Raw genomic sequence first — 144,179 nt, forward strand, 5'->3', positions numbered from 1 at the left:
GAGACCCCAAAGCCTGGCCTTGATTTAAACCGCCCGGCCCAAAACAGCCCTGGTAAAGCCGGGCTCCCCCAGCCCAAAACAGCCCTGGCAAAGCCGGGCTCCCCCAGCTAGTAATATATATATTTACATAAACATATAACTATAATATGTGGGGCAGTGCGGTTAGCAGTTCAGTAGGCGCACTGCCTGTGGATAGAAACTGTTCTTAAACCTGCTGGTCCTGGTTCGGATGCTGCGATACCGACGTCCGGACCGCAGGAGGGAGAACTTCATTTTGATTGACGGCGGGTCATCAACCCGCCGTCAACCCGCCTCCACGCAACTTTACCAAGTGTCGGGTCAGGGAGTCCCGATCAGAGCTGCCACCAAGCGGTGGGAGAGGCACTTAAGGCAGTTAACAGCTTGTTAACTGCCTACATCATCCCATTTTACCAGGCTCTTCCCAGTTTACCACATTTTCAGCGTGTTCCACGCCGTTCACCAAACACGCCAGCTGATTGTGCCGGGTTCAGGAACTACGGAAATTCTTGACAGCTGCTCCAGCAGCATAAAAGTGGACCTGTAACATGGCTGATTTCCAGATGACAGAACTTTGTTTTTTGAGGTTTTGGAACACTTTTTGCAGCTCTATTGAGCTTGTAAGTGGTTAAGCTGAGATTCATTTGCACTGAGACCTCCTTGGAAAACCCTCTCCCCACATTGCCTTAGGGCTTATAACATCTATTCCTCAACTGAGATATATACCAGCGGAATGAGAACCATTTATATCCTCTCACCCTGGTCCTCAGAATCGGAGGAAGAGCAGCCGCGGCAGCAGCAGAACCAGGCACAACAGCAGCAGCAACAACAGGAGCGCCAACCTTCTCCTCAGCCACCTGATGCTGCAAAGGGCAGAGGGCTTCAGCACAGGGCTGCACCTCACCGCAGGAGATACCCCCAACACAGGGTTTACAGGCCGAGGATCAGCTTCCTCAACATGAGTGAGCAGCAGTGCCACAGGAGGCTGAGACTTTCGCGAGAGGTAGTCGCTGACATCTGCGCAATGCTGCACCAACACCTGCAGCCCAGAGGAGCGGGTGGACACTCCTTACCAGTGGCTGTCAAAGTCACCACCGCACTCAACTTTTTTGCTTCAGGGTTGTTCCAGGAATCATCAGCTGACATCAGCAGCATCTCCCAGTTGGCCGCACACAATTGCAACATGCAGGTTACCGATACCCTCTTTGCAAAGGGATATAATTACATCCACTTCTCCATGGATGAAGCAAGTTCAATTTCAATTTCAATTTCAATTTTATTGGTCACATAATTAAATACAAGAAGTGTAATCCAGTCAGTGAAATGCTTTTTTCTTGACGAGCCGAGAGCACCAAGCAGCAAGAACACTGAGCTGCCTGGTACGCACGGAGCTCGCAAGGACGGCAGCCATCTTCATCGGCGCCATCACAAAAAAACACATACCGACATATACACGCATACATACTTTAAATATAAATAAAGCAGACATAAAATAAATAAAAGACATAAAAAAGACAGCACATAAAATGAACAAGCAATAATGTAAAAAAGTAATTTCTACAGTAATTACATTGATATTTCTACCCAGGCTTCTAGAATAATCTCTGGTTACAGGGTGGCCACACTGGGAGAGCATCGTGAGGAACTCACAACTTATAATTAAATACATTTAATTAGTTAATTAATAATTAATTAATAAATTAATAAAATTAAATAAACAAAGTGCCCCCTCAGTCTTTCTCGATGTTTCCATCTTGGTCTCTCTTGATGTTTCCCCTCTCTCTCTCTCGATGTTTCCTCTGTCTTTCTCGATGTTTCCTCTCAGTTTTTCTCGATGTTTCCCCTCGGTTTCTTCCACACACCTGGCCTGCACATTACCCCTGGCTGTCCAACTTGGCGTCCTGGTAACCGGGTTCCGCTCCAGCTCTCGACCTTCAAACTGTCTCTCCAGCTCTCGATTCTCAAACTGTCTCTCCAGCTCTTGACCTTCAAAATGTCACTCCAGCTCTCGACCTTCAAACTGTCTCTCCAGCTCTCGACCTTCAAACTGTCTCTCCAGCTCTCGACCTTCAAACTGTCTCTCCAGCTCTCGACCTTCAAACTGTCTCTCCAGCTCTCGACCTTCAAACCGTCACTCCAGCTCTCATCCTTCAAACTGTCTCTCCAGCTCTCGACCTTCAAACTGTCTCTCCAGCTCTCGACCTTCAAACTGTCACTCCCGCTCTCGACATTCAAATTGTCTCTCCAGCTCTCGACCTTCAAACTGTCACTCCAGCTCTCATCCTTCAAATTGTCTCTCCAGCTCTCGTCCTTCAAACAGTCACTCCAGCTCTCATCCTTCAAACTGTCTCTCCAGCTCTCATCCTTCAAACTGTCTCTCCAGCTCTCATCCTTCAAGCTGTCTCTCCAGCTCTCGTCCTTCAAACTGTCACTCCAGCTCTCATCCTTCAAACTGTCTCTCCAGCTCTCATCCTTCAAACTGTCTCTCCAGCTCTCGACCTTCAAACTGTCACTCCAGCTCGCGACCTTCAAACTGTCTCTCCAGCTCTCGACCTTCAAACTGTCTCTCCAGCTCTCGACCTTCAAACTGTCTCTCCAGCTCTCATCCTTCAAACTGCCACTCCAGCTCTCGACCTTCAAACTGTCTCTCCAGCTCTCGGCCTTCAAACTGTCTCTCCAGCTCTCGACCTTCAAACTGTCTCTCCAGCTCTCGACCTTCAAACTGTCTCTCCAGCTCTCGACCTTCAAACTGTCACTCCAGCTCTCGACCTTCAAACTGTCACTCCAGCTCTCGACCTTCAAACTGTCTCTCCAGCTCTCGACCTTCAAACTGTCACTCCAGCTCTCGACCTTCAAAGTGTCTCTCCAGCTCTCGACCTTCAAACTGTCTCTCCGGCTCTCGACCTTTAAACTGTCTCTCCAGCTCTCGACCTTCAAACTGTCTCTCCGGCTCTCGACCTTCAAACTGTCTCTCCAGCTCTCGACCTTCAAACTGTCACTCCAGCTCTCGAACTTCAAAATGTCTCTCCAGCTCTCGACCTTCAAACTGTCACTCCAGCTCTCGACCTTCAAACTGTCACTCCAGCTCTTGACCTTCAAACTGTCTCTCCAGCTCTCGACCTTCAAACTGTCTCTCCAGCTCTCGACCTTCAAACTGTCTCTCCAGCTCTCGACCTTCAGACTGTCTCTCCAGCTCTCGACCTTCAAACTGTCTCTGCAGCTCTCGACCTTCAAACTGTCTCTCCAGCTCTCGACCTTCAAAATGTCTCTCCAGCTCTCGACCTTCAAACTGTCTCTCCAGCTCTCGACCTTCCAACTGTCTCTCCAGCTCTCGACCTTCAAACTGTCACTCCAGCTGTCGACCTTCAAACTGTCACTCCAGCTCTCGACCTTCAAACTGTCTCTCCAGCTCTCGACCTTCAAACTGTCTCTCCTGCTGTCGACCTTCAAACTGTCTCTCCAGCTCTCGACCTTCAAACTGTCACTCCAGCTCTCGACCTTCAAACTGTCTCTCCAGCTCTCGACCTTCAAACTGTCTCTCCAGCTCTCGACCTTGAAACTGTCTCTCCAGCTCTCGACCTTAAAACTGTCACTCCAGCTCTCGACCTTCAAGCTGTCTCTCCAGCTCTCATCCTTCAAACTGTCTCTCCAGCTCTCGACCTTCAAACTGTCACTCCAGCTCTCGACCTTCAAGCTGTCTCTCCTGCTCTCGACCTTCAAACTGTCTCTCCAGCTTTCGACCTTGAAACTGTCTCACCAGCTCTCGACCTTCAAACTGTCTCTCCAGCTCTCATCCTTCAAACTGTCTCTCCAGCTCTCGACCTTCAAACTGTCTCTCCAGCTCTCGACCTTCAAACTGCCTCTCCAGCTCTCATCCTTCAAACTGTCTCTCCAGCTCTCGACCTTCATACTGTCTCTCCAGCTCTCGACCTTCAAACTGTCTCTCCAGCTCTCATCCTTAAAACTGTCTCTCCAGCTCTCGACCTTCAAAATGTCACTCCAGCTCTCGACCTTCAAACTGTCTCTCCAGCTCTCGACCTTCAAACTGTCTCTCCAGCTCTCATCCTTCAAACTGTCTCTCCAGCTCTCATCCTTCAAACTGTTTCTCCAGCTCTCAACCTTCAAACTGTCACTCCAGCTCTCCTCCTTCAAACTGTCTCTCCAGCTCTCGACCTTCAAACTGTCTCTCCAGCTCTCAACCTTCAAACTGTCTCTCCAGCTCTCATCCTTCAAACTGTCTCTCCAGCTCTCATCCTTCAAACTGTCTCTCCAGCTCTCGACCTTCAAACTGTCTCTCCAGCTCTCGACCTTCAAACTGTCACTCCAGCTCTCGACCTTCAAACTGTCTCTCCAGCTCTCGACCTTCAAACTGTCTCTCCAGCTCTCGACCTTCAAACTGTCACTCCAGCTCTCGACCTTCAAACTGTCACTCCAGCTCTCGACCTTCAAACTGTCTCTCCAGCTCTCGACCTTCAAACTGTCTCTCCAGCTCTCGACCTTCAAACTGTCACTCCAGCTCTCGACCTTCAAACTGTCTCTCCAGCTCTCGACCTTCAAACTGTCTCTCCGGCTCTCGACCTTCAAACTGTCTCTCCGGCTCTCGACCTTCAAACTGTCTCTCCGGCTCTCGACCTTCAAACTGTCACTCCGGCTCTCGACCTTCAAACTGTCTCTCCAGCTCTCGACCTTCAAACTGTCTCTCCAGCTCTCGACCTTCAAACTGTCACTCCAGCTCTCGACCTTCAAACTGTCTCTCCAGCTCTCGACCTTCAAACTGTCACTCCAGCTCTCGACCTTCAAACTGTCACTCCAGCTCTCGACCTTCAAACTGTCTCTCCAGCTCTCGACCTTCAAACTGTCTCTCCAGCTCTCGACCTTCAAACTGCCTCTCCAGCTCTCGACCTTCAAACTGTCTCTCCAGCTCTCGACCTTCAAACTGTCTCTCCAGCTCTCGACCTTCAAACTGTCGCTCCAGCTCTCGACCTTCAAACTGCCTCTCCAGCTCTCGACCTTCAAACTGCCTCTCCAGCTCTCGACCTTCAAACTGTCTCTCCAGCTCTCGACCTTCAAACTGTCTCTCCAGCTCTCGACCTTCAAACTGTCTCTCCAGCTCTCATCCTTCAAAATGTCTCTCCAGCTCTCGACCTTCAAACTGTCTCTCCAGCTCTCGACCTTCAAACTGTCACTCCAGCTCTTGACCTTCAAACTGTCACTCCAGCTCTCGACCTTCAAACTGTCTCTCCAGCTCTCGACCTTCAAACTGTCTCTCCAGCTCTCGACCTTCAAACTGTCTCTCCAGCTCTCGACCTTCAAACTGTCTCTCCAGCTCTCGACCTTCAAACTGTCACTCCAGCTCTCGACCTTCAAACTGTCTCTCTGGCTCTCATCCTTCAAACTGTCTCTCCAGCTCTCGACCTTCAAACTCTCTCTCCAGCTCTCGACCTTCAAACTGTCACTCCAGCTATCGACCTTCAAACTGTCTCTCCAGCTCTCGACTTTCAAACTGTCTCTCCAGCTCTCGACCTTCAAACTGTCTCTCCAGCTCTCGACCTTCAAACTGTCTCTCCAGCTCTCGACCTTCAAACTGTCTCTCCAGCTCTCGACCTTCAAACTGTCTCTCCAGCTCTCGACCTTCCAACTGTCTCTCCAGCTCTCGACCTTCAAACTGTCACTCCAGCTGTCGACCTTCAAACTGTCACTCCAGCTCTCGACCTTCAAACTATCTCTCCTGCTCTCGACTTTCAAATTGTCTCTCCTGCTGTCGACCTTCAAACTGTCTCTCCAGCTCTCGACCTTCAAACTGTCACTCCAGCTCTCGACCTTCAAACTGTCTCTCCAGCTCTCGACCTTCAAACTGTCTCTCCAGCTCTCGACCTTGAAACTGTCTCTCCAGCTCTCGACCTTACAACTGTCTCTCCAGCTCTCATCCTTCAAACTGTCTCTCCAGCTCTCAACCTTCAAACTGTCTCTCCAGCTCTCGACCTTCAAACTGTCTCTCCAGCTCTCGACCTTCAAACTGTCACTCCAGCTCTCGACCTTCAAACTGTCTCTCCTGCTCTCGACCTTCAAACTGTCTCTCCAGCTCTCGACCTTAAAACTGTCTCTCCAGCTCTCGACCTTCAAACTGTCTCTCCAGCTCTCATCCGTCAAACTGTCTCTCCAGCTCTCGACCTTCAAACTGTCTCTCCAGCTCTCGACCTTCAAACTGCCTCTCCAGCTCTCATCCTTCAAACTGTCTCTCCAGGTCTCGACCTTCAAACTGTCTCTCCAACTCTCGACCTTCAAACTGTCTCTCCAGCTCTCATCCTTAAAACTGTCTCTCCAGCTCTCGACCTTCAAACTGTCTCTCCAGCTGTCGACCTTCAAACTGTCACTCCAGCTCTCGATCTTCAAACTGTCTCTCCAGCTCTCGACCTTCAAACTGTCTCTCCAGTTCTCGACCTTCAAACTGTCTCTCCAGCTCTCGACCTTCAAACTGTCACTCCAGCTCTCATTCTTCAAACTTATTCTCCAGCTCTCGACCTTCAAACTTTCACTCCAGCTCTCGTCCTTCAAACTGTCTCTCCAGCTCTCGATCTTCAAACTGTCTCTCCGGCTCTCGACCTTCAAACTGTCACTCCAGCTCTCGACCTTCAAACTGTCACTCCAGCTCTCGACCTTCAAACTGTCTCTCCAGCTCTCGACCTTCAAACTGCCTCTCCAGCTCTCATCCTTCAAACTGCCTCTCCTGCTCTCGACCTTCAAACTGTCTCTCCAGCTCTCGACCTTCAAACAGTCTCTCCAGCTCTCAACCTTCAAACTGTCTCTCCAGCTCTCGACCTTCAAACTGTCTCTCCAGCTCTCGACCTTCAAACTGTCTCTCCAGCTCTCGACCTTCAAACTGTCACTCCAGCTCTCGACCTTCAAACTGTCTCTCCTGCTCTCGACCTTCAAACTGTCTCTCCAGCTCTCGACCTTGAAACTTTCTCTCCAGCTCTCGACCTTCAAACTGTCTCTCCAGCTCTCATCCGTCAAACTGTCTCTCCAGCTCTCGACCTTCAAACTGTCTCTCCAGCTCTCATCTTTAAACTGCCTCTCCAGCTCTCATCCTTCAAACTGTCTCTCCAGCTCTCGACCTTCAAACTGTCTCTCCAGCTCTCGACCTTCAAACTGTCTCTCCAGCTCTCGTCCTTAAAACTGTCTCTCCAGCTCTCGACCTTCAAACTGTCTCTCCAGCTCTCGACCTTCAAACTGTCACTCCAGCTCTCGATCTTCAAACTGTCTCTCCAGCTCTCGACCTTCAAACTGTCTCTCCAGCTCTCGACCTTCAAACTGTCTCTCCAGCTCTCGACCTTCAAACTGTCACTCCAGCTCTCATCCTTCAAACTGTCTCTCCAGCTCTCGACCTTCAAACTTTCACTCCGGCTCTCGACCTTCAAACTGTCTCTCCAGCTCTCGATCTTCAAACTGTCTCTCCGGCTCTCGACCTTCAAACTGTCACTCCAGCTCTCGACCTTCAAACTGTCACTCCAGCTCTCGACCTTCAAACTGTCTCTCCAGCTCTCGACCTTCAAACTGTCTCTCCAGCTTTCATCCTTCAAACTGCCTCTCCAGCTCTCGACCTTCAAACTGTCTCTCCAGCTCTCGGCCTTCAAACTGTCTCTCCAGCTCTCGACCTTCAAACTGTCTCTCCAGCTCTCGACCTTCAAACTGTCTCTCCAGCTCTCGACCTTCAAACTGTCACTCCAGCTCTCGACCTTCAAACTGTCACTCCAGCTCTCGACTTTCAAACTGTCTCTCCAGCTCTCGACCTTCAAACTGTCTCTCCAGCTCTCGACCTTCAAACTGTCACTCCAGCTCTCGACCTTCAAAGTGTCTCTCCAGCTCTCGACCTTCAAACTGTCTCTCCGGCTCTCGACCTTTAAACTGTCTCTCCAGCTCTCGACCTTCAAACTGTCTCTCCGGCTCTCGACCTTCAAACTGTCTCTCCAGCTCTCGACCTTCAAACTGTCACTCCAGCTCTCGAACTTCAAAATGTCTCTCCAGCTCTCGACCTTCAAACTGTCACTCCAGCTCTCGACCTTCAAACTGTCACTCCAGCTCTCGACCTTCAAACTGTCTCTCCAGCTCTCGACCTTCAAACTGTCTCTCCAGCTCTCGACCTTCAAACTGTCTCTCCAGCTCTCGACCTTCAGACTGTCTCTCCAGCTCTCGACCTTCAAACTGTCTCTGCAGCTCTCGACCTTCAAACTGTCTCTCCAGCTCTCGACCTTCAAAATGTCTCTCCAGCTCTCGACCTTCAAACTGTCTCTCCAGCTCTCGACCTTCCAACTGTCTCTCCAGCTCTCGACCTTCAAACTGTCACTCCAGCTGTCGACCTTCAAACTGTCACTCCAGCTCTCGACCTTCAAACTGTCTCTCCAGCTCTCGTCCTTCAAACTGTCTCTCCTGCTGTCGACCTTCAAACTGTCTCTCCAGCTCTCGACCTTCAAACTGTCACTCCAGCTCTCGACCTTCAAACTGTCTCTCCAGCTCTCGACCTTCAAACTGTCTCTCCAGCTCTCGACCTTGAAACTGTCTCTCCAGCTCTCGACCTTAAAACTGTCACTCCAGCTCTCGACCTTCAAGCTGTCTCTCCAGCTCTCATCCTTCAAACTGTCTCTCCAGCTCTCGACCTTCAAACTGTCACTCCAGCTCTCGACCTTCAAGCTGTCTCTCCTGCTCTCGACCTTCAAACTGTCTCTCCAGCTTTCGACCTTGAAACTGTCTCTCCAGCTCTCGACCTTCAAACTGTCTCTCCAGCTCTCATCCTTCAAACTGTCTCTCCAGCTCTCGACCTTCAAACTGTCTCTCCAGCTCTCGACCTTCAAACTGCCTCTCCAGCTCTCATCCTTCAAACTGTCTCTCCAGCTCTCGACCTTCATACTGTCTCTCCAGCTCTCGACCTTCAAACTGTCTCTCCAGCTCTCATCCTTAAATCTGTCTCTCCAGCTCTCATCCTTAAAACTGTCTCTCCAGCTCTCGACCTTCAAACTGTCTCTCCAGCTCTCGACCTTCAAACTGTCACTCCAGCTCTCGACCTTCAAACTGTCTCTCCAGCTCTCGACCTTCAAACTGTCTCTCCAGCTCTCGACCTTCAAACTGTCTCTCCAGCTCTCGACCTTCAAACTGTCACTCCAGCTCTCATCCTTCAAACTGTCTCTCCAGCTCTCGACCTTCAAACTTTCACTCCAGCTCTCGACCTTCAAACTGTCTCTCCAGCTCTCGATCTTCAAACTGTCTCTCCGGCTCTCGACCTTCAAACTGTCACTCCAGCTCTCGACCTTCAAACTGTTACTCCAGCTCTTGACCTTCAAACTGTCTCTCCAGCTCTCGACCTTCAAACTGTCTCTCCAGCTCTCATCCTTCAAACTGCCTCTTCAGCTCTCGACCTTCAAACTGTCTCTCCAGCTCTCGACCTTCAAACTGTCTCTCCAGCACTCGACCTTCAAACTGTCTCTCCAGCTCTCGACCTTCAAACTGTCTCTCCAGCTCTCGACCTTCAAACTGTCACTCCAGCTCTCGACCTTCAAACTGTCACTCCAGCTCTCGACTTTCAAACTGTCTCTCCAGCTCTCGACCTTCAAACTGTCTCTCCAGCTCTCGACCTTCAAACTGGCACTCCAGCTCTCGACCTTCAAAGTGTCTCTCCAGCTCTCGACCTTCAAACTGTCTCTCCGGCTCTCGACCTTTAAACTGTCTCTCCAGCTCTCGACCTTCAAACTGTCTCTCCGGCTCTCGACCTTCAAACTGTCTCTCCAGCTCTCGACCTTCAAACTGTCACTCCAGCTCTCGAACTTCAAAATGTCTCTCCAGCTCTCGACCTTCAAACTGTCACTCCAGCTCTCGACCTTCAAACTGTCACTCCAGCTCTCGACCTTCAAACTGTCTCTCCAGCTCTCGACCTTCAAACTGTCTCTCCAGCTCTCGACCTTCAAACTGTCTCTCCAGCTCTCGACCTTCAGACTGTCTCTCCAGCTCTCGACCTTCAAACTGTCTCTGCAGCTCTCGACCTTCAAACTGTCTCTCCAGCTCTCGACCTTCAAAATGTCTCTCCAGCTCTCGACCTTCAAACTGTCTCTCCAGCTCTCGACCTTCCAACTGTCTCTCCAGCTCTCGACCTTCAAACTGTCACTCCAGCTGTCGACCTTCAAACTGTCACTCCAGCTCTCAACCTTCAAACTGTCTCTCCAGCTCTCGACCTTCAAACTGTCTCTCCTGCTGTCGACCTTCAAACTGTCTCTCCAGCTCTCGACCTTCAAACTGTCACTCCAGCTCTCGACCTTCAAACTGTCTCTCCAGCTCTCGACCTTCAAACTGTCTCTCCAGCTCTCGACCTTGAAACTGTCTCTCCAGCTCTCGACCTTAAAACTGTCACTCCAGCTCTCGACCTTCAAGCTGTCTCTCCAGCTCTCATCCTTCAAACTGTCTCTCCAGCTCTCGACCTTCAAACTGTCACTCCAGCTCTCGACCTTCAAGCTGTCTCTCCTGCTCTCGACCTTCAAACTGTCTCTCCAGCTTTCGACCTTGAAACTGTCTCTCCAGCTCTCGACCTTCAAACTGTCTCTCCAGCTCTCATCCTTCAAACTGTCTCTCCAGCTCTCGACCTTCAAACTGTCTCTCCAGCTCTCGACCTTCAAACTGCCTCTCCAGCTCTCATCCTTCAAACTGTCTCTCCAGCTCTCGACCTTCATACTGTCTCTCCAGCTCTCGACCTTTAAACTGTCTCTCCAGCTCTCATCCTTAAAACTGTCTCTCCAGCTCTCATCCTTAAAACTGTCTCTCCAGCTCTCGACCTTCAAACTGTCTCTCCAGCTCTCGACCTTCAAACTGTCACTCCAGCTCTCGACCTTCAAACTGTCTCTCCAGCTCTCGACCTTCAAACTGTCTCTCCAGCTCTCGACCTTCAAACTGTCTCTCCAGCTCTTGACCTTCAAACTGTCACTCCAGCTCTCATCCTTCAAACTGTCTCTCCAGCTCTCGACCTTCAAACTTTCACTCCAGCTCTCGACCTTCAAACTGTCTCTCCAGCTCTCGATCTTCAAACTGTCTCTCCGGCTCTCGACCTTCAAACTGTCACTCCAGCTCTCGACCTTCAAACTGTTACTCCAGCTCTTGACCTTCAAACTGTCTCTCCAGCTCTCGACCTTCAAACTGTCTCTCCAGCTCTCATCCTTCAAACTGCCTCTTCAGCTCTCGACCTTCAAACTGTCTCTCCAGCTCTCGACCTTCAAACTGTCTCTCCAGCTCTCGACCTTCAAACTGTCTCTCCAGCTCTCGACCTTCAAACTGTCTCTCCAGCTCTCGCCCTTCAAACTGTCACTCCAGCTCTCGACCTTCAAACTGTCACTCCAGCTCTCGACTTTCAAACTGTCTCTCCAGCTCTCGACCTTCAAACTGTCACTCCAGCTCTCGACCTTTAAACTGTCTCTCCAGCTCTCGACCTTCAAACTGTCTCTCCAGCTCTCGACCTTCAAACTGTCTCTCCAGCTCTCGACCTTCAAACTGTCACTCCAGCTCTCGACCTTCAAACTGTCTCTCCAGCTCTCGACCTTCAAACTGTCACTCCAGCTCTCGACCTTCAAACTGTCACTCCAGCTCACGACCTTCAAACTGTCTCTCCAGCTCTCGACCTTCAAACTGTCTCTCCAGCTCTCGACCTTCAAACTGTCTCTCCAGCTCTCGACCTTCAAACTGTCTCTCCAGCTCTCGACCTTCAAACTGTCTCTCCAGCTCTCGACCTTCAAACTGTCTCTCCAGCTCTCGACCTTCCAACTGTCTCTCCAGCTCTCGACCTTCAAACTGTCACTCCAGCTGTCGACCTTCAAACTGTCACTCCAGCTCTCGACCTTCAAACTGTCTCTCCAGCTCTCGACCTTCAAACTGTCTCTCCTGCTGTCGACCTTCAAACTGTCTCTCCAGCTCTCGACCTTCAAACTGTCACTCCAGCTCTCGACCTTCAAACTGTCTCTCCAGCTCTCGACCTTCAAACTGTCTCTCCAGCTCTCGACCTTGAAACTGTCTCTCCAGCTCTCGACCTTAAAACTGTCTCTCCAGCTCTCATCCTTCAAACTGTCTCTCCAGCTCTCGACCTTCAAACTGTCTCTCCAGCTCTCGACCTTCAAACTGTCTCTCCAGCTCTCGACCTTCAAACTGTCGCTCCAGCTCTCGACCTTCAAGCTGTCTCTCCTGCTCTCGACCTTCAAACTGTCTCTCCAGCTCTCGACCTTGAAACTGTCTCTCCAGCTCTCGACCTTCAAACTGTCTCTCCAGCTCTCATCCTTCAAACTGTCTCTCCAGCTCTCGACCTTCAAACTGTCTCTCCAGCTCTCGACCTTCAAACTGCCTCTCCAGCTGTCATCCTTCAAACTGTCTCTCCAGCTCTCGACCTTCAAACTGTCTCTCCAGCTCTCGACCTTCAAACTGTCTCTCCAGCTCTCATCCTTAAAACTGTCTCTCCAGCTCTCGACCTTCAAACTGTCTCTCCAGCTCTCGACCTTCAAACTGTCACTCCAGCTCTCGACCTTCAAACTGTCTCTCCAGCTCTCGACCTTCAAACTGTCTTTCCAGCTCTCGACCTTCAAACTGTCTCTCCAGCTCTCGACCTTCAAACTGTCACTCCAGCTCTCATCCTTCAAACTGTCTCTCCAGCTCTCGACCTTCAAACTTTCACTCCAGCTCTCGACCTTCAAACTGTCTCTCCAGCTCTCGATCTTCAAACTGTCTCTCCGGCTCTCGACCTTCAAACTGTCACTCCAGCTCTCGACCTTCAAACTGTCACTCCAGCTCTTGACCTTCAAACTGTCTCTCCAGCTCTCGACCTTCAAACTGTCTCTCCAGCTCTCATCCTTCAAACTGCCTCTTCAGCTCTCGACCTTCAAACTGTCTCTCCAGCTCTCGACCTTCAAACTGTCTCTCCAGCTCTCGACCTTCAAACTGTCTCTCCAGCTCTCGACCTTCAAACTGTCTCTCCAGCTCTCGACCTTCAAACTGTCACTCCAGCTCTCGACCTTCAAACTGTCACTCCAGCTCTCGACTTTCAAACTGTCTCTCCAGCTCTCGACCTTCAAACTGTCTCTCCAGCTCTCGACCTTCAAACTGTCTCTCCAGCTCGCGACCTTCAAACTGTCTCTCCGGCTCTCGACCTTCAAACTGTCTCTCCAGCTCTCGACCTTCAAACTGTCTCTCCGGCTCTCGACCTTTAAACTGTCTCTCCAGCTCTCGACCTTCAAACTGTCTCTCCAGCTCTCGACCTTCAAACTGTCTCTCCAGCTCGCGACCTTCAAACTGTCTCTCCGGCTCTCGACCTTCAAACTGTCTCTCCAGCTCTCGACCTTCAAACTGTCACTCCAGCTCTCGACCTTCAAACTGTCTCTCCAGCTCTCGACCTTCAAACTGTCTCTCCAGCTCTCAACCTTCAAACTGTCTCTCCAGCTCTCGACCTTCAAACTGTCTCTCCAGCTCTCGACCTTCAAACTGTCTCTCCAGCTTTCGACCTTCAAACTGTCTCTCCAGCTCTCGACCTTCAAACTGTCACTCCAGCTCTCGACCTTCAAACTGTCACTCCAGCTCTCGACCTTCCAACTGTCACTCCAGCTCTCGACCTTCAAACTGTCTCTCCAGCTCTCGACCTTCAAACTGTCTCTCCTGCTGTCGACCTTCAAACTGTCTCTCCAGAACTCGACCTTCAAACTGTCACTCCAGCTCTCGACCTTCAAACTGTCTCTCCAGCTCTCGACCTTCATACTGTCTCTCCAGCTCTCCACCTTGAAACTGTCTCTCCAGCTCTCGACCTTCAAACTGTCTCTCCAGCTCTCATGCTTCAAACTGTCTCTCCAGCTCTCGACCTTCAAACTGTCTCTCCAGCTCTCGACCTTCAAACTGCCTCTCGAGCTCTCGACCTTCAAACTGTCACTCCAGCTCTCGACCTTCAAACTGTCTCTCCAGCTCTCGACCTTCAAACTGTCTCTCCAGCTCTCGACCTTAAAACTGTCTCTCCTGCTCTCATCCTTCAAACTGTCTCTCCAGCTCTCGACCTTCAAACTGTCTCTCCAGCTCTCGACCTTCAAACTGTCTCTCCAGCTCTCGACCTTCAAACTGTCACTCCAGCTCTCGACCTTCAAACTGTCTCTCCAGCTCTCGACCTTCAAACTGTCCCTCCAGCTCTCATCTTTCAAAGTGTAACTGTGCATGCAGTTGGCTTTGCAAATATGGCAGGTTTCCCAAGGGTGCAGGGTGTCATAGATTGTACACATGTGGCTATTGGAGCACCCCATCACATCCCAGCTGTATTTGTGAACTGCAAGGGCTTCCACTCCCTTAACGTCCAGCTGGTGTGTAACCACAAGAAGAACATTATACATGTTTGCGCCCAAGTTCCCTGGCAGTTGCCATGACTCCTTCATCCTGTGGCAGTCTACTGTGCCTCAGCTCTCCAATCCGCTTACCTAACTTTTCGGATGGCTACTTGGAGACAAGGGCTATCTCCTGAAGACGTGGCTAATGACACCGTTGAGGAGCCCATCAAATGAAACTGAGGAGCGCTACAATGCCAGCCACATTTCCACCAGAGCCACCATCGAGCAAACCATCGGCTTGCTCAAAATGCGATTCAGATGCCTCGACAGATCAGGTGGAGCCCTACAGTACTCACCAGCCAGGGTCTCCAGAATCATCGTGATCTGCTGTGCACTGCACAATATCGCACTGCAGCGTGGCTTACCTGAGGAACTCGTGGCTCAGCGCACAGCCTCCGAGGAGGAGGAACTTTCAGAGGCAGATGTGCCAGTTCCACCAGCACACGAGCACATTGCTGGCCATGATGCAAGGGATGCAATATTGCATGATTTGCTTAAGTTTACGAAGCAAACACATATGGCTGCCACCTTCTTAACACACCAAGCACCATCTGTACAATAAACTGTGGGTTCCTATGACTCTCACCACCATCATTACATACGAAATGCACCCTGACACCTCACTGTGACACTTCCATTTCTGGGCGCACACAGGCCAACTCTTTGAATGTTTGCCATCGCATTTCTTTATTAAAATGGAAATGCCAATCATAATCTTAAATATGTATTACATCAAAACACCCAAGTGACTACCCTTGTGAATATTTGTGCGTTAACTTTCTCTTACGCGTGCTTCTACATGGTGCTTCTCCTGTGGCTTCAGCAGATGTGGAGGCACCTTGCTCACTTTCATGCTGCTCCTGCTTCGACGTATAAAATTCTGACAGGGCTAGACAGACTGGATGCAGGGAGGATGTTTCCCCTGGCTGGGGGGTCTAGAACGAGGGGCCACAGTCTCAGGATATGGGTTAGGACATTTAGGACTGAGACGAGGAGAAATTTCTTCACTCAGAGGGTGGTGAACCTGTGGAATTCTCTACCACAGAAGGCTGTGGAGGCCAAGTCACTGAATATATTTAAGAAGGAGATAGATAGATTTCTAGACACAAAAGGCATCAAGGGGTATGAGGAGAGAGCGGGAATATGGTATTGAGGTAGAGGATCAGCCATGATCATATTGAGTGGTGGAGCAGGCTCGAAGGGCCGAATGGCCTACTCCTGCTCCTATTTTTCTATGTTTCTATGACACCTTTGGCGGGCGTCCTCTGGGGTTATGAGCCTGGGAGGGCACCGCAACAGGCTGCTCCTCCTGGGGCAGTGCAGGGGCTGAGGCGGTCATCTCAGTTGGGTGAGGAATCTGGGGCTCTGACCGAGGGCTCTGCAGTGGCATGGGAGTGTGAGCGCTTGGAGAGGAGCACACACTTCCTTATTGTTGACCACCAACATCCCTCTCATGGGTCAGCCGCACCTCAGTGCTGGAAAGTGGCAGGACAGCACCTTGCTGGAATTCAGGGGGGTCATGAGGACTCGTTTCTGCACTGGCAGTCCTCCTCAAAAGGACGTCCATGAAGCTCTGGTCTCTCTGCTCAATAGCTGCCCATCGCTCCTCCAGAGATGTCAGTCTATTCTGAACAGTCACCATGTTTTCCTTACTCTGGCGATGTACTTCCTTCATGGCCGTAGCCATCCTTTCCACGCAGGTTGCCATCCTATCCATGGTGTGTTGATGCGCCAATGCCTCCACCATTGCATTGCTTATGTTTGAGATGGACTCCTCCATTCTCTGCACACTCGCAGCTACTGTGGATGCAAAACCTGTCAGAGACTCCTGCACTTGTTGCTGAAGTTCCAGCACCGCTCTCTTTCTGGATGGCCCCTGAGGCATAGGGTCCACATACAGCTGAGCAGAGCTAGGAGTGTCCTGCGGCCTCCGACGAGGACTTTCCACTGCTGTCCGTCTCCACCATCTGCTAATGCTCACTTGTGAGCTGTGATACACCAGGTGACAACACTACTCTATCTCGCGAATGAACCACCGAGGTGCTTGTCTCTGCGCTGATGCTGGGTGCGCTCAATTCTGCCGACACTGCGCCTTCAGAGGTTGCAGTTTCCTCTGAACTCTTCCGGCTCTTCCTCCTGGACAGTGGGGAGGGGGGCTCTTGATGTCCTGTGGGGGAGTAAAGGCATGTGTTACACATGTGATATTAACGTAGCAGGCACATCGAATTGTGCAGATGATCAGAACTCAATCTGAATGAACATCAGCTGCCATATCAGTCACTCATGCAATCTAAATAAGAGGGCTGCAAATCTATTCTGTCATCAGCTTGCTCGTCTGTGCCCGTCTCTCCGTCCCCCACTTCCAGATGCTCAGCATCTCCGAGGATGTCCAGAGCAGCCTCCTCAGCGGTGGTCAACTGGGCAATGGAAGATGGCCCTCCTCCTGTCCTGCCCCTCTCCCTCTTATTGTGGGCTCTCTTTTCCTGCAATGAGGGGCACAAGTGGAGTTTGAGTGAGAATGTTGGAGTGAGTGTAGAGAATCCATAGCATAGATGCTGAGATGGAGACAAAGATGGAGTGAGGTGCCAATACCAAGGGCCTGCCCTGTGCATTGTTAGTTGTTGGCATTGCATAACAGTGAGAGTGAGTGTGAGGGGTGCATAGTAGAATAGTGAAGTGATTCTGTACATAGAGAGAGGGATGGTTAAGGGTGCAAGGGATGTAAGGGTAAAGTGGGATGTGCAGGAGTAAGTTGACAATGCGGAGTGCTGGTGATGAGAGCAGATGGGGAGCAGATTGAAGGTAAGTGTGATGTTATACTCACTTTTGCTGTGCGTAGCAGGTCATTGAGCCTTTTCCTGCACTGAACCCAGGTGCGTGCACACAAAGACCTGGCGCTCACTGTAGTGTATGTACCCGTCTACCTTTAAGAGAACTATTGTATGTAACCGTCCACCTTTAAGAGAACTACTTTAGGTGTTGCACTACTTTGTTGGCTTCTGTATACTGTAATACCGACGGTGACCACACCGGTATATAAGTGCTGTGTCAGGAGTTATTGGGCAGATTCGCCCTGACCTTCGAATAGTAAAGTCCTGTTTTAAGTTACTCTTGGAGTCTGTGCATTAATTAACTAAACAACCCACAGACTTTACAGTGGCGACGAGTCCGATCGTACCCTGCGGCAACAATACGTCCGAAGCAGTTAACGAGCGTCGAGAAGAGGCAACCGCCCTCGTCGTTCTGCTGGGAGAAAACTCGAGGCTGCAGAACTAGAAAGGAGGAAGAATTTAGAGACAAACGGCTGAAAATTCAGTAGCCTTAACGCCTCATTTGAGGCGCTAGAGGGCCTTGCGCCGGAGTTATGGCCAGTAGTGAAATTCCCTGGGGCCCTAAATCGGCGTTGCTCCGGTAGCGCTGCGCCGGCACCGATGACGTCATCGGTGTGCGCAGCGTCCCGGTTGCCGTGGTAACCCGCCCAAACTCCGAAATTGAGTTGCGGCCGCCTCGCCCGTGGCAGCCGCAACCAGCGTTTTGTCAGAGGTGCCTTACTGCAGTTAGCGCCGGCGCATTAAAGGCCCCGCGGCGGCCGGCCGCTTTCCCACCGGCCGCCTGCCCGCAGCTCCCTCCCCGGACTTCTCTCCCCCCCCCCCGGAACAGATGCAAGCCCGGCACTTGTCCGAGGTGCCGGGCTCATTTTTAAGCAGATTTGCGCGGGCCGCGGCCGGGTGCAGGCAGCTCCTCCTTAACGGAAGGAGGAGGCCTGCACTTCCCCAGCCTGCCGCACCGCATCGGGTGCTGCAGCGCCGGAATTGCGGCGTGAAACAGCAGTTAGCGCCCTTTTCCAGGCGCTAAGACCCTTCAGTAGCGCCGGCAGCCGTTTGGGCGCGGTGCCACTGAATTTTTGGCGCGCGCAGGGGACTTAGCGCCGGCACTAATTTCCGGCGCTAAAGCCCTGGCTAAGCCAAAACCCAATTTCTAGGCCAAAGACTTCCATCAGCAACAGGTACTGACTGTCCCTTCTGCCACGGTGAGGAGTGAGCCGATCAGCACGAGTAGCAAGGCGGCCACGATGACTGTGAGTAAGGGAAAGTAAAAAGAATAACCGGAGGATAAGGGCGGTGCACTCGACCACGGTCGAGGGGGAAAGGAGCCGGACAGAAGTCGGGTCCAGAGGTGCTGAGACTGGGGCAGCGTGGAGCAAGGTACAGACAGGCTGGGGACGCAACGGCGTCGTGAGACAGCTAGACCGCGACCGGCGAAAAAGGCCGGGCTGCGACCGAAGCCATGAAGCGCTGCGACCGGGAACGTAGGCGCGGGAAGAGATAAACTCAGCCGCAGCCGGGGAGGGAAGCACCGGACTGCGAGAGGGCTGGGAGGCGCATTTGGGAGCCGAGCGAGCGGGAGAGGCAGAGCCGACCAAGGGAGACTGAGCGAGAGCCAGTCCAGCGGCTGAAACTGTTCTCCGTCAACGGGGTGTACCCAGCGACGGTAGAGCCGAGCGAGCGGGAGAGAGACAGAGGCCGAGCAAGGGAGACTGAGCGAGAGCCAGTCCAGCGGCTGAAACTGTTCTCCGTCAACGGGGTGTACCCAGCGCCGGTAGAGCCGAGCGAGCGGGAGAGAGACAGAGCCCGAGCAAGGGGAACTGAGCGAGAGCCAGCCCAGCGGCTGAAACTGTTCGCCGTCAACGGGGTGTACCCAGCGCCGGTTGCCCTGCCGAGAAAAGGGAAAGCACTGAAGCCGACGCGCAGGCTGTGAACCTGAAAGCCAGCGGCCGTCGCCCGTGGGGAAAGTGTACCCCTCCCGCCAGGGGAAGAAACGCGGGAAACCGCCATTAGGCGGAGAAGAAGACAGAAGCAGGGAACCGCCATTGAAGTGGGCGGGGAGAGAAGATAAGCGCGGGAAACCGCCATTTTCGCGGGAACCGCCATCTTGAAAAAAAAAAGAAAATTTAAAGAAATAATCCGTGGTGTTATCAGGAAAAGAGGAAGATGCCTAAGCGTGGTAACATCAACGATTTTAACTCCGAGGTAGAAGACTGGGCCACGTATGTGGAACGCATTGAGATCTATGGTGAGGCCAAGAAAATAGAAGAAGATGACAAAGCTATAACCTTGCTAAACTCGATGGGCGCGAAGACATACGAGCTCTTGAAGCATCTACTAGCACCAGCTAAACCGGCGGATCAGACTTTCGATGATACTGTTGCTGTCCTGAAGGATCATTTTAAACCCGCACCACTGATGTTAGTGGAACGATCCAAATTCTAGGCGAGAACGCAAAGGAAAGACGAAAGCAATGCAGAATACTTGGTCGAACTGCGTAGACTAGCGAAACACTGCCAGTTTGGAGGGAATCTGACAGAGGCATTGCGAGACAAGTTCGTGTGCGGGTTGTCAAAGGAAGGAACGCAAAAGCGACTACTCGAAGAGAACGATCTTACACTTGAGAAGGCTGTCCTTATTGCTGCATCGAACGAAGCCGCAGCGAAAGGAACGGCGGAAATGCAGCTAAAGGCAACGGCACTCAGGGTGCAGCAAATTACTTCGGGTACAACGAAATGCTATCGTTGTGGGAAGACAACACATGACCAGAACCAATGCTGGTTTAAAAACCAGGAATGTAGGAAATGTGGCAAGCTCGGTCACATAGCTAAGGTATGCCGGTCAGGAAAGAAGACCAACAATAATGAGTCACCACAAAAGAGGTACAGAAAGGTACATGAGGTGACTAGGAGGAGTCCGGAAGAACAGAATTCGGATTCACACTCCAACTGCAAGGAACTGGATAGTCTGAGAATTCACAATGTGAGTAATGAAGCTGACCGACAAGCTATCTGGATCACACTACAGATTGCAAAAGTCCAAGTGAAAATGGAAGTGGACACCGGATCGGCGTTGACGGTCATGAATAAGCATGATTATAAAAAGTTATTCAAGCATATTCCCCTACGGGATACGGAACTAGTATTGAAGACATACACGGGGCACAAAGTATACCCCATCGGAAAGATAGAAGTCAAGGTGAGATACAAGGACAAAGAGCACCAAAGGATGGACCTGTATGTGTTGCCTGAGGGAGGTCCACCACTTCTGGGACGGGAGTGGATCAGGAAAATAAAGATAGACTGGCATTCACTAAACACCATGACGGTAGATTCCGGAAAGGAAGATGTCAAACCTGAACGGTTGTCCAGAATATTAGACGAAGCTAAAGAGGTATTCCAGCAAGGACTGGGAACACTGCGAGGAATTAAAGCAAAGGTTAAGATTGCAGAACATGCAAGCCCAAAATTTTTCAAAGCCAGATCGGTACCTTACGCGATACGACCTGCTGTGGAGGCAGAACTGGAAGAACTTGAACGATCAGGGGTACTGTCAAAAGTGGACTGGAGTGAGTGGGCCACACCCATTGTTCCCGTCATGAAGTCTTCACCAAGTGACAAGCCAGGGGGACCGGGGAAGGTCCGCATCTGCGGAGACTTCAAGATCACAGTGAATCCGGTGCTTCACACGGTACAATACCCGCTTCCGCGGATTGAAGATATCTTTGCTTTGTTGGCTGGAGGGAAACACTTCACCAAGATAGACCTGGCACAGGCATACTTACAAATGGAAGTCGAGGAAGAGTCGCGTCAGTACCTCACCATCAACACACACAGAGGCTTGTATCGTTATAATAGACTGGTTTTTGGGGTAGCTTCGGCTCCAGCAATTTGGCAGAGGGCCATGGAGCAGGTATTACAAGGAATTCCAAGCACGCAGTGTTACTTAGACGATATCCTGATTACGGGAGAAGACGAGGAAGAACACCTCACAAATTTGAAACTGGTGCTCACTAGGTTGAAGGAATATGGCCTTCGAGTTAATCGCAAGAAATGTGAGTTCTTCCAAAAACGGATCTCGTACTGCGGTCATGTCATTGACCGAGAGGGGCTGCACAAGTCACCTGACAAGATAGAAGCTGTCGTGAAGGCCCCCGCTCCGGAAAACGTATCACAGTTAAGATCATTCTTGGGGTTGATTAATTATTATCACAAGTTTCTGCCGAATCTATCCACGGTGCTGCATCCGCTGAATGCTCTGTTGCGGAAAGAAGTACCATGGAAGTGGAGTGAGGAATGTAAAAAGGCCTTTCGCAGAAGCAAGGCGTTGATTACCTCTGAAGAAGTGTTGGCTCATTTCAACCCAACGTTACCTCTTCGTCTAGCTTGTGATGCTTCCCCCTATGGAATTGGAGCAGTACTTTCACACAAGTTACCAAATGGCTCGGAAAGGCCAGTGGCATTCGCGTCCCGATCATTGACCTCCGCGGAGCGAAATTATGCTCAAATAGATAGGGAGGCCCTCAGCCTTGTGTGGGGCGTAAAGAAATTCAATCATTACCTGCAGGGCAAGAAGTTCACATTACTGACAGACCACCAGCCGTTGGTGTCCATATTCAACCCTAACAAGGCCGTTTCCACCATGACAGCGCAAAGGTTACAGAGGTGGTCCGTGTTACTTGGGGCACACCAATATGACATCGAATACAAAAGGTCCAAACAGCATGGAAATGCTGATGGGTTATCGCGCTTGCCATTGCCGATAGTAGAAGAAGCGACTACAGTGGACCCGGTAGAGATGTTCCACTCATCCATAGTGGAATGTCTACCAGTAACAAATTCGATGATCGAAAACGAAACAAGAAATGACCTGACTCTCTCACGAGTCTATGATTTAACGGTGGAGGGATGGCCAGCACAGGGCGAACCAACACTGCCAGCATTTTCGCAGAGAAAAGAACAGCTGTCAGTGTGTCGAGGAACCCTGATGTGTGGATCTAGAGTGGTGATTCCACCCAAACTTCAACAGAAGGTGTTAAAGGAGCTGCACGAGGGACATCTGGGTGGAGTGAAAATGAAGAACCTAGCAAGAGTGTTTGTGTGGTGGCCAGGCATTGATGGGGACATCGAAGAAATCACTAAGAGCTGTCTAGGATGCCAGAAGGTCCAAAACGCGCCACCACAGGCTCCTCTGCATCCATGGGAGTGGCCCTCATCTCCTTGGCAAAGGGTACACATCGACTTTGCTGGTCCATTTATGGACTCAATGTTTCTAATAGCGGTGGATGCACACTCCAAGTGGCCGGAGGTAATAAAGATGTCCACCACCACCACGGAAAAAACCATCACAGTGTTAAGGACCATGTTTGCTAGGAATGGGCTGCCGGAACAGATCTGTTCTGATAATGGACCGCAATTTGTGTCCGAAGAATTCAAGAAATTCTTAAAGAGCAATGGGGTTAAGCACTACACGTCAGCCCCATACCATCCCGCCTCCAATGGATTGGCTGAAAGGTTTGTCCAGACCTTCAAGAAGGCCATAAAGGCCATGGGTAATGAAGCCATTAACTTACAACATAAGGTGGATAGCTTCTTGTTGGCATACAGGAATGCAACACATGCGGTCACAAATCAAACTCCCGCCATGATGTTTTTTAATAGACGACTAAGATGCCGGCTGGATTTGCTTAAGCCAAACGTCAGAAGGGACGTAGAGAACCGGCAATTCCAGGGCATGAATGAAAGGCCAACTAGATCTTTTCAGATAGGTCAACAAGTTTTGGCCCGGGACTACCGTACCGAGAAATGGCAGCCTGGAACTATTGGAAAAATGCTAGGGCCGTTGATGTATACGGTGGACATTGGGGACAGTATAATAAGGCGCCATGTTGACCAGATCATAGGGTCAGCCACAAATGGCCAATCTACTCCACCACCTTACACGGTTAATGTTGAGACAGAGATATCCAGAACACCTACCTCCGATCTGGTAATACTGGAATCAGATGAACCTGACACTGTCCTTCAAGCCGAATCGACCTTGCCAGAAGCACCTGCTACCCCGCCGGGAGTTACGACACCACCGAGGCGTTATCCGGACAGAGTCCGGAAACCTCCAGAGAGACTGAATCTGTGAACTGTCTTGCATCAAGTTGTATATATGTTATAATGTATGTTTAATGGGGAATCAGTATGTTGTAAGCTAAAAAGGGAGGATTGTAGTGTATGTACCCGTCTACCTTTAAGAGAACTATTGTATGTAACCGTCCACCTTTAAGAGAACTACTTTAGGTGTTGCACTACTTTGTTGGCTTCTGTATACTGTAATACCGACGGTGACCACACCGGTATATAAGTGCTGTGTCAGGAGTTATTGGGCAGATTCGCCCTGACCTTCGAATAGTAAAGTCCTGTTTTAAGTTACTCTTGGAGTCTGTGCATTAATTAACTAAACAACCCACAGACTTTACACTCACCTCCTCAGCAATTTGCAGCCAGGCTGCCTTGGTTTGCTGAGGAGGCTTCCTCCGTATATTTGGGGGGAACAGTACCTCTTGGCGCCCTCTCACTCCCTTCACAAGAGCATGGAGGGAGTCATCCTCGAATCTGGGAGACGCCTTGGGTCTTGCAGTAGTCATTCTGAGAAGTGCCACACCGAGAAGCAGCAGAAAAGAATTGAGCAGAAACAACAAGGCTGCATGGGCCCCTTAAATACAACTGGCTGAAAGACGTCAGCAGAGGCGAGCAGCAGACCCGAGCCCACTGGCTGGGCCAGGTAGCGCGCACGATGGGCTTAATCAGCCCACTTAATGTAAAATCGCAAGTGGGGGCGGATGAAAGTGGCAGCGGGATCGGAACCCGCCGAGCATCAAAGCTGCCTCCAACCCGCCTCCACTCGGAAAATCGCGGCCTTTGTGTCCTCCTCACAACCTGCTTTCCCACCTATCTTTGTATCGTCAGCAAATTTGGCAACAGTACACTCGCTCCCTTCATTCAAGTCATTAATATAGATTGTAAATAATTGAGGCCCCAGTCTGATCCCTGTGGCACCCCACTAGTTACAGTTTGCCAACCTGAAAATGACCCGTTTATCCTGACTCTGTTTTCTGTTAGATGACCAATCCTCTATCCAGTCTAATAGGTTACCCCCAACCCCGTGAGCTCTTATCTTGTGCAGTAACCTTTTATGTGGCACCTCTTCGAATGCCTTTTGGAAATCCAAATACACGACATCTACTGGTTCCCCTTTATCCACCCTGCTTGTTACATCCTCAAAGAACTCTAGTAAATTTGTCAAACACGATTTCCCTTTCATAAAACCATGTTGACTCTGCTTGATTGTATTATGATTTTCTAAATGTCCTGCTACTACGCCCTTAATAATGGATTCCAGCATTTTCCCAATGACCGATGTTGGCTAACTGGCCTATAGTTTCCTGCTTTCTGTCTCCCTTTTTTCAATAGGGATGTTACATTTGCGGTTTTCCAATCTGCTGGGACCTTTCCAGAGTCTAGGGAATTTTGGAAGATTACAACCAATGCATCCACTATCTCTGCAGCCACTCCTTTTAAGACCCTAGGATGCCGGCCATCAGGTCCAGGGGACTTGTCAGTCTTTAATCCCATTAGTTTGCTGAGTACTTTTTCTCTAGTGATAGAGATTGTTTTAAGTTCCTCTCTCTCTTTTGCCTCTTCATTTTCCACTATTATTGGGATGCTTTTAGTGTCTTCTACCGTGAAGACAGATACAAAATATTTGTTCAAAGACTCTGCCATTTCCCCGTTCCCCATTATTAATTCCCCAGTCTCGTCCTCTAAGGGACCAATGTTTACTTTAGCTACTCTCTTCCTTTTTATATACTTGTAGAAGCTCTTACTGCCTGTTTCTATATTTCTTACTCGTTTACTCTCAATCTATTTTCTCGCTCTTTATTAACTTTTTTGTCATCCTTTGCAAGTTTCTAAAAATTTCCCAATCTTCCGGCCTACCACTAATCTTCGCAACATTGAAGGCCTTTTCTTTCAATTTGATACCCCCTTAACTTCCTTAGTAAGCCACGGATGGTTCATCCTTCTCGTAGAGTCTTTCTTTCTCACTGGAATATATCTATGCATTAAAAAAATTGTGTGTTTTTTTCATTTTCATTGAATGCTTTCATTTATTAGTTATAAAAATATTAGAGAGGGGGAAAGAAGGTTGTTGTACTGGACTCTTTACTGGCTGCTGGAGGCGGGAGGGCATGTGATGAAAACACCAGGAATACGCCCAACCCTTATGTGAAACATTGCTTCGGCCACAACTGGAGTATTGTGTCCAATTCTGGGCACCGCACCTTAGGAAGGATGTGAAGGCCTTAGAGAGGGTGAAGAAAAGATTTACAAGGATTGTCTGTACTTTCTGCAGTACTGTTGTTGCATTATAACCTGGAGAGGCTCGCTTATTCAGGGCAGACCTTTAGGGTTAAACCCCCCCTAATCAGAATTGGAATTACCCCCCCCCACCCAATCAGACCTGGAGTTACCCCCCTCCCCCAATCAGACCTGGAGTTACCCCCCTCCCCCAATCAGACCTGGAGTTACCCCCCCCACCCAATCAGACCTGGAGTTACCCCCCTCTCCCAATCAGACCTGGAGTTACCCCCTCCCCCAGTCAGACCTGGAGTTACCCCCCTCCCAAAACAGGCCTGGAGTTACCCCCCTCCCCCAATCAGGCCTGGAGTTACCCCCTCCCCCAATCAGACCTGGAGTTACCCCCTCCCCCAATCAGACCTGGAGTTACCCCCCTCCCCCAATCAGACCTGGAGTTACCCCCCTCCCCCAATCAGACCTGGAGTTACCCCCCTCCCCAATCAGACCTGGAGTTACCCCCCTCCCCCAATCAGACCTGGAGTTACCCCCCCCACCCAATCAGACCTGGAGTTACCCCCCTCCCCCAGTCAGACCTGGAGTTACCCCCCTCCCAAAACAGGCCTGGAGTTACCCTCCTCCCCCAATCAGACCTGGAGTTACCCCCCTCCCAAAACAGGCCTGGAGTTACCCTCCTCCCCCAATCAGACCTGGAGTTACCCCCCTCCCCCAATCAGACCTGGAGTGCCCCCCCTCCCCCAATCAGACCTGGAGTTACCTTGTACCTCAGAATTGGACCACGATGAGGCCCAACACCAGCAGTACCAGCAACACCACCAACCTTCTCCGCAACCACCTGATGCTGCATAGCACAGTGGGCATCAGCGCACAGCTGCACTGCACCGGAGGCGATACCCGCAACACGGGGGAAAAATTCGATATCACCCATTTTGGCGCTAATTATCGCATCCGACTGCAAAATTCACCTCTATTGCCCCTGGAGGTGATTTGACGCTAAATCAGGCGCTACACACCTGTCTTAAGGCGCTAACGTCGAGGAGCGAGGCGCTATCTCAGAGCGCTACCGAAGCTCAGGTAATGTCAGTTAGCAATGGAACCCCGACAGACTGGCGCTGGCCAGTTCTTAAAGGGGAGGCGCCATCTTGCTAGCCAGGCACACCCTGCTCATTGTAGCATTGACTCTGGTGCTGGAGAGACTTGCCACCATTGTGCTGAGAGGAGTGATGGATCGGCCCAGGGAGAGAGCTCAGCGCTTTAGCAACCAGGCCTTGGTGGCTCTGGTTGGCGCTGTCGAGCGGCAACGGGCAGTGCTGTACCCAGAGAGTGGCAGGAGGCCATTGTCCCCGGGAGTACCGCAGAGTGTGGAGGGAGGTGGCTCAGCACGTCTCCTCAAGGAGCCTGGTGCCGAGGAGTCACACTCAATGTAGGAAGAAGTTCAACGACCTCACTCGGGTCGTCAGGGTGAGTGGATGCTTTTTAATACATCTGCATCTCTCCATCTCAACTTCACTCTGTGGTCAGAGGGTTTAAAATCCCACGTGCACAGCACTCATCCAAGGCCTATGGCCATCTCATAAAAGAGAAATGCACATTCCACACCTTGCATACATTGAGGGCTATTCAACTATGGGAGGCACATCAGGCAATCATATGGCTGCATACATTAAGGGCTATTCAACTATGGGAGGCACATCAGGCAAGCACATGGCTGCATACATTGAGGGCTATTCAACTATGGGAGGCACATCAGGCAAGCACATGGCTGCATACATTAAGGGCTATTCAACTATGGGAGGCACATCAGGCAAGCACATGGCTGCACACATTAAGGGCTATTCAACTATGGGAGGCACATCAGGCAAGCACATGGCTGCATACATTAAGGGCTATTCAACTATGGGAGGCACATCAGGCAAGCACATGGCTGCATACATTAAGGGCTATTCAACTATGGGAGGCACATCAGGCAAGCATATGGCTGCATACATTGAGGGCTATTCAACCATGGGAGGCACATCTGGCAAGCACATGGCTGCATACATTAAGGGCTATTCAACTATGGGAGGCACATCTGGCAAGCACATGGCTGCATACATTAAGGACTATTTAACTATGGGAGGCACATCTGGCAAGCACATGGCTGCATACATTAAGGGCTATTCAACTATGGGAGGCACATCTGGCAAGCACATGGCTGCACACTCACTCAGACACCATCCTTTTTCTTGCAGGCCAAGCTCTCTCATAACAGGCGGGAGCAGCAATGTACAGGAGGAGGACTGGCTGACCTACAGCACGGTGGCATAGTGGTTAGCACTGTTGCCTCACAGCGCCAGGGACCCGGGTTCAAATCCGGCCTCGGGTGACTGTCTGTGTGGAGTTTGCACATTCTCCCCGTGTTTGCGTGGGTTTTCTCCGGGTGCTCCGGTTTCCTCCCACAGTCCAAAGATGTGCGGGTTAGGTTGATTGGCCATGATAAAAATTGACCCTTAGTGTTAGGGGGGATTAAATACGTGGGGTTACAGGGTTACGGGGATAGGGCTTGGGTGGGATGGCTGTCGGTGTAGGGACCAGGTGCTAGGGTTTGGATGATCAACCATGATCTCGTTGAATGGCGGAACAGGCTCGAAGGGCCGAATGGCCTACTCCTGCTCCTATCTTCTATGAACCGATTTTCGGCGAGATTGCACAGGATCGTTGCCAGCCAGGTGCCATGGCTACTGGAGATGTCGACCCCCTTGGGGACAGCAATGGTATGTTCATCAGCTTTCTCCCTCATACCGCTTGCCCCTCACAACACCAGCCTTTTACACTTTCAATCCAACTTACTAACAGTCTCCAGTCCTTGCTCCCTTTCCGCCCCCCTGTCCTCACGCTAAAGCCACTCTTGTACCTCGTGCTTTCAGGCAGTGAACCACCAGCTGACCAGCCTGTCCCTCAACCTGTCAGTGGCAGAGACGCCCCAGACGAGGAGGAAGGGGAAGCCGGAGCCTCACCGCCTGCGACTCCCGAGGGAGCCCATTTTGACACTGGGATCACGCCTTCCCTGGAGGGGTTAGGGTCTGATGAGGGCGAAGCTCCTGGACCCAGCGGGCTGCAGCAACGCCATGGGGGTAGGGAAGCTCAGGGGCCAGCTCCCTGGAGGGTGAGTAGGCAAGCGAGTCCTGCTGCACAGGTCTCGGATGAGGACCGCGCTATCGCGGCCATGAATTGCCAGGCCTTGAGCATGCACACTGAGCTCATGGGTGCAATGGCAAGGGTGCCCGAAAGAATGGATGGACTGGATAGGAGTGTGGAGCAGCCCGCTGCAGCACAGGCCGACGCAACGCAATGGCTTAGTGCTGCAATTCAGTCATTGGCTGGTGCCATCCAGTCTCAGACTGCTCTCATGCAGTCTCAGATTGAGGTAACGCAAGCACTGACTGCTGCCATCATCGCTGGGTCACCCACAGTCCCTCGGGGATCTCACGGCGCCACAGCAGGCCAGCAATCTGTGCTCCAGCAGATTGCTCCGGATGCTGAGGTGCTGCCCCGGGGGAGTGGCAGTGTGTCGGTCGAGCAGGGAGTTGCTGTCCTCTCTCAGGATGAACGGACACCGCACAATAATCGCCAGGCAGGAGTGTTCCCTCCCAGTTGGGGAACACTTCAGCAGTCAAGGACATTCAGCCTCCGATCTTCGGGTAAGCATTCTCCAAGGTGGCCTTCGAGACACACGACAACGCAAAATCGTCGAGCAGAAACTGATAGCCAAGTTCCGCACTCATGAGGATGGCCTCAACTGGGATCTTGGGTTAATGTCACGCTACATGTAACCCCACCTGACGTAGAGTCATCCAGACTTGAGTCATCGTTGGCTTGTTCTCTCTGCACAGATGCGGCCAGACCTGCTGTGATTTCCAGCAAAGTTTTTTGGGTTTTTTCTGTTTTTCATACAGACCCCAGCATCTGCAACATTTGACCCCTTGTGACCCCACCTCATTGTTCTTTGATGTAATGTTTTCCTGACTGACCTGTTTGGACACCATTCACACCTATGATTGCTGTGATTATCTCTCTGCTGAGGTGTGATAAAGGGCAGTTAGAAAGATTACCTGTAATCATCTGGCAGTGTTCTCTGACTATATATGCTGTGCCTATATGCATCTCTTCACTTCACCTGATGAAGGAGCAGCGCTCCGAAAGCTTGTGATTTCAAATAAAGCTGTTGGACTATAACCTGGTGTTGTGTGACTTCCCACATTTGTCCACCCCAGTCCAACACCGGCATCTCCACATCATGGCCTCTCTCAGGATGACAGCTTTCCTGCTCCCACCACTGGCACTTCCCCACTGCAGTTGCCACCACCTGTAGGACAGACTGCTGCCGCCCATGCAGAGTTGGTGCAGTCTGCAGCCGGGCCCTCCAGGCCCAGAGCTGGTCGAGGCCGTCCTTCAAGGGCATCTGCAGTCTCAGGTTGTGACAATCAGCAGCCTTCCACCAGCCTTGCTGCAGCCACTGGTGTCCCATTACGGAGGAGCAGTAGGGTGGGAAGGGGGCAAGTGCGCAGGGGATGGAGATCACCCTCGAAGGGCAATCTGTAGGAGGTCTAAATGGGGGGAATGTTTGTGGGAAAGTTCGAGGTTGTTGTTATTATATTGAGGATCAGGTGGGATATGTGTCGGTGCAGGCTCGATGGGCCGAAATGGCCTCTATCTGCACTGTGGGGTTTCTGTGATTTCTGTGATTTGTTTACTGTTTTGCCGTTTATCTCCATGTTGTGAGAATGAGTTCTGTTAATTCATGATTTGTTGTGTTGGTTTCTAATTGTTTGTCGTGAATAAATGACACACAGAGTTTGTAAAATAAATAAGTTTTTTTAATAAAAATGTGCATTTTTGGTCTTTTGAATCATTCCAGCTTTGGCCGGCTATAGGGGGTGCGGGATGCTTTCCATGATGTTCTCCATGCCAGAAGCCATCTTCTCAGTAAGGGCCTAGAAGCGGCTTCTTATTAGCCGTTCATGGATGGCCCTTGCGCTGGCAACATTGTGCGCCTCCCTCCCACGTTGGTGCTGCTGCTGATCCTCTTCCTCCTCCTCTTCCTCCTCCTCCTCAGGTGGTGCACCCTGGTGGCAGTGGCTGGGTCCTGAGGATTGCCAGGTTGTGAAGCATGCAGCACACAACTATGAAGAGAGACTCACTCAGGAGAGTACTGCAGGACTCCTCCTGAGTGGTCCAGTCAGCGGAACCGTTGCTTTAGCACGCCGATTGTCTGCTCAACGATGTTCCTGGTGGCGAGATGGCTCTCATTATACCACAGCTCGGCAGGGGTGTTGGGGTTACGGAACGGTGTCATCAGCCAGGTGCAGTGTGGATAACCCTTGTACCCAAGGAGCCAACCACCTGGGTGATGCGGTGCCTGGAAAAGGTCTGGCACACCAGTCTGGCGCAGGATGAAAGCATCGTGGCTGCTGCCAGGATAGCGGGCATTGACGGCGAGTATGAGCTGTGTGTGGTCACAGACCAACTGCATATTTAAGGAGTGGTAGCCCTTGCAGTTTTGGAATACCTCTGCCTTTTCATGCGGTGCCCACAATGCCACATGCGTGCAGTCAATGGAGCCCTGCACCAAGGGGACGCCCGCTATCCTCACAAAGCCATATGCGCATTTGCGCTGCTTGTCCTGGGTCATGGGGAAAGCGATGTACTGGCGTCTCCTTTTATACAGGGCATTTGTCACCTCCCGGGTACAACAATGGACAGCAAACTGGGAGATATTGGTGATGTCCCCAGTAGAAGCTTGAAAGGAGCCGCTGGCACAAAAATTCAAAGCCACTGTCACCCTCACTGCCACCGACAGAGACGTCCTGGTCCTCTGTAGAGACTGCAGATCACAGAATCACAGAAACCCCACAGTGCAGATAGAGGCCATTTCGGCCCATCGAGCCTGCACCGACACATATCCCACCCGATCCCCGTAACCCCTACACCAACACATATCCCACCCTATCCCCGTAACCCCACGTATTTAATCCCCCTAACACTAAGGGTCGATTTATCATAGCCAATCAACCTAACCCGCACATCTTTGGACTGTGGGAGGAAACCGGAGCACCCGGAGGAAACCCACGCAAACACGGGGAGAATGTGCAAACTCCACACAGACAGTCACCCGAGGCCGGATTCGAACCTGGGTCCCTGGCGCTGTGAGGCAACAGTGCTAACCACTATGCCACCAATCTGGCTGTAGCAGGTGGCAGAGCTCAGTGACCACCTCCTTGCTGAAGCGCAGCCTGCGCAAACACTGCTCCTCAGACAAATGAAGGTATGAGAATTGCTCCCTGAATAACCTGGGAGGTTAAGGTCTCCTGTGCAGAGGCCTGTTGGCCCTCCTCCCTCTGGCCATGTTTGCCACTCTCTCTCTGCGCCTCTGCTGCCTCCGATTCTGCAGGTGCAGGAAGACACCCCGAGTCAGTGCAGCCCCCATAGTATCTTCTAAATCGCTGGAATGAAGGTGAAATAAAAATGAACCTCCAAAGTGTTGCTCAGGACCCGAAACTCCTTCGCACAGCGTTGAATCTCTCCAGGCGTCTCACTCTCAGCATGCGTGGTGCAAAAATTTTGCTGACAAAAGGTAGGAAGCGGCCGCCTTTAAATAGCACTCCTCCAGCCCCTTCCCGACTGCAAAATGTTCCCCATTACCTGTTGTTGCTAGTGGTAGGTGGAAAGGCAGTGGGTGCGACTGAATATCCGGTCCGGGGCGCTACCGGGGCATTGCACGCTCGACTGACGTCACGATCTGTGGGCGCAGGAGATCGTGGCGGTGGTGTTTAGCGCTGCCGCAAAACGTCTGGTCAATTTCGCGAGCGGTGCTAAAATCGCCGCGCTCGGGCGCTAACTTCTTAGCGCCCCGTTAGTGCCCCCCCCCGAGGCGCTAACGGGAGGCTCTAACCAACTGAATTTTTACCCCAGGGTATACAGGCAGAGGATGAGCTTCCTCAACATGACGGAGCAGCAGTGGCCAAAGGAGGCTCAGGCTATCGCGCCAGGTCATCGCGGATATTTGCACATTGCTGGAGGAAGACCTGCAGCCCAGAGGAGTGGGTGGACACGCCTTCCCAGTGGCTGTCAAAGTCACCACTGCCCTCAACTTCTTCGCCTCAGGCTCTTTCCAGGGATCTGCAGCAGACATTTGTGGGATCTCGCAGTCGGCCGCCCACAGATGCATCACCCAGGTCACCGATGCCTGTCTGACAAGTCAGTCAATTATATCAACTTTGCCACTGATGAAGCCAGTGTTACTGAGCGGACGCTCAGCTTTGCCACTCTGGCTGGCCCCCACAGGTGCAGGGTGTCATCGACTGCACACATGTGGCCATCAGGGCACCCCATCATCACCCAGGAATGTTTGTCAACCGCAAGGGCTTCCACTCCCTCAATGTGCAGCTCGTCTACAACCATAGGAAGATCATCATGCATGTGTGCGCCAGATTCCCTGGCAGCTGCCATGACTCTTTCATCCTTCGCCAGTCCAGCCTCCCTCAGCTCTTTGCTCCTCCAAACACAATTTCCAGCTGGCTGGTTGGAGACAAGGGAAATTCACTGAAGACGTGGCTCATGACACCCTTGAGGAGGCCAAGTACTGAGTCCGAGCAGAGATATAATGAAAGCCACATTTCCACCAGATGTGTCATGGAGCAGACAATAGGCAAGCTCAAAATGTGCTTCAGGTGCCTTGACAGATCTGGAGGAGCCGTTCAGTGTGCACCAGCCAGGGTCTCCAGAATCGTCGTGGTCTGCTGCGCCCGGCACAACAGAATTTCTCCAAGGTCGGAAAGTGGTGAAAATAAAGATTTTTATGGTTAAGATCACATTAATGCAAACTTGACATTAACATTGAATAAAACACCCAAGTGGCTAACCTTGTGAATCTACTTGTGTGTCACATGTGAGTGTGAGGGGTGGAGGTGCAAGATGGGAGGGAAAGCAATGAGTGAGGAGGACATAAAAAACCTGCAAAAGGACATCGACAGGCTAAGTGAGTGGGCAGAGATTTGGCAGATGCAATATAATGTTGGAAAGTGTGAGGTTATGCACTTTGGCAGAAAAAATCAAAGAGCAAGTTATTATCTAAATCGAGAGAAACTGCAAAGTGCTACAGTACAAAGGTATCTGGGGGTCCTGGTGCATGAAACACAAAAAGTTAGTATGCAGGTGCAGCAGGTGATCAGGAAGGCCAATGGAATCTTGGCTTTTATTGCAAGGGGGATGGAGTATAAAAACAGGGAAGTCTTGCTGCAGTTATACAGGGTATTGGTGAGGCCACACCTGGAATACTGCGTGCAGTTTTGGTTTCCATATTTAAGAAAAGATATACTTGCTCTCGAGGCGGTTCAGAGAAGGTTCACTCGGTTGATTCCGGAGATGAGGGGGTTGACGTATGAGGAAAGGTTGAGTAGGTTGGGACTCTACTCATTGGAGTTCAGAAGAATGAGAGGCGATCTTATCAAAACATATAAGATTGTGAGGGGGCTTGATCAGGTGGATGCGGTGAGGATGTTTCCACTGATGGGTGAGACTAGAACTAGGGGGCATAATCTTAGAATAAGGGGCTGCCCTTTCAAAACTGAGATGAGGAGAAACTTCTTCACTCAGAGGGTAGTAAATCTATGGAATTTGCTACCCCAGAGAGCTGTGGAAGCTGCAACATTAAATAGATTTAAAACGGAGATAGACATTGTCCTAGCAGATAAGGGAATTAGGGGTTACGGGGAGAGGGCAGGGAAGTGGACGTGAGTCTAGATTCGGACCAGCCATGATTCTATTGAATGGCGGAGCAGGCCCGAGGGGCCGTATGGCCTACTCCTGCTCCTACTTCTTATGTTCTTATGTTCTTATGTTGGTGAGAGTAAGGATGTGCAGGAGCAGGGTTGGGAAGGCAGAGTGATGGGGATGTGATGAGAGGCGCAGCAGGATGAGGTTGAGTGTGGCTTTATACCCTTTCCTCTTCCAATGAGATCATTGAAATGTTTCCGGCACTGCACCCAGATCCTCCTGACCACATCCCTGCCAGAACCAGGCTCATTTTGTCTCCTGGGGAGGCCTCTTCCATTCATTGGAAGGGACGAGGACCTCCCTGCGTGCTCTGGCTCCCTCCACAAGCACATGGAGGGAGTGAGCGGAGAACCTGGGTGCAGCCCTCTGCCTCAGTGGACTCATGTTTCCAATTGTTTGGAACAATCAAAAGCTCCAGTGCAGTGACTGCACACTTTTAGATGAATCTTCAAATGCATTGTGGCCATGGCTCCTTTATATATCACGGCTGAAAACGTTTCATCAATGACATCATCAGACAGGACAGTGAGAGAATGGGCCAAGACCAGGACAGGAGAGTGAGGGAATGGGTCGAGACAAGGACAGGAGAGAGAGGGAATGGGCCGAGACCAGGACAGGGGAGAGAGGGAATGGGCCGAGACCAGAACAGGAGAGTGAGGGAATGGGTCGAGACAAGGACAGGAGAGAGAGGGAATGGGTCGAGACCAGGACAGGAGAGTGAGGGAATGGGCCGAGACCAGGACAGGGGAGAGAGGGAATGGGCCGAGACCAGGACAGGAGAGTGAGGGAATGGGTCGAGACCAGGACAGGAGAGTGAGGGAATGGGCCGAGACCAGGACAGGGGAGAGAGGGAATGGGCCGAGACCAGAACAGGAGAGTGAGGGAATGGGCCGAGACAAGGACAGGAGAGAGAGGGAATGGGTCGAGACCAGGACAGGAGAGTGAAAGAATGGGCCGAGACCAGGACAGGAGAGTGAGGGAATGGGTCGAGACCAGGACAGGAGAGTGAAAGAATGGGCCGAGACCAGGACAGGAGAGTGAGGGAATGGGCCGAGACCAGGACAGGAGAGTGAGGGAATGGGCCGAGACCAGGACAGGAGAGAGAGGGAATGGGTCGAGACTAGGACAGGAGAGTGAGGGAATGGGTCGAGACCAGTCAGGGGAGAGAGGGAATGGGCCGAGACCAGGACAGGAGAGTGAGGGAATGGGCCGAGACCAGGACAGGAGAGAGAGGGAATGGGTCGAGACCAGGACAGGGGAGAGAGGGAATGGGCTGAGACCAGGAAAGGAGAGTGAAAGAATGGGCCAAGCCCAGGACAGGGGAGAGAGGGAATGGGTTGAAACCAGGACAGGGGAGAGAGGGAATGGGTCGAGACCAGGACAGGAGAGAGAGGGAATGGGCCGAGACCAGGACAGGAGAGTGAGGGAATGGGCCGAGACCAGGACAGGAGAGTGAAAGAATGGGCCGAGACCAGGACAGGAGAGTGAGGGAATGGGCCGAGACCAGGACAGGAGAGTGAGGGAATGGGCCGAGACCAGGACAGGAGAGAGAGGGAATGGGTCGAGACTAGGACAGGAGAGTGAGGGAATGGGTCGAGACCAGGTCAGGGGAGAGAGGGAATGGGCCGAGACCAGGACAGGAGAGTGAGGGAATGGGCAGAGACCAGGACAGGGGAGAGAGGGAATGGGCTGAGACCAGAACAGGAGAGTGAAAGAATGGGCCAAGACCAGGACAGGGGAGAGAGGGAATGGGTCGAGACCAGGACAGGGGAGAGAGGGAATGGGTCAAGACCAGGTCAGGGGAGAGAGGAAATGGGCCGAGACCAGGGCAGGAGAGAGTGAGGGAATGGGTCGAGACCAGGACAGGAGAGTGAGGGAATGGGTCGAGACCAGGACAGGAGAGTGAGGGAATGGGCCGAGACCAGGACAGGAGAGAGAGGGAATGGGCCGAGACCAGGACAGGGCAGTGAGCGAATGGGCCGAGACCAGGACAGGAGAGTGAGAGAATGGGCCGAGACCAGGACAGGAGAGTGAGGGAATGGGCCGAGACCAGGACAGGAGAGTGAGGGAATGGGCCGAGACCAGGACAGGAGAGTGAGGGAATGGGCCTAGACCAGGACAGGAGAGTGAGGGAATGGGCCGAGACCAGGATAGGAGAGTGAGGGAATGGGCCGAGACCAGGACAGGAAAGTGAGGGAATGGGTCGAGACCAGGACAGGAGAGTGAGGGAATGGGCCGAGACCAGGACAGGGGAATGAGGGAATGGGCCGAGACCAGGACAGGAGAGTGAGAGAATGGGCCGAGACCAGGACAGGAGAGTGAGGGAATGGGCCGAGACCAGGACAGGAGAGTGAGGGAATGGGCCGAGACCAGGACAGGAGAGTGAGGGAATGGGCCGAGACCAGGACAGGAGAGTGAGGGAATGGGTCGAGACCAGGACAGGAGAGTGAGGGAATGGGTCAAGGCCAGGACAGGAGAGTGAGGGAATGGGCCGAGACCAGGACAGGAGAGTGAGGGAATGGGTCGAGACCAGGACAGGAGAGTGAGGGAATGGGCCGAGACCAGGACAGGAGAGTGAGGGAATGCGCCGAGACCAGGACAGGAGAGTGAGGGAATGGGCCGAGACCAGGACAGGAGAGAGAGGGAATGGGCCGAGACCAGGACAGGGGAGTGAGGGAATGGGCCGCGACCAGGACAGGGTAATGAGGGTATGGGCCGAGACCAGGACAGGAGAGTGAGGGAATGGGCCGAGACCAGGACAGGAGAGTGAGCGAATGGGCCGAGACCAGGGCAGGAGAGTGAGGGAATGGGTCGAGACCAGGACAGGAGAGTGAGGGAATGGGCCGAGATCAGGACAGGAGAGTGAGGGAATGGGCCGAGACCAGGACAGGAGAGAGAGGGAATGGGCCGACAGCAGGACAGGAGAGTGAGGGAATGGGCCGAAACCAGGACAGGAGAGTGAGGGAATGGGTCGAGGCCAGGACAGGAGAGTGAGGGAATGGGCCGAGACCAGGACAGGAGAGTGAGGGAATGGGCCGAGACCAGGACAGGAGAGTGAGGGAATGGGCCGAGACCAGGACAGGGGAGAGAGAGAATTGGCCGAGACCAGGACAGGAGAGTGAGGGAATGGGCCATGACCAGGACAGGGGAGAGAGGGAATGGGCCGAGACCAGGACAGGGAAGAGAGAGAATGGGCCATGACCAGGACAGGGGAGAGAGGGAATGGGCCGAGACCAGGACAGGGGAGAGAGAGAATTGGCCGAGACCAGGACAGGAGAGTGAGGGAATGGGCCGAGACCAGGACAGGAGAGTGAGGGAATGGGCTGAGACCAGGACAGGAGAGAGGGAATGGGCCGAGACCAGGACAGGGGAGAGAGAGAATGGGCCATGACCAGGACAGGGGAGAGAGGGAATGGGCCGAGACCAGGACAGGAGAGTGAGAGAATGGGCCGAGACCAGGACAGGAGAGTGAGGGAATGGGCCGAGACCAGGACAGGAGAGTGAGGGAATGGGCCGAGACCAGGACAGGGGAGAGAGGGAATGGGCCGAGACCAGGACAGGAGAGTGAGGGAATGGGCCGAGACCAGGACAGGAGAGAGAGGGAATGGGCCGAGACCAGGAAGAGGAACGAGCTGGGAGCTGATGTCGACTGGGAGCAGGGAGTTGGGATGAAGATGTGGGGTTGGACACGGGAAGTTTCTGGCAGGTTTAGGGCCCAGGGTACAACAAGTATTATATTTAAAACAATTAAACACAACCAGAAATTAGCATTTTAAATTTCAACGTGTAAAAGCAGTCAGTGGGCAGCAGATGGAGCTGCACCGAGGGGGGAAACTTTAAGCTTTCCCTGTAATTGTAAAAAAGGAGAGAGAGACAGTGTGAGGGATTCTCATTAACCTTGTCACTAAGTGTATGAGATTTACAGTGTGAGCAGGGCGGGGTAACTCCCGGGGGGTTACTGCTTCCACCTGAGACTGAAGTGGAGAATTTCAACTGCGGCCTTCGGACATCGGGAAAAGCTTCAAAGTTCCACATTTTTGACATTTTGTTTGGGGAGCAAAATAGGGCGTGAGACGTTTCCGTGAGGTTTCTGCCCTGAAATCGAGCCCTGCAGGTTTCTTGATGCAATTTGGCCCTCCCCCAATCCCCGATCCCCAATCCCAATCCCCCGATCCCCCGATTCCCCAATCCCCTGATCCCCCAGTCCCCCGATCCCCAATCCCCCGATCTCCCGATTCCCCGATCCCCCGATCCCCCGATCCCCAATCCCCCAATCCCCAATCCCCCGATCCCCCAATCCTCCAATCCCCCGATCCCCAATCCCCCGATCCCCAATCCCCCGATCCCCAATCCACCAATCCCCCGATCCCCTGATCCCCAATCCCCCGATCCCCAATCCCCCGATCCCCAATCCCCTGATCCCCAATCCCCGATCCCCTGATCCCCAATCCCCCAATCCCCAATCCCCCGATCCCCCGATCCCCAATCCCCGATCCCCTGATCCCCAATCCCCCGATCCCCAATCCCCCGATCCCCCAATCCCCCGATCCCCAATCCCCCGATCCCCAATCCACCAATTCCCAATCCATCGATCCCCCGATCCCCCGATCCCCAATCCACCAATCCCCCGATCCCCAATCCCCCGATCCCCAATCCCCTGATCCCCAATCCCCCGATTCCCACTCCCCAATCCCCCGATCCCCAATCCCCCAATCCCCCGATCCCCAATCCTCAATCCCCCGATTCCCAATCCCCAATCCCCCGATCCCCAATCCCCCAATCCCCCGAACCCCAATCCCCCGATCCCCAATCCCCCAATCCCCCGATCCCCAATCCCCCGATACCCAATCCCCAATCCCGCGATCCCCAATCCCCCAATCCCCCGGTCCCCAATCCCCCAATCCCCCGATCCCCCGGTCCCCAATCCCCCAATCCCCCGATCCCCAATCCCCCAATCCCCCCCCACACTGAGGGAGCCTCACCGCTGACAGTGTGAGACTAGCGAGAGATTCCCCCCCCCCACACTGAGGGAGTCTCACCGCTGACAGTGTGAGACTGGCAAGAGATTCCCCCCCCCACACTGAGGGAGTCTCACCGCTGACAGTGTGAGACTAGCGAGAGATTCCCCCCCCCCCACACTGAGGGAGTCTCACCACTGACAGTGTGAGACTGGCGAGAGATTTCCCCCCCCACCCACCCCCCACACTGAGGGCTTCTGAGGAGCAGCTCTGGCTGTTCCACGTGGGCACTCTCTTGTCTGCCATTATCATGGAGGAGGAGCACAGGATGGAACAGAGAAAGTCAGGCAGTGTTTAAAGAGGACGGTCCCCACTCGCTATAAAGCCGGCCCCCAGAATATACAGGCAGCACAGGTCCTGTCAAAGCCTCACTGCGGAAGTGTGTATAAGAAGGGTGCACTTCACCCAAGAGGGAATGGGACAGACTGCCACCTACTGCATGTAGGGGTTACCAACACTCCAGGATTGGCCGGGAGTCTCCGAGAATTGAAGATTTATCTCCAGGACACGGCCGTCAGCAAACTGGGGAGAAAAGTCATTAGGAACTGGGGAGAAAAGTGATCAGGAATTTAAAAACAATTGTGTGCTTTTTAAAAATGTTAATTTTTCAGTTATAAAGAAACATTGGACACGGGAAAAAGTGCTGCTCGACTGCAGCTGAGAGTCTGCCAATCGGTGGCCAAGAGTCCGCTCGCTTCTCAATCGGCCATGGGGAGGTGGGGTGTCACGAGGATGGGCGTGTTGGCTGACCAATGGTGGGGGCAAGGCAGTGGCAGGTCATGTGATCAAACCTCCAGGAATACGCCCAACCAGAGTTGGCAGCCCTACGTGCCTGAGGACCTGTAGTCACGGTTTGGTTCAGAGCAGGTGTCAGAGATGTGGCTGAGGTGAGCTGGAAGGAAATGTTGGCACACCTGATTGTAGAGCATCAGTAGGATGTTTTTAAGCATGAGATTGCCAAGGTACAGAATATGTAGACTCCATTTAAAAAAAACTACGAGTAGATTTAGGGTAACATGGTCGAATAGTAGTTAGAAACCAATTCAAATTGAAGAATTATGAGGTCGATCAGAATAATAATGAAAAACTAAAGCAGAATTTGTAAGAATAAGAAAAGAGGTTTAAGAACAGGATAAGGAAAGCTAAGGGGTATATGAGGGAAACATTCCAGAAACATCCAAAGGGACGGTGTTTGGCTCCCGGGTCCTGTGTTTGGCTCCCGGGTCTGTGTTTGGCTCTTGGTCCTGTGTTTGGCTGTAGGTCCTGTGTTTGTCTCCCGGGTCCTGTGTTTGTCTCCAGGGTCCTGTGTTTGTCTCCAGGGTCCTGTGTTTGTCTCTTGGTCCTGAGTTTGTCTGTAGGTCCTGTGTTTGTCTCCAGGGTTCTGTGTTTGGCTCTTGGTCCTGTGTTTGGCTCCAGGGTTCTGTGTTTGGCTCTTGGTCCTGTGTTTGGCTGTAGGTCCTGTGTTTGTCTCCAGGGTTCTGTGTTTGGCTCTTGGTCCTGTGTTTGGCTCCAGGGTTCTGTGTTTGGCTCTTGGTCCTGTGTTTGGCTGTAGGTCCTGTGTTTGTCTCCAGGGTTCTGTGTTTGGCTCTTGGTCCTGTGTTTGGCTCCAGGGTTCTGTGTTTGGCTCTTGGTCCTGTGTTTGGCTCTAGGTCCTGTGTTTCTCTCCAGGGTCCTGTGTTTGGCTCCCAGGTCCTGCGTTTGGCTCCTGGGTCCTGTGTTTGTCTCCCGGTCCTGTGTTTGTCTCCAGGGTCTGGTGTTTGCCTCCCAGGTCCTGTGTTTGTCTCCCGGTCCTGTGTTTGTCTCCGGGGTCCTGTGTTTGTCTCCCGGTCCTGTGTTTGTCTCCAGGGTCTGGTGTTTGCCTCCCGGGTCCTGTGTTTGTCTCCCGGTCCTGTGTTTGTCTCCGGGGTCCTGTGTTTGCCTCCCGGGTCCTGTGTTTGGCTCCTGGTCCTGCGTTTGTCTCCCAGGTCCTGCGTTTGTCCCCTGGGTCCTGTGTTTGTCTCCCGGGTCCTGTGTTTGTCTCCCAGGTCCTGTGTTTGTCTCCCGGGTCCTGTGTTTGTATCATGGGTCCTGTGTTTGTCTCCCGGTCCTGTGTTTGTCTCCAGGGCCTGGTGTTTGTCTCCGGGGTCCTGTGTTTGGCTCCTGGTCCTGCGTTTGTCTCCCAGGTCCTGCGTTTGTCCCCTGGGTCCTGTGTTTGTCTCCCGGGTCCTGTGTTTGTCTCCCGGGTCCTGTGTTTGTCTCCCAGGTCCTGTGTTTGTCCCCTGGGTCCTGTGTTTGTCTCCCGGGTCCTGTGTTTGTCTCCAGGGTCTGGTGTTTGTCTCCTGGGTCCTGTGTTTGTCTCCCGGGTCCTGTGTTTGTCTCCCGGGTCCTGTGTTTGTCTCCCAGGTCCTGTGTTTGTCCCCTGGGTCCTGTGTTTGCCTCCCGGGTCCTGTGATTGTCTCCCGGGTCCTGTGTTTGCCTCCCGGGTCCTGTGATTCTCTCCTGGGCCCTGTGTTTGCCTCCCGGTCCTGTGCTTGTCTCCAGGGTCCGGTGTTTGTCTCCAGGGTCCGGTGTTTGTCTCTCAGGTCCTGCGTTTGTCTCCCAGGTCCTGCGTTTGGCTCCTGTATCCTGTGTTTGGCTCTTGGTCCTGTGTTTGTTTCCCAGGCCCTGCGTTTGTCTCCTGGGTCCTGTGTTTCTCTCCAGGTCCTGTGTTTGGCTCCCGGTCCTGAGTTTGTGTCCCGGGTAAGGAATTTGTTTCCTGGGTCCTGTGTTTGTCTCCCAGGTCCTGTGTTTGTCTCCCGGGTCCTGTGTTTGTCTCCCGGGTCCTGTGTTTGTCTCCCGGGTCCTGTGTTTGTCTCCCGGGTCCTGTGTTTGTCTCCCGGGTCCTGTGTTTGTCTCCCGGGTCCTGTGTTTGTCTCCCGGGTCCTGTGTTTGTCTCCCGGGTCCTGTGTTTGTCTCCTGGGTCCTGTGTTTCTCTCCAGGGTCCTGTGTTTGGCTCTTGGTCCTGCATTTGTCTTCCGGGTCCTGTGTTTGGCTCCCGGTCCTGTGTTTGTCTCCCGGGTCCTGTGTTTGTCTCCCGGGTCTTGTGTTTGTCTCCCGGGTCTTGTGTTTGTCTCCCGGGTCTTGTGTTTGTCTTCCGGGTCCTGTGTTTGTCTCCTAGTTCCTGTGTTTGCCTCCTGGGTCCTGTGTTTGTCTCCTGGGTCCTGTGTTTGTCTCCAAGGCCCTGCGTTTGTCTCCTGGATCCTGCGTTTGTCTCCCGGGTCCTGCGTTTGTCTCCCGGGTCCTGCGTTTGTTTTCCGGGTCCTGCTTTTGTCTTCCGGGTCCTGCGTTTGTCTCCCGGGTCCTGTGTTTGGCTCCTGGTCCTGCGTTTGCCTCCTGGGTCCTGTGCTTGTCTCACGGGTCCTGTGTTTGTCTCCCAGGTCCTGTGTTTGTCTCCCGGGTCCTGTGTTTGTCTCCCGGGTCTTGTGTTTGTCTCCCGGGTCCTGCGTTTGGTTGCCTGTGTCATCTGCTCTATGGATGAGCCAATCTCTGTTCCTCCTTCACCAGCTGCTTCCTCCTCCGGTTCCTCTTCCTGGAGACTTTAGCCACAACAGCCTTTTAAAGGCTCCCCTCAATTTCATCACATTGCTCCCATTTTACAAGGGTTTTACACCAATATCTACTCATGGAAATGCAAAGGAGCAGACCAACAAATGCTTGTGTAAATAATTCTCCAGCCTCTGTGTGTAATATTTGCAGGAATATCGCAGACTGTGTGTAATATTTCCTGGAAGCTGCATTTCCTGCAGCACTTTTAATTGTACAATTGAGGTTTTGAAGATTGCCATGGTTTCTGTCAGTGCCGGGCACCATTTTGTATTCTCACATCCTTTCAGGCAAGCTGCGTCACTGAGCAAAATGCTGCTCAATAGCACAGTCTGGAGGACTGACTGCATCCTATCTGCAACCAAGGGGACTAGAAAATCAAACAAAGTGTCTCGAAACAGCTGCCAATTGAAGAGTGGCTCTAACCTGATGAGAAGTTGGTACAAAGTAGTTGTACCCTAATAAAAGCACGAGAGTTATCCCCTGTGTCCTGGCCAATATTTATCCCCCAACTAACATCATAGAATCAGAGAATGGTTACAGCACAGAAGAAGGCCATTCGGCCCGTCGAGCCCGTGCCAGCTCTCTGCAAGAGCATTTCAGCTAGTCCCGCTCCCTCCGCCCTTTCCCCGTAGCCCTGCAATTTTCTTTCCTTCAGGTTCTTATCCAATTCTTTTTTGAAAGCCCTGATTGAATCTGCCTCCACCACCCTTTCAGACACTGCATTCCAGATCCTAACCACTCGCTGAGTAAAAAAGATTTTCCTCATGTCGCCTTTGGTTCTTCTGCCAATCACCTTAAATCGGTGTCCTCTGGTTCTCGACCCTTCTGCCAATGGGAACAGTTTCTGTCTATCTACTCTATCTCAACCCCTTATGATTTTGAACATCAAATTTCCTCTCAACCTTCTCTGTTCTAAGAAGAACAACCCCAGCTTCTCCAGTCTATCAACGTAACTGAAATCCCTCATCCTCGGAATAATTCTTGTAAATCTTTTGTGCACCCTCTCTAAGGCCTTCACATCCTTCCTAAAGTGCAATGCCCAGAATTGGACACAATACTCCAGTTGCGGTTGAACCAGTGTTTTATAAAGGTTCATCATAACTTCCTTGCTTTTGTACTCTATACCTCTATTCATGAAGTCCAGGACCATGAATGCTTTTTTAGCTGCTTTCTCAACCTGCCCTTGTTGTATCCGTGTGTTAATGGAGACATGGAATGCAGGAGTTGGTTTACAGGTGTTTACTGAACAAAGTCTGGAGGTGAACTAACAGATACAAGACAATATACAGGCTTATATAGCCCGAGTGGCCATTACCGGCATTACAGTACACAGGGGCTCTTAAAGGCACATACACCACAATTCCTCCCCTTTTAGACAACCAGTACATAACATTTTAAGTAATCATTAATTAACATGTTTTTTACAAGAACAATAATCTACACATTTGCTGCAGTTAATCAATTATAAGTCAGTCTCTCTGGAGGCTTCCTGACTCGGTCCGGATAACGCCTCGGTGGTGTAGTAGTTTTCGGTGGTGTAGTAGGTTCTTTTGGCAAGGTCGATTCGGCTTGAATGCCAGTGTCGGGTTCATCTGGTTCCAGTATCACCGGATCGGAGGTAGGTACTATGGGTATCTCTGCTTCATCATTAGGCGTATAGAGTTGTGGTGTAGGTTGTCCCTTTTCGGATGACTCTATGATCTGGTCAGCATGGCACCTTATTATGCTTTCTCCAATGTCCACGGTATACATCAGCGGTCCTAGTCGTGTGCAAATAGTTCCAGGCTGCCATTTCTCGGTACGGTAGTCCCGGGCCAAAACTTGTTGACCTATCTGGAAGGTTCTAGTTGGCCATTCATTCATGACTTGAAATTGCCGGTTCTCTACGTCCCTTCTGACGTTTGGCTTGATCAAATCCAGCCGGCATCTTAGTCTTCTATTGAAAAACATCATGGCGGGAGTTTGGTTTGTAACCACATGTGTTGCATTCCTGTATGCAAACAAGAAGTTATCGACCTTATGCTGTAGATTTATGTCTTCATTACCCATGGCCTTTATGGCCTTCTTGAAGGTCTGGACAAACCTTTCAGCCAATCCATTGGTGGCGGGATGGTATGGGGCGGACGTGTAGTGCTTAACCCCATTGTTTTTTAAGAACTTCCTGAATTCTTCGGACACAAATTGCAGTCCATTATCAGAACAGATCTGTTCAGGCAGCCCATTCCTGGCAAATATGGTCCTTAATACTGCGATGGTTTTTTCTGTGGTGGTGGAGGACATCTTTATTACCTCCGGCCACTTGGAGTGTGCATCAACTGCGATTAAGAACATTGAGTCCATAAATGGACCAGCAAAGTCGATGTGTACCCTTTGCCATGGAGATGAGGGCCACTCCCATGGATGTAGAGGGGCTTGTGGTGGGGCGTTTTGGACCTTCTGGCATCCTAGACAGCTCTTGGTCATTGCTTCGATGTCTCCATCGATACCTGCCCACCACACAAACACTCTGGCTAGGTTCTTCATTTTCACTCCACCCAGATGCCCCTCATGAAGCTCCTTTAGCACTTTATCCTGGAGTTTGGGTGGAATCACCACTCTGGATCCACACATCAAGGTTCCTCGGCACACTGACAGCTGTTCTCTTCTTTGCGAGAATGCTGGCAACAGTGGTTCGCCATGTGCTGGCCATCCCTTCACCGTTAATCGTAGACTCGTGAGAGAGTCAGGTCATTTCTCGTTTCCTTTTCAATGGTAGAATTTGTTACTGGTAGACATTCCACTATGGTTGAGTGGAACATCTCCACTGGGTCCACTGTAGATGCCTCTTCTACCGTTGGCAACGGTAGGCGCGATAAACTGTCAGCATTCCCATGCTGTTTTGATCCATTGTATTCTATGTCATATTGGTGTGCCCCTAGGAAAAGGGACCACCTCTGTAGCCTTTGCGCTGTCATAATGGGAACGCCCTTTTTAGGGTTGAATATGGAGACGAGGGGTTGATGGTCAGTCAACAAGGTAAATTTTTGTCCGTGTAGGTAATGGTTGAATTTCTTCACTCCCCATACCAGGCTGAGTGCTTCCCTGTCGATCTGGGCATAGTTACGCTCAGCTGAGTTCAATGAGCGTGACGCAAGTTATCGGCCGCTCCGAGCCATCAGGGAATCTATGCGATAATACCGCTCCTACGCCGTAAGGGGATGCATCGCACGCCAATCTGATTGGCAGTGATGGGTTGTGTAAAGTCTGTGGGTTATATGGTGAATTAATACACAGACTACAAGAGTAACTTTAACAGGACTTTACTATTCGAAGGTCAGGGCGAATCTGCCCAATAAATACTTACACAGCACTTATATACCGGTGTGGTCACTCCCGGTATTACAGTATACAGCAGCCAAGATAAAGTAGTGCAACACCTAAAATAGTTCTCTTAAAGGTGGACGGTTACATACAATAGTTCTCTTAAAGGTAGATCGGTTACATACACTACAATCCTCCCTTTTTAGCTTACAACATACTTATTCCCCATTAAACATAACACATATCCAACTTCATGTAAAAACAGTTCACAGATGTAGTCTCAGCGGAAACAGTTCACAGATTCAGTCTCTGCGGGAAACAGTTCACAGATTCAGTCTCTGTGTAGTCGGTTCACGTTGCTGGAGTGACTCATCCAATAGTCCTTCACTGGACTTAACAGCTTGAACTTCCGTCACTTCTGAACCAGCATTGTTGACTTTTAAAAGCTTGAGTACCTTGGGAAGTTTTTCTACTTCCAAACTGATTTGGCTCCGTATGGAGAGACCATGTGCGTGACCTGGTAGAGGTGATAATGGTTCAGATGGTCATCATCTTCTGCTTCGTCTTTTCCTTTTCTGCTTCTTGGAGACTCTCTGGGCTCCACTGTCAGCTGTCAGCTGCATGCACCGTTCCTCCTTCTCATCCTCCTTTTTCCGTAGTAGCGCCACCATCTCCCGATGTTCCTTAGACTTTAGGTGATTCTTCATGGTTTCTGCACTTTGGGAGTTTTCATCACAAGCTGGACAGAGCAGGTCATAGTAATATTCGGTGTCGTCCAACAGGTCATGGTAATATTCGGTGTCGTCCTGAGCTAGGCCAGCGAGAGGGTCTTCTATTTCCTCCATACCCAGCTGGACGTTAGTCAGCTTTTGTTCCAAATCCAGACATCTTTCCTGAAGAGACTTCTTCATGCGTTCAGTTTCATCCAGCTTTTTCTGGGCTTCCTGCAAGTCTTTTACTAATGACCTCATTCGTGATTTCAATACTTCAACTTCATTGGGAGATTGATTGATTGTATTATTCAATCCCTCTACTGGAGCAGCTGTTTCAGCATTCTGTTGTTCAACATTGACGTGAATCAGCGCACTTTTGGCATCCAAGGTTTGCTCTGCTGCCATCTTCTCAGTCTGTGTTGCAACCTCAGCTATTCCAATAACTTTTGGGAGCTCCAAATCCCTCTCCTTTGCAGATTTAGACTCATGTCCAAATTGTTCCCATTTCAGAGTCTTGTCCCTCAGCATATGAAGGAGTTGGCTGACCGTTGACTCTTCTGACCTCATCCGTTTCCCAGTAGCTGCAGGGCTGTTTATAACCTTGCCCTGGGGCTCCTTTGCTGTTTCTACTTCGCCATCATCCGCAGCCTCCACCATTCGAATTTCCACAAATGAATCGTCCGGTGATGCTGCACCCAACTTCAGTAGGAGCTCGGAATTCATGGCGACCAACTCAGCCTGTTCTGCCTGCAATCTGCTAACAAGCGCCTTCAGTTGCTGAACATCTTGCTCCACCAGATTAGAGCACGCACCTTCAGAAACCGAATCAGCTTTGATTCGTTTGGCCTCCTTGCGCAGACGGTTTGTGTGCTTCTGCTCCCTTTTCTCCCCCAGCTGTTTCTGTTGTCTTTCCAGATTCTCCCACTCTGTGTCAAAGAACGTTTTCATTGCTTTTATCTCTTGCTCGAGACGGCAACTCAATTGTTCTAATTGCTGTTGTCATTTGAAATGGAGTTGAGTTCGAGCCCGGTGTTCCTCAGACTTGTGCATGTCTGTAAACTGGACAGACTCAGAATTCTCTGCCAAACTATGTTGTTGTTGTTCAGTGGAATTCTGTTCTGAAACTTTGTTCTCCTTTGAAGCATCAGTATTTATGCACTCCTTCGTTTTTCCAACCTTAGTCAGCAAGTCCATTTTAGACTTGTCTTTCGCACCTGGGCTGGTCTTGTCGTCATCCGTTTCAGAGTCTGAGCTGATTGTCTTCACCGAGTTCTCACTCGTTATTGCTTTTAGGTAGTGCCATTCCATGTTTATTTCCCTGATCCACTCCCGTCCCAGAAGTGGTGGACCTCCCTCAGGTAGTACATATAAGTCCATTCCTTGGTGTTCTTTGCCCCTGTCTCTCACCTTGACTTGTATCTTTCCCATGGGGTATACTTTATGCCACGTGTATGTCTGCAATACGATCTTGGTATCGCTCAAGGGTATATGTGAGAATAGCCGGTTGTAATCCCTTCGATTTATGACTGATAGGGCTGATCCTGTGTCCAATTCCATTTTCACTTGGACTCCGGCTACTTTTAGTGTGACCCAGATAGTTTGTAGGTCAGCTTCCTTACTCACATTGTGAATTCTCAGACTACCCAGTTCCTGGCCGTTCGGGTCTGAATCCGAATTCTGTTCATCTGAACTCTTCTCAGCCACCTTGTGTACCTTGCTGTACTTTTCCTGCGGTGACTTTTTTCTGTTGTTGGTCTTCTTTCCTGACCGGCATACTTTAGCTATGTGACCAAGCTTGCCACATTTTCTACATTCCTGGTTTTTAAACCAGCATTGGTTCTGGTCGTGTGTTGTCTTCCCACAACGATAACATTTTGTTGTACCCGAAGTCATTTGATCCACGCTGAGTACCGCTGCCTTCAGCTGCATTTCCGCAGTGCCTCTCGCGGCTGCTTTGTGTGATGCTGCAATAAGGACAGCCTTGTCAAGTGTAAGATCGTTCTCTTCGAGCAGTCGCTTTTGTGTTCCTTCCTTCGACAACCCGCACACGAACTTGTCTCTCAATGCCTCTGTCAGATTTTCCCCAAACTGGCAGTATTTCGCTAGTCTATGCAATTCGACCAAGTATTCCGCGTTGCTTTCCTCTTTCCGTTGTGTTCTCGCATAAAATTTGAATCGTTCCGCCAACATCAGCGGTGTGGGGTTCAAATGATCCTTCAGGACAGCAACAATATCAGCGAAAGTCTGATCCGCCGGTTTAGCTGGTGATAGAAGATGCTTCAATAGCCCGTATGTCTTCGCCCCCATTGCGTTTAATAAGGTGAGAGCTTTATCATCATCTGCTATTTTATTGGCCTCACAATATATCTCGATGCGTTCTACGTACGTGGCCCAATCTTCCACCTCGGAATCGAAGTTGTTGATGTTACCATGCTTAGGCATCTTCACTATCTTTTTGAGAAACCACAACGAATTTGTTCGTTACTTTTTTTTTCCAAAAATGGCAGTTTCCCGCGCTTGTCTTCTTCCCCGCCCACTTTCAAAATGGCGGTTTCCCGCTTCTGTCTTCTTCCCCGCCTACTGGCGGCTTCCCGCGTTTCTTCCCCTGGTGGGAGGGGTAAGCTTTCCTTCGGGTGACGACCGCTGGCTTTCGGAGTTCGCAGCCTGCGCGCCGGCTTCAGTGCGTTCCTTGTTCCCTTTTCTCGGCAGGGCAACCGGCGCTGGGGACAACCCGTTGACGGCGAACAGTTCCAGCCGCTGGCTGAATCTCCTCGGTCTCCCTCGCTCGGCTCTGTCTCTCCCGCTCGCTCGGGCTCTGTCTCTCCCTCAGCCGCTTCCAATCGCGCCTCCCAGCCCTCTCGCAGTCCAGTCCTTTCCTCCCCCGGCTGCGGCTGAGTTCTCCGCGGTTTCTTATTTTTATTTCTTCCCGCGCCTTACGATCCCGGTCGCAGCGCCTCGCGGCCTCGGTAGCTGCCCGACCTTTCGCCAGTCGCGGTCGAGCTGTCTCACGATGCTGTTGCATCTCCTAGCCCGCTTGTAGCCCGGTCTCTCACACCGGCTGTGTTCCCGCTTGTATCCCGGTCTCTCACACCGGCTGCGTTCCCGCTTGTACCGCGGCTTCCGTGCCCTACGTTGCCCCAGTCTCAGCGCCTCTGGGCCCGACTTCTGTCCGGCTCCTTTCCCCCGACCGTGGTCAAGTTCACCGCCCGTATCCTCCGTTTCTTTTTATTTTCCCCCTACTCACAGTCAACGTGGCCGACTTGCTCCTCTTGGCTGATCGGCTCACTCACCGCCGTGGCAGAAGGGACAATAACAGCCTGTTGCTGATGGAAGGCTTCGTGTCTGAATCCTTCCTTCTTCCTTGCTCTGCAGACTCGAGTCTTCTCTCAGCAGAACGACGAGGGCGGGTGCCTCTTCTCGACGCTCGTTAACTGCTTCGGGTGTGTCGCTGCCACAGGGTAAGATCGAACCCGTCGCCACTGTAAAGTCTGTGGGTTATATGGTGAATTAATACACAGACTACAAGAGTAACTTTAACAGGACTTTACTATTCGAAGGTCAGGGCGAATCTGCCCAATAAATCCTTACACAGCACTTATATACCGGTGTGGTCACTCCCGGTATTACAGTATACAGCAGCCAAGATAAAGTAGTGCAACACCTAAAATAGTTCTCTTAAAGGTGGACGGCTACATACAATAGCTCTCTTAAAGGTAGAACGGTTACATACACTACAGGTTGTAATGAGCCAAAACTTCCTTGGACGTGATCAAGCCGTTGCATTTATGGAAGGCACGTTTACAGTCTTCGCTCCATTTCCAAATTACTCCCATTTGTAGCAGTTCGTTAAGAGGATGCAGAACAGTTGACAAGTTCGGTAAAAATTTATGATAGTAATTTATCAATCCCAGGAACGACCTTAATTTTGAGACATTTTCAGGTGCTGGGGCTTTTATGACCGCTTCAATTTTTTCAGGTGACTTATGCAACCCTTCTTCGTTAATTATGTGGCCACAATATGATATTTGTTTCTGGAAAAATTCGCACTTGGGGCGATTTGCTCGTAGGCCCCGTTCTCTCAGCCTAGTGAGCACCTGCTCCAAATTGGCAAGGTGCTCGTTGTCGTTTTCTCCTGTTACAAGGATGTCGTCTAGGTAGCATTGAGTCCCCGGAATCCCTTGCAGGACTTGCTCCATAGCTCTTTGCCAGATAGCTGGAGCTGATGCTACTCCGAAAACCAGTCGATTGTACTGGTACAGGCCTTTGTGTGTGTTTATCGTGAGATACTTTTTAGAGGCCTCCTCAACCTCCATCTGTAGATATGCCTGTGCCAAGTCAATTTTGGTGAAACGTTTCCCTCCGGATAGTGAGGCGAAAATATCTTCTATCCTCGGAAGAGGATACTGTACCATGTGAAGGACCGGGTTTACAGTCACCTTGAAGTCTCCACAGATGCGAATTTTTCTCTGTTCTTCAGATTTATCATTATTCAACGTTTTCTTCATGACCGGGACGATGGGTGTTGCCCACTCGCTCCAATCTATCTTGGATAACACGCCTGCCTTTTCCAAATTCTCCAGCTCTGCCTCGACTGCTGGACGAATTGCGTATGGCACCGGCCTTGCCTGAAAAAACTTGGGAATTGCCGCATTTTCCACTTTTATTGAGGCGGTGACGCCTTTCAAGGTTCCTAGTTCCTGTTGAAACACTTCTTTGGCGTTGGCCAAGATGTCTTTTAATCGTTCAGGTATGACGTCATCATCATTTTTTTTCTTACTGGTCACCGTCAGTGCCTGAATGGAGTGCCAGTCTAAACGTATCTTCCTGATCCATTCACGTCCCAACAGCGGTGGACCACCATCTTGCAGAACGTATAAATACAACTTTTGTATTTCCTTGCCGTTGTATACAACAGGCACCCTTATTTTCCCTCTGGGGTATACTTTCTGCCCCGTATATGTTTTCAAGATAATGGATGTGTCTTTCAAAGGTATATGCGGAAATAGCCGCTCATAATCCCGTCGACTTATGACGGTCAGAGCTGATCCTGTATCTAGCTCCATTTTAACTGGGGACCCCGCTACCGTGAGGGTAACCCAAATGGTCTGGTAATCTTCTTTGGCAATTACATTAGTAATTTGAGACAGCTTAGTCTCTTGTTTCCAGAGTCGCTATCACTCTTCTGGTCTTCGGAGCTACTGTCCGTCATCAGTTGTACCTTTCTGTACTTTTCCTTATTGATTTTTTTTCTGTCAGTGGAATTTTTGTTTCCAGATCGGCATACACGTGCAATGTGTCCCATCTTTCCACATTGTCTGCATGCTTTGTCCTTGAACCAGCAGTCCCTCTGGTCATGGGTGGATCTGCCGCAGCGATAACATCTCTCGAAACCCTGTGTCATTTCATGGGTGCCGAAGTCCTGTGGCTTTTGTTGTATCTCTGCAGCTCCTCTTGCTGCTGCTTCGTATGATACAGCCACACTGAAAGCCTTGTCCAGTGTTAAATCTTTCTCAGAAAGTAACCTTTTCTGTGTTCCTTCACTTAGGAGACCGCAGACGAATTTGTCTCGAAGAGAATCTGCCAGTCCTGCCCCGAATTGGCAGTGCTTTGACAGCTTCCTTAATTCGGTGAGGTAATCAGCGTTACTTTCATTCTTGTGCTGAATCCTCCTGAAGAATTTGAATCATTCCGCTATCAGCAGCGGTGTTGGGTTTAAGTGCTCCTGTAGGGTATCAACAATCTCCTTAAAATTCTTGTCCATCAGTTTGGCTGGAGTGATTAAGTTTCATAACAGCCCGTATGTCCTTGCGCCCATTAGATTTAGAAGTACCGATGCCTTTTTATCATCCTCTATTTCATTCGCTGTGCAATATACCTCCACTCTTTCCACCTATGTGGTCCAATCCTCTACATCACTATCGAAAGCAGTAATATTGCCAGTCTTAGGCATCCTGAAAAAAAAATGGCGCCTCCCGCGCTTTCCTTTCTTCCCTGCCGAGAAAAAATGGCACCTCCCGCGCTTTCCCGCCACTGCCGCTGCTGGCAACGCTGTTCTCCGCGATTTTTATTTATACAGCTATTTTTAATAGTTGGAGACTCGTTCCCGCCGGATTCTCTGGGACTTTTCCCTCCCTCTGCTTGGTCCGAACGCCGACCTGCTTTGCAGCGCTGGCCGTCTCCCGAGTGCTCCACCCTCCGTCTCTGTTTGCCTCCGCCTTCGCTGCTCGGCCCCGCTGCAGAGCCACCCGATCGAACCCCAGCCCGCCGCCCAGGAAGGATTATTGCAGTACCTGCCACCAGCCCGGCTAGCTGGTGAAACCACAGTTTTTTCTTTTTTTCTTCGCCCTTCATCTGAGGAATCGATCTCCTTGAGGTGCTGTCGAATTGCAGGCAAGTCCATTTCCAATTCGTCACCACTGTTGTATCCGTGTGTTAATGGAGACATGGAATGCAGGAGTTGGTTTACAGGTGTTTACTGAACAAAGTCTGGAGGTGAACTAACAGATACAAGCCACTATACAGGCTTATATAGCCCAAGTGGCCATTACTGGCATTACAGTACACAGGGGCTCTTAAAGGCACATACACCACAGCCCTGCTACCTTCAACGATTTGTGCACACATACCCCCAGGTCTCTCTGTTCATACACTGGCTTTAGGATTGTACCCTTTACTGTATCTTGTCTTTCCTCATTCTTTCTACCAAAATGTATCACTTTGCACTTTTCTGCATTAAATTTAACCTGCCACGTGTCTGCCCATTCCACCAGCCTGTCTATGTCCTCTTGAAGTCTCTCACTATTCTGCTCACTGTTCACTATACTTCCAAGTTTTGTATCATCTGCAAATTTTGAAATTGTGCCCTGTACACCCAAGTCCAAGTCATTAATATATATCAAGAAAAGCAGTGGTCCTAGTACTGACCCCTGGGGAACACCACTGTATACCTTCCTCCAGTCTGATACACAACTGGTCACCATTACTCTGTTACTTGTCACTTAGCCAATTTCGTATCCATGCTGCCGCTGTCCCTTTTATTCCATGGGCTTCAACTTTGCTGGCAAGCCTATTATGTAGCACTTTGTCAAACGCATTTTGGAAGTCCATGTACAACAGCATTGCCCTCATCAACCCTCTCTGTTACCTCATCAAAAAACTCAATCAAGTTGATTAAACACGATTTGCCTTTAACAAATTTGTGCTGGCTTTCCTTAGTTAATCCACACTTGTCCAAGTGACTGTTAATTTGTCCCGGATTATTGTTTCTAAAAGCTTCCCCACTACTGAGGTTAAACTGACTGGCCTGTAGTTGCTGGGTTTATCTTTACACCCTTTTTTGAACAAGGGTGTAACATTTACAATTCTCCAGTCCTCTGGCACCACCCCCATATCCAAGGAGGATTGGAAGATTATGGACAGTACCTCCACGATTTCTTCCTTCACTTCCCTCAGCATCCTAGGATGCATCCCATCCGGTCCTGGTGACTTATCCACTTTAAGTACAGCCAGCCTTTCTAGTACTTCATCTTTATCAATCCTTATCCCATCCAGTATCTCCACTACCTCCTCTTTCACTATGACTTTGGCAGCATTTTCTTCCTTGGTAAAGACAGATGCAAAGTATACATTTAGTACCTCAGCCATGCCCTCTGCCTCCATGCGTGGGTCTCCATTTTTGTCCCTAATCAGCCCCACCCCTCCTGTTACTAGCCGTTTACTATTTATATGCCTATAGAAAACTTTTGGATTCTCTTTTATGCTAGCTGCCAATCTATTCTCATACTCGCTCTTTGCCCCTCTTATTTCCTTTTTCACTTCCCCCCTGAACTTTCTATATTCAGCCTGGTTCTCACTTTTATTCTCAACCTGACATCTGTCATGTGCCCCCCTTTTCTGCTTCATCATTCTCTCTATCTCTTTCATTATCCTGGGGGCTGTGACTTTGGTTGCCCTACCTTTCCCCCTCGTGGGAATGTACCTCGACTGCCTATTGTTCAATTACAGTTTTGCCTGCCAATCACAGAAACCTCACAATGCAGATAGAGGCCATTTCAGCCCATCGAGCCTGCACCGACACATATCCCACCCGATCCCCGTAACCCCTACACCAACACATATCCCACCCTATCCCCGTAACCCCACGTATTTAATCCCCCTAACACTAAGGGTCAATTTATCATAGCCAATCAACCTAACCCGCACATCTTTGGACTGTGGGAGGAAACCGGAGCACCCGGAGGAAACCCACGCAAACACGGGGAGAATGTGCAAACTCCACACAGACAGTCACCCGAGGCCGGATTCGAACCCGGGTCCCTGGCGCTGTGAGGCAACAGTGCTAACCACTATGCCAATCTTTGATTCCAATTTAGTCGGACCAGATCCATTCTCCACCCACTGAAATTGGCCCTCTATTTTTACTCTAGCGATGGAAAAGGACAGGGAGCAATCTAATCTAAACCTTATGATATTATGATCACTGTTCCCTAAATGTTCCCCTACTGACACTTGCTCCACTTGACCCACCTCATTCCCCAGGACCAGATCCAGCAAGACCTCCTTCCTCGTTGGGCTGGAAATGTACTGATCAAGAAAGTTCTCCTGAACACACTTCAGAAATTCTTCCCCCCTCTTTGCCCTTTATGTGGTGTATGTGCCTTTAAGAGCCCCTGTGTACTGTAATGCCGGTAGTGGCCACTCGGGCTATATAAGCCTGTATAGTGTCTTGTATCTGTTAGTTCACCTCCAGACTTTGTTCAGTAAACACCTGTTAAACTAACTCCTGCATTCCGTGTCTCCATTAACACACGGATACAACAGTGGCGACGAATTGGAAATGGACTTACCTGCAATTCGGCAGCACCTCAAGGAGATCGATTCCTCCGACGAAGGTCGAAGAAAAAAAAAAAGAAAAAACTGTGGTTTCACCAGCTAGCCGGGCTGGTGGCAGGTACTGCAATAATCCTTCCTGGGCGGCGGGCTGGGGCTCGATCAGCTGGCTCTGCAGCGGGGCCGAGCAGCGAAGGCGGAGGCAAACAGAGACGGAGGGTGGAGCACTCGGGAGACGGCTGGCGTTGCAAAGCAGGTCGGCGTTCGGACCAAGCAGAGGGAGGGAAAAGTCCCAGAGAGTCCGGCGGGAATGAGTCTCCAACTATTAAAAATAGCTGTATAAATAAAAACCGCGGAGAACAGCGTTGTCAGCAACGGCAGCGGCGGGAAAGCGCGGGAGGTGCCATTTTTTCTCGGCAGGGAAGAAAGGAAAGCGCGGGAGGCGGCATTTTTTTTTCAGGATGCCTAAGACTGGCAATATTACTGCTTTCGATAGTGATATAAAGGATTGGACCACGTATGTGGAAAGAGTGGAGGTATATTGCACAGCGAATGAAATAGAGGATGATAAAAAGGCACCAGTACTTCTAAATCTAATGGGCGCAAGGACATACGGGCTGTTACAAAACTTAATCACTCCAGCTAAACCGATGGACAAGAATTTTAAGGAGATTGTTGATACACTACAGGAGCACTTAAACCCAACTGATAGCGGATAGCGGAACGATTCAAATTCTTCAGGAGGAATCAGCACAATAATGAAAGTAACGCTGATTACCTCACCGAATTAGGGAAACTGTCAAAGCACTGCCAATTCGGGGCAGGACTGGCAGATTCTCTTCGAGACAAATTCGCCTGTGGTCTCCTAAGTGAAGGAACACAGAAAAGGCTACTTTCTGAGAAAGATTTAACACTGGACAAGGCTTTCAGTGTGGCTGTATCCTACGAAGCAGCAGCAAGAGGAGCTGCAGAGATACAGCAAAAGCCACAGGACTTCGGCACCCATGAAATGACACAGGGTTTCGAGAGATGTTATCGCTGTGGCAGATCCACCCATGACCAGAGGGACTGCTGGTTCAAGGACAAAGCATGCAGGCAATGCGGAAAGATGGGACACATTGCACGTGTATGCCGATCTGGAAACAAAAAATCCACTGACAGGAAAAAAATCAGTAAAGAACAGTACAAAAAGGTACAAATGATGACGGACAGTAGCTCCGAAGACCAGTAGAGCGATAGCAACTCCGGTAACAAGAGACTAAGCTGTCTCAAATTACATAATGTAATTACCAAAGAAGATTACCAGACCATTTGGGTTACCCTCACGATAGCGGGGTCCCCAGTTAAAATGGAGCTAGATACAGGATCAGCTCTGACCATCATAAGTCGACGGGATTACGAGCGGCTATTTCCGCATATACCTTTAAAAGACACATCCATTGGTGCAGAAATTCGGATCGGGGGCTTGCCGCGCGTGCAAGCCCCCGATCTGCACTTACCCGACCTGCCTGCCGTTCACCTCCAGGGACGCCTGGAATTCTTTTTTGAAACAGAAGAATCCCGGGCAGCGTCTGACGTCACGCCGCCCAGGAGTGCAGCCAGCGCGAAGCCTGGAGTGCGCTGTGCAACTGAGACACGCCCCTTGAGGTCTCAGTTTAATAGGACACGCCCCCAATGTTTCTCACAAGCTGCAAAGCATTTTTACATGCAGAGCAGCATTTCAAATAGGATTTTGGTATATTTATGAAGCTTTTGGTCACCTTTTATAAATTTTTTTAAACGTTTACATTATTTTGAAGAATCTGAAGTAGTTTTAAACAGAATTAAAGCAATTTAAAGACTTTTAAAAGCCCTGAAAGAATTTTTTTCATTCCATTTATTTATTTAGCAACGTCGTCGTCATACGTGTCTTCACATTGTTCCCTTTGGGGAACTGTATGAAGTGGTGGAAGGATTTATGGCTGTGATTAACGCTCCTTCCGTGACCGTAACCATCTTTGTACCAGCCATTAGGGTGGTTAGTCCTATGGCGGGAGGGTTTTACGGGCTCCCACAAGCTATACGAGGAGGGGGGGCCACCCACACCCACGGACACAAATATCCCACTGGATGTCAACCCAGAATTTAGAGCCGGAGCTCCGACTCCACTTGCCGGGACTGTCTGGAGCGGGGTTCGAAACCCTACCCTGTCTAGCCCAGCGGCGGGGATCCTACCGCTACGCCAAAGGCCCACTCCGATTAGCAACGTGAAATGGCTGGAATGAGCACAATTCACAGCATTAAAAGAACTCACAATTGAACTGATGATGACCTCAGCAATCTCCTCAACGAGGTGGAGGCGCAGCGCCTGCTCATCATTGGTAATGAGAAGTCCAAGGCGCCGCAAAAAGGACAGATGTTAGCTTGGTCTTTCAAGTGGCAGCATAGGGCTCCAGTCACGGGGAGGGAAAAGGCGCAGGAAACGTATGGGTGTCAACTTTTGCGCGGAGTGGGCCTTTTGCGTAGTGGTAAGCATCCCCGCTGCTGGGCCAGAAGGAGTAGGGTTTCGAACCCCGCTCTAGACAGTCCCGGCAAGTGGAGTCGGAGCTCCAACTATAAATTCTGGGTGGACATCCAGCGGGATACTTGCGTCTGCGGGTGTGGGTGGCCTCCCGCCTCAGATGGGTTGTGGGAGCCCGTAAAACCCTCATGCCATAGGACTAACCACCCTAATGGCTGGTATGAAGATGGTTATGGTCACGGAAGGAGCGTTAACGTGGCCAGAAATCCTTCCACCACTTCATACAGTTCCCGAAAGGGAACAGTGTGAGGATACGTACGACGATGACCTCTTGCGCAATGCACCTCCTTGGACCCTCAGTCGCAGGTGCGAGGGGACAAATCGTGCAATTGTTAAATTTTTCATTTTATTGACATGTAAAATGTTGGCCCATTAATTCCGTTCCAAACGTGTGAGTACGGTCGGGGTACTTACGCGTCTGGCCGGAGGAAATGCCGGTTTTCAGCATGCACAGCGCATGTGGGGAAAACCAGCATTTCCTGTCCTCTGAGCGAAGGGGTTCAGAGGCAGAACGCGTGCGACTGCACAGGCAGCGCGTGCGCAGTAAAATTCGCCGGTTTCATTCATGCTTTCAGTAGGTTAAGTCCTTACAACTTACACATGAAAAAAGCATGAGTACAGTTGCTCCAGAGGCTGCGGAGGAAGATATATTTTATTGTGGAGCTTCTGAAAGGCAATATTTTTGTTTGGGAAAGGGAGGAAAGTTATTTTAAGAAATGCTGAGGTAAGTTTTAAAGTTTATTTTTGTTTTTTAAAATGGGTTTTCAGTACTGTAGGTAGAAGGAGCAATTGTGGCTATGTGAATTGAATTTGCTGTGTTTATTAAATGTGAAAATGACTCTAACATTTTTAAGAAAGAAACTTTTCATCAGTAATATATTCTTTTAAGTAATTATGTATGTATGTCTGTATATATTCCTTTGCGTATATGTATGTATGTATATATTCCTTTACTTATGTGTATGAATGTATGTATTTAATTATGACTTTCAGAGAAAGTAACTTATTGGAAAATCATGCGCTGTGCATGCTGAAAACCGGCATTTCCTCCGGCCAGACGCGTGAGTACCCCGACCGTACTCACGCGTTTGGAACGGAATTACTGGGCCATTATCTTGAAAACATATACGGGACAGAAAGTATACCCCAGAGGGAAAATAAGGGTGCCTGTTGTATACAACGGCAAGGAAATACAGAAGTTGTATTTATACGTTCTGCAAGATGGTGGTCCACCGCTGTTGGGACGTGAATGGATCAGGAAGATACGTTTGGACTGGCACTCCATTCAGGCACTGACGGTGACCAGTAAGAAAAAAAATGATGATGACGTCATACCTGAACGATTAAAAGACATCTTGGCCAACGCCAAAGAAGTGTTTCAACAGGAACTAGGAACCTTGAAAGGCGTCACCGCCTCAATAAAAGTGGAAGATGCGGCAATTCCCAAGTTTTTTAAGGCAAGGCCGGTGCCATACGCAATTTGTCCAGCAGTCAGAATCACAGAATCACAGAAACCTCACAGTACAGATAGAGGCCATTTCGGCCTATCGAGCCTGCACCGACACATATCCCACCCGATCCCCGTAACCCCTACACCAACACATATCCCACCCTATCCCCGTAACCCCACGTATTTAATCCCCCTAACACTAAGGGTCAATTTTTTTTTAATCATAGCCAATCAACCTAACCCGCACATCTTTGGACTGTGGGAGGAAACCGGAGCACCCGGAGAAAACCCACGCAAACACGGGGAGAATGTGCAAACTCCACACAGACAGTCACCCGAGGCCGGATTCGAACCCGGGTCCCTGGCGCTGTGAGGCAACAGTGCTAACCACTATGCCACCGTGCCGAGGCAGAGCTGACGAATTTGGAAAAGGCAGGCGTGTTATCCAAGATAGAGTGGAGCGAGTGGGCAACACCCATCGTCCCGGTCATGAAGAAAACGTTGAATAATGATAAATCTGAAGAACAGAGAAAAATTCGCATCTGTGGGGACTTCAAGGTGACTGTAAACCCGGTCCTTCACACAGTACAGTATCCTCTTCCGAGGATAGAAAATATTTTCGCCTCACTATCCGGAGGGAAACGTTTCACCAAAATTGACTTGGCACAGGCATATCTACAGATGGAGGTTGAGAAGGCCTCTAAAAAGTATCTCACGATAAACACACACAAAGGCCTGTACCAGTACAATCGACTGGTTTTCGGAGTAGCATCAGCTCCAGCTATCTGGCAAAGAGCTATGGAGCAAGTCCTGCAAGGGATTCCGAGGACTCAATGCTACCTAGACGACATCCTTGTAACAGGAGAAAATGACAACGAGCACCTTGCCAATTTGGAGCAGGTGCTCACTAGGCTGAGAGAACGGGGCCTACGAGCAAATCGCCCCAAGTGCGAATTTTTCCAGAAACAAATATCATATTGTGACCATATAATTAACGAAGAAGGGTTGCATAAGTCACCTGAAAAAATTGAAGCGGTCATAAAAGCCCCAGCACCTGAAAATGTCTCACATTTAAGGTCGTTCCTGGGATTGATAAATTACTATCATATATTTTTACCGAACTTATCAACTGTTCTACACCCTCTTAACGAACTGCTACAAACGGGAGTAATATGGAAATGGAGCGAAGACTGTAAACGTGCCTTCCATAAATGCAAAGGCTTGATCACGTCCAAAGAAGTTTTGGCTCATGACAACCCATCACTACCAATCAGATTGGCGTGTGATGCATCCCCTTACGGCGTAGGAGTGGTATTATCGCATAGATTCCCTGATGGCTTGGAGCGGCCGATAGCTTTTGCGTCACGCTCATTGAACTCAGCTGAGCGTAACTATGCCCAGATCGACAGGGAAGCACTCAGCCTGGTATGGGGAGTGAAGAAATTCAACCATTACCTACACGGACAAAAATTTACCTTGTTGACTGATCATCAACCCCTCGTCTCCGTATTCAACCCTAAAAAGGGCGTTCCCATTATGACAGCGCAAAGGCTACAGAGGTGGTCCCTTTTCCTAGGGGCACACCAATATGACATAGAATACAAAGGATCAAAACAGCATTGAAATGCTGACGGTTTATCGCGCCTACCGTTGCCAACGGTAGAAGAGGCGCCTACAGTGGACCAAGTGGAGATGTTCCACTCAACCATAGTGGAATGTCTACCAGTAACAAATTCTACCATTGAAAAGGAAACGAGAAATGACCCGACTCTCTCACGAGTCTACGATTTAACGGTGAAGGGATGGCCAGCACATGGCGAACCACTGTTGCCAGCATTCTCGCAAAGAAGAGAACAGCTGTCAGTGTGCCGAGGAACCTTGATGTGTGGATCCAGAGTGGTGATTCCACCCAAACTCCAGGATAAAGTGCTAAAGGAGCTTCACGAGGGGCATCTGGGTGGAGTGAAAATGAAGAACCTAGCCAGAGCGTTTGTGTGGTGGCCAGGTATCGATGGAGACATCGAAGAAATGACCAAGGGCTGTCTAGGACGCCAGAAGGTCCAAAACGCCCCACCACAAGCCCCTCTACATCCATGGGAGTGGCCCTCATCTCCATGGCAAAGGGTACACATCGACTTTGCTGGTCCATTTATGGACTCAATGTTCTTAATTGCGGTTGATGCACACTCCAAGTGGCCGGAGGTAATAAAGATGTCCTCCACCACCACGGAAAAAACCATCACAGTATTAAGGACCATATTTGCCAGGAATGGGCTGCCTGAACAGATCTGTTCTGATAATGGACCGCAATTTGTGTCCGAAGAATTCAGGAAGTTCTTAAAAAACAATGGGGTTAAGCACTACACGTCCGCCCCATACCATCCCGCCACCAATGGATTGGCTGAAAGGTTTGTCCAGACCTTCAAGAAGGCCATAAAGGCCATGGGTAATGAAGACATAAATCTACAGCATAAGGTCGATAACTTCTTGTTTGCATACAGGAATGCAACACATGTGGTTACAAACCAAACTCCCGCCATGATGTTTTTCAATAGAAGACTAAGATGCCGGCTGGATTTGATCAAGCTAAACATCAGAAGGGACGTAGAGAACCGGCAATTTCAAGGCATGAATGAAAGGCCAACGAGAACCTTCCAGATAGGTCAACCAGTTTTGGCCCGGGACTACCGTACTGCGAAATGGCAGCCTGGAACTATTTGCACACGACTAGGACCGCTGATGTATACCGTGGACATTGGAGAAAGCACAATAAGGCGCCATGCTGACCAGATCATAGAGTCATCCGAAAAGGGACAACCTACACCACAACTCTATACACCTAATGATGAAGCAGAGATACCCATAGTATCTACCTCCGATCCGGTGATACTGGAACCAGATGAACCCGACACTGGCATTCAAGCTGAATCGACCTTGCCAAAAGAACCTACAACACCACCGAAAACTACTACACCACCGAGGCGTTACCCGGACCGAGTCAGGAAGCCTCCAGAGAGACTGACTTATAATTGATTAACTGCAGCAAATGTGTAGATTATTGTTCTTGTAAACATGTTTATTAATGATTACTTAAAATGTTATGTACTGGTTGTCTAAAAGGGGAGGAATTGTGGTGTATGTGCCTTTAAGAGCCCCTGTGTACTGTAATGCCGGTAGTGGCCACTCGGGCTATATAAGCCTGTATAGTGTCTTGTATCTGTTAGTTCACCTCCAGACTTTGTTCAGTAAACACCTGTTAAACTAACTCCTGCATTCCGTGTCTCCATTAACACACGGATACAACACTTTACACTATTACTATCCCAGCCTATATTAGGATAGTTGAAGTGCCCCATTATCACTACTCTATAGTTCTTGCACCTCTCTCTAATTTCCCTACAAATTTGCTCTCTATATCCTTCCCACTAGTAGGGGGCCTATAGAATACACCTAGCAGTGTAATGGCACCTCTATTGTTTCTCAACTCTCTCCAAATAGATTCTGTCCTTGACCCCTCCAGGACATCCTCTCTCTCCAGTACTGTAACATTCTCCTTAATCAATACTGCCACCCCACCTCCTTTCTTTCCTTCTCTATCTTTGCTAAACCATTTATATGCCAGAATATTTAGTACCCAATCCTGCCCATTTTTGAGCTACTTCTCCGTCATTGCCATGACATCATATTCCCGTGTGGCTATTTGACCCTGCAACTCACCAGCCTTATTTACCATGCTTTGTGTATTCACAATTCACAATTTTCACAATTCAAATCGCTTTATTGGCATGATAAGTTACATCTTATGTTGCCAAAGCATCAAAATACATTTATGGTTTAGCACATAAACGCAGTTCTATTCATACAGTGTATAAACAGGTATATCCCTGAGTGTATAAATATACATTCGCATTGTTTATATATATTCTTTTCTTAGTTTACTGGCTGTCCCTCTGTTCATGGCAAGCTGTAACATAGTGTGCCGCCAGTGTTATACAGCTTCTCTCCTCTCCCAGTAGGAATGGGAGTTTTTGGTTGTCATTCAGATTTCTGAAATCAGGGCATATTTGTGAGAATTTTTGGTAGAAATTCTCCCTGATGCCCTGATATTTTCCACAAGCTGTGAGGAAGTGCATCTCTGTCTCCACCACTCCCTGACTGCAGTGAGAGCATATCCTGTCCTCTCTTGGCAGCCTGGTCTGCCTGTGTCTGCCTTTTTCGATCGCTAGGCTATGTTCGCTAAGTCTGTACCTTGTCAAGGTTCTTCTCAGTTTGTTATCCTTTACCATGGTCAGGTAATCAGCTATGTTGTATTGTCTGTTTAGGGCCAAGTATTCACATGCATGCATCATAAACCTTCGACCTTCTTGTATTCTCTCTGAGTCTGAGCCCACCTAATACCGTACTATCTCTTACTCTAGTGCTTGTGTCTCTCCCAATCCTTTGTGCACCTTGTTGCTCCTTTCTAATGCTACATCCTGGTACCCAACCCAATGCCAAATTAGTTTAAACCCTCCCCAACATCACTAGCAACCATCCCACCCCCCAACCCACCCCAGCGAGGACATTGGTCCTGGCTCTGTTGAGGTGAAAGCCATCCGGCCTGTACAGGTCCCACCTCCCCCAGAACCGGTCCCAGCGTCCCAGGAATCTAAAGCCCTTACTCCTGCACTATCTCTCCAGCCACGCATTCATCTGTGCTATCCTCCTATTTCTATACTCACTAGCTCGTGGCACCGGGAGTAATTCGGAGATTACAACCTCTGAGGTCCTGCTTTTGAATCTCTTTCCTAGCTCCCTATAGTCTGCCTGCAGGACCTCGTCCCTCTTTCTCATATCATAGAATCATAGAAATTTACAGCACGGGAGGCTATTTGGCCCATCTTGTCCGTGCCAGCCGACAAAGAGCTATCCACCCTAATCCCACTTTCCAGCACTTGGTCCATATCCTTGTAGGTTACAGCACTTCAAGGTGTGGAGATGCCGGTGTTGGACTGGGGTGAACAAATGTAAGAATTCACACAACACCAGGTTATAGTCCAACAGCTTTATTTCAAATCACAAGCTTTCGGAGCACTGCTCCTTAGTCAGGTGAAGTGGAGAGATGCATAAAGACACAGCTTATATAGTCAGAGAATAATGTCAGATGTTTACAGGTAATCTTTCTAACTGCCATTGATCACACCTCGGCAGAGAGATAATCACAGCAAACAAAGGTGTGAATGGAGTCCAAACAGGTCAGTCAGGAAAACATTACATCAAAGAACAATGAGGTGGGGTCACAAGGGGTCAAATGTTGCAGATGCTGGGGTCTGTATGGAAAAACAAAAAAACCAGACAAAAAACAATTTTTTTGCTGGAAATCACAGCAGGTCCGGCCGCATCTGTGTAGAGAGAACAAGCCAACGACGACTCGAGTCTGGATGACCCTACATCAGGTGGGGTTACATGTAGCGTGACATGAACCCAAGATCCCGGTTGAGGCCGTCCTCATGGGCGCGGAACTTGGCTATTAGTTTCTGCTCAACGATTTTGCGTTGTTGTGTGTCTCGAAGGCCACCTTGGAGAATGCTTACCCGAAGATTGGAGGCTGAATGTCCTTGACTGCTGAAGTGTTCCCCGACTGGGAGGGAACACTCCTGCCTGGCAATTGTTGCGCGGTGTCTGTTCATCCGTTGTTGCAGTGTCTGCATGGTCTCGCCGATGTACCATGCTCCGGGGCATTCTTTCCTGCAACGTATGAGGTAGACAACGTTGGCCGAGTCACATGAGTATGTACCATGTACCTGGTGGGTGGTGTCCTCACGTGTGATGATGGTATCTGTGTTGATGACCTGGCATGTCTTGCAGAGGTTGCTGTGGCAGGGTTGTGTGGTGTCGTGGTCGCTGTTCTCCTGAAAGCTGGGTAATTTGCTGCGAACGATGGTCTGTTTGAGGTTAGGCGGCTGTTTGAAGGCGAGTAGTGGAGGCGTGGGGATGGCCTTAGCGAGGTGTTCATCGTCATCGATGACATGTTGAAGGCTGCGAAGAACATGGCATAGTTTCTCCGCTCCGGGGAAGTACTGGACGACGAAGGGTACTCTGTTGGTTGTGTCCCGTGTTTGTCTTCTGAGGAGGTCTATGCGATTTTTCGCTGTGGCCTGTCGGAACTGTCGATCGTCAAGTCATAAGAACATAAGAACATAAGAAGTAGGAGCAGGAGTAGGCCTTACGGCCCCTTGGGCCTGCTCCGCCATTCAATAGGATCATGGCTGGTCCGAATCTAGACTCACGTCCACTTCCCTGCCCTCTCCCCGTAACCCCTAATTCCCTTATCTGCTAGGAAACTGTCTATCTCCATTTTAAATTTATTTAATGTTGCAGCTTCCACAGCTCTCTGGGGTAGCAAATTCCATAGATTTACTACCCTCTGAGTGAAGAAGTTTCTCCTCATCTCAGTTTTGAAAGCGCAGCCCCTTATTCTTAGATTATGCCCCCTAGTTCTAGTCCCACCCATCAGTGGAAACATCCTCCCCGCATCCACCCGATCAAGCCCCCTCACAATCTTATATGTTTCGATAAGATCGCCTCTCATTCTTCTGAACTCCAATGAGTAGAGTCCCAACCTACTCAACCTTTCCTCATATGTCAACCCCCTCATCTCCGGAATCAACCGAGTGAACCTTCTCTGAACCGCCTCGAGAGCAAGTATATCTTTTCTTAAATATGGAAACCAAAACTGCACGCAGTATTCCAGGTGTGGTCTCACCAATACCCTGTATAACTGCAGCAAGACTTCCCTGTTTTTATACTCCATCCCCCTTGCAATAAAAGCCAAGATTCCATTGGCCTTCCTGATCACCTGCTGCACCTGCATACTAACTTTTTGTGTTTCATGCACCAGGACCCCCAGATCCCTTTGTACTGTAGCACTTTGCAGTTTCTCTCCATTTAGATAATAACTTGCTCTTTGATTTTTTCTGCCAAAGTGCATAACCTCACACTTTCCAACATTATATTGCATCTGCCAAATCTCTGCCCACTCACTTAGCCTGTCTATATCCTTTTGCAAGTTTTTTATGTCCTCCTCACTCATTGCTTTCCCTCCCATCTTTGTATCGTCGGCAAACTTGGATATGTTGCACTCGGTCCCTTCCTCCAAATTGTTAATATAGATTGTAAAGAGTTGGGGTCCCAGCACTGACCCCTGCGGAACACCACTAGTTACTGATTGCCAGCCCGAGAATGAACCATTTATCCCAACTCTTTGTTTTATATTAGATAGCCAATCTTCCACCCATGCCAGTATATTACCCCCAATCCCGTGATTTCTTATCTTGATCAGTAATCTTTTGTGTGGAACCTTGTCAAATGCCTTTTGGAAGTCCAAATACACTACATCCACTGGTTCCCCTTTATCCACCCTATATGTTACATCCTCAAAGAATTCGAGCAAATTTGTCAAACATGACTTCCCCTTCATAAAACCATGCTTCATAAAGTCGAGCGTCATATCCCGTTCTTATGAGGGCGTCTTTCAGCGTCTGTAGGTGTCCATCGCGTTCCTCCTCGTCTGAGCAGAGCCTGTGTATTCGCAGGGCTTGTCCATAGGGGGTGGCTTCTTTATCGTGGTTAGGGTGGAAGCTGGAGAAGTGGAGCATCGTGAGGTTGTCCGTGGGCTTGCGGTAGAGTGAAGTGCTGAGGTGTCCGTCTTTGATGGAGATTCGTGTGTCCAAGAATGAAACCGATTCTGAGGAGTAGTCCATGATGAGTTTGATGGTGGGATGGAACTTGTTGATGTTATCGTGTTGCCTTTTCAGTGAACGGACACCGCGCAACAATCACCAGGCAGGAGTGTTCCCTCCCAGTCGGGGAACACTTCAGCAGTCAAGGACATTCAGCCTCCGATCTTCGGGTAAACATTCTCCAAGGCGGCCTTCGAGACACACGACAACGCAAAATCGTCGAGCAGAAACTGATAGCCAAGTTCCGCACCCATGAGGATGGCCTCAACCAGGATCTTGGGTTCATGTCACGCTACATGTAACCCCACCTGATGTAGGGTCATCCAGACTCGAGTCACCGTTGGCTTGTTCTCTCTACACAGATGCGGCCGGACCTGCTGTGATTTCCAGCAAAAAAATTGTTTTTTGTCTGGTTTTTTTGTTTTTCATACAGACCCCAGCATCTGCAACATTTGACCCCTTGTGACCCCACCTCATTGTTCTTTGATGTAATGTTTTCCTGACTGACCTGTTTGGACACCATTCACACCTGTGATTGCTGTGATTATCTCTCTGCCGAGGTATGATAAATGGCAGTTAGAAAGATTACCTGTAAACATCTGACATTATTCTCTGACTATATAAGTTTTGTCTTTATACATCTCTCCACTTCACCTGACGAAGGAGCAGCGCTCCGAAAGCTTGTGATTTCAAATAAAGCTGTTGGACTATAACCTGGTGTTGTGTGACTTCTTACATTTGTTCACAGCACTTCAAGTACATATGTAAGTACTTTTTAAATGCGATGAGGGTTTCTGCCTCTACCACCCTTTCAGGCAGTGTGTTCCAGATCTCCACCACCCTCTGGGAGGAAATATTTCTCCTCAAATCCCCTCTAAACCTCTGACCAATTACTTTAAATCTGTGCCCCCTGATTATCGATCCCTCTGCTAAGGGAAATAGGTCCTTCTTATCCACTCTATCGAGGCCCCTCATAATTTTATACTCCTCAATCAAGTCTCCTCCGTTCCAAAGAAAACAACCCTCGCCAATCCAATCTTTCCTCGTAGCTAAAATTCCCCAGCCCAGGCAACATCCTCATAAATCTCCTCTGCACCCCCTCTAGTGCAATTACATCCTTCCTGTAATGTGGTGACCAGAACTGCACGCAGTACTCTAGCTGCGGCCTAACTAGTGTTTAATATAGTTCAAGCTCTTACATTCTATGCCTCGGCTAATGAAGGCAAGTATCCCGTATGCCTTCTTAACCACCTTATCTACCTGCCCTGCTACCTTCAGGGATCTGTGGGCATGCAATCCAAGGTCCCTCTGATCTTCTGCACTTCTCAGTATCCTACCATTTATTGGCCCGTATTGTCCGAGCGGAGGCCTGTGATCTGGAAAAATCTGCGCCCTTACCTGAGGGCTCCCGGGATGCACACACTTCCGCTCCTGGGCCTCACCAAACTCCAAGTGCGCAGGGCCCACGTATCCCAGGGGTGCATGTAGTTCGCAGCGTCCCTGGAATCGTGTGGGCCATGGGGAGCCAATCACAGAAGGGAATCTCCCTTCATACATTTGACAGGAAGACCTGTCAAATATATGAATGGAGATCAATGAAAAAACATAGTAAAACTTTAAATACATTTTTTTTAAATCACATTTTTAAAATGACTTGAAATTACAATAAATTAAGTATTTTAAACAAAAATTTAATTTTTTGAAAAAATAATTAAGGTGTATTACGGGGCTAAAAATAAACTTACCTTTATTTAAAGTATTTTTAAATGATAAAAAAGTTTTTTAAACTTTTTTTCCTACTCTTATCCTGGTAAAAGCAGGCCTTACATCTGCTTTTACCAGGCGTAAGAATTGTAAGGGTTTTCTGCGGGCGGAGGGGCTCCAAAAAGCAGAACTCTCCGCCCGCAGAGGCCTCTCTCCAGGGCAGGCGGAGGGTGCACAGCGAGTACCCACCCGTAGGGATCGGAATATCCGGCCCATTGTGTATTCCCTTGGCTTGTTAGCCCTCTCCAAATGGATTACCTCACACTTCTCCGGATTGAATTCCATTTGCCACTTTTCTGCCCACCTGACCAGTCCTTTGATATCTCTGTGCAGTCTACAGCTTTCTGCTTCATTATCAACCACACGGCCAACTTTTGTATCATCTGCAAACTTCTTAATCATACTTCCTACATTCAAGTTCAAATCATTGATATATAGCACAGAAAGCAAAGGACCCAGTACTGAGCCCTGCGAAACCCCACTGGAAACAGCCTTCCAGTCACAAAAACACCCTTTGACCATTACCCTTTCCATTACCCTTTGTTTCCTGCCTTTGAGCCAATTTTGGATCCAACTTGCCACTTTGCCTTGGATTTACTTTCTACCTATGTCATTGATACCGATTTGGACCATGATCTCATAGAGCCATAGGGGGAGAAATTGGGTATAGCCCCGTTTGGGGTGTTAGAATTGGCGCTGCGCAAATTTTTTCGCCAGGCACAAATTATCGCCACCTCGAGCGATATTGGGTTGCTGCGCCCCTAAAGGTGATTGCGGCGGTGATTCAGGCGCTGCACGGGAGTCTTAAGGCGCTAACCCGGCGGCGCTGCTCAATATGTCGGTGGCCGGGCACAGCGCAGGTGCTGTCAATAATCGATTACCCGAGACATGCTGGCGCCGGCCAGCTCTTAAAGAAGCGGGTCAATTAGGAGCAGCTGCCACTCTCTGCGCCTTGTAGGCCTCAAAATCGGCACTGTGCTTTCTGTGGCGTTCCAAACATTGAACATATGGAGAGGGTGAGGCAGAGAGTGGAGCGCTTTACCGATGGGGCATTGGATGCTTTGGTTGGCGAAGTGGAGCGCCGGCGAGCTGTGCTGTACCCCGACAATGGCAGGAGGCCTCATCAGAGCGAGTACCGCAGGGCTTGGAGGGAAGTTTGTCAAAGAGTCACCTCAAGCAGCGTGGTGGCCAGGACTCCTGTGCAATGCAGGAAAAAGTTCAACGACCTCACTCGGGTCGTTCGGGTGAGTGCCTTTTTCGCCATCTTCTTCATCCCTCCATCTGCACCTGACATTATGGCCAGAGGGTGCGCGAAGCCCCAATGGCCATCTGTCAGCCAGCACCCATGGCCCTTTTTGGAAACACACATTCAGCTCAATGCATAATGGAAGGGCTAATCTACCATGGGGGGCATGTGATGTCAGCTCAATGCATAATGGAAGGGCTATTCCACCATGGGGGCATGTGATGTGCTGGCCAGGAACCGGAGGAAGCAGCTTCGCACCGGAGGAGGCCCTCCTCAGCTGCAGACACTGACGGACCTGGAGGAACGAGTCCACCAGATTGTTGGAGGCCGGATAACTGGTCCTGTCACCACTGGAGCTGCCGACCCCATTGTGCACAGTGATGGTAAGGTCATCACCTTTTTGAACTCTCTCCTTCCACTTCTTCCCCCCTCCAGCATGCTTTTTCACTGTGGACCCAAGTCCGAGCATTGCAGCACTCATGCATCCCTTGCTGCCACCCTGTCCTTTCGCTAAAGCCACTCTTCAACCTCCCTGCTTTCAGATGCTGCATCACCAGCTCGGGAGCCGAGCCCTCAAGCTGCCATTGCCACTGACTCCGGAGGCGACGAGCAGGAGGAAGCCGGAACATCCGTGCCATCCTCAGGGGAGCCAGCCCCTCTGCAGGCTGGGGAGACAACTTCCCTGGAGGGGAGCGGGGGGGAATGCTCTGAGGAGGAAGCAGTTCCAGGAACCAGCGGGCTGCAGCAACGCAAGGGGGGTAGGGAAACTCGGGTGTCGTCTCCCCGGAGGGCGAGTCAGGCCGCGAGTACTGCTGCACAGAGCGCAGAAGAGGTGCGTCCCCTCACAGAAATGAGTGCCCAGGCTCGGCTCAGGTACACTGTGCTCATGGCTGCAGTGGCTGTTGTGTATGTAATATGTGTGCTACTTTGAACCTATGGACAGGACTGCACTACTTGTAGGGCGTAGTGATACGCAGTACCACTCCTGGCCATAGGGGTATAAATAGTACTGTCGGTACTGATCTCCCCTCGGTTCCCGCCTGTGGGCATGAAGTAAAGACCTACGTGCAGTCCCTACCTCCAACCAGTAAAGACCTGTTTGAGTTATACGTTTAAGTCTTTGTGTTAATTGTTCAATACAATACACATACTTAACACTGGCGACGAGTCGGTTCGAACCCTGCGGCAGTTATTCCACGGCGGCTTCGTCCAAAGACAGGACGTTGAAGAGAGGTTTCAATCCTCAACACCCCACTCAAAACTGAAGGGCAGCAGAAATCCTGACAGCTTCCAGTGACTGGAAGCGACAGGCATTAGGACCCTGAAGCCTCCATAACCTCGTGGGTAAGCCAGAGCCCGGGAGGGAGCGAGCAAGAGCCACGCGAGTGGGTGAGCCAGAGCCCGGGAGCCGCTTCAAGTGCGAGGCGCAGCGCGGGCCAGCGATCGGGACCAAAGATAAGGGCCGCACTCGGACTGAAAGGCGCGGCGGCTGCAGAAGCTCAAGGTGCGAGAGCCGCGGTGCACAGCGCGGGCTATCGATCGCACAGAAGATAAGGGCCGAGAGCCGCTTCGGTCGGGAGCCACTTCGCGATCCAGCGATCGCATCCGCTGATAAGGGCCGCACTCGGGCGATCGCGGCGAAGATAAGGGCCGCACTCGGGGGCTGAAGGGAGACGGCGTCGGGGAACGGGTGAAGACCGCCAAGCGCGGGAAAACCGCCATTTTGTGGGCAGAGGACGACGGCAAGAGCGGGAAGCCGCCATCTTTGATAACAAGTAAACAAAATAAAATCTGAGAAATTGCAAATCTACAATGCCTAAACACGGGAATATTAGCACCTTTGATAGTGACCTCGAAGATTGGGCCATATATGTTGAAAGAGTAAAAAATTATTGTAAGGCCAATAAAATTCGTGACCAAGATAAAGCTCTAACATTATTAAATTTAATGGGTGCGAAGACATACGGGCAATTGAAACACCTGTTATCACCAGATGAACCGGCGGATAAGACGTTCGATGAGATTGTTACTGTCCTGAAAGATCATCTAAACCCCACGCCGCTGATGCTAGCGGAACGATTTAAATTTTATGACAGAAGGCAGCTACAGCATGAAAGCAATGCTGAATATTTGCTGGAATTGCGTAAATTAGCGTAATATTGCCAGTTTGGAACGGGACTGACAGATGCACTACGAGACAAATTTGTGTGTGGTTTATTTAAACAGGATACACAAAAGCGACTGCTCGAGGAGAATGAGCTGACGCTTGAGAAGGCGGTCACTATGGCAGCAGCACACAAAGCCGCAGCGAGAGGCACGGCAGTAATGCAGCTACGGTCACCGGAGCTCAGTGCACACAAATTGGGTGTGAGGTCTGGCAAATGTTATCATTGTGGAAAGACAACGCATGATCAGAACCAGTGTTGGTTTAAAAACCAAGAATGTAGAACTTGTGGTAGGCTTGGACATATAGCTAGAGTATGCAGGCCAGGGAAGAAGACCAGCAACAAGAAGTCACCGCAAGGAAAATACGCAAAGGTACACAAGGTGACCGAACAGGAGTCCGATTCAAACGCTAGCAGTAATGAACTGGCTAGCTTAAGCTGTAATGAACTGGCTAGCTTAAGAGTACTCAACGCTGGTAAGGGTGCAGACCTCCAGACAATTTGGGTCACTCTTCAGATAGAAGGAGTCCAAGTAAAACTGGAATTGGACACTGGATCGGCATTGACGGTCATAAATAAGAAAGATTACGGAAAGTTATTCCAACATATTCCCCTACAGGATACGGGGATTATATTGAAAACATACACGGGGCAAAGAGTGTACCCCATCGGGAAAATAGAGGTTGCAGTGGTCCACAAGGGCGAAGACAGTCAAATAATGGACTTATATGTGATATCTGAAGGAGGTCCTCCACTACTAGGACGGGAGTGGATTAGGAAAATGAATATGGACTGGCATTTCCTACAAACAATAACGAGTGAGAACTCGGTGAAGATAGTCGGCCCAGACTCTGGAACGGATGATGGTAAGCCCAACTCAGGTGCAAAAGACAAAGTTTCAGCACAGAATTCCACTGAGCAACAACAACATAGTTTAACTGTGGATTCTGAGTCTGGCAAGTCTACTGATGTGCCCATTTCTGAGGGACACCGGGCTCGAACTCAACTCCATTTCAAACTACAACAGCAATTAGAACAAATGCTTCGCCATTTTGAGCAAGAGTTGAATGCAACGAAAGAGTTCTTTGATATAGAGTTGGAGAATCTGGAAAGACAACAGAAGCAGCTGATGGAGAAAATGGAGCAGGAGCACACAAAACGTCTGATGTCAGAGGAGTTAACGGTCAGCCAACTCCTGCATATGCTGAAGGACAGGACTCTGAAATGGGAAAAACTTGAACACGAACTTCAATATTCAAACGAAAGGGGTTCGGAGCTCTCAAAGGTTATTGGAAGAGCTGAGGTGGCAACACAGACTGAGATGACTGCAACAGAGCAGCCCTTGGATGCCAAAAGTACGCTGACTCACGTCAACGTAGAACAACAGACCGCTGAAACAGCTGCTCCGGTAGAGGGATTGAATAGTCCGATCAATCAATCTCCAAAAGAAGTTGAAGTAGTAAAATCTCAAATGAGGTCATTAGTAAACGACTTGCTGAAAGCCCAGAAAAAGCTGGATGAAGAGGTACGCATGAAGAAGTCTCTTCAGGAAAGATGTCTGGACTTGGAACAAAAGCTGGCTAACGCCGAGCTGGGTATGGAGGAAATAGAAGACCCTCTCGCTGGCCTAGATCAGGACGACACTGAATATTACTATGTCCTGTCCTGCCCAACTTGTAACTTCGACTCCCACCATACAGAAATCATGGAGGAGCACCGAAAGTCTACGGAACATCGGGAGAAGGTGGCTCTACTACGGAAAAAGGAGGAAGAGGAGGAGGAACTGCGCATGCAGCTGGCAGCTGACAGTGGAGCCCAGAGAGTCTCCAAGAAGCAGAAAAGGAAAAGTCGAAACAGAAGATGACCCATCTGAACCATTATTACCTCTACCAGATCACACACGTGGTCCCTCCGAACGGAGCCAATTCAGTTCGGAAGTTCAAACTGTTAAATCCATGGAAGGACTATTGAATGAGTCACTCCAGCAACGTGAACCGACTACACCACAGAGATTGAATCTGTGAACTGTTTTCCGCAGAGACTGAATCTGTGATCTGTTTTGACATGAAGTTATCTATGTATCTATGTTATTCTGTTATGTAAACCTGAAGTTATATATGTATATATGTTATTACGTTATGTTAAATGGGGAGATGACTGTAAAGCTAAGAAGGGAGGAATGTTGTGTATGTAATATGTGTGCTACTTTGAACCTATGGACAGGACTGCGCTACTTGTAGGGCGTAGTGATACGCAGTACCACTCCTGGCCATAGGGGTATAAATAGTACTGTGGGTACTGATCTCCCCTCAGTTCCCGCCTGTGGGCATGAAGTAAAGACCTACGTGCAGTCCCTACCTCCAACCAGTAAAGACCTGTTTGAGTTATACGTTTAAGTCTTTGTGTTAATTGTTCAATACAATACACATACTTAACAGTGGCAAGGATGCCTGAATCCATCGAGACACTGGCAAGGAGTGTGCAAGACTTCGGGGCAGCACAGGCAAGGAGTGCGCAGGACCTCGGGGCAGCACAGGCAAAGAGTGCGCAGGACTTCGGGGCAGCACAGGCAAAGAGTGCGCAGGACTTTGGGGCAGCACTGGAAAGGACTGTCCACGGCTTCGGGGCAGCACTGGAAAGGACTGTCCAGGGCTTCACCGAAGCACTGGAAAGGACTGTCCCGGCCTTCAGTGAAGCACTGGAAAGGACTGTCCAGGGCTTCACCGAAGCACTGGAAAGGACTGTCCAGGGCTTCACTGAAGCACTGGCACCTGCCACGCCAGTGCTGAGTGCTGCCACGCAGTCACTCGCTGGTCTCATGCAGACGCATATTGAGGCCACGCAACCAATGACTGCTGCCACCCTCGCTGGATCAGGCGGGATTACCCGGGGCCCTTGCAGCACCACAGCAGGGCATCAATCTGTGGACCAGCCGATTGGTGCACATGCTGCGGTGCTGCCCCGTCAGAGTGCCAGTGTGTCGGTCGACCAGGGAGCTGCTGTCCGCTCTCAGGATGTCAGAATTCCTGATGCCACCGCTGGCACGACTCCACTGCAGCTCCCACCACCTGCAGGACAGACTGCTTCCACCCATGCACAGTTGGAGCAGTCAGCATCCGGGTCCTCCAAGCCCAGAGTCCATCCAGGACGTCCCTCAGGGGCATCTGCGCTTTCGGACAGCCAGCAGGCCTCCCCCAGCCTTGATGCAGCCACTGGGGTCCCATTACGGAGGAGCTGCAGGGAGGGAGGGGGCCGATCTCGCAAGAGAAGCAGATCACCATCAAGGGGGAAAGAGTAGAAGCTGCAGCTGAGATGTCTTTTTTGTAGAAATCAAGGCCGTGAATGCTGGTCTGAATGTTAGTAATGTTTTGAATAGTCTCCCGGGTGTGCGAGTCACTTATGTGTTGGTGTGTTAGTTTTGCTTTCTGTAGCCATTGCTTTGTCATGTTGGAAGGAAGCACATTTCGCAAAATAAACAACTTTTTTTATTTCCATTGGCCATGTCTGATATTTACATTCACTGCCCTTCATAGGCTTTGGGTTATCCGGACAGTTCCCTTCCTCCTCATCGAATGGCACCAAGCATTCCGTCAGAGGGGCCTAGAAGCGGCTTGTTATCAGCCTCTGACGGACGGCCCTTCCAGTTTGTACCTCCCTCCCGTCTTGGTCCTCCTCCTCCTCCTCCGCTGGTGCTTCAATGGCTGGTGGCATTGGCTGGGTGCGTAGGATGGCGAGGTTATGCAGCATGCAACAGACTACGACGAAGTGGGAGACTCGCTCTGGTGAGTACTGCAAGGCGCCTCCGGAATGGTCCATACAGCGGAACCGCTGCTTCAGCACACCGATTGTGTGCTCCACAATGTTCCTCGTCGCCTGATGGCTCGCATTGAAGCGCTCTTCAGCAGAAGTGCTGGGCGAATGGAGCGGCGTCATCAGCCATGGGCACAGAGGATAGCCCTTGTCACTGAGAAGCCAGCCTCCTGGGTGAGCCGGGGCCTCAAAGGCCTGCAACTGAAGTCTGGCGCAGGATGAAGGCGTCGTGGCTGCTGCCAGGGAACTGCGCATTGACTGCGAGGATCAGCTGTCGGTGGTCACAGACCAGCTGAGCATTCAAGGAATGGAACCCCTTGCGGTTGCGGAACTCCTCCAGATTCAAAACAGGCGCCCGCAAAGCCACATGTGTGCAGTCAATGGCGCCCTGCACCATGGGGAAGTTCGCTATTGCTGCGAAGCCCTCTGCATGCTTCCGCTGCTTCTCCAGTGTCATAGGGAAGGAGATGTACTGCCGCCTCCTTTTAAATAGGGCATCTGTTACTTGACGGATGCAGCAATGCACCGCAAACTGCGATATGTTTGTGATGTCCCCAGTTGCGGCCTGGAAGGAGCCGCTCGCATAGAAATTCAGGGCAACAGTCATCTTGACAGCCACCGACAGAGAGGTCCTGCACCTTATCTGAGGCTGCAGATCTGGCTGAAGCAGGTGGCACAGCTCAGTCACCACCTCCTTTCTGAAGCGCAGCCTTCTAAGACACTGCTCCTCTGACATGTTCAAGTAAGAGAACTGCTGTCGGAAAACCCTGGCAGCGTAAGGTCTGGTGTGGCGACGTCTGTTGGCCCTCCTCCGTCTGGCCATTCCTGCCCCTCTCTCCCTGCGTCCCTGTGCCCTTTCCAGATGGTTCAGCAGCAGGACGTTCCCCTCCAATACAGCCCCCATAGTAATAGCGCACAAGAAATTGTAAACATTGTGATGCTCACCAGCTGCAAGGTGATGGTCAGTAGGCTGAAGTTCCTCTGGCCAGCGCTGGCTCACTGGTGCAATGGCTCTCAGAGTGCAGCTCAGCAACTCTGTGAAAGTCTCGAGGAAGTTGTGCTCCCAAACTGGCTGCCGCTTTTATACCAGTGCAGTCCCCTTTAAAGAGCGCCCCCCTAGCCCGAGAGCAACTGGGGAACGTTCCAGTTAAGCAGTCCTTATTAGCGCCAGGCGGAACGGAGGGGCGCAACACTGAATTTCCGGTCCGGGGCGCCCAAAAGGTGTTGCACACTGAAATGACGTCATGATCTGCCTGCGCCCGCGAGCGGGCGCTAAGGTTTAGCGCCGGCGCAAAATGCCCACTCAATATGGGAGGAGGCGCTGGGTTCACTGCGCCCGGCCGAAAATTGGCTACCGCCCCACTTCTCGGCCTCTTTAGGCGCTAATTGGAGGCGCTGCCAACCGAATTTCTCCCCCATAGAGTCATATAGTTATACAGCACAGAAAGAGGCCCTTCGGCCCATCGTGTCTGCACTGGCCATCAAGCCCTGTCTATTCTAATCCCATTTTCCAGCACTTGGTCCATAGCCTTGTATGCTATGGCGTTTCAAGTGCTCATCTAAATGCTTCTTGAATGTTGTGAGGGTTCCTGCCTCTACCACCCTTTCAGGCAGTGAGTTCCAGATTCCAACCGCCCTCTGGTGAAAAAGTTTTCCCTCAAATCCCCTCTAACCTCCTGCTGAAACTATGCCCCCTGGTTATTGACCCCTCTGCTAAGGGGAAAAGTTCCTTTCTATCTACCCTATCTATGCCCCATATAATTTTGAACACCTCAATCAGGTCCCCCCTCAGCCTTCTCTGCTCTAAGGAAAACAACCCCAGCCTGTCCAGTCTCGCTTCATAGCTGAAGCGCTCCAGCCCAGGTAACATCCTGGTGAATCTCCTCTGCACCCTCTCCAATGCAATCACATCCTTTCTATAGTGTGGCGACCAGAACTGCACACAGTATTCCAGCTGTGGCCTAACTAGCGTTTTGTACAGCTCCATCATAACCTCCTTGCTCTTATATTCTATGCCTCGGCTAATGAAGGCAAGTATCCCATATGCCTTTTTAACCACCTTACCTACCTGTCCTGCTGCCTTCAGGGATGTATGTACATGTACACCAAGGTCCCTCTGATCCTCTGTCCTACATAGGGTCCTACCATTCATTTTGTATCTCCTTGCCTTGTTAGTCCTCCCAAAATGCATCACCTCACACTTTTCAGGGTTAAATTCCATTTACCACTGTTCTGCCCATCTAACCAACCTGTCTATATTGACCTGTAGCCTGAGGCTTCCCTCCTCACTATTTACCACTCCACCAATTTTCGTGTCATCTGCAAACTTACTGATCATAGAAGAAACATAGAAGATAGGAGCAGGATTAGGCCATTTGGCCCCTCGAGCCTGCTGCGCCATTTAATGAGATCATGGCTGATCATCCAAATTCAGTACCCTGTCCCTGCTTTCTCCCCATATCCCTTGATCCCTTTAGCCTTAAGAAATATATCTAACTCCTTCTTGAATATATTTAATGAAATAGAAACATCCTGATCATACCTCCTACATTCATATCTAAATCATTAATGTACACTACAAACAGCAAAGGACCCAGCACCGATCCCTGCGATACACCACTGGACACAGGCTTCCAGTCACAAAAACAACCTTCGACCATCACCCTCTGCCTCCTGCCACTAAGCCATTTTTGGATCCAATGTGCCAAATTGCCCTGGATCCCATGTGCTCTTACCTTTTTGACCAGTATCCCATGTGGAACTTTGTCAAAAGCCTTACTGAAGTCCATGTAGACTACATCAACTCATCCTCCTAGACAGCCCCTCAAAAAATTCAATCAAATTGGTTAGACATGATCTACCCCCGACAAAGCCATGCTGACTATTCTTGATTAATCCTTGCCTCTCCAAGTGGAGACTAATTCTGTCCCTCAGAATTTTTTCCAATAATTTCTCTACCACTGATGTTAGGCTCACTGGCCTGTAATTCCCTGGTTTATCCCTACTACCCTTCTTGAATAATGGTACTATGTTAGCTGTTCTCCGGTCCTCTGGCACCTCCCCTGTGGCCAGAGAGGTTCTGAAAATTTGTGTCAGAGCCCTTGCAATCTCCTCCCTTGCCTCACACAGCAGCCTGAGATACATCTCATCTGGGCCTGGGGATTTATCCACTTTTAAGCACGCTAAAACCACTAGTACCTCCTCCCTCTCAATACTAATTTATTCAAGTATATCACAATCCCCCTGCCTGATTTCTATGCCTACATCGTCCTTCTCCATAGTGAACACAGATGCAAAATATTCATTTAAAACCCCACCTGCACCTTCCGGCTCTACACACGGATTGCCACTTTGGTCCCTAATGGGCTCTACTCTTTCCCTGGTTATCCTCTTGCCCTTAATATACTTTTAAAACACCTTGGGATTTTCCTTTATTTTGCCCGCCAGTGTTTTTTCATGCCCCCTCTTCGCTCTCCTAATTTCTTTTTTAAGTTCCCCTGTAAGATTTGCAAAATTTCTGCATCTCCCCAAAGGTTATTATTAATAAAAGGGACCCTGCATGGACATTTTTAAATTGAAAAGGGTGCCCAAGATGGCGTCCGTGCCTCGTGGCAGAAAGCCTGTGGGGTTGCAAAATGGATTCTGCAGCGCAGACAGCTTGGGAGAAATCAAAACTAAGGCTGCAGGCTTTCTGTGAAGAGAAACTTTGTATTTTGGAACGAGACAGGACTTTGAATTATGTATTAGACTGAATTGGAGACAGATCTAAATTCAGTGAGGCCTATAGTTAAAGCCATCAAACAGTCTGCATGCATAATTGGAAACAGATTTAACACAGCCATCGAGGCTGGACAAGCCCATCAAAGAACTTTCAGGGCAATACAAGTCAATTATTGGACCGGTAGATGCGATTACCGGCCATCTAAAAAACCGTCAGTATAGATTGCTACCATTGTTTAAACTAGCCCACCAAATTTAAGACAAAGAACTATCCTGATTTGGCGCAGAGATAAGGATTTTTCAAAAAGGCATAACTGAAGGCCCTGGGTAGCGATCTCTCTCTCTTGCTCATGCCCTTGATCCTGCTCTCGTGGCTCCGGCCTCTTGGGCTGCCGCTCGTACTCGTGCCCTGGCCTCGTGGCGGGTTTCTCTCTCCCCGGAGCAGATTTTCAGTAGCCAAAGACACCATACCAACTGCTAGGAAGGGGAGCGAGGCCCAAGTCCACAGCCATCCAGGACGCCCAGGCCGCAAAAAGGGGCGAGACGAAGTTGAGCAGGTAGCCCAGGACTCGTATAGTAGTCCGACGAGATGAGACGAGTGGAGATGATGAAGACGATAATAACTCGATAAGGACAGAGCAGGGCAGCGAAAAATGTATCGATAATTTAAACCAAGCGCCTAGTTATAAGCTGACGCTTGGGGAAGAAAGTCCTTAAGGACGGTGAAGACAAGTATCTTGTTGAACACTGCAAATAAACGCAGGTGTCCACGCCATAACGAATATGCTGGTGTTTGAAGGATGGGTAGTAAAATCTAAGCAGTAAAAACTGCTAATCGTCTCATCGACATAACGTTACCGCCGACGACCGCCCGAGGGAGAAGAAGAGGAGAACCCATCGAGACGAGACGACGACGGTAGCGGAGGGGAGAGGGTGTGTCGCAGTAGCCGACCCAGCTGATGCGCTATCAATTACTACAAAAGACTGGAAGTTGAGAGAGAGTAACAAACAGGCTTTTATTACCAAAGAACAGAGCATGCCTCTCGTGGTTGCCTGGTATCCAAAAGGGCAGGGGGCTGCCGAGCAGTCACCTTTATACCCGGCCATGAGGGTGGAGCCAGGGGCGGAGTCAGCTGAGGCATGCACAGACAAGTACAACAATGTGCAAGAGTGAACAACAGTGAACAACAGTGAACAACAATACTAACAACAGTGGTTTACCACATTCACCCCTTGTTTAGAATTGAGTCCGGCGGGGTGAAGTGCACTAAAAGTTTGTGTACTGAAGCCTATCAGGAGGCCTTGTAAGCCGTCCTGAGCGTCGCAGTAGCGGCGGTGATGGTGCAGCATCCAACGTTGAACCCGGTGTCTCGTTCAGAGGAGGTGTAGCCGGTGGCGGGCCCTGGGGCTGCTGCATGCCGTCTACAGGGGTCGGAGCGCGGGTAATGGGAGGTAGCGATGGTGGTCTCTCAGAGGCACCCGAAGGTGCGAGGTCTCGTGCGGGGACTGTGTCCTGGGGATAGGCATGAGTAGCGGTGGGTGGCGAAGAGGGTGTTTCAGGAGCACCCGCAGGTGCAAGGTCTCGAATGGAGACTGTGTCCTCCCACCCGTCCGGGTACACCACGTAAGCATACTGCGGGTTGGCATGGAGGAGGCTCACCCTCTCGACCAGGGGGTCCGCCTTATGGGTCCTCACGTGCTTCCGCAGTAGGACGGGTCCTGGAGAAGTCAGCCATGTTGGCAGCGAAATCCCCGACGTGGACTTCCTGGGGAAGGAGAACATTCTCTCGTGAGGAGTGGCATTGGTGGCTGTACAGAGCAGCGACCGAATGGAATGGAGCGCCGCAGGGAGGACCTCCTGCCAGCGGGAGGTCGGAAGGTCCTTAGATTTTAAGTTTAAAAGGACTGCCTTCCAGACCGTCGCATTCTCCCTTTCCACCTGGCCGTTCCCCCGGGGGTTGTAGCTGGTGGTCCTGCTTGTAGCAATGCCTCTCGCGAGCAGGTACTGCCGAAGTTCGTCGCTCATAAAGGATGAGCCCCTGTCGCTATGGATATAGCTAGGGAAACCGAACAAGGCGAAGAGGTCATTCAGACATTTAATGACCGTGGTACTGGTCATGTCCGAGCAAGGGATGGCAAACGGGAAACGGGAGTACTCATCAATTATATTGAGGAAGTACACATTGCGGTCAGAGGAGAGGAGGGGCCCTTTAAAATCGATGCTCAGCCGCTCGAAGGGGCTCGTGGCTTTGATCAGGCTCGCTCTGTCTGGCCTATAAAAATGCGGCTTGCACTCGGCACAGATCTGGCTGTTCCTGGTCATGGTCCTGACCTCCTCGATGGAGTAGGGCAGGTTGCGGGATTTGATAAAATGGAAGAACCTGGTGACCCCCGGGTGGCAGTGGTCATTGTGGAGGGTCTGTAGTCTATCAACCTGCGCGTTGGCGCATGTACCACGTGATAGGGCATCTGGGGGCTCATTGAGTTTCCCGGGCCGGTACAAGATATCGTAATTGTAGGTGGAGAGTTCGATTCTCCACCTTAAGATCTTGTCATTCTTGATTTTGCCCCGCTGCTTATTATGAAACATAAAAGCCACTGAACGCTGGTCAGTGAGCAGGGTAAATCGTTTTCCGGCCAGGTAATGCCGCCAATGTCGCACGGCTTCCACAATGGCCTGGGCCTCCTTTTCGACAGAGGAGTGTCGAATCTCGGGGCCCTGGAGGGTCCTTGAGAAAAAGGCCACGGGTCTCCCCGCCTGGTTAAGGGTTGCAGCTAGGGCAAAGTCGGATGCATCGCTCTCCACTTGAAAAGGGAGAGACTCAGCCACAGCGTGCATTGTGGCCTTCGCAATATCTCTTTTTATGAGAGTGAAGGCTGCACAGGCCTCTGCTGTCAGGGGGAAGGAGGCGGACTTGATGAGGGGTCGGGCTTTATCCGCATAGTTGGGCACCCACTGAGCATAGTAAGAGAAAAACCCTAGGCATCTCTTCAGTGCTTTCTGGCAGTGGGGGAGGGGGAGCTCCATAAGGGGGCGCATTCTATCGGGGTTTGGGCCAATGACTCCGTTCTCCACTACGCAGCCAAGAATAGCAAGGCGCGTAGTACGAAACATATATTTGTCTTTGTTGTATGTGAGATTCAGCCGCTGGGCCGTCCAGAGGAATTTCACTAGGTTAACGTCGTGGTCCTGCTGGTCGTGGCCGCAGATGGTGATGTTGTCTAGATATGGGAAAGTGGCCTGGAGCGCGTTCTGGTCAACCATCCGGTCCATCTCCCGTTGGAAGACAGAAACTCCATTGGTGACGCCGAAGGGAACTCTGAGAAAGTGATAGAGCCGACCGTCAGCTTCAAAAGCTGTGTACTGGCGGTCCTCAGCCCTGATGGGGAGCTGGTGGTATGCCGACTTCAGATCAATCGTCGAGAACACCCGGTATTGTGCTATCTGATTGACCATGTCAGATATGCGGGGGAGTGGATATGCATCCAGCTGGGTGTAGCGGTTGATCGTCTGGCTGTAGTCAATGACTAGGCGCTGTTTGCCGCCAGCCTTCACCACCACCACTTGTGCTCGCCATGGGCTATTGCTGCTCTCGATAATCCCTTCCTTCAGGCGTCTCGCTACCTCGGATTTAATGAAACCCCTATCCCCGGCACTGTAACGCCTACTTTTGGTAGCGATGGGCTTACAGTCGCGGGTGAGGTTAGCGAACAAGGAGGGGGGGGAGACTTTAAGGGTGGAGAGGCTGCAAATGGCGCGCGGCGGGCGATTTAAAAACTACTGGCTGCAGACTGTGAGAGGGGGGAGGGGTCCACCGTACGCTAAAGTGACACTCTTAAGGTGGCACTGAAAATCCAACCCCAGTAGGACGGCAGCGCAGAGATGGGGCAGGACCAGAAGTTTAAAATTTTTGTATTCAGTACCCCGCACTGAAAGAGTCACCATACAGTAGCCACCGATGTCCGCTGACTGGGCTTTGGAAGCCATAGAGATGCGATGACGCGTCGGCAGGACCGGGAGAGAGTAACTGTGCACCGTGTCGGGGTGTATAAAACTCTCCGTGCTCCCGCTGTCAAAAGGGCAGGTAGTGGCGCGGCCGTTTACCGTAATGTCCATCATGGACCTGGACAGTTGATGCGGGAGAGATTGGTCCAGCGTCACGGAAGCCAGCGTATGTTCAAGCGCGTCGATGCGGTCGTCCGATGAGGCGGTGGTGGAGTCCGGGTCCCCCGTAACCGAAGTCGGAGGCATCCAAGATGGCGGACAAAATGGCGACGCCCACAGTCCCGATCCCCACGCGGCTGGGGGAGCCCAAGATGGCGGACAAGATGGCTGCGCCCACGGTTCGCACGCTGCTGGTGTTAGCGGTCTTCCCTTTGCAGGCGCTAACATAGTGACCTTTCTTCCCGCAGCCGGAGCAGGTAGCATTCTTCGTGGGGCAGCGTGCTCTAGGGTGTTTAGCTTGGCCACAAAAATAGCATTTTTGTGCCTTGGACATCACTGCAGCAGTTGGAGGTGGCGGTCCCATGGCCCAAGATTGCGGCGTCCACGGCGCGGGGCGATTAGGGGAGAAAGCGTCCATGTTTCTGTGGGCCGCGTCGAGCGAGAGCGCGAGGGACACTGCCTTTGTCAGGTCTATTTCACCCTTCTCCAGCAGCCTCTGCCGGGAGTAGTCGGACCTTAGACCCGCAACGAAAGCGTCTCGTATCAGTCCCTCCGCATGTGCCGCGGCCGATACTTCCTTGCAGTCGCAGCCGCGTCCGAGTACCCGCAGTGCCCGTAGGAAGGCCTCCACCGATTCCCCGGGCTGCTGTCTGCGAGATCTTAAAAGGTGCCTGGCATAGACCGTGTTAACTGGGCGTGCATACTGCCCTTTCAGTAGGTCGATAGCCGCCGCGTAGGTCGTTGCATCTTGGATTAAAGTATAGACTTGGTGGCTCACCTTCGAGGCCAGGATTTTCAGTTTATTTTCATCGAGAGTCACGGTTGAGGCTTCCAGATACGCCTCAAAGCAACGCAGCCATTGTGCGAATTTAGTCGATGATCCCGCTTCTTGGGGGTCTAGGTCCAGGCATGTTGGTCTGAGGGCTCGCTGCAGCGCCTGTTGCTCAGCGTTTTGCGCCATCGGTTGATCAGCATTCGGAGCCAACATTTAACTTTGGTAATAAAATTGATGCGCTATCAATTACTACAAAAGACTGGAAGTTGAGAGAGAGTAACAAACAGGCTTTTATTACCAAAGAACAGAGCATGCCTCTCGTGGTTGCCTGGTATCCAAAAGGGCAGGGGGCTGCCGAGCAGTCACCTTTATACCCGGCCATGAGGGTGGAGCCAGGGGCGGAGTCAGCTGAGGCATGCACAGACAAGTACAACAATGTGCAAGAGTGAACAACAGTGAACAACAATACTAACAACAGTGGTTTACCACACCAGCACTGCACCCCTGAGGACCACGTGGTGATGAGGTACCTAGAAGGACCAAAACCCAGACTTCAAAACTCGCACTCGTTAACAGTTGGCTTTTATCTTTGGATTGGTGAGCATGAATTCTGACCCCTCATAGCTTAATCTAGTTAGGTATAGGGGGTGGGATAAGGATAAGAGGATTGTTAAGATAGTTGTTTTCCCTCGATGTGCCGTGTGTTCCCCATTCCCTGTATAAGTGTAGTTATTTGTATTTGCCTGTAATTTTATATTAGTAACTTCTTTCAAGACTGTATTAATTTTCCTGTTCAATAAAATCTTGGTTTTTGCTTGCATCCAAACCACCTGTCTACTCGAGTTTTCGATATCGCTGCCTGTACCTAAGTCCGGTGTCTAGAACCCAGGGGCGGGGGAGCAATTCGAACCGCTCACAAACAGTCAGGGGCATAACTGACTGGGCGTACGCGCCACCCCACACCACCCCCTACACCCCCCTGCATTTTCTATACTCCTCTAGGGCATCCACTGTTTTTAGTCCTTTGTATCTGCCAAAAGCCTCCCTTTTTTTCTAAATCCATTCTTGTATATCCCTTGACATCCAGGGTTCCCTCAGCTTGTTAGTCCCACCCTTGACCTTTACGGGAACATGTTGCCATTGTACTCTCTCTATTTCCTTTCTGAAAGACTCCCACTGCTCTGATGTGGATTTTCCTACAAGTAGCTGATCCCAGTCCACTTTGGCCAGATCCTGCCTTATTATATTAAAATCGTCCTTCCCCCAATTTAGAATCTTTATTTCCGGTCCATCTTTGTCCTTTTCCATGACTACCTTAAATCTCGCCGAATTATGGTCACTGTCACCAAAATGCTCTCCTATTGACACTTCTACCACTTGCCCGGCTACATTCCCTAGAATTAGGTTCAGTACCGCCCCTTCTCTTGTAGGACTTTCTACACGCTGGCTCAAAAAGCTCTCCTGGATGCACTTTAAGAATTCCGCATCCTCTAAGCCTTTCACACTCTGACTATCCCAGTTAATATCGGGGAAGTTGAAACCCCCTACTATTATTACCCTATTATTTCTACACTTCTCTGAGATTTGCCTACATATCTGTTCCTCTATCTCCCCCTGACTGTTTGGGGGCCTTTAGTACACTCCCAGCAAAGTGCTTGCCCCCTTTTTGTTTTTAAGTTCTACCCATATGCCCTCATTAGAGGAACCTGCTAAGATATCATCCCTCCTTACAGCAGTAATTGATTCCTTGATTAATATTGCGACACCCCCTCCTCTTTTGCATCCCCCTCTGTCTCGCCTGAAGATTCTATACCCCGGAATATTGAGCAGCCAGTCCTGCCTCTCCCTCTACCATGTCTCTGCGATAGCAACAATATCATACTCCCATGTGTTCATCAACACCTTCAATTCATCTGCCTTACTCGCAAGACTCCTTGCATTAAAATAAATGCCATCCAGCCTTGCCCTACTCCCTTGTGCCATTACATATTGGCCCAGAAATTCGGGTCGGGGGCTTCCCAGGGGTGCAAGCCCCCGACCTGCACTTACCTAGTGCGCCGGCAGTTGAGCTGTAGGGCCCCGTGGAATTCCGATCCGGGGCCTGGCCCAGCTGCCGGCGCGCTGTGCTTGCGTGTCCCAGGGGCGTAGTTAGTGCGATGCGTCCCCTGGGATCACGTGAGCCATGGGCAGCCAATCGGAGGAGGGAAAAGCCCATTCATAAGATTGACAGGAAGACCTGTGAAAACTTATGAATACTACGGGCCCCAAAATAGCAGTAAACCTTCAAATAAATTTTTAAAAAAATCACATTTTTTAAATAAACTATAAATTACATTAAGTAACTATTTTAAACAATAATTAAAATTTTTGAAAAAAATAATTTAATGAAAAAACTGGGCTAAAAATAAACTTACCTTCCTTTAAAGTATTAAAAAATAATAAACCTGTGGGAAAAATGTTTTAATTTTAATTAACTGACCACTTACCTTGTAAAAAGCAGGCCTTACGCCTGGTTTTTAAATGTGTAAATCCTGCAGGCTTAACCTCGTGTGAAAACCTGCAAAAAAAAACGAAGTTCAAAGCGCACGCGCAGCCTCCCCTGCGCGCGCGTTCGACCTCTGAACCCCTTCGTTCAGAGGATCGGAAGTGCCGGTTTCCCGCGCATGCGCAGTGCATGCAGGAAACTGACATTTCCATTCGGCCTACGGGTGAGTACCCCGTGCGTACTCACCCGTGGAGAGCCGAATTTCTGGGCCATTTGCTCTGTCTTCCAGGTTAACTTGTTTTTTCTTGTATATTTGGCTGTGCATCACCCCCTACTATAGCTCCACTCCGTATCCCATCCCCCTGCCAAGTTAGTTTAAACCCCCCCCCCAACAGTGCTAGCAAACCTCCCCGCAAGGATGTTGGTCCCATTCCGGTTCAGGTGCAACCCGTCCGATTGTACAGGTCCCACCTTCCCCAGAAGCAGACCCAGTGATCCAGGAAACTAAAGCCCTCCCTCCTGCACCAACTCTTTAACCACGCAGTCATCGGCTCTATCTTCCTATTCCTATACTCACTAGCACATGGCACTGGGAGTAATCCAGAGATTACAATTTTTGAGGTCCTGCTTTTTAATCTGCTACCTAGCTCCCTAAATTCTTGTTGCAGGACCTCATCCCTCTTTCTACCCATGTCGTTGGTACCAATGTGAACCACGATCTCCGACTGTTCACTCTCCCCCTTCAGAATGCCCTGCAGCCGTTCAGTGACATCCTTGACCCTGGCACCAGGGAAGCAACGTACCATTCTGGAGTCACGTCTGCAGCCACAGAAACGTCTATCTGTTCCCCTTACGATAGAATTCCCTATCAGTATTGCTCTCCCACTCTTTTTCCTCCCCTCCTGTGCAGCTAAGCCACTCGTAGTGCCACGGACTTGGCCCTTGCTGCATTCCCCTGAAAAACCATCTACCCCATCAGTATCCAAAACGGATAATCTGTTGGTGAGGAAGATGGACCCAGGGGACTCCTGCACTACCTTCCTAGTTCTTTTACTCTTTCTGGCGGTCACCCATTCCCTGTCTGCCTGTGCACTCTTTACCTGCGGTGTGACCACCTCGTTAAACGTGCTATCCACGAAGATCTCAGCTTCGCAGATGCTTCACAGTGACTCCAGCCACAACTCCAGCTCCAAAACGCGGATTTCGAGTAGCTGCAGCTGGAGACACTTCCTGCACACGTGTTCGCCCTGGACACCAAAAGTGTCCCTGACTTCCCACATAGCACAGGAGGATTCTCCACGCTGCTGAGCTGCCCTGCCATGTCTTACCGTTAATTTACTCCCTTTACTCCCTTTAAATTAAAGAATATTAAATACACTAGGGACTTTCCTTCCCTTTAAACACTACTTGCTCTGAACTAGAGACCTTACTTTTACTTTCTTTGGCTGTTCGCCCTCCCCCCTCAGAATGTTCTGCAGCCGCTCAGTGACATCCTTGACCCTGGAACCAGGGAGGCAACATATCATCCTGGAATCACGACTACGGCTGCAGAAACGCGTGTATGTTCCCCGAACTATCGAATCTCCTGTCACTATTGCATTCCCGATCTGGTTAGAGAGTGAGTTGCACTCAGAAGACTCCTGCACTACCTGCCTGGTCCTCCTTGTCTACCTGGGGTCACCCATTCCCTCTCTGCCTGCACACTCTTACGCTCCTGTAATGTGCTGTCCATGTAGCTCTCAGCCTCACGGATGCACTGCAGTGACGCCAGCTGCTTCTGTATCTCTGAAACCCGGAGCTTGAGCTCCTCCAGCTGACGACACCTCCTGCACACGTGGTTGTCCAGGACACGGGAAGCATCCTGGAGTTCCCACATGGCACAAGATGTGCATTCCATGGGACTGAGGTGCCCTGCCACGCCTCTACTTAATAGACTATTAACTAACTTAACAGAAATAAACTCAAGACTTAAGAAAACAACAGTCACCAGCTACTCACCAATCAGCTCCTTCCCTTGTGCTGACGTCACTTTAGTTTTTTTTACTTCGCTCTCTAACGCTCGCGCTCCCTCCGGGCTCTGGGCTCTTGGGCCTACCTTTATCTGCAGCCGCTCCTCTCGCTCTCCTGCAGGTCTCCTCTCGGGCCAAATAATTTAGAGACCGTGGCCCAGAAATTCGGGTCGGAGGCTTCCCGCGGTGCAAGCCCCCGACCTGCATTTACCTAGCGCGCCGGCCGTTGTGCTGTGGGCCTGTGTGGGATTCCGATCCTGGGCCTGCTCCAACTGCCGGCGCGCAGTGCTTGCGTATCCCAGGGGCGCAGTTAGTTCGAAGTGTCCCCTGGGATCACATGGGCCATGGAGAGCCAATGGTAGCAGGGAAATGCCCATTCATAAGTTTGACAGGAAGAGCTGTCAAAACTATAAATACCAAAACATCACTAAAACCTCAAATACATTTTTTTTTAAATCACATTTTTAAAATAACTATAAATTACATAAAATAACTATTTTAAACAATAATTTAAATTTTTGAAAAAATTAATTAAGTTTTCTAACGGGGCTAAAAATAAACTTACCTTTCATTAAAGTATTTAAAAGTAATAAACCTGTGGAAAAAATGTTTTAATTTTAATTAATTCACCACTTACCTTGTTAAAAGCAGGCCTTGCGACTGCTTTTTACAAGCATAGCTCCTGGAGACTTAACCTCCCGGAGAAACCTGGGAAAAAAACGGAAGTTCCAGGTGCACGCGCTGCCTCTCCGGCGCATGCGTTCGACCTCTGAACCCCTTCCTTTAAGGGAACAGAAGTTCCGGTTTCCCGCGCATGCACAGTGCATGTACGAAACCGGCACTTTCGTTGGGCCTACGTGTGAGTACCCTGTGCGTACTCACCCGTGGAGAGCTGAATTTCTGGGCCCTAAGTTCTGTGGCTCCACTCCTCCTTTTCAGTCAGACGTCTCCTCTGTCTTCCTCCTCTCCACCCAATTCCTGCTCTCACCAAATCATTCAACTCTGCACGCGATCCAATCCGATAGTGTTTACCCAGCTCTGTCTCCAAGCTCTGTGATTTTGCAAATTAGGGCCTAATACCTTTTGGGAGTCAAACAATGACTTAATCAGTTTCTAGCTCACAGCTTTTACCACCTAGTCAGCAACGCTTCCAGCTGTTAACTGCTAACTGACCATGCAGTTTCTTTTATGTTAGAAGCCAAAGCCAAATTCAAATCTGATGATTTCTTACCTATTTACCTAACTTGCCTTATGCCTATCAGTGAATTTCTCCTCTCCACCGATTCCCGCTCTCACCAACTTCTTCCACTAAAACATTTTACCTGGTCATTATCGCATTGTTGTTTGTGGGAGCTTGCTGTGCATAGAATGGCTTCCACTTTTCCTTCATTACAACAGTGACTACACTTCAAAAGTACGTCATTGGCTGTAAAGCACTATTGGGTGTCCTGAGGTCATGAAAGGCTGTTTATAAAAACAAAGTCCTTTTTCTATTTTCTCTTCCCTCCTCGTCTCTCCTTTCCTCTTCACTACACTCCTCCACTCTTGTTTCCATTCTCTTTGTTCTTTTCTTTTAGGGGCGAAGATTCGTGGTTTTCTGAGGCCTTCCAAAGCCTCAGAAAAATGTTCTTTTATTGAATTTGCTGTCTGGTGATCGGACCATCCATCGATTTACCAAACCAGCAAGGCACACTCCTGGAATGTAAGGCTCCAAATCCATGCACCTCCCCAGCCCTGCCCCGCCCCCAGCCCTGCCCCGCCCCCAGCCATACACCACCCCACTTGCACATCTCCCAGCAATGAAATGCTGCCAAAAATGTATCTGCCTCTGAGTAAAAGCAGCAGTCAGTGACACTGGGTGTGTCTTCGACCACACACAGGGAGAGGATCAGTGTCCCGACAGATTGGGCTGTCTGAGAAAGCTTGTAGCGCAGTGCGGGGAGGAAAACAGTCTCACTCCCTCGTTCATAAAAATTACAGGAAGCCATTTACAGTTACGGTACTACTTTCGCTCGAAACCTAAAAGTTGTGTTAACGAGCAGTGTGTGAGAATCATTATCATTGAGATTAGTGAGCAGGGTGAAAGGATCACTAACAGTGAGATCAGTGAGCAGGGTGTGAGAATCACTAACAGTGGGGTTAGTGAGCAGGGTGTGAGAATCACTAAAAGTGAGATTAGTGAGCATGGTGTGAGAATAACTAACAGTGGGGTTAGTGAGCAGGGTGTGAGAATCACTAAAAGTGAGATTAGTGAGCATGGTGTGAGAATCACTAACAGTGGGGTTAGTGAGCAGGGTGTGAGAATCACTAAAAGTGAGATTAGTGAGCAGGGTGAAAGGATCACTAACAGTGGGGTTAGTGAGAAGGGTGTGAGAATCACTAAAAGTGAGATTAGTGAGCATGGTGTGAGAATCACTAACAGTGGGGTTAGTGAGCAGGGTGTAAGAATCACTAAGAGTGGGGTTAGTGAGAAGGGTGTGAGAATCACTAAAAGTGAGATTAGTGAGCATGGTTTGAGAATCACTAACAGTGGGGTTAGTGAGCAGGGTGTGAAAATCACTAACAGTGAGATTAGTGAGCAGGGTCTGAGAATCAGTAACAGTGAGATTAGTGTGAAGGCTATGAGAATAACTAACAGTGGGTTTAGTTGGCGAGGTGTGAGAATCACTAGCAGCGGGATTAGTGAGCAGAGTGTGAGAATCACCAACAGTGAGATTAGTGAGCAGGGTGTGAGAACCACTAACAGTGAGAATAGTGAGCAGGGTGTGAGAATCACTAACAGTGAGGGTTAGTGAGCAGAGTGTGAGAATCACTAATGTTGAGATTAGCAAGCAGGATATGAGAATCACTAATAGTGGGAGTAATGAGCAGGGCCTGAGATTCACTAACAGTGAGATTATTGAGCAGGCTGAGAGAATCACTAACAGTCGGGTTAGTGAGCAGAGTGTTAGAATCACCAACAGTGTGGATATTGAGCAGGGTGTGAGAATCTCTCTGTGAGATTAGTGAGCAGGGTGTGAGAATCACTAACAGTGAGATTAGTGAGCAGAGTGTGAGAATCACTAACAGTGGGGTTAGGGAGCCGTGTGTGAGAATCACTAACAGTGAGATTAGTGAGCAGGGTGTGAGAATCTCTAACAGAGGGGTTAGTGAGCAGGGTGTGAGAATCACTAACAGTGAGGTTAGTGAGCAGGGTGTGAGAATCACTAACAGTGAAATTAGTGAGCAGGGTGTGAGAATCTCTAACAGAGGGGTTAGTGAGCAGGGTGTGAGAACCACTAACATTGAGGTTAGTGAGCAGGGTGTGAGAATCGCGAACATTGAGGTAACTGAGCAGGGTGTGAGAATCACTAACAGTGAGATTAGTGAACAGAGAGTGAGAATCACTAATGTTGAGATTAGTGAGCAGGATATGAGAATCACTAATAGTGGGATTAATGAGCAGGGCCTGAGAATCACTAGCAATGAAGGCAGTGAGCAGGGTGTGAGAAACACTGACAGCGTTTTTTTTCAGCAGGATGTGAGAATCACATCACAGTGAGGTTAGTGAGCAGTGTGTGAGATTCACTAACATTGCGATTAGTGAGCAGGGTGTGAGAAGCACTAATAATGAGGATAGTGAGCAGTGTTTGAGAGTCACTAACAGTGAGAATAGTGAGCAGGGTGTGAGAATCACTAACAGTGGGGTTAGTGTGCAGTGTGTAAGGATCACTAACAGTGAGATTAGTGAGCAGGGTGTGAGAATCTCTAACAGAGGGGTTAGTGAGCAGGGTGTGAGAATCACTAGCAGTGGGTTTAGTGAGCTGTGTGTGAGAATCACTAACAGTGGGGTTAGTGAGCTGGGTGTGATAATCACTAGCAGTGGGGTTAGCGAGCAGTGTGTGTGTATCACTAAAAGTGGGGTTAGTGAGCATGGTGTGGGAATCACTCACAATGGGGTTAGTGAGCAGGATGTGAGACTCACTAACAGTGAGATTAGTGATCAGGGTCTGAGAATCACTAACAGTGAAGTTAGTGAGGAGGGTGTGAGAAACACTGACAGTGGGGTTTGTTAGCGGGCTGTGAGAATCACATCACAGTGGGGTTAGTGAGCAGTGTGTGAGAAACATTAGCAGTGAGGTTAGTGAGCAGGGTGAGAAAATCACTAACAGTGAGATTAGTGAGCAAGTTGTGAGAATCGCTAATAATGAGGTTAGTGAGCAGGGTGTGAGAATCTCTAACAGAGGGGTTAGTGAGCAGGGTGTGAGAATCACTAACATTGATGCTATTGAGCAGGGTGTGAGAATCTCTAACAGAGGGGTTAGTGAACAGGGTGTGAGAATCGCTAACATTGAGGTTAGTGAGCAGGGTGTGAGAATCACTAACAGTGAGATTAGTTAGCAGAGTCTGAGAATCACTATTGTTGAGGTTAGCGAGCAGGATGTGAGAATCACTAATAGTGGGATTAATGAGCAGTGCCTGAGAATCACTAGCAGTGAGATTAGTGAGCAGGCTGACAGAATCACTAACAGTCAGGTTAGTGAGCAGAGTGTTAGCATCACCAACAGTGTGGTTATTGAGCAGGGTGTGAGAATCTCTCCGTGAGATTAGTGAGCAGGGTGTGAGAATCACTAACAGTGAGATTAGTGAGCAGAGTGTGAGAATCACTAAAAGTGGGGTTAGGGAGCCGTGTGTGAGAATCACTAACAGTGAGATTAGTGAGCAGGGTGTGAGAATCTCTAACAGAGGGGTTAGTGAGCAGGGTGTGAGAATCACTAACAGTGAGGTTAGTGAGCAGGGTGTGAGAATCACTAACAGTGAGGTTAGTGAGCAGGGTGTGAGAATCACTAACAGTGAGATGAGTGAGCAGGGTGTGAGAATTTCTAACAGAGGGGTTAGTGAGCAGGGTGTGAGAATCACTAACATTGAGGTTACTGAGCAGGGTGTGAGAATCACTAACAGTGAGATTAGTGAACAGAGTGTGAGAATCACTAATGTTGAGATTAGTGAGCAGGATATGAGAATCACTAATAGTGGGATTAATGAGCAGGGCCTGAGAATCACTAGCAATGAAGGCAGTGAGCAGGGTGTGAGAAACACTGAAAGTGTTTATTTTCAGCAGGATGTGAGAATCACATCACAGTGAGGTTAGTGAGCAGTGTGTGAGATTCACTAACATTGCGATTAGTGAGCAGGGTGTGAGAATCACTAATAATGAGGTTAGTGAGCAGTGTTTGAGAATCACTAACAGTGAGAATAGTGAGCAGGCTTTGAGAATCACTAACAGTGCGGTTAGTGTGCAGTGTGTGAGAATCACTAACAGTGAGATTAGTGAGCAGGGTGTGAGAATCTCTAACAGAGGGGTTAGTGAGCAGGGTGTGAGAATCACTAACAGTGAGATTAGTGAGCAGGGTTTGAGAATCACTAACAGTGAGATTAGTGAGCTGTGTGTGAGAATCTCTAACAGAGGGGTTAGTGAGCAGGGTGTGAGAATCACTAACAGTGGGGTTAGTGAGCTGGGTGTGATAATCACTAGCAGTGGGGTTAGCGAGCAGTGTGTGAGTATCACTAAAAGTGGGGTTAGTGAGCATGGTGTGGGAATCACTCACAAAGGGGTTAGTGAGCAGGATGTGAGACTCACTAACAGTGAGATTAGTGATCAGGGTCTGAGAATCACTAACAGTGAAGTTAATGAGGAGGGTGTGAGAAACACTGACAGTGGGGTTTGTTAGCAGGCTGTGAGAATCACATCACAGTGGGGTTAGTGAGCAGTGTGTGAGAAACATTAGCAGTGAGGTTAGTGAGCAGGGTGAGAGAATCACTAACAGTGAGATTAGTGAGCAAGTTGTGAGAATCACTAATAATGAGGTTAGTGAGCAGGGTGTGAGAATCTCTAACAGAGGGGTTATTGAGCAGGGTGTGAGAATCACTAACAGTGCGGTTAGTGTGCAGTGTGTGAGGATCACTAACAGTGAGATTAGTGAGCAGGGTGTGAGAATCTCTAACAGAGGGGTTAGTGAGCAGGGTGTGAGAATCACTAGCAGTGGGTTTAGTGAGCTGTGTGTGAGAATCACTAACAGTGGGGTTAGTGAGCTGGGTGTGATAATTACTAGCAGTGGGGTTAGCGAGCAGTGTGTGTGTATCACTAAAAGTGGGGTTAGTGAGCAGGGTGAGAGAATCACTAACAGTGAGATTAGTGAGCAAGTTGTGAGAATCACTAATAATGAGGTTAGTGAGCAGGGTGTGAGAATCTCTAACAGAGGGGTTAGTGAGCAGGGTGTGAGAATCACTAACATTGATGTTATTGAGCAGGGTGTGAGAATCACTAGCAGTGGGTTTAGTGAGCAGGGTGTGAGAATCACTAATGTTGAGATTAGTGAGCAGGATATGAGAATCACTAATAGTGGGATTAATGAGCAGGGCCTGAGAATCACTAGCAATGAAGGCAGTGAGCAGGGTGTGAGAAACACTGAAAGTGTTTTTTTTAAGCAGGATGTGAGAATCACATCACAGTGAGGTTAGTGAGCAGTGTGTGAGATTCACTAAAATTGCGATTAGTGAGCAGGGTGTGAGAATCACTAATAATGAGGTTAGTGAGCAGTGTTTGAGAATCACTAACAGTGAGAATAGTGAGCAGGGTGTGAGAATCACTAACAGTGCGGTTAGTGTGCAGTGTGTGAGAATCACTAACAGTGAGATTAGTGAGCAGGGTGTGAGAATCTCTAACAGAGGGGTTTGTGAGCAGGGTGTGAGAATCCCTAACAGTGAGATTAGTGAGCAGGGTTTGAGAATCACTAACAGTGAGATTAGTGAGCAGGGTGTGAGAATCTCTAACAGAGGGGTTAGTGAGCAGGGTGTGAGAATCACTAGCAGTGGGTTTAGTGAGCTGTGTGTGAGAATCACTAACAGTGGGGTTAGTGAGCTGGGTGTGATAATCACTAGCAGTGGGGGTAGCGAGCAGTGTGTGAGTATCACTAAAAGTGGGGTTAGTGAGCATGGTGTGGGAATCACTCACAATGGGGTTAGTGAGCAGGATGTGAGACTCACTAACAGTGAGATTAGTGATCAGGGTCTGAGAATCACTAACAGTGAAGTTAGTGAGGAGGGTGTGAGAAACACTGACAGTTGGGTTTGTTAGCAGGCTGTGAGAATCACGAACAGTGAGATTAGTGAACAGAGTCTGAGAATCACTATTGTTGAGGTTAGCGAGCAGGATATGAGAATCACTAATAGTGGGATTAATGAGCAGTGCCTGAGAATCACTAGCAGTGAGATTAGTGAGCAGGCTGAGAGAATCACTAACGGGGAGATTAGTGAACAAAGTGTGAGAATCACTAATGTTGAGATGAGCAAGCAGGATATGAGAAGCAATAACAGTGGGAGTAAAGAGCAGGGCCTGAAATTCACCAGCAGTGAGATTAGTGAGCAGGCTGGGAGAATTACTAATAGTCGGGTTAGTGAGTCGAGTGTGAGAATCACTAACAGTGGAGTTAGCGAGCAGGGTGTGAGAATCACTAGCAGTGGGGTTATCGAGCAGTGTGTGTGTATCACTAACAGTGGGGATAGTGAGCAGGGTGTGAGTATCACTAATATTGGGGGTTGCGAGCATGGTGTGGGAATCACTCACAATGGGGTTAGTGAGCAGGATGTGAGAATCACTAACAGTGAGATTAATGACCAGGGTCTGTGAATCACTGACAGTGAAGGTACTGAGCAGGGTGTGAGAACCACTGACAGTGGGGTTTGTTAGCAGGCTGTTAGAATCATATCACATTGAGGTTAGTGAGCAGGGTGTGAGAATCTCTAACAGAGGGGTTAGTGAGCAGGGTGTGAGAATCACTATCATTGAGGTTAGTGAGCAGGGTGTGAGAATCACTAACAGTGGGGTTAGTGAGAAGGGTGTGAGAATCACTAGCAGTGTGTTTAGTGAGCAGCGTGTGAGAATCACTAACAGTGGGGTTAGTGAGCAGGGTGTGAGAAACACTGACAGTGGGGTCTGTTAGCAGGCTGTGAGAATCACATCACAGTGAGGTTAGTGAGTAGGGTGTGAGAATCTCTAACCGAGGGGTTAGTGAGCAGGGTGTGAGAATCACTAGCAGTGGGGTTAGTGAGCAGTGTGTGGGAATCACTCACAATGGGGTTAGTGAGCAGGATGTGAGAATCACTAACAGTGAGATTGGTGACCAGGGTCTGAGAATCACTAACAGTGAAGTTAGTGAGCATGGTGTGAGAAACACTGACAGTGGGGTTTGTTAGCAGACTGTGAGAATCACATTACCATGGGGTTAGTGAGCAGTGTCAGAGAAACATTAACAGAGCGGTTAGTGAGCAGGGTGAGAGAATCACTAACAGTGAGATTAGTGAGCAAGGTGTGAGAATCACTAATAATGAGGTTAGTGAGCAGTGATTGAGAATCACTAACAGTGAGTATAGTGAGCAGGGTGTGAGAATCACTAACAGTTGTGTTAGTGAGCAGGGTGTGGGAATCACTAACAGTGGGGTTAGTGAGCAGGGTGTGAGAATCACTAGCAGTGGGTTTAGTGAGCAGGGTGTGAGAATCACCAGCAATGGGTTAGTGAGCAGTGTGTGAGAATCACTAACAGTGAGATTAGTGAACAGAGTGTGAGAATCACTAATGTTGAGATTAGTGAGCAGGATATGAGAATCACTAATAGTGGGATTAATGAGCAGGGCCTGAGAATCACTAGCAATGAAGGCAGTGAGCAGGGTGTGAGAAACACTGAAAGTGTTTTTTTTAAGCAGGATGTGAGAATCACATCACAGTGAGGTTAGTGAGCAGTGTGTGAGATTCACTAAAATTGCGATTAGTGAGCAGGGTGTGAGAATCACTAATAATGAGGTTAGTGAGCAGTGTTTGAGAATCACTAACAGTGAGAATAGTGAGCAGGGTGTGAGAATCACTAACAGTGCGGTTAGTGTGCAGTGTGTGAGAATCACTAACAGTGAGATTAGTGAGCAGGGTGTGAGAATCTCTAACAGAGGGGTTAGTGAGCAGGGTGTGAGAATCCCTAACAGTGAGATTAGTGAGCAGGGTTTGAGAATCACTAACAGTGAGATTAGTGAGCAGGGTGTGAGAATCTCTAACAGAGGGGTTAGTGAGCAGGGTGTGAGAATCACTAGCAATGGGTTTAGTGAGCTGTGTGTGAGAATCACTAACAGTGGGGTTCGTGAGCTGGGTGTGATAATCACTAGCAGTGGGGGTAGCGAGCAGTGTGTGAGTATCACTAAAAGTGCGGTTAGTGAGCATGGTGTGGGAATCACTCACAATGGGGTTAGTGAGCAGGATGTGAGACTCTCTAACAGTGAGATTAGTGATCAGGGTCTGAGAATCACTAACAGTGAAGTTAGTGAGGAGGGTGTGAGAAACACTGACAGTGGGGTTTGTTAGCAGGCTGTGAGAATCACATCACAGTGGGGTTAGTGAGCAGTGTGTGAGAAACATTAGCAGTGAGGTTAGTGAGCAGGGTGAGAGAATCACTAACAGTGAGATTAGTGACCACGTTGTGAGAATCACAAATAATGAGGTTAGTGAGCAGGGTGTGAGAATCTCTAACAGAGGGGTTAGTGAGCAGGGTGTGAGAATCACTAACATTGAGGTTAGTGAGCAGGGTGTGAGAATCACGAACAGTGAGATTAGTGAACAGAGTCTGAGAATCACTATTGTTGAGGTTAGCGAGCAGGATATGAGAATCACTAATAGTGGGATTAATGAGCAGTGCCTGAGAATCGCTAGCAGTGAGATTAGTGAGCAGGCTGAGAGAATCACTAACAGTCAGGTTAGTGAGCAGAGTGTTAGCATCACCAACAGTGTGGTTATTGAGCAGGGTGTGAGAATCTCTCCGTGAGATTAGTGAGCAGGGTGTGAGAATCACTAACAGTGAGATTAGTGAGCAGAGTGCGAGAATCACTAAAAGTGGGGTTAGGGAGCCGTGTGTGAGAATCACTAACAGTGAGATTAGTGAGCAGGGTGTGAGAATCTCTAACAGAGGGGTTAGTGAGCAGGGTGTGAGAATCACTAACAGTGAGGTTAGTGAGCAGGGTGTGAGAATCACTAACAGTGAGATTAGTGAGCAGGGTGTGAGAATCTCTAACAGAGGGGTTTGTGAGCAGGGAGTGAGAATCCCTAACAGTGAGATTAGTGAGCAGGGTTTGAGAATCACTAACAGTGAGATTAGTGAGCAGGGTGTGAGAATCTCTAACAGAGGGGTTAGTGAGCAGGGTGTGAGAATCACTAGCAGTGGGTTTAGTGAGCTGTGTGTGAGAATCACTAACAGTGGGGTTAGTGAGCTGGGTGTGATAATTACTAGCAGTGGGGTTAGCGAGCAGTGTGTGTGTATCACTAAAAGTGGGGTTAGTGAGCAGGGTGAGAGAATCACTAACAGTGAGATTAGTGAGCAAGTTGTGAGAATCACTAATAATGAGGTTAGTGAGCAGGGTGTGAGAATCTCTAACAGAGGGGTTAGTGAGCAGGGTGTGAGAATCACTAACATTGATGTTATTGAGCAGGGTGTGAGAATCACTAACAGAGGGGTTAGTGAACAGGGTGTGAGAATCGCTAACATTGAGGTTACTGAGCAGGGTGTGAGAATCACTAACAGTGAGATTAGTGAACAGAGTGTGAGAATCACTAATGTTGAGATTAGTGAGCAGGATATGAGAATCACTAATAGTGGGATTAATGAGCAGGGCCTGAGAATCACTAGCAATGAAGGCAGTGAGCAGGGTGTGAGAAACACTGAAAGTGTTTTTTTTAAGCAGGATGTGAGAATCACATCACAGTGAGGTTAGTGAGCAGTGTGTGAGATTCACTAAAATTGCGATTAGTGAGCAGGGTGTGAGAATCACTAATAATGAGGTTAGTGAGCAGTGTTTGAGAATCACTAACAGTGAGAATAGTGAGCAGGGTGTGAGAATCACTAACAGTGCGGTTAGTGTGCAGTGTGTGAGAATCACTAACAGTGAGATTAGTGAGCAGGGTGTGAGAATCTCTAACAGAGGGGTTTGTGAGCAGGGTGTGAGAATCCCTAACAGTGAGATTAGTGAGCAGGGTTTGAGAATCACTAACAGTGAGATTAGTGAGCAAGGTGTGAGAATCTCTAACAGAGGGGTTAGTGAGCAGGGTGTGAGAATCACTAGCAGTGGGTTTAGTGAGCTGTGTGTGAGAATCACTAACAGTGGGGTTAGTGAGCTGGGTGTGATAATCACTAGCAGTGGGGGTAGCGAGCAGTGTGTGAGTATCACTAAAAGTGGGGTTAGTGAGCATGGTGTGGGAATCACTCACAATGGGGTTAGTGAGCAGGATGTGAGACTCACTAACAGTGAGATTAGTGATCAGGGTCTGAGAATCACTAACAGTGAAGTTAGTGAGGAGGGTGTGAGAAACACTGACAGTTGGGTTTGTTAGCAGGCTGTGAGAATCACGAACAGTGAGATTAGTGAACAGAGTCTGAGAATCACTATTCTTGAGGTTAGCGAGCAGGATATGAGAATCACTAATAGTGGGATTAATGAGCAGTGCCTGAGAATCACTAGCAGTGAGATTAGTGAGCAGGCTGAGAGAATCACTAACGGGGAGATTAGTGAACAAAGTGTGAGAATCACTAATGTTGAGATGAGCAAGCAGGATATGAGAAGCAATAACAGTGGGAGTAAAGAGCATGGCCTGAAATTCACCAGCAGTGAGATTAGTGAGCAGGCTGAGAGAATTACTAATAGTCGGGTTAGTGAGTCGAGTGTGAGAATCACTAACAGTGGAGTTAGCGAGCAGGGTGTGAGAATCACTAGCAGTGGGGTTATCGAGCAGTGTGTGTGTATCACTAACAGTGGGGATAGTGAGCAGGGTGTGAGTATCACTAATATTGGGGGTTGCGAGCATGGTGTGGGAATCACTCACAATGGGGTTAGTGAGCAGGATGTGAGAATCACTAACAGTGAGATTAATGACCAGGGTCTGTGAATCACTGACAGTGAAGGTACTGAGCAGGGTGTGAGAACCACTGACAGTGGGGTTTGTTAGCAGGCTGTTAGAATCATATCACATTGAGGTTAGTGAGCAGGGTGTGAGAATCTCTAACAGAGGGGTTAGTGAGCAGGGTGTGAGAATCACTATCATTGAGGTTAGTGAGCAGGGTGTGAGAATCACTAACAGTGGGGTTAGTGAGAAGGGTGTGAGAATCACTAGCAGTGTGTTTAGTGAGCAGCGTGTGAGAATCACTAACAGTGGGGTTAGTGAGCAGGGTGTGAGAAACACTGACAGTGGGGTCTGTTAGCAGGCTGTGAGAATCACATCACAGTGAGGTTAGTGAGTAGGGTGTGAGAATCTCTAACCGAGGGGTTAGTGAGCAGGGTGTGAGAATCACTAGCAGTGGGGTTAGAGAGCAGTGTGTGGGAATCACTCACAATGGGGTTAGTGAGCAGGATGTGAGAATCACTAACAGTGAGATTGGTGACCAGGGTCTGAGAATCACTAACAGTGAAGTTAGTGAGCATGGTGTGAGAAACACTGACAGTGGGGTTTGTTAGCAGACTGTGAGAATCACATTACCATGGGGTTAGTGAGCAGTGTCAGAGAAACATTAACAGAGCGGTTAGTGAGCAGGGTGAGAGAATCACTAACAGTGAGATTAGTGAGCAAAGTGTGAGAATCACTAATAATGAGGTTAGTGAGCAGTGATTGAGAATCACTAACAGTGAGTATAGTGAGCAGGGTGTGAGAATCACTAACAGTTGTCTTAGTGAGCAGGGTGTGGGAATCACTAACAGTGGGGTTAGTGAGCAGGGTGTGAGAATCACTAGCAGTGGGTTTAGTGAGCAGGGTGTGAGAATCACTAGCAATGGGTTAGTGAGCAGTGTGTGAGAATCACTAACAGTGAGATTAGTGAACAGAGTGTGAGAATCACTAATGTTGAGATTAGTGAGCAGGATATGAGAATCACTAATAGTGGGATTAATGAGCAGGGCCTGAGAATCACTAGCAATGAAGGCAGTGAGCAGGGTGTGAGAAACACTGAAAGTGTTTTTTTAAGCAGGATGTGAGAATCACATCACAGTGAGGTTAGTGAGCAGTGTGTGAGATTCACTAAAATTGCGATTAGTGAGCAGGGTGTGAGAATCACTAATAATGAGGTTAGTGAGCAGTGTTTGAGAATCACTAACAGTGAGAATAGTGAGCAGGGTGTGAGAATCACTAACAGTGCGGTTAGTGTGCAGTGTGTGAGAATCACTAACAGTGAGATTAGTGAGCAGGGTGTGAGAATCTCTAACAGAGGGGTTAGTGAGCAGGGTGTGAGAATCCCTAACAGTGAGATTAGTGAGCAGGGTTTGAGAATCACTAACAGTGAGATTAGTGTGCAGGGTGTGAGAATCTCTAACAGAGGGGTTAGTGAGCAGGGTGTGAGAATCACTAGCAATGGGTTTAGTGAGCTGTGTGTGAGAATCACTAACAGTGGGGTTCGTGAGCTGGGTGTGATAATCACTAGCAGTGGGGGTAGCGAGCAGTGTGTGAGTATCACTAAAAGTGCGGTTAGTGAGCATGGTGTGGGAATCACTCACAATGGGGTTAGTGAGCAGGATGTGAGACTCTCTAACAGTGAGATTAGTGATCAGGGTCTGAGAATCACTAACAGTGAAGTTAGTGAGGAGGGTGTGAGAAACACTGACAGTGGGGTTTGTTAGCAGGCTGTGAGAATCACATCACAGTGGGGTTAGTGAGCAGTGTGTGAGAAACATTAGCAGTGAGGTTAGTGAGCAGGGTGAGAGAATCACTAACAGTGAGATTAGTGACCACGTTGTGAGAATCACAAATAATGAGGTTAGTGAGCAGGGTGTGAGAATCTCTAACAGAGGGGTTAGTGAGCAGGGTGTGAGAATCACTAACATTGAGGTTAGTGAGCAGGGTGTGAGAATCACGAACAGTGAGATTAGTGAACAGAGTCTGAGAATCACTATTGTTGAGGTTAGCGAGCAGGATATGAGAATCACCAATAGTGGTATTAATGAGCAGTGCCTGAGAATCGCTAGCAGTGAGATTAGTGAGCAGGCTGAGAGAATCACTAACAGTCAGGTTAGTGAGCAGAGTGTTAGCATCACCAACAGTGTGGTTATTGAGCAGGGTGTGAGAATCTCTCCGTGAGATTAGTGAGCAGGGTGTGAGAATCACTAACAGTGAGATTAGTGAGCAGAGTGTGAGAATCACTAAAAGTGGGGTTAGGGAGCCGTGTGTGAGAATCACTAACAGTGAGATTAGTGAGCAGGGTGTGAGAATCTCTAACAGAGGGGTTAGTGAGCAGGGTGTGAGAATCACTAACAGTGAGGTTAGTGAGCAGGGTGTGAGAATCACTAACAGTGAGATTAGTGAGCAGGGTGTGAGAATCTCTAACAGAGGGGTTAGTGAGCAGGGTGTGAGAATCACTAACATTGAGGTTAGTGAGCAGGGTGTGAGAATAGCTAACATTGAGGTTACTGAGCAGGGTGTGAGAATCACTAACAGTGAGATTAGTGAACAGAGTGTGAGAATCACTAATGTTGAGATTAGTGAGCAGGATATGGGAATCACTAATAGTGGGATTAATGAGCAGGGCCTGAGAATCACTAGCAATGAAGGCAGTGAGCAGGGTGTGAGAAACACTGAAAGTGTTTTTTTTAAGCAGGATGTGAGAATCACATCACAGTGAGGTTAGTGAGCAGTGTGTGAGATTCACTAAAATTGCGATTAGTGAGCAGGGTGTGAGAATCACTAATAATGAGGTTAGTGAGCAGTGTTTGAGAATCACTAACAGTGAGAATAGTGAGCAGGGTGTGAGAATCACTAACAGTGCGGTTAGTGTGCAGTGTGTGAGAATCACTAACAGTGAGATTAGTGAGCAGGGTGTGAGAATCTCTAACAGAGGGGTTAGTGAGCAGGGTGTGAGAATCCCTAACAGTGAGATTAGTGAGCAGGGTTTGAGAATCACTAACAGTGAGATTAGTGAGCAGGGTGTGAGAATCTCTAACAGAGGGGTTAGTGAGCTGGGTGTGATAATCACTAGCAGTGGGGGTAGCGAGCAGTGTGTGAGTATCACTAAAAGTGCGGTTAGTGAGCATGGTGTGGGAATCACTCACAATGGGGTTAGTGAGCAGGATGTGAGACTCTCTAACAGTGAGATTAGTGATCAGGGTCTGAGAATCACTAACAGTGAAGTTAGTGAGGAGGGTGTGAGAAACACTGACAGTGGGGTTTGTTAGCAGGCTTTGAGAATCACATCACAGTGGGGTTAGTGAGGAGTGTGTGAGAAACATTAGCAGTGAGGTTAGTGAGCAGGGTGAGAGAATCAATAACAGTGAGATTAGTGACCACGTTGTGAGATTCACAAATAATGAGGTTAGTGAGCAGGGTGTGAGAATCTCTAACAGAGGGGTTAGTGAGCAGGGTGTGAGAATCACTAACATTGAGGTTAGTGAGCAGGGTGTGAGAATCACGAACAGTGAGATTAGTGAACAGTGTCTGAGAATCACTATTGTTGAGGTTAGCGAGCAGGATATGAGAATCACTAATAGTGGGATTAATGAGCAGTGCCTGAGAATCGCTAGCAGTGAGATTAGTGAGCAGGCTGAGAGAATCACTAACAGTCAGGTTAGTGAGCAGAGTGTTAGCATCACCAACAGTGTGGTTATTGAGCAGGGTGTGAGAATCTCTCCGTGAGATTAGTGAGCAGGGTGTGAGAATCACTAACAGTGAGATTAGTGAGCAGAGTGTGAGAATCACTAAAAGTGGGGTTAGGGAGCCGTGTGTGAGAATCACTAACAGTGAGATTAGTGAGCAGGGTGTGAGAATCTCTAACAGAGGGGTTAGTGAGCAGGGTGTGAGAATCACTAACAGTGAGGTTAGTGAGCAGGGTGTGAGAATCACTAACAGTGAGATTAGTGAGCAGGGTGTGAGAATCTCTAACAGAGGGGTTAGTGAGCAGGGTGTGAGAATCACTAACATTGAGGTTAGTGAGCAGGGTGTGAGAATCGCTAACATTGAGGTCACTGAGCAGGGTGTGAGAATCACTAACAGTGAGATTAGTGAACAGAGTGTGAGAATCACTAATGTTGAGATTAGTGAGCAGGATATGAGAATCACTAATAGTGGGATTAATGAGCAGGGCCTGAGAATCACTAGCAATGAAGGCAGTGAGCAGGGTGTGAGAAACACTGAAAGTGTTTTTTTTAAGCAGGATGTGAGAATCACATCACAGTGAGGTTAGTGAGCAGTGTGTGAGATTCACTAAAATTGCGATTAGTGAGCAGGGTGTGAGAATCACTAATAATGAGGTTAGTGAGCAGTGTTTGAGAATCACTAACAGTGAGAATAGTGAGCAGGGTGTGAGAATCACTAACAGTGCGGTTAGTGTGCAGTGTGTGAGAATCACTAACAGTGAGATTAGTGAGCAGGGTGTGAGAATCTCTAACAGAGGGGTTTGTGAGCAGGGTGTTAGAATCCCTAACAGTGAGATTAGTGAGCAGGGTTTGAGAATCACTAACAGTGAGATTAGTGAGCAGGGTGTGAGAATCTCTAACAGAGGGGTTAGTGAGCAGGGTGTGAGAATCACTAGCAGTGGGTTTAGTGAGCTGTGTGTGAGAATCACTAACAGTGGGGTTAGTGAGCTGGGTGTGATAATCACTAGCAGTGGGGGTAGCGAGCAGTGTGTGAGTATCACTAAAAGTGGGGTTAGTGAGCATGGTGTGGGAATCACTCACAATGGGGTTAGTGAGCAGGATGTGAGACTCACTAACAGTGAGATTAGTGATCAGGGTCTGAGAATCACTAACAGTGAAGTTAGTGAGGAGGGTGTGAGAAACACTGACAGTTGGGTTTGTTAGCAGGCTGTGAGAATCACGAACAGTGAGATTAGTGAACAGAGTCTGAGAATCACTATTGTTGAGGTTGGCGAGCAGGATATGAGAATCACTAATAGTGGGATTAATGAGCAGTGCCTGAGAATCACTAGCAGTGAGATTAGTGAGCAGGCTGAGAGAATCACTAACGGGGAGATTAGTGAACAAAGTGTGAGAATCACTAATGTTGAGATGAGCAAGCAGGATATGAGAAGCAATAACAGTGGGAGTAAAGAGCAGGGCCTGAAATTCACCAGCAGTGAGATTAGTGAGCAGGCTGGGAGAATTACTAATAGTCGGGTTAGTGAGTCGAGTGTGAGAATCACTAACAGTGGAGTTAGCGAGCAGGGTGTGAGAATCACTAGCAGTGGGGTTATCGAGCAGTGTGTGTGTATCACTAACAGTGGGGATAGTGAGCAGGGTGTGAGTATCACTAATATTGGGGGTTGTGAGCATGGTGTGGGAATCACTCACAATGGGGTTAGTGAGCAGGATGTGAGAATCACTAACAGTGAGATTAATGACCAGGGTCTGTGAATCACTGACAGTGAAGGTACTGAGCAGGGTGTGAGAACCACTGACAGTGGGGTTTGTTAGCAGGCTGTTAGAATCATATCACATTGAGGTTAGTGAGCAGGGTGTGAGAATCTCTAACAGAGGGGTTAGTGAGCAGGGTGTGAGAATCACTATCATTGAGGTTAGTGAGCAGGGTGTGAGAATCACTAACAGTGGGGTTAGTGAGAAGGGTGTGAGAATCACTAGCAGTGTGTTTAGTGAGCAGCGTGTGAGAATCACTAACAGTGGGGTTAGTGAGCAGGGTGTGAGAAACACTGACAGTGGGGTCTGTTAGCAGGCTGTGAGAATCACATCACAGTGAGGTTAGTGAGTAGGGTGTGAGAATCTCTAACCGAGGGGTTAGTGAGCAGGGTGTGAGAATCACTAGCAGTGGGGTTAGTGAGCAGTGTGTGGGAATCACTCACAATGGGGTTAGTGAGCAGGATGTGAGAATCACTAACAGTGAGATTGGTGACCAGGGTCTGAGAATCACTAACAGTGAAGTTAGTGAGCATGGTGTGAGAAACACTGACAGTGGGGTTTGTTAGCAGACTGTGAGAATCACATTACCATGGGGTTAGTGAGCAGTGTCAGAGAAACATTAACAGAGCGGTTAGTGAGCAGGGTGAGAGAATCACTAACAGTGAGATTAGTGAGCAAGGTGTGAGAATCACTAATAATGAGGTTAGTGAGCAGTGATTGAGAATCACTAACAGTGAGTATAGTGAGCAGGGTGTGAGAATCACTAACAGTTGTGTTAGTGAGCAGGGTGTGGGAATCACTAACAGTGGGGTTAGTGAGCAGGGTGTGAGAATCACTAGCAGTGGGTTTAGTGAGCAGGGTGTGAGAATCACTAGCAATGGGTTAGTGAGCAGTGTGTGAGAATCACTAACAGTGAGATTAGTGAACAGAGTGTGAGAATCACTAATGTTGAGATTAGTGAGCAGGATATGAGAATCACTAATAGTGGGATTAATGAGCAGGGCCTGAGAATCACTAGCAATGAAGGCAGTGAGCAGGGTGTGAGAAACACTGAAAGTGTTTTGTTTAAGCAGGATGTGAGAATCACATCACAGTGAGGTTAGTGAGCAGTGTGTGAGATTCACTAAAATTGCGATTAGTGAGCAGGGTGTGAGAATCACTAATAATGAGGTTAGTGAGCAGTGTTTGAGAATCACTAACAGTGAGAATAGTGAGCAGGGTGTGAGAATCACTAACAGTGCGGTTAGTGTGCAGTGTGTGAGAATCACTAACAGTGAGATTAGTGAGCAGGGTGTGAGAATCTCTAACAGAGGGGTTTGTGAGCAGGGTGTGAGAATCCCTAACAGTGAGATTAGTGAGCAGGGTTTGAGAATCACTAACAGTGAGATTAGTGAGCAGGGTGTGAGAATCTCTAACAGAGGGGTTAGTGAGCAGGGTGTGAGAATCACTAGCAGTGGGTTTAGTGAGCTGTGTGTGAGAATCACTAACAGTGGGGTTAGTGAGCTGGGTGTGATAATCACTAGCAGTGGGGGTAGCGAGCAGTGTGTGAGTATCACTAAAAGTGGGGTTAGTGAGCATGGTGTGGGAATCACTCACAATGGGGTTAGTGAGCAGGATGTGAGACTCACTAACAGTGAGATTAGTGATCAGGGTCTGAGAATCACTAACAGTGAAGTTAGTGAGGAGGGTGTGAGAAACACTGACAGTTGGGTTTGTTAGCAGGCTGTGAGAATCACGAACAGTGAGATTAGTGAACAGAGTCTGAGAATCACTAATGTTGAGGTTAGCGAGCAGGATATGAGAATCACTAATAGTGGGATTAATGAGCAGTGCCTGAGAATCACTAGCAGTGAGATTAGTGAGCAGGCTGAGAGAATCACTAACGGGGAGATTAGTGAACAAAGTGTGAGAATCACTAATGTTGAGATGAGCAAGCAGGATATGAGAAGCAATAACAGTGGGAGTAAAGAGCAGGGCCTGAAATTCACCAGCAGTGAGATTAGTGAGCAGGCTGGGAGAATTACTAATAGTCGGGTTAGTGAGTCGAGTGTGAGAATCACTAACAGTGGAGTTAGCGAGCAGGGTGTGAGAATCACTAGCAGTGGGGTTATCGAGCAGTGTGTGTGTATCACTGACAGTGGGGATAGTGAGCAGGGTGTGAGTATCACTAATATTGGGGGTTGTGAGCATGGTGTGGGAATCACTCACAATGGGGTTAGTGAGCAGGATGTGAGAATCACTAACAGTGAGATTAATGACCAGGGTCTGTGAATCACTGACAGTGAAGGTACTGAGCAGGGTGTGAGAACCACTGACAGTGGGGTTTGTTAGCAGGCTGTTAGAATCATATCACATTGAGGTTAGTGAGCAGAGTGTGAGAATCTCTAACAGAGGGGTTAGTGAGCAGGGTGTGAGAATCACTATCATTGAGGTTAGTGAGCAGGGTGTGAGAATCACTAACAGTGGGGTTAGTGAGAAGGGTGTGAGAATCACTAGCAGTGTGTTTAGTGAGCAGCGTGTGAGAATCACTAACAGTGGGGTTAGTGAGCAGGGTGTGAGAAACACTGACAGTGGGGTCTGTTAGCAGGCTGTGAGAATCACATCACAGTGAGGTTAGTGAGTAGGGTGTGAGAATCTCTAACCGAGGGGTTAGTGAGCAGGGTGTGAGAATCACTAGCAGTGGGGTTAGTGAGCAGTGTGTGGGAATCACTCACAATGGGGTTAGTGAGCAGGATGTGAGAATCACTAACAGTGAGATTGGTGACCAGGGTCTGAGAATCACTAACAGTGAAGTTAGTGAGCATGGTGTGAGAAACACTGACAGTGGGGTTTGTTAGCAGACTGTGAGAATCACATTACCATGGGGTTAGTGAGCAGCGTCAGAGAAACATTAACAGAGCGGTTAGTGAGCAGGGTGAGAGAATCACTAACAGTGAGATTAGTGAGCAAGGTGTGAGAATCACTAATAATGAGGTTAGTGAGCAGTGATTGAGAATCACTAACAGTGAGTATAGTGAGCAGGGTGTGAGAATCACTAACAGTTGTGTTAGTGAGCAGGGTGTGGGAATTACTAACAGTGGGGTTAGTGAGCAGGGTGTGAGAATCACTAGCAGTGGGTTTAGTGAGCAGGGTGTGAGAATCACTAGCAATGGGTTAGTGAGCAGTGTGTGAGAATCACTAACATTGAGATTAGGGAGCAGGGTGTGAGAATGACTAACAGTGAGATTAGTGAGCAGGGTTTGAGAATCGCTTATAATGAGGTTAATGAGCAGGGAGTGAGAATCACTAACTGTGGAGTTAGTGAGCAGAGTGTGGGAATCACTCACAGTGGGGTTAGTGAGCAGGGTGTGAGAATCACTAACAGTGAGATTAATGACCATGGCCTGAGAATCACTAAGTGTGAGGTTAGTGAGCAGGGTGTGAGAAACACTGACAGTTTATTTTTTTAGCAGGATGTGAGAATCACATCACAGTGAGGTTAGTGAGCAGTGTTTGAGAATCACTAACAGTGACAGTAGTGAGCAGGGTGTGAGAATCACTAAGTGCGGTTAGTGTGCAGCGTGTGAGAATCACTAACAGTGGGGTTAGTGAGCATGGTGTGAGAATCACTCACAATGGGATTAATGAGCAGGATGTGAGAATTACTAACAGTGAGATTAGTGAGCAGGGTTTGAGAATCACTAACAGTGAGATTAGTGAGCAGGGTGTGAGAATCTCTAACAGTGAGATTAGTGAGCAGGGTGTGAGAATCTCTAACAGAGGGGTTAGTGAGCAAGGTGTGAGAATCACGAGCAGTGAGATTAGTGAGCAGGGTGTGAGAATCACTAATGTTGAGATGAGCAAGCAGGATATGAGAAGCAATAACAGTGGGAGTAAAGAGCAGGGCCTGAAATTCACCAGCAGTGAGATTAGTGAGCAGGCTGGGAGAATTACTAATAGTCGGGTTAGTGAGTCGAGTGTGAGAATCACTAACAGTGGAGTTAGCGAGCAGGGTGTGAGAATCACTAGCAGTGGGGTTATCGAGCAGTGTGTGTGTATCACTAACAGTGGGGATAGTGAGCAGGGTGTGAGTATCACTAATATTGGGGGTTGTGAGCATGGTGTGGGAATCACTCACAATGGGGTTAGTGAGCAGGATGTGAGAATCACTAACAGTGAGATTAATGACCAGGGTCTGTGAATCACTGACAGTGAAGGTACTGAGCAGGGTGTGAGAACCACTGACAGTGGGGTTTGTTAGCAGGCTGTTAGAATCATATCACATTGAGGTTAGTGAGCAGGGTGTGAGAATCTCTAACAGAGGGGTTAGTGAGCAGGGTGTGAGAATCACTATCATTGAGGTTAGTGAGCAGGGTGTGAGAATCACTAACAGTGGGGTTAGTGAGAAGGGTGTGAGAATCACTAGCAGTGTGTTTAGTGAGCAGCGTGTGAGAATCACTAACAGTGGGGTTAGTGAGCAGGGTGTGAGAAACACTGACAGTGGGGTATGTTAGCAGGCTGTGAGAATCACATCACAGTGAGGTTAGTGAGTAGGGTGTGAGAATCTCTAACCGAGGGGTTAGTGAGCAGGGTGTGAGAATCACTAGCAGTGGGGTTAGTGAGCAGTGTGTGGGAATCACTCACAATGGGGTTAGTGAGCAGGATGTGAGAATCACTAACAGTGAGATTGGTGACCAGGGTCTGAGAATCACTAACAGTGAAGTTAGTGAGCATGGTGTGAGAAACACTGACAGTGGGGTTTGTTAGCAGACTGTGAGAATCACATTACCATGGGGTTAGTGAGCAGTGTCAGAGAAACATTAACAGAGCGGTTAGTGAGCAGGGTGAGAGAATCACTAACAGTGAGATTAGTGAGCAAGGTGTGAGAATCACTAATAATGAGGTTAGTGAGCAGTGATTGAGAATCACTAACAGTGAGTATAGTGAGCAGGGTGTGAGAATCACTAACAGTTGTGTTAGTGAGCAGGGTGTGGGAATCACTAACAGTGGGGTTAGTGAGCAGGGTGTGAGAATCACTAGCAGTGGGTTTAGTGAGCAGGGTGTGAGAATCACTAGCAATGGGTTAGTGAGCAGTGTGTGAGAATCACTAACAGTGAGATTAGTGAACAGAGTGTGAGAATCACTAATGTTGAGATTAGTGAGCAGGATATGAGAATCACTAATAGTGGGATTAATGAGCAGGGCCTGAGAATCACTAGCAATGAAGGCAGTGAGCAGGGTGTGAGAAACACTGAAAGTGTTTTTTTAAGCAGGATGTGAGAATCACATCACAGTGAGGTTAGTGAGCAGTGTGTGAGATTCACTAAAATTGCGATTAGTGAGCAGGGTGTGAGAATCACTAATAATGAGGTTAGTGAGCAGTGTTTGAGAATCACTAACAGTGAGAATAGTGAGCAGGGTGTGAGAATCACTAACAGTGCGGTTAGTGTGCAGTGTGTGAGAATCACTAACAGTGAGATTAGTGAGCAGGGTGTGAGAATCTCTAACAGAGGGGTTTGTGAGCAGGGTGTGAGAATCCCTAACAGTGAGATTAGTGAGCAGGGTTTGAGAATCACTAACAGTGAGATTAGTGAGCAGGGTGTGAGAATCTCTAACAGAGGGGTTAGTGAGCAGGGTGTGAGAATCACTAGCAGTGGGTTTAGTGAGCTGTGTGTGAGAATCACTAACAGTGGGGTTAGTGAGCTGGGTGTGATAATCACTAGCAGTGGGGGTAGCGAGCAGTGTGTGAGTATCACTAAAAGTGGGGTTAGTGAGCATGGTGTGGGAATCACTCACAATGGGGTTAGTGAGCAGGATGTGAGACTCACTAACAGTGAGATTAGTGATCAGGGTCTGAGAATCACTAACAGTGAAGTTAGTGAGGAGGGTGTGAGAAACACTGACAGTTGGGTTTGTTAGCAGGCTGTGAGAATCACGAACAGTGAGATTAGTGAACAGAGTCTGAGAATCACTATTGTTGAGGTTGGCGAGCAGGATATGAGAATCACTAATAGTGGGATTAATGAGCAGTGCCTGAGAATCACTAGCAGTGAGATTAGTGAGCAGGCTGAGAGAATCACTAACGGGGAGATTAGTGAACAAAGTGTGAGAATCACTAATGTTGAGATGAGCAAGCAGGATATGAGAAGCAATAACAGTGGGAGTAAAGAGCAGGGCCTGAAATTCACCAGCAGTGAGATTAGTGAGCAGGCTGGGAGAATTACTAATAGTCGGGTTAGTGAGTCGAGTGTGAGAATCACTAACAGTGGAGTTAGCGAGCAGGGTGTGAGAATCACTAGCAGTGGGGTTATCGAGCAGTGTGTGTGTATCACTGACAGTGGGGATAGTGAGCAGGGTGTGAGTATCACTAATATTGGGGGTTGCGAGCATGGTGTGGGAATCACTCACAATGGGGTTAGTGAGCAGGATGTGAGAATCACTAACAGTGAGATTAATGACCAGGGTCTGTGAATCACTGACAGTGAAGGTACTGAGCAGGGTGTGAGAACCACTGACAGTGGGGTTTGTTAGCAGGCTGTTAGAATCATATCACATTGAGGTTAGTGAGCAGGGTGTGAGAATCTCTAACAGAGGGGTTAGTGAGCAGGGTGTGAGAATCACTATCATTGAGGTTAGTGAGCAGGGTGTGAGAATCACTAACAGTGGGGTTAGTGAGAAGGGTGTGAGAATCACTAGCAGTGTGTTTAGTGAGCAGCGTGTGAGAATCACTAACAGTGGGGTTAGTGAGCATGGTGTGAGAAACATTGACAGTGGGGTCTGTTAACAGGCTGTGAGAATCACATCACAGTGAGGTTAGTGAGTAGGGTGTGAGAATCTCTAACCGAGGGGTTAGTGAGCAGGGTGTGAGAATCACTAGCAGTGGGGTTAGTGAGCAGTGTGTGGGAATCACTCACAATGGGGTTAGTGAGCAGGATGTGAGAATCACTAACAGTGAGATTGGTGACCAGGGTCTGAGAATCACTAACAGTGAAGTTAGTGAGCATGGTGTGAGAAACACTGACAGTGGGGTTTGTTAGCAGACTGTGAGAATCACATTACCATGGGGTTAGTGAGCAGCGTCAGAGAAACATTAACAGTGAGATTAGTGAGCAAGGTGTGAGAATCACTAATAATGAGGTTAGTGAGCAGTGATTGAGAATCACTAACAGTGAGTATAGTGAGCAGGGTGTGAGAATCACTAACAGTTGTGTTAGTGAGCAGGGTGTGGGAATCACTAACAGTGGGGTTAGTGAGCAGGGTGTGAGAATCACTAGCAGTGGGTTTAGTGAGCAGGGTGTGAGAATCACTAGCAATGGGTTAGTGAGCAGTGTGTGAGAATCACTAACATTGAGATTAGGGAGCAGGGTGTGAGAATGACTAACAGTGAGATTAGTGAGCAGGGTTTGAGAATCGCTTATAATGAGGTTAATGAGCAGGGAGTGAGAATCACTAACTGTGGAGTTAGTGAGCAGAGTGTGGGAATCACTCACAGTGGGGTTAGTGAGCAGGGTGTGAGAATCACTAACAGTGAGATTAATGACCAGGGCCTGAGAATCACTAAGTGTGAGATTAGTGAGCAGGGTGTGAGAAACACTGACAGTTTATTTTTTTAGCAGGATGTGAGAATCACATCACAGTGAGGTTAGTGAGCAGTGTTTGAGAATCACTAACAGTGAGAGTAGTGAGCAGGGTGTGAGAATCGCTAAGTGCGGTTAGTGTGCAGCGTGTGAGAATCACTAACAGTGGGGTTAGTGAGCATGGTGTGAGAATCACTCACAATGGGGTTAATGAGCAGGATGTGAGAATTACTAACAGTGAGATTAGTGAGCAGGGTTTGAGAATCACTAACAGTGAGATTAGTGAGCAGGGTGTGAGAATCTCTAACAGTGAGATTAGTGAGCAGGGTGTGAGAATCTCTAACAGAGGGGTTAGTGAGCAAGGTGTGAGAATCACGAGCAGTGAGTTTAGTGAGCAGGGTGTGAGAATCACGAACAGTGAAATTAGTGAGCAGGGTGTGAGAATCACTAACAGTGAGGTTACTGAGCAGTGTTTGAGAATCACTAACAGTGAGAAAGTGAGCAGGGTGTGAGAATCACCAACAATGGGGTTAGCGAGCAGGGTGTGAGAATCACTAACAGTGGGGTTAGTGAGCAGGGTGTGAGAATAACTAAAAGTGAGATTAGTGAACAAGGTGTGAGAATCACTAATAATGAGGTTAGTGAGCAGTGATTGAGAATCACTAACAGTGTGTATAGTGAGCAGGGTGTGAGAATCACTAACAGTGGGGTTTGTTAGCAGGCTGTGAGAACCAAATCACAGTGGAGTTAGTGAGCAGTGTGTGAGAAACATTAGCAGTGAGGTTAGTGAGCAGGGTGAGAGAATCACTCACAGTGAGAGTAGTGAGCAGGGTGTGAGAATCACTAAGTGCGGTTAGTGTGCAGCGTGTGAGAATCACTAACAGTGGGGTTAGTGAGCATGGTGTGAGAATCACTCACAATGGGGTTAATGAGCAGGATGTGAGAATTACTAACAGTGAGATTAGTGAGCAGGGTTTGAGAATCACTAACATTGAGATTAGTGAGCAGGGTGTGAGAATCTCTAACAGTGAGATTAGTGAGAAGGGTGTGAGAATCTCTAACAGAGGGGTTAGTGAGCAAGGTGTGAGAATCACGAGCAGTGAGATTAGTGAGCAGGGTGTGAGAATCACGAACAGTGAAATTAGTGAGCAGGGTGTGAGAATCACTAACAGTGAGGTTACTGAGCAGTGTTTGAGAATCACTAACAGTGAGAAAGTGAGCAGGGTGTGAGAATCACCAACAATGGGGTTAGCGAGCAGGGTGTGAGAATCACTAACAGTGGGGTTAATGAGCAGGGTGTGAGAATCACTAAAAGTGAGATTAGTGAGCAAGGTGTGAGAATCACTAATAATGAGGTTAGTGAGCAGTGATTGAGAATCACTAACAGTGTGTATAGTGAGCAGGGTGTGAGAATCACTAACAGTGGGGTTAGCGAGCAGTGTGTGAGAATCACTAACAGTGAGGTTAGTGAGCAGGGTGTGATAATCACTAACAATGGGTTAGTGAGCAGTGTGTGAGAATCACTAACATTGAGATTAGGGAGCAGGGTGTGAGAATGACTAACAGTGAGATTAGTGAGCAGGGTTTGAGAATCACTTATAATGAGGTTAATGAGCAGGGAGTGAGAATCACTAACTGTGGAGTAAGTGAGCAGAGTGTGGGAATCACTCACATTGGGGTTAGTGAGCAGGGTATGAGAATCACTAACAGTGAGATTAATGACCAGGGCCTGAGAATCACTAAGTGTGAGATTAGTGAGCAGGGTGTGAGAAACACTGACAGTTTATTTTTTTAGCAGGATGTGAGAATCACATCACAGTGAGGTTAGTGAGCAGTGTTTGAGAATCACTAACAGTGAGAGTAGTGAGCAGGGTGTGAGAATCGCTAAGTGCGGTTAGTGTGCAGCGTGTGAGAATCACTAACAGTGGGGTTAGTGAGCATGGTGTGAGAATCACTCACAATGGGGTTAATGAGCAGGATGTGAGAATTACTAACAGTGAGATTAGTGAGCAGGGTTTGAGAATCACTAACAGTGAGATTAGTGAGCAGGGTGTGAGAATCTCTAACAGTGAGATTAGTGAGCAGGGTGTGAGAATCTCTAACAGAGGGGTTAGTGAGCAAGGTGTGAGAATCACGAGCAGTGAGATTAGTGAGCAGGGTGTGAGAATCACGAACAGTGAAATTAGTGAGCAGGGTGTGAGAATCACTAACAGTGAGGTTACTGAGCAGTGTTTGAGAATCACTAACAGTGAGAAAGTGAGCAGGGTGTGAGAATCACCAACAATGGGGTTAGCGAGCAGGGTGTGAGAATCACTAACAGTGGGGTTAGTGAGCAGGGTGTGAGAATAACTAAAAGTGAGATTAGTGAACAAGGTGTGAGAATCACTAATAATGAGGTTAGTGAGCAGTGATTGAGAATCACTAACAGTGTGTATAGTGAGCAGGGTGTGAGAATCACTAACAGTGGGGTTTGTTAGCAGGCTGTGAGAACCAAATCACAGTGGGGTTAGTGAGCAGTGTGTGAGAAACATTAGCAGTGAGGTTAGTGAGCAGGGTGAGAGAATCACTAACAGTGAGATAAGTGAGCAAGGTGTGAGAATCACTAATAATGAGGTTAGTGAGCAGGGTGTGTGAATCACTAACATTGATGTTGTTGAGCAGGGTGTGAGAATCTCAAACAGAGGGGTTAATGAGCAGGGTGTGAGAATCACTAACATTGAGGTTAGTGAGCAGGGTGTGAGAATCACTAACAGTGAGATTAGTGAACTGAGTGTGAGAATCACTATTGTTGAGGTTATCGAGCAGGATATGAGAATCACTGATAGTGGGATTAATGAGCAGTGCCTGAGAATCACTAGCAGTGAGAGTAGTGAGCAGGCTGAGAGAATCACTAATGGGGAGATTAGTGAGCAGGGTGTGAGAATCACTAATGTTGAGATGCAAGCAGGATATGAGAAGCAATAATAGTGGGAGTAATGAGCAGGGCCTGAAATTCACCAACAGTGAGATTAGTGAGCAGGCTGAGAGAATTACTAACAGTCGGGTTAGTGAGCAGAGTGCGAGAATCACTAACAGTGGAGTTAGCGAGCAGGGTGTGAGAATCACTAGCAGTGGGGTTATCGAGCAGTGTGTGTGTATCACTAACAGTGGGGTTAGTGAGCAGGGTGTGAGAATCATTAAAATTGAGATTAGTTAGCAGTGTGTGAGAATCACTAATAATGAGGTTAGTGAGCAGGGTGAGAGAATTACTAACAGTGGATTTAGTGAGCAGTTTTTGAGAATCACTTGCAGTGGGGTTAGCGAGCAGTGTGTGAGTATCACTAATATTGGGGAATGTGAGCATGGTGTGGGAATCACTCACAATGGGGTTAGTGAGCAGGATGTGAGAATCACTAACAGTGAGATTAATGATTAGGGTCTGTGAATCACTGACAGTGAAGGTAGTGAGCATGGTATGAGAAACACTGAGAGTGGGGTTTGTTAGCAGGGTGTGAGAATCACTAACATTGAGGTTAGTGAGCAGGGTGTGAGAATCACTAACATTGGGGTTAGTGAGCAGGGTGTGAGAATCACTAGCAGTGGGTTTAGTGAGCAGTGTGTGAGAATCACTAACAGTGGGGTTAGTGAGCAGGGTGTGAGAAACACTGACAGTGGGGTTTGTTAGCAGGCTGTGAGAATCACATCACAGTGAGGTTAGTGAGCAGGGTGTGAGAATCTCTAAACGAGGGGTTAGTGAGCAGGGTGTGAGAATCACTAGCAGTGAGGTTAGTGAGCAGTGTGTGGGAATCACTCACAATGGGGTTAGTGAGCAGGATGTGAGAATCACTAACAGTGAGATTAGTGACCAGGTTCTGAGAATCACTAACAGTGAAGGTAGTGAGCAGGGTGTGAGAATCACTAGCAGTGGGGTTAGTGAGCAGTGTGTGGGAATCACTCACAATGGGGTTAGTGAGCAGGATGTGAGAATCACTAACAGTGAGATTGGTGACCAGGGTCTGAGAATCACTAACAGTGAAGTTAGTGAGCATGGTGTGAGAAACACTGACAGTGGGGTTTGTTAGCAGACTGTGAGAATCACATTACCATGGGGTTAGTGAGCAGTGTCAGAGAAACATTAACAGAGCGGTTAGTGAGCAGGGTGAGAGAATCACTAACAGTGAGATTAGTGAGCAAGGTGTGAGAATCACTAATAATGAGGTTAGTGAGCAGTGATTGAGAATCACTAACAGTGAGTATAGTGAGCAGGGTGTGAGAATCACTAACAGTTGTGTTAGTGAGCAGGGTGTGGGAATCACTAACAGTGGGGTTAGTGAGCAGGGTGTGAGAATCACTAGCAGTGGGTTTAGTGAGCAGGGTGTGAGAATCACTAGCAATGGGTTAGTGAGCAGTGTGTGAGATTCGCTAACATTGATATTAGGGAGCAGGGTGTGAGAATGACTAACAGTGAGATTAGTGAGCAGGGTTTGAGAATCGCTTATAATGAGGTTAATGAGCAGGGAGTGAGAATCACTAACTGTGGAGTTAGTGAGCAGAGTGTGGGAATCACTCACAGTGGGGTTAGTGAGCAGGGTGTGAGAATCACTAACAGTGAGATTAATGACCAGGGCCTGAGAATCACTAAGTGTGAGATTAGTGAGCAGGGTGTGAGAAACACTGACAGTTTATTTTTTTTAGCAGGATGTGAGAATCACATCACAGTGAGGTTAGTGAGCAGTGTTTGAGAATCACTAACAGTGAGAGTAGTGAGCAGGGTGTGAGAATCACTAAGTGCGGTTAGTGTGCAGCGTGTGAGAATCACTAACAGTGGGGTTAGTGAGCATGGTGTGAGAATCACTCACAATGGGGTGAATGAGCAGGATGTGAGAATTACTAACAGTGAGATTAGTGAGCAGGGTTTGAGAATCACTAACAGTGAGATTAGTGAGCAGGGTGTGAGAATCTCTAACAGTGAGATTAGTGAGCAGGGTGTGAGAATCTCTAACAGAGGGGTTAGTGAGCAAGGTGTGAGAATCACGAGCAGTGAGATTAGTGAGCAGGGTGTGAGAATCACGAACAGTGAAATTAGTGAGCAGGGTGTGAGAATCACTAACAGTGAGGTTACTGAGCAGTGTTTGAGAATCACTAACAGTGAGAAAGTGAGCAGGGTGTGAGAATCACCAACAATGGGGTTAGCGAGCAGGGTGTGAGAATCACTAACAGTGGGGTTAGTGAGCAGGGTGTGAGAATCACTAAAAGTGAGATTAGTGAGCAAGGTGTGAGAATCACTAATAATGAGGTTAGTGAGCAGTGATTGAGAATCACTAACAGTGTGTATAGTGAGCAGGGTGTGAGAATCACTAACAGTGGGGGTAGCGAGCAGTGTGTGAGAATCACTAACAGTGAGGTTAGTGAGCAGGGTGTGAGAATCACTAACAATGGGTTAGTGAGCAGTGTGTGAGAATCACTAACATTGAGATTAGGGAGCAGGGTGTGAGAATGACTAACAGTGAGATTAGTGAGCAGGGTTTGAGAATCGCTTATAATGAGGTTAATGAGCAGGGAGTGAGAATCACTAACTGTGGAGTTAGTGAGCAGAGTGTGGGAATCACTCACAGTGGGGTTAGTGAGCAGGGTGTGAGAATCACTAACAGTGAGATTAATGACCAGGGCCTGAGAATCACTAAGTGTGAGATTCGTGAGCAGGGTGTGAGAAACACTGACAGTTTATTTTTTTAGCAGGATGTGAGAATCACATCACAGTGAGGTTAGTGAGCAGTGTTTGAGAATCACTAACAGTGAGAGTAGTGAGCAGGGTGTGAGAATCGCTAAGTGCGGTTAGTGTGCAGCGTGTGAGAATCACTAACAGTGGGGTTAGTGAGCATGGTGTGAGAATCACTCACAATGGGGTTAATGAGCAGGATGTGAGAATTACTAACAGTGAGATTAGTGAGCAGGGTGTGAGAATCTCTAACAGTGAGATAAGTGAGCAGGGTGTGAGAATCTCTAACAGAGGGGTTAGTGAGCAAGGTGTGAGAATGACGAGCAGTGAGATTAGTGAGCATGGTGTGAGAATCACGAACAGTGAAATTAGTGAGCAGGGTGTGAGAATCACTAACAGTGAGGTTACTGAGCAGTGTTTGAGAATCACTAACAGTGAGAAAGTGAGCAGGGTGTGAGAATCACCAACAATGTGGTTAGCGAGCAGGGTGTGAGAATCACTAACAGTGGGGTTAGTGAGCAGGGTGTGAGAATCACTAAAAGTGAGATTAGTGAGCAAGGTGTGAGAATCACTAATAATGAGGTTAGTGAGCAGTGATTGAGAATCAATAACAGTGTGTATAGTGAGCAGGGTGTGAGAATCACTAACAGTGGGGTTTGTTAGCAGGCTGTGAGAACCAAATCACAGTGGGGTTAGTGAGCAGTGTGTGAGAAACATTAGCAGTGAGGTTAGTGAGCAGGGTGAGAGAATCACTAACAGTGAGATAAGTGAGCAAGGTGTGAGAATCACTAATAATGAGGTTAGTGAGCAGGGTGTGTGAATCACTAACATTGATGTTGTTGAGCAGGGTGTGAGAATCTCAAACAGAGGGGTTAATGAGCAGGGTGTGAGAATCACTAACATTGAGGTTAGTGAGCAGGGTGTGAGAATCACTAACAGTGAGATTAGTGAACTGAGTGTGAGAATCACTATTGTTGAGGTTATCGAGCAGGATATGAGAATCACTGATAGTGGGATTAATGAGCAGTGCCTGAGAATCACTAGCAGTGAGAGTAGTGAGCAGGCTGAGAGAATCACTAATGGGGAGATTAGTGAACAGAGTGTGAGAATCACTAATGTTGAGATGCAAGCAGGATATGAGAAGCAATAATAGTGGGAGTAATGAGCAGGGCCTGAAATTCACCAACAGTGAGATTAGTGAGCAGGCTGAGAGAATTACTAACAGTCGGGTTAGTGAGCAGAGTGCGAGAATCACTAACAGTGGAGTTAGCGAGCAGGGTGTGAGAATCACTAGCAGTGGGGTTATCGAGCAGTGTGTGTGTATCACTAACAGTGGGGTTAGTGAGCACGGTGTGAGAATCATTAAAATTGAGATTAGTTAGCAGTGTGTGAGAATCACTAATAATGAGGTTAGTGAGCAGGGTGAGAGAATTACTAACAGTGGATTTAGTGAGCAGTTTTTGAGAATCACTTGCAGTGGGGTTAGCGAGCAGTGTGTGAGTATCACTAATATTGGGGAATGTGAGCATGGTGTGGGAATCACTCACAATGGGGTTAGTGAGCAGGATGTGAGAATCACTAACAGTGAGATTAATGACTAGGGTCTGTGAATCACTGACAGTGAAGGTAGTGAGCATGGTATGAGAAACACTGAGAGTGGGGTTTGTTAGCAGGGTGTGAGAATCACTAACATTGAGGTTAGTGAGCAGGGTGTGAGAATCACTAACATTGGGGTTAGTGAGCAGGGTGTCAGAATCACTAGCAGTGGGTTTAGTGAGCAGTGTGTGAGAATCACTAACAGTGGGGTTAGTGAGCAGGGTGTGAGAAACACTGACAGTGGGGTTTGTTAGCAGGCTGTGAGAATCACATCACAGTGAGGTTAGTGAGCAGGGTGTGAGAATCTCTAACCGAGGGGTTAGTGAGCAGGGTGTGAGAATCACTAGCAGTGAGGTTAGTGAGCAGTGTGTGGGAATCACTCACAATGGGGTTAGTGAGCAGGATGTGAGAATCACTAACAGTGAGATTAGTGACCAGGTTCTGAGAATCACTAACAGTGAAGGTAGTGAGCAGGGTGTGAGAATCACTAGCAGTGGGGTTTGTTAGCAGACTGTGAGAATCACATTACAGTGGGGTTAGTGAGCAGTGTCAGAGAAACATTAACAGAGCGGTTAGTGAGCCGGGTGAGAGAATCACTAACAGTGAGATTAGCGAGCAGTGTGTGAGAATCACTAACAGTGAGGTTAGTGAGCAGGGTGTGAGAATCACTAACAATGGGTTAGTGAGCAGTGTGAGAGAATCACTAACATTGAGATTAGCGAGCAGTGTGTGAGAATCACTAACAGTGAGGTTAGTGAGCAGGGTGTGCGAATCACTAACAATGGGTTAGTGAGCAGTGTGTGAGAATCACTAACATTGAGATTAGGGAGCAGGGTGTGAGAATGACTAACAGTGGGGTTAGTGAGCAGGGTGTGAGAATCACATACAGTGAGCTAAGTGAGCAGGGAGTGAGAATCCCTAACTGTGGAGTTAGTGAGCAGAGTGTGAGAATCACTCACAGTTGGGTTAGTGAGCAGGGTGTGAGAATCACTAAGAGTGAGATTAGTGAGCAGTGTGTGAGAAACACTGACAGTGGAGTTAGTGAGCAGGGTGTGAGAATCACCAACAGTGAGATTAATGAGCAGGGTGTGAGAATCACTAACAGTGGGTTTAGTGAGCAGGGTGTGAGAATCAGTAAGATTGAGGTTAGTGAGCAGTGTGTGAGAATCATTAACATTGAGGTTAGTGAGGAGGGCGTGAGAATCACTAATAGTGGGATTATTGACCAGAGCCTGAGAATCACTAACAGTGAAATTACTGAGCGGTGTGTGAGGATCACAAGCAGTGAGGTTAGTGAGCAGGGTGTGAGAATCACTAACAGTGAAAATAGTTGGCAGGGTGTGAGAAACACTAACAGAGAGGTTAGTGAGCATGGTGTGAGAATCACTAGCAGTGGGGTTAGCGAGCAGTGTGTGAGTATCACTAACATTGGCGGTTGTGGGCATGGTGTGGGAATAACTCACAATGGGGTTAGTGAGCAGGATGTGAGAATCACTAACAGTGAGATTAATGACCAGGGTCTGTGAATCACTAACAGTGAAGGCAGTAAGCAGGGTGTGAGAAGCACTGACAGTGGGGTTTGTTAGCAAGCTGTGAGAATCATGTCACATTGAGGTTAGTGAGCAGGGTGTGAGAATCTCTAACAGAGGGGTTAGTGAGCAGGGTGTGAGAAACACTGACAGTGGGGTTTGTTAGCAGGCTGTGAGAACCGCATCACAGTGAGGATAGTGAGCAGTGTGTGAGAATCTCTAACCGAGGGGTTAGTGAGCAGGGTGTGAGAATCACTAGCAGTGGGGTTAGTGAGCAGAGTGTGAGTATCACTAAAAGTGGGGTTAGTCAGCATGGTTTGGGAATCACTCACAATGGGGTTAGTGAGCAGGATGTGAGAGTCACTAACAGTGAGATTAGTGACCAGGGTCTGAGAATCACTAACAGTGAAGGTAGTGAGCAGGGTGTGAGAAATACTGACAGTGGGGTTTGTTAGCAGGCTGTGAGAATCACATCACAGTGGGGTTAGTGAGCAGTGTGTGAGAATCACTAACAGTGAGATTAGTGAGCAGAGTGTGAGAATCGCTAACAGAGGGGTTAATGAGCCGGGTGAGAGCATCACTAACAGTGGGTTTAGTGAGCAGTGTTTGAAAATCACTAGCAGTGGGGTTAGCGAGCAGTGTGTGAGTAACACTAACATTGGGGGTTGTGAGCAAGGTGTGGGAATCACTCACAATGGGGTTAGTGAGCAGGATGTGAGAATCACTAACTGTGAGATTAATGACCAGGGTCTGAGAATCACTAACAGTGAAGCTGGTGAGCAGGGTGTGAGAAACCCTGACAGTGGGGTTTGTTAGCAGGCTTTGAGAATCACATCACAGTGAGGTTAGTGAGCAGGGTTTGAGAATCACTAACATTGAGGTTAGTGAGCAGGGTGTGATAATCACTAACAGTGAGATTAGTGAACAGAGTGTGAGAATCACTAATGTTGAGATTAGTGAGCAGGATATAAGAGTCACTAACAGTGGAATTAATGAGCAGGGCCTGAGAATCACTAGCAGTGAAGGTAGTGAGCAGGGTGTGGGAAACTGACAGTGTTTTTTTTTTAGCAGGATGAGAGAATCAGATCACAGTGAGGTTAGTGAGCAGTGCACGAGATTCACTAACATTGCGATTAGTGAGCAGGGTGTGAGAATCACTAATAATGAGGTAAGTGAGCAGTGTTTGAGAATCACTAACAGTGAGAGTAGTGAGCAGGGTGTGAAAATCACTAACATTGAGGTTAGTGAGCAGTGCCTGAGAATCACTAGCAGTGAGATTAGTGAGCAGGCTGAGAGAATCACTAACAGGGAGATTAGTGAACAGAGTGTGAGAATCACTAATGTTGAGATTAGCAAGCAGGATATGAGAAGCAATAATAGTGGGAGTTATGAGCAGGGCCTGAGGTTCACTAGCAGTGAGATTAGTGAGAAGGCTGAGAGAATTACTAACAGTCGGGTTAGTGAGCAGAGTGTGAGAATCTCCAACAGTGGAGTTAGCGAGCAGGGTGTGGGAATCACTAGCAGTGGGGTTATCGAGCAGTGTGTGAGTATCACTAACAGTGGGGTTAGTGAGCAGGGTGAGAGAATCAGTAACAGTGGGTTTAGTGAGCAGTGTGTGAAAATCACTAGCAGTGGGGTTAGCGAGCAGTGTGTGAGTATCACTAACATTGGGGGCTGTGAGCAAGGTGTGGGAATCACTCACAATGGGGTTAGTGAGCAGGATGTGTGAATCACTAACAGTGAGATTAATGACCAGGGTCTGAGAATTACTAACAGTGAAGCTAGTGAGCAGGGTGTGAGAAACCATGACAGTGGGGTAAATGAGCAGGGTGTGAGAATCACTAACAGTGAGGTTAGTGAGCAGTGCGTGAGATTCACTAACATTGCGATTGGTGAGCAGGGTGTGAGAATCACTAATAATGAGGTTAGTGAGCAGTGTTTGAGAATCACTAACATTGAGAGTAGTGTGCAGTGTGTGAGAATCACTAACAGTGGGGTTAGTGAGCATGGTGTGAGAATCAGTCACAATGGGGTTAATGAGCAGGATGTGAGAATTACTAACAGTGAGATTAGTGAGCAGGGTGTGAGAATCACTAACAGTAAGTTTGGGAGCAGGGTGTGAGAATCTCTAACAGAGGGGTTAGGGAGCAGGCTGAGAGAATCACTAACAGTGAGATTAGTGAGCAGGGTGTGAGAATCTCTAAAAGTGGGGTTAGTGAGCATGGTGTGAGAAACAGTCACAATGGGGTTAATGAGCAGGATGTGAGAATTACTAACAGTGAGATTAGCGAGCAGTGTGTGAGAATCACTAACAGTAAGTTTGGGAGCAGGGTGTGAGTATCTCTAACAGAGAGGTTAGTGAGCAGGGTGTGAGAATCACTAACAGTGAGGTTAGTGAGCAGACTGAGAGAACCACTAACAGTGAGATTAGTGAGCAGGGTGTGAGAATCTCTAACAGAGGGGTTAGTGAGCAAGGTGTGAGAATCACTAGCAGTGAGATTAGTGAGCAGGGTGTGAGAATCAAGAACAGTGAAATTAGTGAGCAGTGTTTGAGAATCACCAACAGTGAGAAAGTGAACAGGGTGTGAGAATCACTAACAGTGGGGTTAGCGAGCAGGGTGTGAGAATCACTAATAGTGGGAGTAATGAGCAGGGCCTGAGAATCACGAACAGTGAGATTACTGAGCAGGGTGAGAGAATCTCTAACAGAGGGGTTAGTGAGCAGAGTGTGAGAATCACTAACAGTAAGGTTAGTGAGCAGGCTGAGAGAATCACTAACAGTGAGATTAGTGAGCAGGGTTTGAGCATCTCTAACAGAGGGGTTAGGGAGCAGTGTGTGAGAATCTCTTAAAGTGAGATTAGTCAGCAGGGTGTGAGAATCACGAACAGTGAGATTAGTGAGCAGGGTGTGAGAATCTCTAACAGAGGGGATAGTGAGCAGTGTGCGAATATCACTAACAGTGGGGTTAGTGAGCAGGGTGTGGGAATCAGTAGCAATGGGGTTATCGAGCAGTGTGTGAGTATCACTAAAAGTGGGGTTAGTTAGCATGGTGTGGGAATCACTCACAATGGGGTTAGGGAGCAGGATGTGAGAATCACTAACAGTGAGATTAGTGACCAGGGTCTGAGAATCACTAACAGTGAAGGTGGTGAGCAGCGTGTGAGAAACACTGACAGTGGGGTTAGCGAGCAGTGTGTGAGAATCACTAACAGAGAGGTTAGTGAGCAGGGTGTGAGAAACACTGACAGTGGGGTTTGTTAGCAGGCTGTGAGAATCACATCACAGTGAGGTTAGTGAGCAGGGTGTGAGAATCTCTAACCGAGGGGTTAGTGAGCAGGGTGTGAGAATCACTAGCAGTGAGGTTAGTGAGCAGTGTGTGGGAATCACTCACAATGGGGTTAGTGAGCAGGATGTGAGAATCACTAACAGTGAGATTAGTGACCAGGTTCTGAGAATCACTAACAGTGAAGGTAGTGAGCAGGGTGTGAGAATCACTAGCAGTGGGGTTTGTTAGCAGACTGTGAGAATCACATTACAGTGGGGTTAGTGAGCAGTGTCAGAGAAACATTAACAGAGCGGTTAGTGAGCCGGGTGAGAGAATCACTAACAGTGAGATTAGCGAGCAGTGTGTGAGAATCACTAACAGTGAGGTTAGTGAGCAGGGTGTGAGAATCACTAACAATGGGTTAGTGAGCAGTGTGTGAGAATCACTAACATTGAGATTAGGGAGCAGGGTGTGAGAATGACTAACAGTGGGGTTAGTGAGCAGGGTGTGAGAATCACATACAGTGAGCTAAGTGAGCAGGGAGTGAGAATCCCTAACTGTGGAGTTAGTGAGCAGAGTGTGAGAATCACTCACAGTTGGGTTAGTGAGCAGGGTGTGAGAATCACTAAGAGTGAGATTAGTGAGCAGTGTGTGAGAAACACTGACAGTGGAGTTAGTGAGCAGGGTGTGAGAATCACCAACAGTGAGATTAATGAGCAGGGTGTGAGAATCACTAACAGTGGGTTTAGTGAGCAGGGTGTGAGAATCAGTAAGATTGAGGTTAGTGAGCAGTGTGTGAGAATCATTAACATTGAGGTTAGTGAGGAGGGCGTGAGAATCACTAATAGTGGGATTATTGACCAGAGCCTGAGAATCACTAACAGTGAAATTACTGAGCGGTGTGTGAGGATCACAAGCAGTGAGGTTAGTGAGCAGGGTGTGAGAATCACTAACAGTGAAAATAGTTGGCAGGGTGTGAGAAACACTAACAGAGAGGTTAGTGAGCATGGTGTGAGAATCACTAGCAGTGGGGTTAGCGAGCAGTGTGTGAGTATCACTAACATTGGCGGTTGTGGGCATGGTGTGGGAATAACTCACAATGGGGTTAGTGAGCAGGATGTGAGAATCACTAACAGTGAGATTAATGACCAGGGTCTGTGAATCACTAACAGTGAAGGCAGTAAGCAGGGTGTGAGAAGCACTGACAGTGGGGTTTGTTAGCAAGCTGTGAGAATCATGTCACATTGAGGTTAGTGAGCAGGGTGTGAGAATCTCTAACAGAGGGGTTAGTGAGCAGGGTGTGAGAAACACTGACAGTGGGGTTTGTTAGCAGGCTGTGAGAACCGCATCACAGTGAGGATAGTGAGCAGTGTGTGAGAATCTCTAACCGAGGGGTTAGTGAGCAGGGTGTGAGAATCACTAGCAGTGGGGTTAGTGAGCAGAGTGTGAGTATCACTAAAAGTGGGGTTAGTCAGCATGGTTTGGGAATCACTCACAATGGGGTTAGTGAGCAGGATGTGAGAGTCACTAACAGTGAGATTAGTGACCAGGGTCTGAGAATCACTAACAGTGAAGGTAGTGAGCAGGGTGTGAGAAATACTGACAGTGGGGTTTGTTAGCAGGCTGTGAGAATCACATCACAGTGGGGTTAGTGAGCAGTGTGTGAGAATCACTAACAGTGAGATTAGTGAGCAGAGTGTGAGAATCGCTAACAGAGGGGTTAATGAGCCGGGTGAGAGCATCACTAACAGTGGGTTTAGTGAGCAGTGTTTGAAAATCACTAGCAGTGGGGTTAGCGAGCAGTGTGTGAGTAACACTAACATTGGGGGTTGTGAGCAAGGTGTGGGAATCACTCACAATGGGGTTAGTGAGCAGGATGTGAGAATCACTAACTGTGAGATTAATGACCAGGGTCTGAGAATCACTAACAGTGAAGCTGGTGAGCAGGGTGTGAGAAACCCTGACAGTGGGGTTTGTTAGCAGGCTTTGAGAATCACATCACAGTGAGGTTAGTGAGCAGGGTTTGAGAATCACTAACATTGAGGTTAGTGAGCAGGGTGTGATAATCACTAACAGTGAGATTAGTGAACAGAGTGTGAGAATCACTAATGTTGAGATTAGTGAGCAGGATATAAGAGTCACTAACAGTGGAATTAATGAGCAGGGCCTGAGAATCACTAGCAGTGAAGGTAGTGAGCAGGGTGTGGGAAACTGACAGTGTTTTTTTTTTAGCAGGATGAGAGAATCAGATCACAGTGAGGTTAGTGAGCAGTGCACGAGATTCACTAACATTGCGATTAGTGAGCAGGGTGTGAGAATCACTAATAATGAAGTAAGTGAGCAGTGTTTGAGAATCACTAACAGTGAGAGTAGTGAGCAGGGTGTGAAAATCACTAACATTGAGGTTAGTGAGCAGTGCCTGAGAATCACTAGCAGTGAGATTAGTGAGCAGGCTGAGAGAATCACTAACAGGGAGATTAGTGAACAGAGTGTGAGAATCACTAATGTTGAGATTAGCAAGCAGGATATGAGAAGCAATAATAGTGGGAGTTATGAGCAGGGCCTGAGGTTCACTAGCAGTGAGATTAGTGAGCAGGCTGAGAGAATTACTAACAGTCGGGTTAGTGAGCAGAGTGTGAGAATCTCCAACAGTGGAGTTAGCGAGCAGGGTGTGGGAATCACTAGCAGTGGGGTTATCGAGCAGTGTGTGAGTATCACTAACAGTGGGGTTAGTGAGCAGGGTGAGAGAATCAGTAACAGTGGGTTTAGTGAGCAGTGTGTGAAAATCACTAGCAGTGGGGTTAGCGAGCAGTGTGTGAGTATCACTAACATTGGGGGCTGTGAGCAAGGTGTGGGAATCACTCACAATGGGGTTAGTGAGCAGGATGTGTGAATCACTAACAGTGAGATTAATGACCAGGGTCTGAGAATTACTAACAGTGAAGCTAGTGAGCAGGGTGTGAGAAACCATGACAGTGGGGTAAATGAGCAGGGTGTGAGAATCACTAACAGTGAGGTTAGTGAGCAGTGCGTGAGATTCACTAACATTGCGATTGGTGAGCAGGGTGTGAGAATCACTAATAATGAGGTTAGTGAGCAGTGTTTGAGAATCACTAACATTGAGAGTAGTGTGCAGTGTGTGAGAATCACTAACAGTGGGGTTAGTGAGCATGGTGTGAGAATCAGTCACAATGGGGTTAATGAGCAGGATGTGAGAATTACTAACAGTGAGATTAGTGAGCAGGGTGTGAGAATCACTAACAGTAAGTTTGGGAGCAGGGTGTGAGAATCTCTAACAGAGGGGTTAGGGAGCAGGCTGAGAGAATCACTAACAGTGAGATTAGTGAGCAGGGTGTGAGAATCTCTAAAAGTGGGGTTAGTGAGCATGGTGTGAGAAACAGTCACAATGGGGTTAATGAGCAGGATGTGAGAATTACTAACAGTGAGATTAGCGAGCAGTGTGTGAGAATCACTAACAGTAAGTTTGGGAGCAGGGTGTGAGTATCTCTAACAGAGAGGTTAGTGAGCAGGGTGTGAGAATCACTAACAGTGAGGTTAGTGAGCAGACTGAGAGAACCACTAACAGTGAGATTAGTGAGCAGGGTGTGAGAATCTCTAACAGAGGGGTTAGTGAGCAAGGTGTGAGAATCACTAGCAGTGAGATTAGTGAGCAGGGTGTGAGAATCAAGAACAGTGAAATTAGTGAGCAGTGTTTGAGAATCACCAACAGTGAGAAAGTGAACAGGGTGTGAGAATCACTAACAGTGGGGTTAGCGAGCAGGGTGTGAGAATCACTAATAGTGGGAGTAATGAGCAGGGCCTGAGAATCACGAACAGTGAGATTACTGAGCAGGGTGAGAGAATCTCTAACAGAGGGGTTAGTGAGCAGAGTGTGAGAATCACTAACAGTAAGGTTAGTGAGCAGGCTGAGAGAATCACTAACAGTGAGATTAGTGAGCAGGGTTTGAGCATCTCTAACAGAGGGGTTAGGGAGCAGTGTGTGAGAATCTCTTAAAGTGAGATTAGTCAGCAGGGTGTGAGAATCACGAACAGTGAGATTAGTGAGCAGGGTGTGAGAATCTCTAACAGAGGGGATAGTGAGCAGTGTGCGAATATCACTAACAGTGGGGTTAGTGAGCAGGGTGTGGGAATCAGTAGCAATGGGGTTATCGAGCAGTGTGTGAGTATCACTAAAAGTGGGGTTAGTTAGCATGGTGTGGGAATCACTCACAATGGGGTTAGGGAGCAGGATGTGAGAATCACTAACAGTGAGATTAGTGACCAGGGTCTGAGAATCACTAACAGTGAAGGTGGTGAGCAGCGTGTGAGAAACACTGACAGTGGGGTTAGCGAGCAGTGTGTGAGAATCACTAACAGAGAGGTTAGTGAGCAGGGTGTGAGAATCACTAACAATGGGGTTAGTGAACAGTGTGTGAGAATCCCTAACATTGAGATTACTGAGCAGGGTGTGGGAATCACTAACAATGGGGTTAGTGAGCAGTGTGTGAGAATCACTAACATTGAGATTAGTGAGCAGGGTGTGAGAATCATTAGCAGTGAGATTAGTGAGCAGTGTGTGAGTATCACTAACAGTGAGATTATTGAGCATGGTGTGAGAATCTCTAACAGAGGTGGTAGTGAGCAGGGTGTGAGAATCACTAACAGTGAGGTTAGTGAGCAGGGTGTGAGAATCACTAGCAGTGAGGTTAGTGAGCAGTGTGTGAGAATCACTAGCAGTGAGGTTAGTGAGCAGTGTGTGAGACACTCTAAAAGAGGGGTTAGTGAGCAGGGTGTGAAAATCACTAACATTGAGGTTAGTGAGCAGGGTGTGAGAATCACTAACAGTGAGATTAGTGAGCAGGGTGAGAGAATCATTAACATTGGGTTTAGTGAGCAGTGTGTGAGAATCTCTAACAGAGGGGTTAGTGAGCAGAGTGTCAGAATCACTAACATTGAGGTTAGTGAGCAGGGTGTGAGAATCACTAACAGTGAGATAAGTGAGCAGGGTTAGACAATCACTCACAAGGGGTTAGTGTGCAGGATGTGAGAATCACTAACAGTGAGATTAGTGACCAGTGTCTGAGAATCACTAACAGTGAAGGTGGTGAGCAGGGTGTGAGAAACACTGACAATGGGGTTAGGAGCAGTGTGTGAGAATCACTAACAGTGAGGTTAGTGAGCAGGGTGTGAGAATCACTAACATTGAGATTAGTGAGCAGGGTGTGAGAATCACTAACAGTGAGATTAGTGAGCAGTGTGTGAGAATCACTAGCAGTGAGGTCAGTGAGCAGGGTGTGAGAATCACTAATAATGGGGTTAGTGAGCAGTGTGTGAGAATCACTAACATTGAGATTAGTGAGCAGGGTGTGAGAATCACTAACAGTGAGATTAGTGAGCAGTGTGTGAGAATCACTAACAGTGAGGTTAGTGAGCAGGGTGTGAGAATCACTAACAATGGGTTTAGTGAGCAGTGTGTGAGAATCACTAACATTGAGATTAGTGAGCAGGGTGTGAGAATCACTAACAGTGAGATTAGTGAGCAGTGTGTGAGAATCACTAACAGTGAGGTTAGTGAGCAGGGTGTGAGAATCACTAACAATGGGGTTAGTGAGCAGTGTGTGAGAATCACTAACATTGAGATTAGTGAGCAGGATGTGAGAATCACTAACAATGGGGTTAGTGAGCAGCGTGTGAGAATCACTAACATTGAGATGAGTGAGCAGGGTGTGAGAATTACTAACAGTGAGATTGGGAGCAGTGTGTGAGAATCACTAAAAGTGAGATTAATGAGCAGAGTGTGAGAATCTCTAACAGAGGTGTAAGTGAGCAGGGTGTGAGAATCACTAACAGTGATGTTAGTGAGCAGTGTGCGAGAATCTCTAACAGAGGGGTTAGTGAGCAGGGTGTGATAATCACTAACATTGAGGTTAGTGAGCAGGGTGTGAGAATCACTAACAGTGGATTTAGTGAGCAGTGTGTGAGAATCTCTAACTGAGGGGTTAGTGAGCATGGTGTGAGAATCACTAACATTGAGGTTAGTGAGCAGGGTGTGAGAATCACTAACAGTGAGATTAGTGAGCAGTGTGTGAGAATCTCTAACTGAGGGGTTAGTGAGCATGGTGTGAGAAACACTGACAGTGGGGTTAGCGAGCAGTGTGTGAGAATCACTAACAGTGAGGTTAGTGAGCAGGGTGTGAGAATCACTAACAATGGGGTTAGTGAACAGTGTGTGAGAATCCCTAACATTGAGATTACTGAGCAGGGTGTGGGAATCACTAACAATGGGGTTAGTGAGCAGTGTGTGAGAATCACTAACATTGAGATTAGTGAGCAGGGTGTGAGAATCATTAGCAGTGAGATTAGTGAGCAGTGTGTGAGTATCACTAACAGTGAGATTATTGAGCATGGTGTGAGAATCTCTAACAGAGGTGGTAGTGAGCAGGGTGTGAGAATCACTAACAGTGAGGTTAGTGAGCAGGGTGTGAGAATCACTAGCAGTGAGGTTAGTGAGCAGTGTGTGAGAATCACTAGCAGTGAGGTTAGTGAGCAGTGTGTGAGACACTCTAAAAGAGGGGTTAGTGAGCAGGGTGTGAAAATCACTAACATTGAGGTTAGTGAGCAGGGTGTGAGAATCACTAACAGTGAGATTAGTGAGCAGGGTGAGAGAATCATTAACATTGGGTTTAGTGAGCAGTGTGTGAGAATCTCTAACAGAGGGGTTAGTGAGCAGAGTGTCAGAATCACTAACATTGAGGTTAGTGAGCAGGGTGTGAGAATCACTAACAGTGAGATAAGTGAGCAGGGTTAGACAATCACTCACAAGGGGTTAGTGTGCAGGATGTGAGAATCACTAACAGTGAGATTAGTGACCAGTGTCTGAGAATCACTAACAGTGAAGGTGGTGAGCAGGGTGTGAGAAACACTGACAATGGGGTTAGGAGCAGTGTGTGAGAATCACTAACAGTGAGGTTAGTGAGCAGGGTGTGAGAATCACTAACATTGAGATTAGTGAGCAGGGTGTGAGAATCACTAACAGTGAGATTAGTGAGCAGTGTGTGAGAATCACTAGCAGTGAGGTCAGTGAGCAGGGTGTGAGAATCACTAATAATGGGGTTAGTGAGCAGTGTGTGAGAATCACTAACATTGAGATTAGTGAGCAGGGTGTGAGAATCACTAACAGTGAGATTAGTGAGCAGTGTGTGAGAATCACTAACAGTGAGGTTAGTGAGCAGGGTGTGAGAATCACTAACAATGGGTTTAGTGAGCAGTGTGTGAGAATCACTAACATTGAGATTAGTGAGCAGGGTGTGAGAATCACTAACAGTGAGATTAGTGAGCAGTGTGTGAGAATCACTAACAGTGAGGTTAGTGAGCAGGGTGTGAGAATCACTAACAATGGGGTTAGTGAGCAGTGTGTGAGAATCACTAACATTGAGATTAGTGAGCAGGATGTGAGAATCACTAACAATGGGGTTAGTGAGCAGCGTGTGAGAATCACTAACATTGAGATGAGTGAGCAGGGTGTGAGAATTACTAACAGTGAGATTGGGAGCAGTGTGTGAGAATCACTAAAAGTGAGATTAATGAGCAGAGTGTGAGAATCTCTAACAGAGGTGTAAGTGAGCAGGGTGTGAGAATCACTAACAGTGATGTTAGTGAGCAGTGTGCGAGAATCTATAACAGAGGGGTTAGTGAGCAGGGTGTGATAATCACTAACATTGAGGTTAGTGAGCAGGGTGTGAGAATCACTAACAGTGGATTTAGTGAGCAGTGTGTGAGAATCTCTAACTGAGGGGTTAGTGAGCATGGTGTGAGAATCACTAACATTGAGGTTAGTGAGCAGGGTGTGAGAATCACTAACAGTGAGATTAGTGAGCAGTGTGTGAGAATCACTAGCAGTGAGGTCAGTGAGCAGGGTGTGAGAATCACTAACAATGGGGTTAGTGAGCAGTGTGTGAGAATCACTAACATTGAGATTAGTGAGCAGGGTGTGAGAATCACTAACAGTGAGATTAGTGAGCAGTGTGTGAGAATCACTAACAGTGAGGTTAGTGAGCAGGGTGTGAGAATCACTAACAATGGGTTTAGTGAGCAGTGTGTGAGAATCACTAACATTGAGATTAGTGAGCAGGGTGTGAGAATCACTAACAGTGAGATTAGTGAGCAGTGTGTGAGAATCACTAACAGTGAGGTTAGTGAGCAGGGTGTGAGAATCACTAACAATGGGGTTAGTGAGCAGTGTGTGAGAATCACTAACATTGAGATTAGTGAGCAGGATGTGAGAATCACTAACAATGGGGTTAGTGAGCAGCGTGTGAGAATCACTAACATTGAGATGAGTGAGCAGGGTGTGAGAATTACTAACAGTGAGATTGGGAGCAGTGTGTGAGAATCACTAAAAGTGAGATTAATGAGCAGAGTGTGAGAATCTCTAACAGAGGTGTAAGTGAGCAGGGTGTGAGAATCACTAACAGTGATGTTAATGAGCAGTGTGCGAGAATCTCTAACAGAGGGGTTAGTGAGCAGGGTGTGATAATCACTAACATTGAGGTTAGTGAGCAGGGTGTGAGAATCACTAACAGTGGATTTAGTGAGCAGTGTGTGAGAATCTCTAACTGAGGGGTTAGTGAGCATGGTGTGAGAATCACTAACATTGAGGTTAGTGAGCAGGGTGTGAGAATCACTAACAGTGAGATTAGTGAGCAGGGTGAGAGAATCACTAACAATGGGTTTAGTGAGCAGTGTGTGAGAATCTCTAAATGAGGGGTTAGTGAGCATGGTGTGAGAATCACTAACATTGAGGTTAGTGAGCAGGGTGTGAGAATCACTAACAGTGAGATTAGTGAGCAGTGTGTGAGAATCACTAACAGTGAGGTTAGTGAGCAGGGTGTGAGAATCACTAACAATGGGGTTAGTGAGCAGTGTGTGAGAATCACTAACATTGAGATTAGTGAGCAGGATGTGAGAATCACTAACAATGGGGTTAGTGAGCAGCGTGTGAGAATCACGAACATTGAGTTTAGTGAGCAGGGTGTGAGAATTACTAACAGTGAGATTGGGAGCAGTGTGTGAGAATCACTAAAAGTGAGATTAGTGAGCAGAGTGTGAGAATCTCTAACAGAGGTGTAAGTGAGCAGGGTGTGAGAATCACTAACAGTGATGTTAGTGAGCAGTGTGTGAGAATCTCTAACAGAGGGGTTAGTGAGCAGGGTGTGATAATCACTAACATTGAGGTTAGTGAGCAGGGTGTGAGAATCACTAACAGTGGATTTAGTGAGCAGTGTGTGAGAATCTCTAACTGAGGGGTTAGTGAGCATGGTGTGAGAATCACTAACATTGAGGTTAGTGAGCAGGGTGTGAGAATCACTAACAGTGAGATTAGTGAGCAGGGTGAGAGAATCACTAACAATGGGTTTAGTGAGCAGTGTGTGAGAATCTCTAACAGAGGGGTTAGTGAGCAGGGTGTGAGAATCACTAACATTGAGGTTAGTGAGCAGGGTGTGAGAATCACTAACATTGAGATTAGTGAGCAGGGTTTGAGAATCTCTAACAGAGGTGTTATTGAGCAGGGTGTGAGAATCACAAACAGTGAGGTTAGTGAGCAGGGTGTGAGAATCACTAACAGAGAGGTTATTGAGCAGTGTGTGAGATTCTAACAGAGGTGTTAGTGAGCAGGGTGTGAGAATCACTAACATTTAGATTAGTGTGCAGGGTGTGAGAATCTCTAAAAGAGGTGTTAGTGAGCAAGGTGTGAGAATCACGAACAGTGAGGTTAGTGAGCAGGGTGTGAGAATCACTAACAGTGAGGTTAGTGAGCAGTGTATGAGAATCTCTAACAGAGGGGTTAGTGAGCAGTGTGTGAGAATCACTAACATAGAGGTTGGTGAGCAGGGTGTGAGAATCACTAACAGTGAGGTTAGGAAGCAGGGTGTGAGAATCTCTAACAGAGGGGTTAGTGAGCAGGGTGTGAGAATCACTAACGTTGAGGTTAGTGAGCAGGGTGTGAGAATCACTAACAATGGGGTTAGTGAGCAGTGTGTGAGAATCACTAACATTGAGATTAGTGAGCAAGGTGTGAGAATCACTAACAGTGAGATTAGTGAGCAGTGTGTGAGAATCACTAACAGTGAGATTAGTGAGCAGGGTGTGAGAATCTCTAACAGAGGTGTTAATGAGCAGGGTGTGAGAATCACTAACAGTGAGTTTAGTGAGCAGGGTGTGAGAATCACTAACTGTGAGGAAAGTGAGCAGTGTGTGAGAATCTCTAACAGAGGGGTTAGTGAGCAGTGTGTGAGAATCACTAACATTGAGGTTAGTGAGCAGGGTGTGAGAATCACTAACAGTGAGATAAGTGAGCAGGGTGTGAGAATCACTAACAGAGGTGTTAGTGAGCAGGGTGTGAGAATCACTAACAGTGAGGTTAGTGAGCAGGTTCTGAGAATCACTAACAGTGAGGTTAGTGAGCAGTGTGTGAGAATCTCTAACAGAAGGGTTAGTGAGCAGGGTGTGAGAATCACTAACATTGAGGTTAGTGAGCAGGGTATGAGAATCACTAACAATGGGGTTAGTGAGCAGTGTGTGAGAATCACTAACATTGAGATTAGTGAGCAGGGTGTGAGAAACACTAGCAATGGGGTTAGTGAGCAGTGTGTGAGATCACTAACATTGAGATTAGTGAGCAGGGTATGAGAATCGCTAACAGTGAGATTAGTGAGCATTGTGTGAGAATCACTAACAGTGAGATTAGTGAGCAGGGTGTGAGAATTTCTAACAGAGGTGGTAGTGACCAGGGTGTGAGAATTTGTAACAGTGAGGTTAGTGAACAGGGTGTGAGAATCACTAACAGTGAGTTTAGTGAGCAGGGTGTGAGAATCACTAATATTGAGGTTAGTGAGCAGGGTGTGAGAATCACCAAAAGTGAGATTAGTGAGCAGGGTGAGAGAATCACTCACAATGGGTTTAGTGAGCAGGGTGTGAGAATCACTAACAATGGGGTTAGTGAGCAGAGTGTGAGAATCTCTAAAAGAGGGGTTAGTGAGCAGGGTGTGAGAATCACTAACATTGAGGTTAGTGAGCAGGGTGTGAGAATCACTAACATTGAGGTTAGTGAGCAGGGTGTGAGAATCACTAACAATGTGGTTAGTGAGCAGTGTGTGAGAATCACTAACATTGAGATTAGTGAGCAGGGTGTGAGTATCACTAACAATGGGGTTAGTGAGCAGTGTGTCAGAATCACGAACATTGAGATTAGTGAGCAGGGTGTGAGAATCACTAACAGTGAGATTAGTGAGCAGTGTGTGAGAATCACTAACATTGAGATTAGTGAGCAGGGTGTGAGAATCTCTAAGAGAGATGTTAGTGAGCAGGGTGTGAGAATCACGAACAGTGAGTTTAGTGAGCAGGGTTTGAGAATCACTAACAGTGAGGTTAGTGAGCAGTGTGTGAGAATCTCTAACAGAGGGGTTAGTGAGCAGGGTGTGAGAATCACTAACATTGAGGGTGGTGAGCAGGGTGGGAGAATCACTAACAGTGAGATTAGTGAGCAGTGTGTGAGAATCACTAAGAGTGAGATTAGTGAGCAGGGTGTGAGAATCTCTAGTAGAGATGTTAGTGAGCAGGGTGTGAGAATCACGAAAAGAGAGGTTAGTGAGCAGGCTGTGAGAATCACTAACAGTGAGGTTAGTGAGCAGTGTGTGAGAATCTCCAACAGAGGGGTTAGTGAGCAGGGTGTGAGAATCACTAACATAGAGGTTAGTGAGCAGGGTGTTAGAATCACTAACATTGAGGTTAGTGAGCAGTGTGTGAGAATCTCTAACAGAGGGGTTAGTGAGCAGGGTGTGAGAATCACTAACATTGAGGTTAGTGAGCAGGGTGTGAGAATCTGTCACAATGGGGTTAATGAGCAAGATGTGCGAATTACTAACAGTGAGATTAGTGAGCAGTGTGTGAGAATCACTAACAGAAAGTTTCGGAGCAGGGTGTGAGAATCTTTAACAGAGGGGTTAGTGAGCAGGCTGTGAGAATCACTAACAGCGAGTTTAGTGAGCAGGCTGAGAGAATCACTAATAGCGAGATTAGTGAGCAGGGTGTGAGAATCTCTAACAGAGGGGTTAGTGAGCAAGGTGTGAGAATCACTAGCAGTGAGAATAGGGAGCAGGGTGTGAGAATCAAGAACAGTGAAATTAGTGAGCAGGGTGTGAGAATCACTAACAGTGAGGTTAGTGAGCAGTGTTTGAGAATCACTAACAGTGAGAAAATGAGCAGGGTGTGAGAATCACCAACAGTGGGGTTAGCGAGCAGGGTGTGAGAATCACTAACAGTGGGAGTAATGAGCAGGGCCTGAGAATCACTAACAGTGAGATTACTGAGCAGGCTGAGAGAATCACTAACATTGAGATTAGTGAGCAGGGTTTGAGAATATCTAACAGAGGGGTTAGGGAGCAGTGTGTGAGAATCTCTTAAAGTGAGGTTAGTGAGCAGGGTGTGAGAATCACTAACAGTGAGGTTAGTGAGCAGTGTGTGAGAATCACTAACATAGAGTTTGGTGAGCAGGGTGTGAGAATCTCCAACAGAGGGGTTAGTGAGCAGGGTGTGAGAATCACTAACATAGAGGTTAGTGAGCAGGGTGTTAGAATCACTAACATTGAGGTTAGTGAGCAGTGTGTGAGAATCTCTAACAGAGGGGTTAGTGAGCAGGGTGTGAGAATCACTAACATTGAGGTTAGTGAGCAGGGTGTGAGAATCTGTCACAATGGGGTTAATGAGCAAGATGTGCGAATTACTAACAGTGAGATTAGTGAGCAGTGTGTGAGAATCACTAACAGAAAGTTTCGGAGCAGGGTGTGAGAATCTTTAACAGAGGGGTTAGTGAGCAGGCTGTGAGAATCACTAACAGTGAGTTTAGTGAGCAGGCTGAGAGAATCACTAACAGCGAGATTAGTGAGCAGGGTGTGAGAATCTCTAACAGAGGGGTTAGTGAGCAAGGTGTGAGAATCACTAGCAGTGAGAATAGGGAGCAGGGTGTGAGAATCAAGAACAGTGAAATTAGTGAGCAGGGTGTGAGAATCACTAACAGTGAGGTTAGTGAGCAGTGTTTGAGAATCACTAACAGTGAGAAAATGAGCAGGGTGTGAGAATCACCAACAGTGGGGTTAGCGAGCAGGGTGTGAGAATCACTAACAGTGGGAGTAATGAGCAGGGCCTGAGAATCACTAACAGTGAGATTACTGAGCAGGCTGAGAGAATCACTAACATTGAGATTAGTGAGCAGGGTTTGAGAATATCTAACAGAGGGGTTAGGGAGCAGTGTGTGAGAATCTCTTAAAGTGAGGTTAGTGAGCAGGGTGTGAGAATCACTAACAGTGAGGTTAGTGAGCAGTGTGTGAGAATCTCTAACAGAGGGGTTAGTGAGCAGTGTGTGAGAATCACTAACATAGAGTTTGGTGAGCAGGGTGTGAGAATCACTAACAGTGAGGTTAGTGAGCAGTGTGTGAGAATCTCTAACAGAGGGGTTAGTGAGCAGGGTGTGAGAATCACTAACATTGAGGTTAGTGAGCAGGGTGTGAGAATCACTAACAATGGGGTTAGTGAGCAGTGTGTGAGAATCACTAACATTGAGATTAGTTAGCAGAGTGTGAAAATCACTAACAATGGGGTTAGTGAGCAGTGTGTGAGAATCACTAACATTGAGATTAGTGAGCAGGGTGTGAGAATCACTAACAGTGAGATTAGTGAGCAGTGTGTGAGAATCACCAACAGTGAGATTAGTGAGCAGTGTGTGAGAACCTCTAACAGAAGTGTTAATGGGCAGGGTGTGAGAATCACTCACAGTGAGGTTAGTGAGCAGGGTGTGAGAATCACTAACAGTGAGATAAGTGAGCAGGGTGTGAGAATCTCTAACAGAGGTGTTAGTGAGCAGGGTGTGAGAATCACTAGCAGTGAGGTTAGTGAGCAGGGTGTGAGAATCACTAACAGTGAGGTTAGTGAGCAGTGTGTGAGAATCACTAACATTGAGGTTAGTGAGCAGGGTGTGAGAATCACTACCAATGGGGTTAGTGAGCAGTGTGTGAGAATCACTAACATTGAGATTAGTGAGCAGGGTGTGAGAATCTCTAACAATGGGGTTAGTGAGCAGTGTGTGAGATCACTAACATTGAGATTAGTGAGCAGGGTGTGAGAATTGCTAACACTGAGATTAGTGAGCAGTGTGTGAGAATCACTAACAGTGAGATTAGTGAGCAGGGTGTGAGAATCTGTAACAGTGAGGTTAGTGAGCAGGGTGTGAGAATCACTAAAAGTGAGGTTAGTGAGCAGTGTGTGAGAATATCTAACAGAGGGGGTAGTGAGCAGGGTGTGAGAATCACTAATATTGAGGTTAGTGAGCAGAGTGTGAGAATCACCAAAAGTGAGATTAGTGAACAGGGTGAGAGAATCACTCACAATGGGTTTAGTGAGCAGGGTGTGAGAATCACTAACAGTGGGTTTAGTGAGCAGAGTTTGAGAATCTCTAAAAGAGGGGTTAGTGAGCAGGGTGTCAGAATCACTAACATTGAGGTTAGTGAGCAGGGTGTGAGAATCACTAACAGTGAGATAAGTGAGCAGGGTTAGACAATCACTCACAAGGGGTTAGTGTGCAGGATGTGAGAATCACTAACAGTGAGATTAGTGACCAGTGTCTGAGAATCACTAACAGTGAAGGTGGTGAGCAGGGTGTGAGAAACACTGACAATGGGGTTAGGAGCAGTGTGTGAGAATCACTAACATTGAGGTTAGTGAGCAGGGTGTGAGAATCACTAACATTGAGATTAGTGAGCAGGGTGTGAGAATCACTAACAGTGAGATTAGTGAGCAGTGTGTGAGAATCTCTAACTGAGGGGTTAGTGAGCATGGTGTGAGAATCACTAACATTGAGGTTAGTGAGCAGGGTGTGAGAATCACTAACAGTGAGATTAGTGAGCAGGGTGAGAGAATCACTAACAATGGGTTTAGTGAGCAGAGTGTGAGAATCTCTAAATGAGGGGTTAGTGAGCATGGTGTGAGAATCACTAACATTGAGGTTAGTGAGCAGGGTGTGAGAATCACTAACAGTGAGATTAGTGAGCAGTGTGTGAGAATCACTAACAGTGAGGTTAGTGAGCAGGGTGTGAGAATCACTAACAATGGGGTTAGTGAGCAGTGTGTGAGAATCACTAACATTGAGATTAGTGAGCAGGATGTGAGAATCACTAACAATGGGGTTAGTGAGCAGCGTGTGAGAATCACGAACATTGAGTTTAGTGAGCAGGGTGTGAGAATTACTAACAGTGAGATTGGGAGCAGTGTGTGAGAATCACTAAAAGTGAGATTAGTGAGCAGAGTGTGAGAATCTCTAACAGAGGTGTAAGTGAGCAGGGTGTGAGAATCACTAACAGTGATGTTAGTGAGCAGTGTGTGAGAATCTCTAACAGAGGGGTTAGTGAGCAGGGTGTGATAATCACTAACATTGAGGTTAGTGAGCAGGGTGTGAGAATCACTAACAGTGGATTTAGTGAGCAGTGTGTGAGAATCTCTAACTGAGGGGTTAGTGAGCATGGTGTGAGAATCACTAACATTGAGGTTAGTGAGCAGGGTGTGAGAATCACTAACAGTGAGATTAGTGAGCAGGGTGAGAGAATCACTAACAATGGGTTTAGTGAGCAGTGTGTGAGAATCTCTAACAGAGGGGTTAGTGAGCAGGGTGTGAGAATCACTAACATTGAGGTTAGTGAGCAGGGTGTGAGAATCACTAACATTGAGATTAGTGAGCAGGGTTTGAGAATCTCTAACAGAGGTGTTATTGAGCAGGGTGTGAGAATCACAAACAGTGAGGTTAGTGAGCAGGGTGTGAGAATCACTAACAGAGAGGTTATTGAGCAGTGTGTGAGATTCTAACAGAGGTGTTAGTGAGCAGGGTGTGAGAATCACTAACATTGAAGTTAGTGAGCAGGGTGTGAGAATCACTAACAGTTAGATTAGTGTGCAGGGTGTGAGAATCTCTAAAAGAGGTGTTAGTGAGCAAGGTGTGAGAATCACGAACAGTGAGGTTAGTGAGCAGGGTGTGAGAATCTCTAACAGAGGGGTTAGTGAGCAAGGTGTGAGAATGACGAGCAGTGAGATTAGTGAGCATGGTGTGAGAATCACGAACAGTGAAATTAGTGAGCAGGGTGTGAGAATCACTAACAGTGAGGTTACTGAGCAGTGTTTGAGAATCACTAACAGTGAGAAAGTGAGCAGGGTGTGAGAATCACTAACAATGGGTTAGTGAGCAGTGTGTGAGAATCACTAACATTGAGATTAGGGAGCAGGGTGTGAGAATGACTAACAGTGAGATTAGTGAGCAGGGTTTGAGAATCGCTTATAATGAGGTTAATGAGCAGGGAGTGAGAATCACTAACTGTGGAGTTAGTGAGCAGAGTGTGGGAATCACTCACAGTGGGGTTAGTGAGCAGGGTGTGAGAATCACTAACAGTGAGATTAATGACCAGGGCCTGAGAATCACTAAGTGTGAGATTCGTGAGCAGGGTGTGAGAAACACTGACAGTTTATTTTTTTAGCAGGATGTGAGAATCACATCACAGTGAGGTTAGTGAGCAGTTTTTGAGAATCACTAACAGTGAGAGTAGTGAGCAGGGTGTGAGAATCGCTAAGTGCGGTTAGTGTGCAGCGTGTGAGAATCACTAACAGTGGGGTTAGTGAGCATGGTGTGAGAATCACTCACAATGGGGTTAATGAGCAGGATGTGAGAATTACTAACAGTGAGATTAGTGAGCAGGGTGTGAGAATCTCTAACAGTGAGATTAGTGAGCAGGGTGTGAGAATCTCTAACAGAGGGGTTAGTGAGCAAGGTGTGAGAATGACGAGCAGTGAGATTAGTGAGCATGGTGTGAGAATCACGAACAGTGAAATTAGTGAGCAGGGTGTGAGAATCACTAACAGTGAGGTTACTGAGCAGTGTTTGAGAATCACTAACAGTGAGAAAGTGAGCAGGGTGTGAGAATCACCAACAATGGGGTTAGCGAGCAGGGTGTGAGAATCACTAACAGTGGGGTTAGTGAGCAGGGTGTGAGAATCACTAAAAGTGAGATTAGTGAGCAAGGTGTGAGAATCACTAATAATGAGGTTAGTGAGCAGTGATTGAGAATCAATAACAGTGTGTATAGTGAGCAGGGTGTGAGAATCACTAACAGTGGGGTTTGTTAGCAGGCTGTGAGAACCAAATCACAGTGGGGTTAGTGAGCAGTGTGTGAGAAACATTAGCAGTGAGGTTAGTGAGCAGGGTGAGAGAATCACTAACAGTGAGATAAGTGAGCAAGGTGTGAGAATCACTAATAATGAGGTTAGTGAGCAGGGTGTGTGAATCACTAACATTGATGTTGTTGAGCAGGGTGTGAGAATCTCAAACAGAGGGGTTAATGAGCAGGGTGTGAGAAT

This window comes from Somniosus microcephalus, chromosome 20 (genome assembly GCF_052327205.1).
Source record: "Somniosus microcephalus isolate GS21.2 chromosome 20, FLI_Smic_1.0, whole genome shotgun sequence".
NCBI lineage: Eukaryota > Metazoa > Chordata > Chondrichthyes > Squaliformes > Somniosidae > Somniosus > Somniosus microcephalus.